The sequence below is a fragment of the Macrosteles quadrilineatus genome, unplaced genomic scaffold (genome assembly GCF_028750875.1).
Source record: "Macrosteles quadrilineatus isolate MER2022 unplaced genomic scaffold, UCM_ALF_1.0 Scaffold_1__1_contigs__length_201487025, whole genome shotgun sequence".
NCBI classification, from domain to species: domain Eukaryota; kingdom Metazoa; phylum Arthropoda; class Insecta; order Hemiptera; family Cicadellidae; genus Macrosteles; species Macrosteles quadrilineatus.
The window spans coordinates 64451153-64595331 of record NW_026542594.1 but is presented as its reverse complement, the minus strand read 5'-3'; the positions used below and the strand labels follow the sequence as shown (position 1 = coordinate 64595331).

At 35.7% G+C, this 144179-nt stretch overlaps 3 protein-coding genes across 13 annotated transcripts; 1 reads left to right on the top strand and 2 right to left on the bottom strand.

Moving 5' to 3' along the window:
* The first annotated feature begins 41251 nt into the window (after positions 1-41251).
* On the top strand, positions 41252-60466 carry LOC128983390 (uroporphyrinogen-III synthase-like). 3 transcript variants are annotated; one of them, XM_054402656.1, is made up of 5 exons: positions 41252-41763; positions 43543-43644; positions 52765-52986; positions 56520-56776; positions 59128-60466. In XM_054402656.1, the coding sequence occupies exons 1-5, from the start codon at positions 41574-41576 to the stop codon at positions 59242-59244; spliced, it is 888 nt and encodes a 295-aa protein (XP_054258631.1). In that variant the 5' UTR covers positions 41252-41573; the 3' UTR covers positions 59245-60466. The 3 variants fall into 3 exon arrangements, with proteins under 3 accessions (XP_054258631.1, XP_054258630.1, XP_054258632.1); XM_054402655.1 differs by having other exon boundaries at positions 43441-43644; XM_054402657.1 differs by lacking the exon at positions 52765-52986 and having other exon boundaries at positions 41258-41763; positions 43441-43644.
* Positions 60467-60564: 98 nt separating this feature from the next.
* Positions 60565-86014, bottom strand: LOC128983391 (uroporphyrinogen-III synthase-like). Of its 8 annotated transcripts, none has more exons than XR_008489837.1 (6): positions 85747-86014; positions 81868-82071; positions 77594-77847; positions 75761-75879; positions 75216-75330; positions 60565-60678 (listed from the first exon to the last, which is right to left on the bottom strand). XR_008489837.1 is itself a non-coding variant. In XM_054402659.1 (6 exons), coding segments are annotated over exons 1-5 (765 nt in total). In that variant the 5' UTR covers positions 85934-86014; the 3' UTR covers positions 60565-60678; positions 75295-75329. The 8 variants fall into 8 exon arrangements, 6 of the variants coding, with proteins under 6 accessions (XP_054258634.1, XP_054258636.1, XP_054258637.1 ...); XR_008489838.1 differs by lacking the exon at positions 75216-75330 and adding an exon at positions 65254-65340; XM_054402659.1 differs by having other exon boundaries at positions 75295-75330.
* Positions 86015-96579: 10565 nt separating this feature from the next.
* LOC128983386 (scm-like with four MBT domains protein 1) lies at positions 96580-139348 on the bottom strand. Of its 2 annotated transcripts, XM_054402649.1 has the most exons (18): positions 138678-139348; positions 133039-133112; positions 129301-129419; positions 126473-126674; positions 126212-126301; positions 121996-122122; positions 118697-118827; positions 116961-117171; positions 114598-114898; positions 113388-113519; positions 112783-112948; positions 111194-111306; positions 110588-110763; positions 109582-109743; positions 104673-104835; positions 102899-102964; positions 97156-97363; positions 96580-97046 (listed from the first exon to the last, which is right to left on the bottom strand). In XM_054402649.1, exons 1-18 carry the CDS (start codon positions 138736-138738, stop codon positions 96894-96896), a joined length of 2655 nt encoding a protein of 884 aa, XP_054258624.1. In that variant the 5' UTR covers positions 138739-139348; the 3' UTR covers positions 96580-96893. The 2 variants fall into 2 exon arrangements, with proteins under 2 accessions (XP_054258624.1, XP_054258625.1); XM_054402650.1 differs by lacking the exon at positions 102899-102964 and having other exon boundaries at positions 138678-139347.
* Positions 139349-144179: the final 4831 nt, after the last annotated feature.

Sequence of the window (144179 nt, the reverse complement as noted above, 5' to 3'; positions counted from 1 at the left end):
TATATATTCTTAAAGTGCACTGAGCAGCAGCCTAAAAAAAACTATGTAACTTACCCAGTTACAAAATGATTGAACTCGCATTGTACCATTTATAATTCGGCTTATATTTCTCCAGCAGATTATTTATCTGCAGAAGAAGTATATTGTGCTCTTATCATGTCTAATAACATCCAAAGACAGAAACCTTGCCTAAAATGGTACCCATCTTGAGAAATTATTTGCAGTATCCTATATTACGGACCGCGGCCCACTGGGTTGTTAACATGATTGAAAATAACACGACATTTCGGCTATAAAAAAGGCATAAAGAGTAAATACTATTTAAGCAACTACTTAAAGTATATTCCACTAAACCTAACTTTCCGTAGATGAATTAGCGTACCTTGAGAGTAACCGTCGATTTCGACGGGTTTCACCTAGTAAAATATAATCTTTCAGGTTGAAAAGAAAACTTCACGTTGACTGTTATCACTCTAAAACAAAGGCATGGAATAAGAATTATCAATTATAATCAATAATTGAGGTAGGAACGTCACCTAGGTGCGTATTTTTACCCTATTATGAGTGTAAAATGGTGTGAGATGATCCGTGTAGCTTTGTTATTGACTAAGATCAGCTGTTTCATTAGCCATTATTGTTTATTTAAAGGAACAGTTGGGTGCAGTTTCTCAGGATCAAACCGGCGTGTTTTAATTATTAATTGTTAGCCACTCAGCTACCGAATACCAACTATTAACGTTTCAACTAACGTATCATTTACTTTTAGGTAAAGTAAATGATAACCCTCAATTAGGTAAAAAAAAACTTATTTTCAACTTCTTTTCCATTTAGAAAATGTTAAATTTATAATACCCTCCAAAGGGATTTCCATCTAACACTAGCTATTTTAGTGAACACAGTTTTGTTGAAGTAAAAGTATCCAATAGAGAGTAGGTAGGAAAATTCATACTATTTAAAATCTACGAGAAATGCTACGTTTAAATAGGCTACTTAAAAAATGGCTTTGAAGAAATGGAAAATATTGAGAAATGGATTCGAAAAATACTTGTAGCTTAGAAGTTGACATCTAGAGATGTATCTTTTCTTTCTATCGCAGACAAAATATTGTCACCATTAAAAAATGATTAAGTTTATGCCCCAATATTCTACGGTAATGTGATTGGCCCCTCGTCGCGGTTCAGGACAACTACACACGCAACACACGCAGCGCGTACCAGTCTACTGAAAACAACATGTAAAACATCACATCCCATACAGTGAAGTGAAAAATATAGTCTATATTGAGTCTTCCAAAGACTTCATCATATCAGTGTAAATAGTTATTTGTGCAACTAGTGAGAAAAGTGAGCAATTGACTCACTCGAGAGAAATCCTTACGAGCCGTAGGCGAGTGAGGAATGGTTTCTCGAGTGAGGCAATTGTACTTTGAACTCGAGTTGCACATTATACTTTTCCTACAGTTACCATAAAACAAATAAATTGGTGAAGAAACATAACCTATTTTTACACAGAAGTGAACTTTTAATATAACATTTAACGTGAAGTGACAAATACAACGGTACAACAGCTAAGAAACATAACCTATTTTTACACAGAAGTGAACTTTTAATATAACATTTAACGTGAAGTGACAAATACAACAGTACAACAGCTGACCAGCTGATTTAGAGCCAGTGCTGCCAACGTATTTCGCGCGAATACGACGTTGCCTGCATGTTACGCGCTCACTTTTCGTGCCTTCAAGTTGCAAATCTGGAGTGAGACAAAGTAATTAGAGTGAGACAATGTTAACATTGTCTCACTGATGAGCGAATTGGCCACTTTGCTTTCTCAAATCAGTGAGAGAACATGTACATTGTTAGGTAACTGTGGGAAAAATGCATTTCCTTTCGGAGCCAAAACATTCAGTGGTTTACTTTTCAAAGTAATAACTACACGCTCCAATTTTCCTTTAATATCGTCCTCTCAAAAAATACAGAATTTCTCACTTTTTTCTGTGACATTATAATGTGTTAAATACAGACTGCAGGCTTATTTTGATACATCGTTCACATTAGCAGCTGCTATTATGCTATCATGTTGTGTTATCAGTGTCTAAAGTTAAATATTTGTTGAAAGAAAAATAGTAGAGCAAACCTTTTAGGACAGTCCAGTTGTAATATTTAACAAATTCCTTAAGTAAAATGTTTCTTAGAAATATTTTGTTAACAACATAACATAGCTAACCTACTCTACTTAAGAATTTACACTAAGGTGGCTTAATCAATTTTAAAATAATATTAGAATTTCAATAGCAATACGTATTGCTTCTTCATTCTTATGTAAGGATCTATGAGGCAGCTAGACGTTCGAGCTAAGTCAAAATAAAATAATAAGAATAATTGTACTGTAGTAAATATTGGGTACACTAATTTATTTGTAACGTAGTACTTTTCAGCTGGTTTTTCAACTAATCAAATACTCTTATATGTTAACCCGTGGAGGTTGTTTTTTAAGCCTAAAAGTTGGTCAGCATCACTAAATCTTTGAAGGCGAACTGTAGATATGGGGCTAAGTCCTTGAGGAAATTGCCTTTTTAGTTACCATTCGTCCCTCTACTTTATGACAAACCTTCAAATGACAAATCAATCGTAAAATAACTGTCAAGTAGGATGGCTGAAAGCTGAAAGAAGAAGGTTGCAGAGAACCCCCTTATTGTATAAGATACATAGGTATACCAGCAAGCCTGCAGTGAATTTCCACTTGCCTGATTGCATTTTCACTTAAATATTTCCTTAATCATGACAGATTTATTCCCAATATAAATAACGAGTATTTAAGTTTAACGAGTACTTAGGTCTGCTGCTATGTTAAATGTAAATAAATTTGTAATTTAATAAATTTGTTTGTAATAAATTTGTTAAATGTAAATAAATAAAATCGAATAAATAAATTTGCCAAGTGTGATAAAAATATACATCCATGAACAAGAAAACTACAACAGTTTACTTATCCCCCATAAAAATTACATTGGTATATAGAATTTTCTTCGTAACTACTGTTACATTTGCCAGCATGTGTTACATGGGTCAGCTGTTATATTTGTTTTTACTCGTCTGTTTACTTGTTTACCTTTGTAATCCATTTACTTATTTAATGCGCAAGCAGGTTTTTTGTGACAATTACTCCTCCGAAACTACTGAACCGATTGACATGTTTTTGGTGTCATTGGAAAGAGCGTAACGTGAAGTTGTGCAGGAAACTTTCTTCTTAGGGAAATGATTAGAGAGTGAGGCCCTGGGGCCCTTTAAAATTTCGCATTTCTCCATAAAATTAACATGGGAAACCAATTTTTATGAAACTCCGGCTGTTGTCAGAAATTAAAAGTGAGAAGAAGAACATATGTTATAATGTAAACAGTCAATAAGTTTGCTAATTTAACAGTTTGTTACAAACATTTACTGAATTGGTTGAAATGAAATATTTACTATTTAAATTTGGGTTGGCGTAAATATTACAATTGAAAAAAGTGAGAGAGCCTGGATAATTTGATATACTAAAAAGAAAACTTATAATTGTTAAAAAACAAGATCAGCTTTTGAAAAATGATAAGATATTTACAAGAAATTTTGATTATATCGATCTATTATGTACATCTTGAGTATTTCCATAATTTTTGAGTCGAATCTTTTTAATTTTTCTGAAATTATGACTGTTATTAGTTTTAAAATAGCGCCTGTAATACTTAGCAATTGCTCGGATTCGAGCAACATGTACACTAGTTATGCTTAAAAATACTAAATATGTTTTCTTCTTTGAGTTAAATTAAGAAATTCTATGTTTCTATGGTTAAATATGCGAAATCCCAATTTTAATCTCCTAAACTCTTTAGAATAAACGTAGTTTTAAACGTTTGTACTGTACCAGGTTTCACTGAAATCTGTTTAATTTTACTCGAGTTATCTACGGATAGGTGTTTTGGTGACTGAGGACATAAAAGTAAGAAATAAGTTGGTCCAGCACCAGGTCTTACCATGAGACCTAAGGTAATAGGTTATTCCCCGTTTGGTTAATTCAATACTACACATTTAAAAGGAAAACGAACTTGAGAAAGCCATAGGACTGACAGCTACCAACCATATAATGTATACAGGTTTTGATTGAACCAACCTTAATTAGGGTCTTATCTGATCATAATGTCAAACAATACTAATATGGGTCAGCTGTTACATTTGTTTTTACTCATCTGTTTACTTGTTTACTGATTTAACCTTTTGATCCTTATCACAGGCTTTCCATATTCAAGTTATTAGTTTTGAGCCGGCCACTCATCATTGCTAATACATAAACCAAAGATAAATGCATTGAAGTAATTAGTAAGATTAAGTTTTTCCTCTATAATGCATGGTGGATCTGTATAGGGCAGCTAGATAGTGTGATGGTGATAGTATGATGGTGTGTTTATATATGTGCAGCTGATACTGACCCGTACTGTATGTGAAGTACGACGTGCCGCGCCGTGTCGCCAACACACGACTACCCTTACACTCCAACCCCGCTACAGCTAGTGTGATAGTGATAGTATGATGGTGTGTTTATATATGTGCAGCTGATACTGACCCGTACTGTATGTGAAGTACGACGTGCCGCGCCGTGTCGCCAACACACTAAACACTACACGACTACCCTTACACTCCAACCCCGATACAGTTAGTGTGATAGTGATAGTATGATGGTGTGTTTATATATGTGCAGCTGATACTGACCTGTACTGTATGTGAAGTACGACGTGCCGCGCCGTGTCGCCAACACACTAAACACTACACGACTACCCTTACACTCCAACCCCGCTACAGTTAGTGTGATAGTGATAGTATGATGGTGTGTTTATATATGTGCAGCTGATACTGACCTGTACTGTATGTGAAGTACGACGTGCCGCGCCGTGTCGCCAACACACGACTACCCTTACACTCCAACCCCGCTACAGCTAGTGTGATGGTGATAGTATGATGGTGTGTTTATATATGTGCAGCTGATACTGACCCGTACTGTATGTGAAGTACGACCTGCCGCGCCGTGTCGCCGACACACTAAACACTACACGACTACCCTTACACTCCAACCCCGCTACAGTTAGTGTGATAGTGATAGTATGATGGTGTGTTTATATATGTGCAGCTGATACTGACCTGTACTGTATGTGAAGTACGACGTGCCGCGCCGTGTCGCCAACACACTAAACACTACACGACTACCCTTACACTCCAACCCCGCTACAGTTAGTGTGATAGTGATAGTATGATGGTGTGTTTATATATGTGCAGCTGATACTGACCTGTACTGTATGTGAAGTACGACGTGCCGCGCCGTGTCGCCAACACACTAAACACTACACGACTACCCTTACACTCCAACCCCGATACAGTTAGTGTGATAGTGATAGTATGATGGTGTGTTTATATATGTGCAGCTGATACTGACCTGTACTGTATGTGAAGTACGACGTGCCGCGCCGTGTCGCCAACACACTAAACACTACACGACTACCCTTACACTCCAACCCCGCTACAGTTAGTGTGATAGTGATAGTATGATGGTGTGTTTATATATGTGCAGCTGATACTGACCCGTACTGTATGTGAAGTACGACGTGCCGCGCCGTGTCGCCGACACACTAAACACTACACGACTACCCTTACACTCCAACCCCGCTACAGCTAGTGTGATGGTGATAGTATGATGGTGTGTTTATATATGTGCAGCTGATACTGACCCGTACTGTATGTGAAGTACGACGTGCCGCGCCGTGTCGCCAACACACGACTACCCTTACACTCCAACCCCGCTACAGCTAGTGTGATGGTGATAGTATGATGGTGTGTTTATATATGTGCAGCTGATACTGACCCGTACTGTATGTGAAGTACGACCTGCCGCGCCGTGTCGCCAACACACGACTACCCTTACACTCCAACCCCGCTACAGCTAGTGATAGTGATAGTATGATGGTGTGTTTATATATGTGCAGCTGATACTGACCTGTACTGTATGTGAAGTACGACGCGCCGCGCCGTGTCGCCAACACACGACTACCCTTACACTCCAACCCCGCTACAGCTAGTGTGATAGTGATAGTATGATGGTGTGTTTATATATGTGCAGCTGATACTGACCTGTACTGTATATGAAGTACGACGTGCCGCGCCGTGTCGCCGACACACTAAACACTACACGACTACCCTTACACTCCAACCCCGCTACAGCTATTGTGATGGTGATAGTATGATGGTGTGTTTATATATGTGCAGCTGATACTGACCTGTACTGTATGTGAAGTACGACGTGCCGCGCCGTGTCGCCAACACACTACATACTACCCTTACACTCCAACCCCGCTACAGCTAGTGTGATGGTGATAGTATGATGGTGTGTTTATATATGTGCAGCTGATACTGACCTGTACTGTATGTGAAGTACGACGTGCCGCGCCGTGTCGCCAACACACGACTACCCTTACACTCCAACCCCGCTACAGCTAGTGTGATGGTGATAGTATGATGGTGTGTTTATATATGTGCAGCTGATACTGACCTGTACTGTATATGAAGTAAGATGTGCCGCGCCGTGTCGCCGACACACTAAACACTACACGACTACCCTTACACTCCAACCCCGCTACAGCTAGTGTGATAGTGATAGTATGATGGTGTGTTTATATATGTGCAGCTGATACTGACCTGTACTGTATATGAAGTAAGATGTGCCGCGCCGTGTCGCCGACACACTAAACACTACACGACTACCCTTACACTCCAACCCCGCTACAGCTATTGTGATAGTGATAGTATGATGGTGTGTTTATATATGTGCAGCTGATACTGACCTGTACTGTATATGAAGTAAGATGTGCCGCGCCGTGTCGCCGACACACTAAACACTACACGACTACCCTTACACTCCAACCCCGCTACAGCTATTGTGATAGTGATAGTATGATGGTGTGTTTATATATGTGCAGCTGATACTGACCTGTACTGTATGTGAAGTAAGACGTGCCGCGCCGTGTCGCCGACACACTAAACACTACACGACTACCCTTACACTCCAACCCCGATACAGTTAGTGTGATAGTGATAGTATGATGGTGTGTTTATATATGTGCAGCTGATACTGACCTGTACTGTATGTGAAGTACGACGTGCCGCGCCGTGTCGCCGACACACTAAACACTACACGACTACCCTTACACTCCAACCCCGCTACAGCTAGTGTGATAGTGATAGTATGATGGTGTGTTTATATATGTGCAGCTGATACTGACCTGTACTGTATGTGAAGTACGACGTGCCGCGCCGTGTCGCCGACACACTAAACACTACACGACTACCCTTACACTCCAACCCCGCTACAGTTAGTGTGATAGTGATAGTATGATGGTGTGTTTATATATGTGCAGCTGATACTGACCTGTACTGTATATGAAGTAAGATGTGCCGCGCCGTGTCGCCGACACACTAAACACTACACGACTACCCTTACACTCCAACCCCGCTACAGACCTGTTGCTCCCCATTGATCTGACTTGCGCATAACTAGCACAACAAACCAGCCTTTAAATGCCAAGCGGTCCCTCAATGTACATTATCCCTCCTTACTCTAAGCCCGAGTCGGTTATTCTATCTTATTATTTTCTCCCTGGAATCTTATATAAAGATTTTTCATTCCTTTGTTAAATGCTTTACTCGTCCACAGTATATGAGGATAAAGAAGTTTATGTTATATCCATGATTTTATGGCTCAGTGTGCGAATCCTGTGCATTTTTACTAATATAGTTTAAAACAGATTTCAATTGGAAAATACTACAACAGAATGCATTTGCCAATAAAAAACCATTGGATAATTTGGGAATATAAGATTTATGTAGTCAAAAAAAGTGTTATAGCGAATTTCTCATATTGGGAACTAGCTTAACCCTAACTTTCGAACTGCTCACTCTGAAACCACCTACATAATGTTTTGTGGCCAGAAAACTATTCCCGCTGTATCTTCTTTCACTAAGGGTTACACGCTTAATCCTAATTGTCCTACTACAATCAGTTCACCCATAACTTTATTGAGAAGTATTATGTATGTTAAAGTAACATTAAGTAAGATAAAAACCTTGCACGAAGTTTTATTGTGGGCCCTATAGCCCCCAAAAGCCCTAAACAGTTGCAGGTCTACAGTGTCTACGATTTTTTACCAAGTGGAATGTACACACATAAAAGTGGCTTTTCTTGAATCTCTAGTAAAAGGAATTAATTATTAAAACCCAATGCCATGCATGCCTTTCTCTGCGAAAAAAAAAAACATAAAAGCCATTGTGATTCATTCCTACCGCTAATACTTTACATAATCCGCAAAAACGTGAATTTGGATTATAAAGCTATACTCAATCATCTGCAAACACGTCATGATTATGACATTGTTGTTCGCCTATACGTAGGAATGGATGTGATTGAACTTATAAAGAAATTATGATCCTCTCTCTTGAGCGCCAATTATAAATAACCATTAAGTGATAGAGGAAGACAGGTGCCATCTCTTAATATATTAATATATAAAATGATTTAAGTTACCTTTTGCGTCAAACGATCCTTGATGTAGTAAGTGACTACAGTTGTTTTGTGCCGCTGGGGCACATCTTCAGGTCGAGCGTTAAGATAATAAAGCTGTCATCCGTGGATGAGTTTGTCAAAATAAATAATCACACAAAATACACGAATACGAATATATTTTCTTCTGACTCCTATTGAAGTCCCCCTGAAGAAAATAGTGTATCACTTAATAATGTGTTAAACTCAGTTTAACGCCCAGTAACTGTTTAGTTTTGAAGCTCCGTCTATAATACTTTTTGAAATATTTAACCGTCCCAGGACTTTTTCTACGATCTATAAACATTACATTTATTGGTTCATAAATGTGACCAACTACGTGATATTCGTAACAAGGCTATATAATTTAAACATCGTAATAAGCAATCAGCGGTTATCATCGTTATTTTGACGAATCAAGTATCATTTAGGAACCGAAACTATTATTTAAGCCTGGATCCGAAAATGAATTCAAGATGTTTGACCTTTGGCTGGCCAAATTATTTGTAAGTGTCAACCTCGATAAACAAAGCTTCACATTGTTGGATCGCACCTGGAGAAGCAGACTGCTGTCGGGGTGTAGGGGGAGGGGGAGAGGCGGTCCCCAGCTGAGTAGTGACGTCACAACTATAATGTCACCGGTCTCACCACCTCACCCTCACCCTTCCTTTGCCTTTGGATGATTTACGAATAAATATTATCCTTCGATATGGATTCCTTCCCAAGATACGGAAGCTGACATAGCTATAAATACTCCCGCCGCAGCAAGCCTGTCGACTAAGCGAATTTCCATTTGTCTGAATTGATTTTCAATTAAATATATTTTAATAATATTAGGTTTAACGATTACCTAGGTTTGCTGCTACAAGGAAACTAATAAAGTGTGTTTTTTAGTAAAATATTGAAAGCTTAGTACAAAATAAATAAATTTGCCAAGTTTGATCAAATTATATCCCTAAACAAGCAAACTATACAACATTTGGCAATATTCTCCATATAAATAACATGGAAATTTTAAATTTAAAATTTTTTTAATTTTCTCCGTTACTAATAACCGAGCAAAAATGCTTTTATATACTAAATTAATCGTTTTTTAAGCTCTTTAAAAAGGTCTAAAGAGAAATTGGGAAATTTTGTGTTTTGAGGGTCAAAAGTGAGAAAACCCAATTTTTACCCCATAAAACCCCCCGTAAAGCCCCGTTCCCATTGTCCGATCATGCTGGTTCGTGAACTCATTCAAGTTTATCCCGCTTTACACCTTTTAACCAATTTTCATCAAAATCGGACAAAAATTACTCAAGTTATCGTGTTTACGGACGTATATATATATATATATATATATATATATATAAATCTATATATATATATATATATATATATATAAATTTGAACGAATGGTGTTTCTGGCCTCTGGGGACATCAAAATGAAAAAGTAAATCGGTCCCGGGTCTAGGTCTTACCGTGCCACCTACGGTAATAGCTACTTCCCTATAGGGAAATTCGCTAAAACCTAGTACCGAATGAGTATAAATTAGATGACTCCACCGTCTGGATAACTGGATGTTTTGTAAAATATGAATTTGGACGACAGAAAATTGCCTCGCAAAACCTGATGATGGCTCAAATGTGAACCGAATCTACTTGTAACGCAGCCATTTGGATTATCAACATTGCAGATATTTAAAACCACTTTAATTGTATCTTGGTAATCAGGAAGCTACCCGTTCAGAAAATGTATATTCTTGTTTATTTTGGTTAGAATAAATAACCTGACATCATAAATAACATAATGACATCACAGACTGCGATATATGAATCTACAAATTGCAACATATTCTTGGTTTGTATGTAATGCAGTTGAAGAGTAAAATGTCAAATATAAAACTAAAACTGGGTGAGTTCTTTCAGACTTTTATTAACATTAGTAGAGGCAATAGGGCAAAGAGCCATCACTTTAGGCACGTTTTCCCCATAAGAATAACATGGGGATCATTTTTTGGCCACCAAAACCAAAAACTCTGATCTTTGCCTAAATATCCCTATATAATTGTCGAACCTTATTTCTTACTTATTCCCCATAAATATATTTGATATTAAGCTAAAAAAGCTATTTCTTATATTTATTGACCCTTACAAGTGTAAATTTAGAGTAGTGGTGAACCCAGAATATGACCCCACTTTCGGCGTTTTAGAGGCACTTTTAGGGCACTTTTTATAGGGGAAAAATGAGGAAAAAATGGAAGAGCTTTTTTTGGCCACTTTTTTTAAAGACCCAGCTCTCGACCTATACACCCCTATATAAATTGTCTACTTTTTTAATACTGAAAAACATGTCTGGAAATGGTGAGCTTTTTTTAGCCACTAATTCCAAAAATCCTGCTCTCGACCAATACAAGCCTATATTAATGTTCAATACCATTGTACAACTACATTACTATTTCAAACCCACATCCATTCGCATGTATATTCACAAAATCGATTGAGGTTTGTACGCGAAATCGGCTCATGGCATGCTCCCGGTCATGCTCCCGACCTATGGTCAGGCTTCTCGCTCCCGACTCATGGTCAGTTTTCTCGTCTCTAGTGGTAGCTCTTGATTAAGCCTTGGGTGGGTGACCTCCTGTTGAAGTAATTTCTAGTTAAATTGTTTAAATTTTTTTAATTTCTATCTAAAAATTTTGAAAATTTCACAATTTCTGGTTAAAATTTTTTTAAATTTTCGAAAAATCTATAAATAGAAGTGACATTCGGGTGATATTTCATTCTGGACCATGAGGCCCACCTGTCAACACTGCTCCGTGTCGCTCTCCACCAAAAGTAACCTCATTCGCCACTACAAGGTAATTCATCAAATGAAGGTGAAACTGTGTAAAGTTTGCAATTTAATCTGTGATAATAACGCGGCTTTAAAATCACATATATTACAAAATCACAAGACTTGTAATTTCTGTAAAACGAATGTTGTTGGACATTTTAAAAGACACGCCAATTCTTGTATCAAATGTCCATATACAATGATTAAATTTGTCGGTGAATCGATTAGAGCTGACCTTAAAAATACTCTTCAGTCTTGTCCTCTGCCGATAAAATGGACTTTAGTAAGGAGAATCAAATTTATAAAATATTCAATGGATCAAAATGGACAATTAGTCAATGAAAAAGAATGTATTGCAGATTTTAGAAGCCTTACTACCTTAACTATTGAGAAGAGAGATTTAAAGCCTCAAATTGAAAATGCACTTTTAAAGATTGACGCTTCCATGCACAAATATCAAGCGGAAGGTAGTGGATGGATATATGACCATACTAAATATTGGCAGTTACATGTTTACAAGTATAAGCCCCTAACTCCAAAGTCATATATACCTACACCAGAGAGTATTAAATCGAAACATGCAGTTTTAAATATAAAAAATGATGATAATAAATGCTTTCTTTGGTCGGTATTAGCAGCTTTATATCCAAGGAACTCTAATGAAAATGCTAATAGAGTCTCCAATTATGTACCACATGAAAGTCAGCTGAATATGTCAAACATAAAGTATCCTGTGAAATTAGCTGATATAGATAAATTTGAAAAACAAAATAATATAAGTGTTAATGTATTTGGGGTTGAAGATGATACATGTATATATCCATTAAAAACAACTAAACTGAATAGTAATACTCATGTAGATTTATTATTATTACAAGAAGGTCGTAAATCACATTATTGTTTAATTCGTGATTTTAATAGGTTAATGCTGCGGTCTACAAAACACGACCATAAGAAGCATTTTTGTAAGCTGTGTTTACAACATTTTTACACTAATGATAAATTGGAGCGTCATATAACATATTGTAAAAACTTTGATGCCCAACGAGTGGAAATGTCTAAACAAGATACATTACAATTTAAAAACTATAAATATCAACTTAAAGCCCCATTTGTGATTTATGCAGATTTTGAATGTTTTATAAACTCAAACAATCATACTCCATCTGGATTTGCATTTGTTGTAGTGAGAGATTCTAAGATTATTTCTGAAGAGTTATACAGTGGCGAAAATGTTATGGACGTGTTTTTCAAAAGGTTGTTTGAGACTTATGACTTCATTAAAAGTCAAATGGCGATATATATTCCTCTTGTAATGACTCCTGAACAAGAGGCATCTTTCCAAAACTCAACGCATTGTCACATTTGTGAAAAGCCCCTATATTTTGATAGGGTACGTGATCATTGTCATTCATCTGGCCGATACCGTGGAGCTGCCCATAATGATTGTAATTTAAACTATAAAATAACAAAGAAAATACCAGTATTCTTCCATAACTTGAAAAATTATGATGGACATTTAATAATGCAACACTTGGGAAAGTTTAATCGTAAATTAAATTGCATAGCCAAGGATATGGAAAAGTACATTTCATTTTCAGTTGATGATTTAGTATTTTTGGATTCCTATAACTTTCTGCCCCTTCCATTATACAAATTAGCTTCAAATTTAAATACATTTAGATTCATAGACAATCCACTACTACAACGTAAAGGCGTATTTCCCTATGAATACATGACGGGACCAGATAAGTTTGCAGAGTCTCTACCTCCAATTGAAAAATTTTACAGTACTCTAACTAAAGAACATATCTCTCCCATTGAATATGAACATGCTAAAAATGTCTGGACCCATTTTAATATACATAATTTACAAGAATATCATGATTTATATCTTAAAACAGATGTATTGCTACTGGCTGATGTGTTTGAGACATTTAGAGACCTGTGTTTAAAGGATTACAAACTTGACCCCGTACATATGTATTCACTTCCAGGACTAACATGGGAAGCTTGTCTTAGAATGACTGGTATAAAATTACAATTATTTCAAGATATTGACATGCATTTGTTCATAGAAAGTGCAATCAGAGGAGGAGTCAGTATGATTTCTACACGTTACGCTAAAGCCAATAATAGATATATGGGTGAACATTATGACCCCAAACAAGAGAGTGTGTATTTAGTATATTTAGATTGTAACTCGCTATACTCCACAGCTATGTGTGAGACACTACCCGTGGATGGATTTCGTTGGACGAATGAGATAGACTACAAAAACAATCAAAATGATGAGTTTGGATATATTTTAGAAGTTGATTTAAAATATGATAAAAGCTTACATGATTTACATAATGACTATCCATTAGCACCTGAGAAAATGAATGGCAAATTAATACCTAATTTAAATGACAAAACTAAATATATTTTACATTATAAAGCATTACAAAAATATGAGGAATTGGGTTTGATTGCTACAAAATACCACAGAATTTTAAAATTTAGACAGTCTAAATGGCTTGCGCCCTATATTAATTTTAATATTGAAAAACGAAAATGGGCTAAAAATGATTTTGAAAAAGACTTTTACAAATTGCTAAATAATAGTCTCTTTGGTCGAACAATCATGAATCAACGAAAGTTTCGTGATATATATCTCAAGGATGAGTCACTATTAACAAAATATGTCAATAATCCAAGGTTTGATTGTAGCAAAAAGTTTGATAACAATTTACATGCTATACATTTAAATAAATTAGTTGTAAAGTTTAATAAGCCGATATATTTGGGAATGACCATTTTGGATATTAGTAAAGTAATAATGTATGATTTCCACTATAATTATATGTCAAAATTTAAGAACAAAAGATTTCTTATGACTGATACAGATTCTTTAATGTATTCTATAGTTACAGAGGACTTTTACAAGGAAATAGAAAGTGACTTGCACTATTTTGATACCTCTGGATATAGTAAAGACCATTTCTTATACTCTGATAAAAATAAAAAAGTCACAGGCAAGTTCAAAGACGAATTAGATGGTCATATTATGTATGAATATTGTGGTTTAAGACCAAAGTTATATTCTTATATTCCTCTAAAATGGTTATATGAAGAAGACAAGCAAGCTTTAGAGGTGAAGAAAGCTAAAGGAGCTGATGGTGCTACAGTTAAACATCTCCTTAGACATCAACATTATTTGAACTGTCTTGCAACTGGGCAAGATTACTATGAGAATGTGACAAGAATTAAATCTACAAATCATCATCTTCAAACCTTAACCATGAACAAGAAAGTACTATCGTTTGACGATGACAAGAGGTTTATTCTGGAAGATGGCATCAATACTCTTGCGCTTGGTCACTATAAAATTGATCAAACATAGCCAGGACTGCCAAGACATAGAACCCAGGATTAATTGTATATATAAACCTGTAGAATATAGAATAATGAATAAATGTAAATGTTAAAACTTCAGTCTTTTATTTATTTACCCTTACCACCCTTTTAGTCGTTATAAAATTGATCAAAAATAAATCAATATCTATATTATATACAGCTATATTTCGTTTTATCCCTGCATTGGTGACAGCGATTGTTTTAAATTGGTCAAATGACAAGTCATTACCAACATGATTGTTATACGTGTTTTAAATTTAAATCGCTCTGTTTGGATATTATTCGGAAATTTATGTTATCATGATACAATCACAGTTCAGTCTCAATTGCACCCGTAACTTATCAATCAACCTGCAAATCAATTGGTTGCAGTCAGTTTTCCAACTCTTTATTTACTGATGTTACATTTAATTTTTTTAATTAAAAAGGAAAATTCTATCAAATGTTCGTCGTCCATTTTTGTTGATTATATACAAACACTCACGTTGTCATCAAGCAGGTGTTTAAGAAATCCAAAAATATCGTTGAAAAGAAACCAGCTGTTGTGTTTGACAACATAAAAGTCGATTCACACATAACACATCACAGTTCAATCACATCAGTCACGACACAGTGTATACAACAACTGACTGTGACTGTGATGTGAATTTCTGTGTACTTCTTCACACAAATTTTACACAAATTTCACACAATTTTCACACATTTCACACAAATATCATGATATTTGTGTGAAATGTGTGAAAATTGTGTGAAATTTGTGTAAAATTTGTGTGAAGAAGTACACAGAAATTCACATCACAGTCACAGTCAGTTGTTGTATACACTGTGTCGTGACTGATGTGATTGAACTGTGATGTGTTATGTGTGAATCGACTTTTATGTTGTCAAACACAACAGCTGGTTTCTTTTCAACGATATTTTTGGATTTCTTAAACACCTGCTTGATGACAACGTGAGTGTTTGTATATAATCAACAAAAATGGACGACGAACATTTGATAGAATTTTCCTTTTTAATTAAAAAAATTAAATGTAACATCAGTAAATAAAGAGTTGGAAAACTGACTGCAACCAATTGATTTGCAGGTTGATTGATAAGTTACGGGTGCAATTGAGACTGAACTGTGATTGTATCATGATAACATAAATTTCCGAATAATATCCAAACAGAGCGATTTAAATTTAAAACACGTATAACAATCATGTTGGTAATGACTTGTCATTTGACCAATTTAAAACAATCGCTGTCACCAATGCAGGGATAAAACGAAATATAGCTGTATATAATATAGATATTGATTTATTTTTGATCAATTTTATAACGACTAAAAGGGTGGTAAGGGTAAATAAATAAAAGACTGAAGTTTTAACATTTACATTTATTCATTATTCTATATTCTACAGGTTTATATATACAATTAATCCTGGGTTCTATGTCTTGGCAGTCCTGGCTATGTTTGATCAATTTTATAGTGACCAAGCGCAAGAGTATTGATGCCATCTTCCAGAATAAACCTCTTGTCATCGTCAAACGATAGTACTTTCTTGTTCATGGTTAAGGTTTGAAGATGATGATTTGTAGATTTAATTCTTGTCACATTCTCATAGTAATCTTGCCCAGTTGCAAGACAGTTCAAATAATGTTGATGTCTAAGGAGATGTTTAACTGTAGCACCATCAGCTCCTTTAGCTTTCTTCACCTCTAAAGCTTGCTTGTCTTCTTCATATAACCATTTTAGAGGAATATAAGAATATAACTTTGGTCTTAAACCACAATATTCATACATAATATGACCATCTAATTCGTCTTTGAACTTGCCTGTGACTTTTTTATTTTTATCAGAGTATAAGAAATGGTCTTTACTATATCCAGAGGTATCAAAATAGTGCAAGTCACTTTCTATTTCCTTGTAAAAGTCCTCTGTAACTATAGAATACATTAAAGAATCTGTATCAGTCATAAGAAATCTTTTGTTCTTAAATTTTGACATATAATTATAGTGGAAATCATACATTATTACTTTACTAATATCCAAAATGGTCATTCCCAAATATATCGGCTTATTAAACTTTACAACTAATTTATTTAAATGTATAGCATGTAAATTGTTATCAAACTTTTTGCTACAATCAAACCTTGGATTATTGACATATTTTGTTAATAGTGACTCATCCTTGAGATATATATCACGAAACTTTCGTTGATTCATGATTGTTCGACCAAAGAGACTATTATTTAGCAATTTGTAAAAGTCTTTTTCAAAATCATTTTTAGCCCATTTTCGTTTTTCAATATTAAAATTAATATAGGGCGCAAGCCATTTAGACTGTCTAAATTTTAAAATTCTGTGGTATTTTGTAGCAATCAAACCCAATTCCTCATATTTTTGTAATGCTTTATAATGTAAAATATATTTAGTTTTGTCATTTAAATTAGGTATTAATTTGCCATTCATTTTCTCAGGTGCTAATGGATAGTCATTATGTAAATCATGTAAGCTTTTATCATATTTTAAATCAACTTCTAAAATATATCCAAACTCATCATTTTGATTGTTTTTGTAGTCTATCTCATTCGTCCAACGAAATCCATCCACGGGTAGTGTCTCACACATAGCTGTGGAGTATAGCGAGTTACAATCTAAATATACTAAATACACACTCTCTTGTTTGGGGTCATAATGTTCACCCATATATCTATTATTGGCTTTAGCGTAACGTGTAGAAATCATACTGACTCCTCCTCTGATTGCACTTTCTATGAACAAATGCATGTCAATATCTTGAAATAATTGTAATTTTATACCAGTCATTCTAAGACAAGCTTCCCATGTTAGTCCTGGAAGTGAATACATATGTACGGGGTCAAGTTTGTAATCCTTTAAACACAGGTCTCTAAATGTCTCAAACACATCAGCCAGTAGCAATACATCTGTTTTAAGATATAAATCATGATATTCTTGTAAATTATGTATATTAAAATGGGTCCAGACATTTTTAGCATGTTCATATTCAATGGGAGAGATATGTTCTTTAGTTAGAGTACTGTAAAATTTTTCAATTGGAGGTAGAGACTCTGCAAACTTATCTGGTCCCGTCATGTATTCATAGGGAAATACGCCTTTACGTTGTAGTAGTGGATTGTCTATGAATCTAAATGTATTTAAATTTGAAGCTAATTTGTATAATGGAAGGGGCAGAAAGTTATAGGAATCCAAAAATACTAAATCATCAACTGAAAATGAAATGTACTTTTCCATATCCTTGGCTATGCAATTTAATTTACGATTAAACTTTCCCAAGTGTTGCATTATTAAATGTCCATCATAATTTTTCAAGTTATGGAAGAATACTGGTATTTTCTTTGTTATTTTATAGTTTAAATTACAATCATTATGGGCAGCTCCACGGTATCGGCCAGATGAATGACAATGATCACGTACCCTATCAAAATATAGGGGCTTTTCACAAATGTGACAATGCGTTGAGTTTTGGAAAGATGCCTCTTGTTCAGGAGTCATTACAAGAGGAATATATATCGCCATTTGACTTTTAATGAAGTCATAAGTCTCAAACAACCTTTTGAAAAACACGTCCATAACATTTTCGCCACTGTATAACTCTTCAGAAATAATCTTAGAATCTCTCACTACAACAAATGCAAATCCAGATGGAGTATGATTGTTTGAGTTTATAAAACATTCAAAATCTGCATAAATCACAAATGGGGCTTTAAGTTGATATTTATAGTTTTTAAATTGTAATGTATCTTGTTTAGACATTTCCACTCGTTGGGCATCAAAGTTTTTACAATATGTTATATGACGCTCCAATTTATCATTAGTGTAAAAATGTTGTAAACACAGCTTACAAAAATGCTTCTTATGGTCGTGTTTTGTAGACCGCAGCATTAACCTATTAAAATCACGAATTAAACAATAATGTGATTTACGACCTTCTTGTAATAATAATAAATCTACATGAGTATTACTATTCAGTTTAGTTGTTTTTAATGGATATATACATGTATCATCTTCAACCCCAAATACATTAACACTTATATTATTTTGTTTTTCAAATTTATCTATATCAGCTAATTTCACAGGATACTTTATGTTTGACATATTCAGCTGACTTTCATGTGGTACATAATTGGAGACTCTATTAGCATTTTCATTAGAGTTCCTTGGATATAAAGCTGCTAATACCGACCAAAGAAAGCATTTATTATCATCATTTTTTATATTTAAAACTGCATGTTTCGATTTAATACTCTCTGGTGTAGGTATATATGACTTTGGAGTTAGGGGCTTATACTTGTAAACATGTAACTGCCAATATTTAGTATGGTCATATATCCATCCACTACCTTCCGCTTGATATTTGTGCATGGAAGCGTCAATCTTTAAAAGTGCATTTTCAATTTGAGGCTTTAAATCTCTCTTCTCAATAGTTAAGGTAGTAAGGCTTCTAAAATCTGCAATACATTCTTTTTCATTGACTAATTGTCCATTTTGATCCATTGAATATTTTATAAATTTGATTCTCCTTACTAAAGTCCATTTTATCGGCAGAGGACAAGACTGAAGAGTATTTTTAAGGTCAGCTCTAATCGATTCACCGACAAATTTAATCATTGTATATGGACATTTGATACAAGAATTGGCGTGTCTTTTAAAATGTCCAACAACATTCGTTTTACAGAAATTACAAGTCTTGTGATTTTGTAATATATGTGATTTTAAAGCCGCGTTATTATCACAGATTAAATTGCAAACTTTACACAGTTTCACCTTCATTTGATGAATTACCTTGTAGTGGCGAATGAGGTTACTTTTGGTGGAGAGCGACACGGAGCAGTGTTGACAGGTGGGCCTCATGGTCCAGAATGAAATATCACCCGAATGTCACTTCTATTTATAGATTTTTCGAAAATTTAAAAAAATTTTAACCAGAAATTGTGAAATTTTCAAAATTTTTAGATAGAAATTAAAAAAATTTAAACAATTTAACTAGAAATTACTTCAACAGGAGGTCACCCACCCAAGGCTTAATCAAGAGCTACCACTAGAGACGAGAAAACTGACCATGAGTCGGGAGCGAGAAGCCTGACCATAGGTCGGGAGCATGACCGGGAGCATGCCATGAGCCGATTTCGCGTACAAACCTCAATCGATTTTGTGAATATACATGCGAATGGATGTGGGTTTGAAATAGTAATGTAGTTGTACAATGGTATTGAACATTAATATAGGCTTGTATTGGTCGAGAGCAGGATTTTTGGAATTAGTGGCTAAAAAAAGCTCACCATTTCCAGACATGTTTTTCAGTATTAAAAAAGTAGACAATTTATATAGGGGTGTATAGGTCGAGAGCTGGGTCTTTAAAAAAAGTGGCCAAAAAAAGCTCTTCCATTTTTTCCTCATTTTTCCCCTATAAAAAGTGCCCTAAAAGTGCCTCTAAAACGCCGAAAGTGGGGTCATATTCTGGGTTCACCACTACTCTAAATTTACACTTGTAAGGGTCAATAAATATAAGAAATAGCTTTTTTAGCTTAATATCAAATATATTTATGGGGAATAAGTAAGAAATAAGGTTCGACAATTATATAGGGATATTTAGGCAAAGATCAGAGTTTTTGGTTTTGGTGGCCAAAAAATGATCCCCATGTTATTCTTATGGGGAAAACGTGCCTAAAGTGATGGCTCTTTGCCCTATTGCCTCTACTAACATTTAACACGAATTGTAAAGTCAACATAAATATTATTTATCACCTAAAACGGTTGAATAAACATTTACGTGTAGTAAATATAATTCGGCATAACACCTTAATCTCGTTAGTAATTATTGTTGATTTTGGTACTTGAAAAAGTATTTTTACAGAACGGCAGTATAATTTTTGCGTCTACAGTTTTCAATGATAACAAAACTCTAGGGTGGATATAGTTTGCGTCTCTTATCATTTATCAACATTGTGGGTCGTGTCTGGTGAGCCGCATCCATTAGGAGAGCTCAAGTAGTTTTGTAAATGATTCCGCGAATACTCAGCTCTGAAGTTTGAATATATTCAGTTTCCAGAGTACAAGTCATGAAGCTCTATAGAATAGTAAAATTCTTAACAAATAATCTGTAATATGTTTGCATATCAAAAAAATATTCATTTGTTATTTTAACTATCACGTTTTTTGTACATTAAGAAATTATATTACGTTTTAGCGATAAATGAATTTTTTTATGAATCTTTGAAGAACATCACAAAACTATAAAAATATTGAATTTGAGCATCCAAAAAATTCAGGCTGGTAATATATTAACCTGAGTTATCTGTGATCTTATCTGAGTTAATTATTCCTAAATCGTTTTTGACATCCACGTCTATGTGTTTTGTCTAGTCTGTAGGTTCGATTCAAGATGGATGTCCAAAAAGTATGGACGCCGTTTGAAAAGTGTATTAGTATACTGGTCATGTTTAATTAACAAAATCAATGTTTTTAAAAATACATGCATATCTGTGTATAGTTTCCTACCCCCAAATGAAGTATGACGGATGCAGATCAAAACTGTATAATGCAATTCTACATTAATAACACGTAAATTTAAAAATGGTTTAAAAAAGTGAATAGCGTAAGTTGAAGTTCTTTATAGAGAAACTTCCCATCTTAGGCTATGTCCATCTGTCGTATATTGACTATAAACCTGCAAAATGTAAACCCAATTGGTCCAGTGGTTTTAACGTGAATCAATGTGACATACACTCACAAACATCCATAAACGTCTACATTTATAATAGTAAGATCAGATGGTTTCAACGGTGAAACAAATTCTATTTTCCTAATATAATTCGTTAATATTTTATCAGGAGTTTGTCAGAGGGACTTATTGAACACGTGGTATAAATAGTTGCTGACTATCTTTTGGATCTATTTTGGAATATACCAACCTTTAATACACCGTCTTATATTGTTGTTTATCACCCTAAAGTTTTATCAACTCTTAATGGGGGGTTCTGTTGCAACCCTTGTGAATAACAGTTATCGACGAGTTAGCTATATCTATGAAATTTGTTATTATACTACTGTATTTCATGGAGAAAAGCGTCGCTTGATAAACTGAGTTTAGGAGGAGGCTGAGCGTCATACTCACAACAATGTAACTTGCATTACCTCAAAGGTTGTATTAGCTAAAGGTTGTGGGGAGGGGGTGGACTCCAGCTGAGTTGTGACGTGAAGCAACTCGGGTTCTACGTCATCAACTAACTTTAATATCAGTGGTCTCATCTATCTATCGACTTTGTTAACACAGTTACTTCCACATCATACACTGATGGAAGTTAGGAATCTGTACTGTATTGTGACGTCAGAGTAACATGATCACGTAAAATGACGTTATTATATCCTACCTTAGGCGGTCGACACACGGGAAGACTGAAACCCAACTAAAGTTGAACCAACTGTTTTGTGACGCGATTACGGTTGCAGTTGCGTCGGTTAAATCCGCACACGGGCGCGACTATAATTGAGTTGAGACAGTGAATGAGTTCTAATTTTGTTATAACGTGTGACGCGTCTCAACGTGTCTTATAACGTGTACCGTTAGGCGTCTCAGCGCTCCCCGTTGTTCAAACCGTAACACCGACGCCAACCAGTCAAACCTTAAGAAACAAGCCAAAGGGTTCACCAACCGTACCTAAAACCGAATTATGCCATGTGACCTTGAATTTTAAGGGCATATTTAAGGACGCACTAATCGACACAGGATCATCTTTCAGTTTGCTATCATTTGATTTTTACAAGCTTTTAAAGCGACACACAAGGGCCGTGGTCAAAAAAGAACCAACAAACTACACTGCGCTTTCAGCCACCGGCGAACCCATGGATTTCCAATTTCTAGTCAAATTGCATTTCAAAATCCAGCAGCTTTCCTGGAATTTCCCATTTTTAGTCACCCGCAAATTGCCTGTTCCCCTTTTGCTAGGATCGGATTTTTTGACCAAAACCAGAGCAGTCATAAACATGTCCAACCACACAGTTACCTTTCCTTACGGTTCGCCGAAAGCACTCCCACTCATTTTTACATCCATTTCCGAAGAGCAGAACAACCCGGTTGCCATGGGGGAGAACTTGACTCAAGCACAGAGGCAATCAGTTACCAAATTACTTTCACAGTTCCCCGAAACAATCACCACCAGTTTAGGGCGCACAAATCTGTTGAAGTACCACATTAGGGTAAAAGAGAATAAGATAGTACGCAACAAGCCTTACCAGTACGCCCCTCCCAAACTTCTTTTGATGAGGCAGCATATCGACGAATTGTTACAGAAGGGGGTAATCAGACCGTCAACATCCCCGTACGCCTCGGCGGCGTTTTTGGTACCCAAGAAGGGGGGCAAAACCCGCATGGTCGTTGACTATAGGAATCTTAATGCTATTTTAGAATTGGATGCAACACCCATGCCGACGATCGAAAGTGCTTTCCAGCACCTAGGGCAAGCGCGCTGGTTTACTCTCCTCGATTTGAACTCGGCTTACAATCAGATACCCCTGGCCGAGGAGTCTAAGCCCTACACGTCCTTTGTTGTACCTTGGGCACAGTATGAGTTCAACTATCTACCTTTTGGACTCGCTTCGGGAAGCATGGTGCTCACCTCATTAATTGACAGAATTTTTGGAGACATCAAATTTAATTACATATATAATTTTTTCGATGATCTATGTGTGTACAGTGACTCTACCTTTGAGGATCACCTGCAAAAGGTTGGGTTAGTTATTCAAAGACTTCGTGACGCCGGACTCACTGTCAATCCCCAAAAAATTACAATTGCAGCCAATAAAATTCAGTTTCTCGGACACGTATTCAGTAACCACACCATTTCCATACACCCTGATAGAACAAAGCCAATTGACGAGTACCCCACCCCCAAAAATGTCAAGCAATTATCCCGTTTTTTGGGCATGACGGCGTTCTACGCACGTTTCATTAAAAATTACGCGACCATCACCATTCCTCTAAATCATTTGAAGAAGAAGGGAGTTCCCTTTGTTTTCGGCCCCGATCAGGTTCAAGCTTTCGAGACCCTCAAGAGAGCTTTAGTCTCTTCATCGATACTGCGTATGCCAGATTTCACAAGGGATTTTGTTGTTCACACCGACGCTAGCGGCTCAGCCATTGGGGCCGTACTGATGCAAACCCACGGAGACCAGTTGTTTCCAGTCTCGTACGCATCTAGGGCTTTAAACAAGCATGAATTAAATTATTCCACCTTGCAACTCGAATGCCTTGCAATAGTTTTTGCATTGCAAAAATATCAACAGTACCTGGAACACAGAGAGTTTGAGCTTCACTCAGACTGCTCAGCCCTCACCTGGCTTTTCAACCACCCGCGACAGATGGGTAAGATTGCCCGTTGGGTCTCTTTCATAAATTCATTCAAGTTCAAGATCTACCATATCCGCGGAAGGGACAATGTCATCGCCGATGCCCTTTCTCGCCTATATGAAAACTCCGAACCAACTGAAATTTCACCCCCCACTCCTCAACCATCCACATTATCCCTTTTCGCTCTCCCCGAGGTTTTCAAAGACATAGCCGACCATCAACTCGATGATCCTGACCTCAGGAAGATCATCAGGTCCACCAACAAACCCCAAAATTATTCAGTCGAGAACAATATCCTTCTTCACCGTCAACCAAATCAAACCAAACCAAGGGTAGTGGTTCCATCCAAGCTTCTTGACCTCATTTTCAAATACTACCATGAATCTCCCACATCAGCTCATTTGGGCATAAACAAAACCTTGTCTCGCATCGAGCCCTTTTTCTGGTCTCCTGACCTCAAGGCTTACGTCACTAACAGGGTAAGAGCTTGCGTTAGCTGTCAGAGGTGCAAACAAGCCCCCAACACCAAGGTCGGAAGACTCGCTTCTGAAATCGTTACCAAACCTTGGGAAAAAATTTTCATTGACCACATTGGACCCCTTCCATTGTCCGCCAACCGCAATAGATACATTCTCACCATTGTAGACTCTTTTTCAAAATTTTGCTTCATGATCCCAGTTAGGAACACCAGGGCGGAAACAACTGTCACGGTGCTCAACAGACAAGTTTTTGCAATATTTGGCCCACCCAAATTTTTGGTTTCTGATAATGTTTCACATTTCAAGTCTGTTACCGTCAAGAACCTCTGTATGGGTCTGGGAATCCAACACATATACACCAGCCCATACTATCCCAACCCCTCGCACGCCGAGAGGGTAAACAAACAGATCAAAATTGCCATCCGAATCTTCCACCATCAACATCAAAGGCTATGGGACCAGGAACTCCACTGGTTCCAAATAGCTTTCAATTCAGCCATTCATGAATCCACCAAGACTTCCCCTGCCCGTTTATTCCTAGGTAGACACCTACATCATCCCTTAGAACTTCATTGGAACCTAGACAAATTAGTCGACGAGCAATGCACCCCACAATCCTCCCACGACGAGTGGAGTAGGGCCGTCGAAAACCTATCAAAAGCTAGACAGCAGAGACAACAGAAATACGACTTAAACAGACTGCCCAACCCTTATAAATCTGGGGATTGGGTAATGTTTAAGGAACACCACATCAGTAGGGCCGCCAATGCAATCAATAGTAAGCTTTTACCAGTCTGGTCCAAACCTTGTGTAATAGAGTCCTTTTCATCACCAGTGACAGCACGATTACTAAATCCCACAACAGGTAAATTTATCAGAAACGCACATGTCTCACAACTAAAAAGGTTTTTCCAGCCAAGTTTTTAGAAGTTTTCCAATTACCCAGACCAGGAATGCAGCACCATTGTGATATTAGGCTAAGTCTTCTACCCTCTGTCTCTTAAACCGCCAGCGCATGGGGGACTAGTGAGTCTCAGGGTATCCTTCCCTCGGATGGGCTGCCCTACACGTCCCTTCCCCGTGCGTTGTCGGCCAATTCCCCCCTCCCCTTTTTCGTCTCCTTCACCCCTGCTGAGTTGTTTTAACCTTTTTTTATGTAAGAATCACTTTCCTGCGGGTGTGTACATTTTATGTTTTGTTTTTTTATTTTTACCCCGCATGAAAGGGCTCAGTAGTGGCACCTTCTGTGGCGACCTTGATATCAGTCGAGTGAAGGAAGACAATCTCTTGCTCTTTTTCTTTCATACCCTCCTCCACCTTTTCTTTTCCCTTTAGCTTAATTAGTCACTAGTGGTAGCAGTAGTTAGGTCTTAGGGAAACTAGTATAGTTAAGCAGCAAAAGAAATTAAATTTGGTTTTCTTCAATACAAAAATCAAGAAATCGTTATCTACCAAACGGAAGTCGCAGCACGGTTCTCAATAGATTCCGCGGTTTTCCATCGTGGCAAGCGACGGCAATCTTTTTTCTCGTTCTAAAATTGCATGCGTTGATAAGAAGAAAAAAAAAAAAAAAAAAAGAAAAAAAAATGTTTTGTATCCTTCTCACCTTCCAAACCTAAACACACTTACAAAACCACAAAAGCTCTCGCGACCCTCACCAGTCTGACCTTGGTTCACCACGCCACTGTGAGTCTTAAACTCTCGGTTTCCCAAACAGATTCAGACCAACCCTGTCAGTGATCGGACCACCGCCTTGCCCACTGACCCTTCACACCTTCACTTGAACGACAGTCTCCCTTTCAACCTTTTCTCTTTACACCAATCAAAGCACAATACTACGGTAATACGCCCCAATTCAGTAAAAGCTGAGTCTTAACATCTGCACAATCAAAGAAAAAAAAAAAAAAAAAAAAAAAAAACATAAGAATAAGACAACAAATAATAAGAAGAAAGCTTATAATGAAAATAAAAACTTATATGCATCATCAAAGCACTTCAGCACGAACTTCATCATCATGATAGTGGGCTACAACACTACCCGAGAAACAAACGAGTCGTCTGTGGCTACTCAACTCCCTAGCGGTCGGAACCTGAATTAACACCATGGTCTACAATTGGTCTCTGACAGCACAACTCACTATTGGTCAGCTCCTGTGCGGACCCCTGAGATCAGCGAGTTGGAAAAACGTCTTGGTCTCTGCAATTGTGGCTCTGCCAAATCTCAACACACTTCATCAGTACCTAAGCCAAGTGTCATCTCGCCATACTTCATCAGACGATCTGCACATCATCCTCGGCTCATCGCCAAGACTGCTAGGGCCACTTCTCACTCTTCCCGCCAGACACACCGAACTCGCCCGTGTTGCTCCACTAACCTTGATCCACAAAGCATTATAAAAATAAAATAATAAAAAAAAAATACCCCCGCCGCAGCAAACCTGCAGACTAAGCGAATTTCCATTTGACTGATTGGATTTACACTGAACTGTCTACTTAAAAATATAGCATTTATTCCCGATTTAAATAGAATTAGTTTAACAAGTACTTAGGTTTGCTGCATCAGGGAGGGTAAAACTGTTTTTTTTGTAAAATGTTAATAGTTAGTAAGAAATAAAAACATTTTCCAAATTTGATCAAAATATGTTCATAAACAAGCAAACTACAACAGTTTACTCATTCTCCATAAGAATAACATGGGGATTTTAAATTTACAATTTTTTGGAATTTTCTCCGTAACCATTAGGCGCATAATAACGCTTCAATATACTAAATTATTTGTTTTTTTAAGCTCTAAAAAATGGTTTGGAAATAAATTGCTAAATTTTATGTTTTTTGGGTCAAAAATGGGAAAAACCTATTTTTACCCCATAAAACCCCCCGTAAACACCCGTTCCCATGGTCCGATCATGCTGGATCGCGAACTCGTTTGAATAAACGTAGGTTTACACGTTTGTACCAAATTTCATCAAAATCGGATCATTTTTGCTCGAGTTATCGTGCTGACGGACACATATATATATATAAATATATATATATATATATATGAATTTGAACGGATGGTGTTTTTGGCCTCTAGGGACCTCAAAACGAAAAAAAAAAATCGGTCCCGCGTCCAGGTCTTACCATGAGTACTACGGTAATAGCTTATTCCCTATATGGGAAATTCGCTAAAAAAAAAAAAACTCTTTGTGCGTGCAGATGTCCCCTTTTTTCCAACAAAAGAAGAAACCGTCAAGTTTACAGGATAGCATGACTGTCTTTCACCCAATGCCTACCTTTTTCGCAGGGGGGGTGGACTCCCATCCCTGTCGGGTTGGTCAACCAAAATTAGCTTCACACCCCAATGTTTTGCGATGGATGAACCAAGCCGAGCCAGTCTGGTTGGGCGGTTTTAAGCTTCCCTCATTGTTTCTCGGCTTCCTTGGAATCCAAACCGTGTCAAGATATCTAAGGACCCAGAAACGAAGATGAAGGGAGGCGTTTCGACCAAAAAACTCACCTTTCACACAACTTGTCACACCTCCCACTCCATTCACCTACCTCAAAAAAAAAAAAAAAAAAAAAAAAAATCTTTTGCGCGAGGGGGGGTGGTTGTGACGCAAGCGCCACAGCTTCATGGCGTAAGGCGCTAGCATGCCGTTCAACCGCTCTTTTTCTTGGACCAATTTTTTTCTAAGCTCAGCCGGCTCGTCTCTTCTCTCGCCCCTGTCTGCCCGCTGCCGTGATTTGACGAACTTCGAGTCTTCAAACTTCGTACAGAATGAACAATAATCAAGCTAAGTTAACTTATTAGTTTTAAGTAAAATATTAAAATATGTTAGGCTAGAAGTAAATCTCAGGGGGGGAAGCCACTGGCTTCGCAGGTACGCTGGAAAATGTAGTAAATAACTATCAAGTTTGATTCCGCCTAACGGAATCAAACAATCCTTTTCATGTTTCGAAGCCACATGTTCCAAGAGATTAAATTGCCGGTTAGAGGGGTTGCTTAGTTCATCTACCAGTTACAATTCAACCAATTCTTGCTTCAATCAGGTTTTTCTTATATATATTTATATATTAGTTTGGAAGGTGTCAACCAAAATTAGGGTATTTAAGTGTGTTAGTTAAATAAGTGTAATCAAAGCTGGCTTGGGCTGTCTTCCTGGTCTGGGTAAAAGGTCCAATTCTCTGGGCCCCCATCACACTTTTCCAGTAATCCAAGGTAATACTGGCAACCAGAATAGTTTAAAACCATATCACAAGACTACCATCACCACAAACGATACCGGTACTGTGTACTGTGTATGGTGTTTGAAATGAGTAATAGTGACCAAGAAGACCTGGTGTTTTATAAACAATCAAGAAAGCGTAGAGTAGAAGGTGTTGGGTACATCCTTATGTTAAAACAAATATTTAATGTAGGCTCTTTGTAGCTGCTGCTGCATTACAAGAAACAGACGCAAAATTTCAGTCTATGTACAGGATGTCAAAAAGTACTTATGAAGAGTTATCGCAGTTGGTATACCTGATCCTTGAAAAGCGCAATACAAATATGCGAAAAGTTGTTCAAACCAGGCGACTGAAATCACCTAGCAACCGGCAGGTCCGGTTGCTAAACGACTGATCGCCGACTGGTCCTCAACTGGTCGCATCGCAGTCGCACCGTGTGCACTGTCCCACCTAAATACATTGGTCGGGACGTAGGCGACTAGTTTGTCCAACTGGTTACCGATTTCAGTTGGAAAACAGTCTTCCCGTGTGTCGACGGAGATCTCAGAGGAGACCAGTTACGGCACCTGCTACCAAAGTGAAAATAACTAGCTGGCAAAACACTCTTTTACAATATACAAGTACAAAAATCTTGTGTTAAAGCAATAATATACATTGGACGAAAATACAGAGTGACAATTAAGTCTTAGGACGACTTTATAACTTAAAAACGAAAAGAGATATCACAACAAATATTGGCATATTATTAATAGTAATAGTAAGCTACTTTTTTGTCCACAAGATCGGATGTCACCTATCCGGATGACAGCCCTTAGGGAGTAAGTTCAAAATCTTAAGGGTAGGCATGGGTTGATATGCACATCAAATGAAAGATCTTGTTCAACTAAAAACAATGCCGCAAACCAGACCTTATATGGACAACATCATATGGAGTAAAAAATGGCACCCGTTCAAACATTTCATGATTCTGCCATTTTTAATCCTTAAACGGCTGTCATTTTTTACTCAGTTGTTCTTTTGAGCTCAAATATGCGGAATTGTACTCCACTGATAAAAACCTTTAATTTTATGTGCATATCGACCTATGCTCACGTTTATGATTTTCTTCCGACTTGCGGGGGGGTGATCGGATGTCCGATTACCGTGTACACAAAAAAGTAGCTTACTATTATCAGTAATGATATGCCAAATTTGGTTAAGATATCTCTTTTCGTTTTTAAGTTATAAAGTCGTCCTTAGACTCAATTGTCACCCTGTATAAATTGAATATAATTAGAATAATGTTTAGCAAACAACTTCGATGGATTTAAGGAACCAAACAGAAATCCTACTTTGATTACAAATGTTTATAAACATATTTCTAGTTATTTCGTGTCCACTACCTTTACTGCTTACGGTATAAAAGCTTCAAATTGGTTGCATTAGCGATGCACTTCTAACCTATGAGGTAGTTTTAAAACCTTCAACCCCATTTATAATCACAGGAAATGTTTCAAGATTGTAAATCTACTGGATTATTGGCGGAGTGTTAGTATCGTAATTATGAGTCTGTTTGTTTTCAGTATCATTTATTTTGTATATTTACGTTCAACGGGGTGTGTTACTACCTTCATTATCCAATAGTCAATGGCTACTACCCAAGTGGGTCCTGATTAATGTGTTCGATCTTGGATCCTCAAACCTTCGGACGAGCAATTCCAAAAATATTAAAATATAACTATGTGACGCAAAATTCTAGGGGGGGGGAATAAACTAGTATTCACCAAGTCAGGCTAGGCCTACCCCTAGAACCGGCCACACTCAAATTTCTTCCCCGGAGTGCTCAGAAGGAGCCGAGAAAAATCCAGGGGTCGATACGAAGTTGTCACGGCTTTGACTGATCAATTTATTAAAATTAAATCGAAGGCTCAGAGCTCAGGAAACGTTCAGGAAATCCTGCAGACGCTCAGTTGGAGCTATACATCATCCTTACCTTCGTTACTTAAAGTGTTTTGTATGTAAATACTCGTATTAAACTGCAACTAATTAGTTAAAGACGTTGATAATTGATATAATATCGAATAAAAGGTAAAACAATTCCTACAGAGTCGTCGGGGCCTAATGAATATAATTGGACGGATAATTTAACGTGAGTGGTTTAAAATAAATTTAATATTTAATTTACGTAGCTGATTGTTCAAATCAGCCTGCTCCCAAGACTTGATTCTTTCACCCGCCAAAGACGGGGTTTAGAACTTAGACGACAAGTCTCGGGGTATTAAAACGTCGAATCGATTAAAATAATAGAAGTAACAATTATTCGTTAAGCGAACGGAGAAATCGTAATTTCGAAACTAATTAATTAAAATAAAATAAACGATCGCCACCGCTAGTCACTGGCAGGCAGGAACTGGCGGGTCAGGACTCAAGTTACGATATTAAATTTAGGTAATTCGAATCGGTAATTTAAGAAAACGAAAATGTAAAATAAGTCAAGTATGCGTATAATAAAGATAAAACAAAAATAACGTAAAACGTAAAAAGGAGCCTAACTGGTGTGGTAGCTAACCTTCGTAATCTAATCGTAGGGTCGTATTCGTAAGTCGTGTGTGAGCTAGTCGGCGGTCAAATAGCGAATGCGTAGTCTTTAACGACGATGTTACTTCGTAGACGGCGTGTGAACGAATGGGGCGATGTCTACTTGTACCGGCGTCTAGTTGTACCTGCTGCATTTTGGTGACAGGCGTCTAGTTGTACCTCGTCTAAAGCTGTAGGTACTACTTGACGATGGTGCGAACGTCTAGTTGTACCTACGACTAGTTGTCTCTACGTCTAGTTGTACCTCTTAAAAATCTACAGGTACAACTAGTCGGGTACGCCACCGTCTACTTGTATCTCATACGTCTGCGTCTACTTGTACCTACGACTACTTGTACCTACGACTACTTGTACCTACGACTAGTTGTACCTACGCCTACTTGTACCTACGTCTAGATGTACCTACGGCTAGTTGTATCTCCCCTTCATCTTGTCACCAGTTTAAGGGATTTATTTTATTTCTTTAAAAATCATACAATCTTACAACATTTTTTTATAAACAACTTGCTACAAAGGCCAGGAAAATTTGGCTTGTCTGCAGCTCATTGAGAAACCCCTGTTCTTGATAACAATGTAGGCTACTTGTGTCCCTTGGTCAGTCCTTATCCATATTACACTTTGGTTTTCCTTATTTCTTGTCAAGATCTGCTATCATTTAGCTCACATTCCCGATAAACATAGACGCATTCTTAAAGTCCTTTCGGGCTCCGCCCCAGTGGCTCTGGAGTTTCCCATGTTAACCTTATGAGTAATCTTCTATATAAATAAAATTAGAGTTTTGTCTGTACATTGCTCAGAATTATATATTTTTAGGTTATTTTTACGTCTTATACATGAAATAAGCAGAAACGAGTCTTATCTCAATTTATGTCTGTCTGTCTGTCTGTCTGTCTGTCTTTCCCTTTGTCTGTAACACTCAAGATGGCATTTTACGCAATCTTCTCCTGGAAAACGAGAGTACCTATTTAGTTCTGTGGTCGCTGGTACCTATCAAGATCCAAGTCATTTTAATGTATTCACTGGATTAGCGAGATTGTCTTTAGCCATTAAAATATGGCCTCACTACTTTGTAAATAATATTACGAACGTTCAAAAATGCAGTTTTGTGCGATTTATGTCAAGTTTTCGTCCAATTTTTATTGCATAATCATCTATGAAATAACGAACAGCTGTTCGGATCAAGATTATTTTTCCTAGCTGTCACTGATATGTTTACAAATGTTGTTTACAAATACCGCAACCTTTTTCAATCACGTTTTGAATGCAAATCCCAACCAAGTGAGATTAAAAACGTTTTTCTTACATAACGGATTTAATTAATCGAAAGTGCAATAATATAGTGTAATAGTGTAACCGTAAATGAAATTTAATAACTATGCATCATCCAGTTCATGAACCAGAGATTCTTTGTGTATAAATTGTTCTTGAGTTTTGATAACCAGAAAGAAGACCTTGAATCAGTGTTGTATACGGCTGGGAAACTTCAATTTAATAATGATCGTCGCCAATAGCTTAGAAACATGGTTTCCACTCATTGACGGCGCTTCAATGGCGGTTGTGTAAAGTGTAAAGTAAAAAATCACAACTGCAGTGGGTGATTGTAACAGAGGTTTACGGATGATGCTAAGCTCGCTTTTCTAATGTGTTATTTTCTGTTCCTACCATTGACTATATATATATATAGTCAATAGTACCTACTCACCGTGTGATGCAATCGCTGGACCATACAGCCAATAGGCCCATAGCCCATCTCTTGGGTACGTACGCCTACCCAATTATTCATAACAACCTTTTCCACGACGATCCTTGATACCGGTACTTTTCCCTAGAATACACGGCCTACCTACTTAAGAAATAAAATTACAAACGTCCAAAAACCCAACGTTGTGTGATTTTTGTCACATTTCCTTCTAATGTTAATAGATAGCCTTTACCAATCATTGTTTAGAGGATACGTAATCTATTAAATAACAAAAAGTTGTTTGTATGAGGTTTTTTTTTTTTCAAACTGACACCGATAAATTACATTAAAAGTTGTTTACAAATAAAGCAATTAATGGGAAATAACTTTGATTGCCGTTTTAAAACGTTTTACGAGACAATCCAAAACCAAGAGATCAATAACCTCGGGACTTGATTAAGTCATATAATTGGTCGGCTGTAGGCCTACTATAGTTCTCAACTGTGAACGTTGGTTTTTGGTACCGGTTGGTACTGTTGGTAGCAGCAAGAATCGTTTTTAAGTTCCAACACATCACTGTACTTTACAGGCGTATTCAATTTAATTGGTGTCTTAACTGTACAATTTTTGCTTTTTCTTTCTTGATTCCAAAATGTTAGTTTATGCTAAGAAAACGATAAAACTTAACGCATTTTAGTAAAACATTCATTCAGCAAACCATCATGAATTGTTTAAACGCTTTACGTTGTTTATGTATCAATAGTTCGTGGCCTATTTTGGTAATTTGTATTATAAATTACCAATCTAAATCGTCTATAGTACTTCATTTCATATAGTAAGCCGTCATTTCGGGTCATCATCGGTCCAAGCAAATATAAATTGTTATGATGAAATTTGATGACTTTAACAAAGATTTCAGATACTAATTGTATAAGTACTTTGTTATGCTTAAAACGTAGCAAATTCCCTAATTAAGTTCTGTATTTTTGTGTGTATGTCTGTTGGTAACGCATTAATGTCCTTATTTCTCAGTGTTTCACGGAAAGGACAAAAGCACCTTTATAATAAAAATGTCAACCCGAATAAAGTGTTAAATTGTGAGGTTGAGGTAGTACCTTAAATACTTTTAATCATTGTGGAAGGTAACTTTCAATTATAGGCCTGCTATGCCTCATAGATCTATAAAGCATTTTTTAGTTTAATCATTGGATTTAACATTATGGACCAACACGACCCAGGCTAAATTTAATTTCAAAGCATTTGTTTTGGCTTGAAACTGTCAGATACTGTATTTGCGAAGGTTTATTTATAATAGTTTTGCCAGCATGTCTGAAAATATGCAAACCCAACTTCTGTTCTTAATAATAAGGTTTCAACTGACTACAATAAGATCCCCGTGCGTAGAACGGACACACAGCTAGTCGTATTTAAAAGGAATAAAAGAATTTTGTCAGCTGTTTCAACTACACAAGTTGGTTCTATGATATTGAATAGCATTAAAAAGTTACAAGGTTTACCAACAGGGTGCAGTACTATTATTTTTTTTTACATTTATGACACAGCTATCCTAATAAGGCCATAAAGGCATAATTTTGTTTTTAAAAGGCTTATATGTAACTATTTTATCAACAGATGTAAAGATCAAAATGTTTCTATTTCGTGTTCTCTTCCCGTTACAAAGCACGGGTACAATAGCTAGTCAATAATATAGGCAAGCATGTTTCTTTACAACCTTTTTATCAGATCGTGAAAATCACAGAGAAAAATATCCGCATATCGGTGGAAATGTATTTTCCTGTCGATCTACAGAATGCCTTTATAAATTAAAATAGGTTAAAAAGACATAAAATAAACGGTATCAGCATTCTGACACATACTTTCTCCCATTAGTTTGTCAACAACCTTTATCATGTGTAAGCGGTGAGAGTAAATATACGGAAATGGGATTTATACAATTTTGTTCACAATTTAAAGGACTACATACTAAATTTTTATCAAAATCTTTCGGGCCATTTTTGTGAAAATCGTATTTTTCCGTGATTTTATGGGGTTTTATGGGAAAATAAAATAATTTACAATAACTTTTGAACCATAATTTTTACAGAAATGGGATTTGTACCATTTTGTTCAGAATATAAAGGACTATAACATACAAAATTTTTATCAAAATCGTTCGGGCCGTTTTTGGGAAAATCCTATTTTTCCGCTTTTTTATGGGGTTTCATGGGAAAATTCCCATTAAAAATAAAAAAATTTTAAAAATGAAAAAAACTATCAAAATTTTAAGGACTATAACATACTATGTTAAAATAAAACCGGATTTTTTTCTAAAATCCTATTTTTCGTTATTTTATGGAGTTTTTATGGGAAAATAACATAATTTACCATAACTTTTGAACCGTAATTTTTACAGAAATGGGATTTGTACCATTTTGTTCAGAATTTAAAGGGCCACAGCATACTACATTTTTATCAAAATCGTTCGGGCCATTTTCGAGAAAATCCGATTTTTCCGGTTTTTTATGGGTTTTTATGGGAAAATCCCCATTAAAAATCAAAATAAAACCACTTTTTTGGGTCCAGGGGGACCCAAAACGGATATATCCACTCAAAACTCAAACTCGAAAATTTTGACGAAAACAATACTTTCTCCATATACTATGGTATAGGGGGAGAAAGTAAAAAGAATTACAAATTTTTAAAAACTAACATGGGTTTAACGGGTTGCTATGCTGGTGACGAAATAACAACTAATTATGAAAATAAAATCAAAACAAATGGAAAATATTCCAATCACATGTATTATTTACAGTGTATGTTAAATAGAGAAGTCTGTACATTGCATAGTTTTTGTCGAGTTTTCAACCGCTGAACCTCAACTTCATTGTTAATTGTTCACTGGGAAATCCATTGTAAACTATAAGAAATGCACACTATTCAATGCAAATACTTTAAGGTTATGTGAAAAAATATTTAAAGGAATCAGCAAAAATAGTAATACATAATTGCTAGGCAGCGGTCTATTTCAATTCATTAAGGATATACTGCTTGTATATTTTAATGATATATATAAATGTTTTAATTAAATAAGCGATTTTCGGGACTAGGGCTGGAAAATTTTAATTACAACTTTAGCTGTAATTTCGACCCTGGACAGCAATGCGTAGCTTTCAGCCTCCAATTAACGTCTGTAAAACTACTAAAACGTCGTAGTGCGGTGAAAAATATTTGCAAATCATACTAAATTGACTCGGAACACTGCAGTCCTGATTTAGTTAAGGGCATTATTAAAAAGTACTCGTACAGTAATAAATTAAACAGGGTAACGAATTGAATGATAGATACAACTAGACTATAAGGACGCAAAATACGCGTAGGTACAACTAGACGTAGGGACCACTAGACGGAGGGACCACTAGTCGTAGGGACAACTGGTCGCATCCGTACAAGCTAGGTGATACTACTTGTCGGTGGGATACACGTCTAGTTGTACCTACGTCTACTTGTACCTACGTCTAGTTGTCCCTCCTAAAAATCTGCAGGTACAACTAGTCGGGTGTGCCACCGTCTACTTGTACCTACGTCTAGTTGTACCTACGACTAGTTGTCCCTAGGCCTCGAGGTACAAGTAGTCGTAGGTACAACTAGACGGGGGGACAACGAGACGCGGTCCCGAACGAATCATCCTGTCTTGTCTTGGAGTAGGAGTAAAATCCTTCGTTCCTGCCCGCTCGAGGCTTACGCGCTCAAGCGTCGAACTTTAGTACTACTAGATAACAGCTGATCGAATTCACTTGTTGAGCTGGTCTAGTTTCGTCTGTCGTCTGTCAACAAATAAACACCAGTTTGGGGTTATGTCGTCGGCGGCGTTAAATATCTGTAAAATCGGTCGGTTTAACTTTATTATGTGAAACGAAGTGCTATTATGAATAAATATGTAGTTGTGGATGTGTTTGTGTACTTCACTGTGAATAAAAGTAGGCCTACGTTCTTTGGCCCATAGCCCAAGCTATGGCCAACACATAGGCATCGGAGTAGGCTATTGTGGTTAAAAATCGGGTAAGTTCTGGTGTTCATTTATTCGTAGTACGTTTTTACCCCCCTTAAAATTTGGTACCTTACAACTATAATATTAGTTATAAATAATTACATCATACGGTAACTAAAATCAGATTTTATATTTATTTTCTATACCCCTCCCCCCGCTGTTATTGAATATATTAAATACTAGCTGTACCCGCGGGCTTCGCCCCGTTTAGCTTCATAAGTATTTGCATGGCTCATTCACGTCCTGGTTGAAGTTCGTTCGCTACGCTCACTCACCTTTAGGTTGGAGCTCGTTCGCTGCGCTCACATGCCTTCAGGTTAGCTCGTTCGCTACGCTAACTCGCCTCAAGGTTGAAGTTCGTTCGCTACGCTCACTCACCTTTTAGTTGGAAATTAGCTGTTGTCATAAATAAAAAAAAAATTAATAGTGCTGCACCCTGTTGGTAATCCTTGTAACTTTTATGCTGTTGAACATCATAGAACAGAACCAACTTGTTTAATTGAGACAGCTGTTAAGATTCATTAATTCCTTTTAAATATGAAAAATCATAAGATTAACATGGGAAACTACAGAGCCACTGGGGCGGAGCCCGAAAGGGTCTTTGAGATAAGAATATGCTTTAATGTTAATCGGGAATGTGAGCTATCATCATGCCAAATTTCAGCCCAATCCGTCCAGTAGTTTATGCGTGATTGAGCAACAAACACACACACAAACACACACACAAACATACACACAAACATACACACAAACTCACAAACTTTCAGATTTATAATATTAGTAAGATAAGATAAGATAAGATATTACGTTTTATATATTTTTACATTTTTGAAACGGCGTATTGGAGCCTACCTAACACTACAATAACATTGATCGTTTATTCATTGGCGTTCATTTTACTGATTCATTTTGTGACGCGCTGCGAAATTCATCATGTCACTCAGTGAAGTATATTATTATTCGTAAGTGATTTTCAAATTGAACAGTTCAAACTATGCATTGCACTATCGCAGTGTCCTCGTCCAATATTGCAGTAGTTCATTATTAAACACAGGTATTGCTCGTCAGCTCGTCACAGCCGTCATTTCATTACTAATTCAAGTTTAATTAGATTCTGTGACCGTGTGATCAGCTCCACTGTATTCAGATGCGTAATATTGTATTCGTTTAAAATGTAGTTACCTTGGATTATATATTTATACTTTACAAATTCAATAATAGCCTAGTTATTTTTTGGTAGTAACGTTTTTGGTAATAACGCTTTTGAAGTAGGAATAATGCGCTAGTATTTACCAAATAAATTTTACAAATTAAGGTTTGAATAAATAAAAACTGTTTTATAAGTAATCGTAAATTGTGAGAAAACATGCTTTATTTAAATAGATAACCATTTATTAACAATCCCGATTCAAGCAAGGCAAGTAAAATGAAATTTGGATTACAATATTTATAAACTAAGTACAGATTTAATTGATTGTTTAACTTCACCACATTCTATAGTGACGGATATTGTACGAGACTTGTCTATATTTAGATGTGTATTCGGAACGGAAGGTTTACTACCATCGTAGCTTGACTGTGATTGAACACTTGTTTATGGCAGCTTTATACCGAACCTGGCAAGTATTAACTGTTAACTCTGATAGTTTACGAGGACGCTTTGTGTACAGTACTGGATAAATTCATATTCTACCCAGTTATTGTATCGTAACTTGACTGTGATTGAACACTTGTTTATGGCAGCTTTATACCGAACCTGGCAAGTATTAACTCTGATAGTTTACGAGGACGCTTTGTGTACAGTACTGGATAAATTCATATTCTACCCAGTTATTGTATCGTAACTTGACTGTGATTGAACACTTGTTAATGGCAGCTTTATACCAACCTGGCAAGTATTAACTCTGATAGTGTACGAGGACGCTTTGTGTACAGTACTGGATAAATTCATATTCTACCTAGTTATTGTATCGTAACTTTGACTGTGATTGAACACTTGTTAATGGCAGCTTTATACCAACCTGGCAAGTATTAACTCTGATAGTCTACGTGGTCGCTTTGTGTACAGTTCTGGATAAATTCATATTCTACCTAGTTATTTTATCTTTCTGGATTATTTGTATTTAAAAGCAGAATGGCTAATGTTATCACCTTAAAATCCGAAGGATAATGTCAGTTAAGTTCCGAGAAGAATCGATTATTGACCCATTTACCATGTTGGGCTAATAATTAGTTGCTTCCTGACAGCAGGTAGCCTTTGGAATGACTCTTAACCGCATGTAAATACATTGTATCTTTACAAATGTTATGTATTTTATTTATTTATTTAATTTTAATTTTAACTGCTCAATCAGAATTTTTTTCTTTAAGCATGAAGTACACTTAGTGTGAAGTAATAAAAGTGAATTTATAAAACAGTAATTTTACTAATACGTTCACACATTAGAAAGCTTAAATATGAAGATTTGCTACTAGATTAATTAGAAAACACTTCTCCGCTCCTTTTACTGAGTAAAGCCAATATTGTACCCTTAAATTAAAGTCATGTGTTTTCAATGATAGTAGATTTTATCGATTTACTAGAACACGCCGCAAATCAGCAAGTCCAGAACAGAATACTGTACAGCCCTCTTTGTTGGATTATCAAACCTGCTGGCTCCAGAAGAAAGCACGCAAGTAATAGCCATGAGCTAATTAATTAGCTTTAAGCAGTTATTAATCATTAATTAGATAATTGCTTTTGGAATTTCTCTGGTTTTATTAAATGTGTGTTCTAGTTTAGCGCAACCTAAATTTGATGTATTGAGAGTATATTACAAATTAGTTTATTTGAAATATGGTCTGAAAGATAGAAATGTTAACACCAAGGAGTGTGGCCTTGTTAACACGTAACAGAACTAAACTCCGATTTTGAATGTCCCAAATCACAGTCATAAAGAGAAAAGTGTGTTGGGTAAATTGAGGGAGATGTTGCACATAATATATATAATTAATAATCTGTGTAATTAATCAGTATTACCATTGACTTTGTGTATAGTCAATGGTAATAATCTGTAAAATTAAACAACTGAACGAAGCGAGCGAAGCTCTTTGAGATCGGCCCTTATGCAAACTATGTAATCAGATAACTCAATAAAGGCTGAACATATTAAATCCAAACTCACCATGGTCATTTCGACACACAGTGAACATGTGTGTTATTACACAAACAAATTTCAAATTGATAATTCTTGTACAAACTAAAACCAATCTAAAATATATTATATAATAAGTTATATCTGTAACAAAATACAATTATTTAATTATAATACATTTTACAAAAAGCTTATAGCACTCTCTGCATTCAGTTGTTTTGGTATGAGTGATATGATATGTATATGACACTAACCCACGTCTTTCATACTCAGTGATACCAAAACATAGTCAAATTAAACTAACTCTAGAGAAGTTTAAGTTTAAACATATCACTTGCTTATTGAACGAGGTCGTTTTAGTTGGCTAACAACTTACTAAAAAGCGTACTCATTCTGCAAGCAAGGAGAGTATTTTTTTACAAAATATAACAAGTATTTTTTTATTACTTGACTCGTTATTTTTGCCATATAGACCTAGGTTGCTATGACGTATGGTGACAGTACAGTACAGGCCTGGCGAGTAGCCGCAAGCTATTTGCAGCGGTCACAGAGGAATTGTGGTGTAAACCAATCAGAAGCGGCGACGCTGCGGCCGACTGTAAACTGATGGCGTGGACGCTAACAAACAGCCTATTTTATTGTGTTATTTAAATAAAACCAATCAAAAAGAACTTGTTTTTAAATGGTTCCAATTTAAAACAAAAATACCCTGTCCACAGCAAACCTACAGTGCTACAGACTAAGCGAATTTCCTTTTGCCTGTTTGGTTTTAAATGACTGATATAAGTATAACAAGAACAAGAAACAAATTGTAAACAAAACACGATCCCTATGGAACAGATAGGGAATCCCTACAGTGCACCGGACAGAGCTAACATTAAAATTTGCTGCAGCTGTTCCATAAGGATGAGAAATCCACTAAAGGAGCATGTTTTATCCATGCACGATGTAACAACAAGATCAAGGTGTCCACGTTCTCTAGAACCACCTCTGAGTAATGAAATAATGTTATTGACCTACATAGCTTCATGTTTAAGCATTTATGATGCTTATTTGACGTAAATAAAACAGCAAAAAGCAGACGACGGACACGGAACTTTGAATTGTCAAACAAATAAACAAACATTAACCTCACTTTCAATACTTTTTATAATACAAGCATAGCATATTGGAAAGATCTTATTATAGAATAATTAGTCTACGCCAATTGTGATATTTTATTTTACTATATTGAGCTTAATATGAAGGATTCAGGAAAAACAGTTTTTATTTTTCGATCCACAACCGAAGTGAGCTCTAATGATAAAGATACTTATACTGAGGAATTAGAAAAGCGAGGTATCTTCACAAAAACTATACCTGTATTGGATTTTTCATTTAAAAACTTAGCATTATTAAATGAAAAACTCAACCATCCAGAACAATTCTCTGGTAAGTAAGTTTGGCCATTTCTTCTCACTTTTACATATAGACTAGCCTACTGCAAATAATTTGGGCTAGGCCTATGTATTATTATACCTAATAGACTTGGTTTCATCCTGAGATTTTACTTGGTTTGGGACTTACTTAGCCTATATCTTAACAGATTAATAGTTAGGAATCATAATAAGATAGGTAGTTCCACATTTTTACAGATCTATAATTTATTGTCAATAGCTCTAACCAAAACATTTCATTTGTCTAAATCTATCTCTCTGTTAATAAGTTAGGCCGGGCCTAGTGTGTCAGCCGAAAGGGACTAACTTATTTCATAACTCCCTTGTGTTGCGAGATGAATGTAAGACTTTAAACACTCTGTAGGTAGTATCTTATGATCAGTAGCAAGATTAAATATTACTAGTCCAGGATCTGAAGGGGGTTGAGTAGGCCTATGCATGTTTTAAAGCCTGACACAATTTTATATCTGGTTGTTATAGGCACTATAGTGAACATGAAAACACATGTTGTTGTCCCCCCGCGTGGTTGACATCCCCAAGGGAGAGTGGGAATGGCGGGGGCGCCCTTTACTATTACGCTTATAACTAGAGAACCATTTTAGATAGAACATTGAAACAAATGCCAAATTACTCACAAAAATATGACCTTCAAGAAAAGTTATACGGTACCCTAATGTTTGAATTTGTATCTTGGTTGGTTTTTTTATTAGGTAATACTAGTAGAACCTAGATAACAAGACTCTCATTAAGATTATTAAATAAGACTTTTTATCAAGGTTGGTTTCTTATTGAGGTTTTCAATAACATATTGTGTTTTGGGGGGAAATAAATTCAAGGGTATTTGAAAATTTTTAAGTTACTGTACTTGTTCCTACTTATTATCAAGGTTCTTCTTATCAAGGTTCCACAGTAGCATATTATTTTATGCTGAAGCAATAATATTCAATACTAAGCATAAACCAGTTTTGAAACTTATTTTGTAATAAAAAAATAAAAACAGGCCTAGGCCTACTTATAGAAATTCAAGCGATTACATAAAAAAAATTAGAAGTGTCGGTTCTGCAGATAGACTATGGCACTGCCCAGTGCCCATATGTAATTGTTTATAGCCTAGCCTACACATGGGATTTATAATTTTTATTACAATTTTTTATGATCATTTTAAATTATTAGGTACGGATCGTATGTTTAATGACGATGTACTGTTACAGAGAAAGTTTGTCTCATTTTACCTGGATTTATATTACCTACCTTTTTACTGATGGGGATTTATCACGCTTAACTTATTCCCTATATGGGAAATTCCCTTAAAAAACCAACCAAGATACGAATTTGAACATGATAACCTTTTTTGAAGGCCATATTTTTATGAGTCCTCTAAATTGGTGCTTGTTGCAATGTTCTATCGAAAACCGTTCTTGAGTTGTTAAGTGTTTTAGTAAACCCCACCACATTCCCACCCTCCCTCGGGGATGTCGACCACGCTAGGAGGCAACAACTTGCGTTTTCATGATCACTAAAGTGCCTGTAAAAAGAATCAGAAGTAAAATTGTGTCAGGCATTCCATGCATACACAACCCCCTTCAGATCCTGGACTTACAGTGTCATACAGTTAACAATGCAAACTTCCTCGCTGGCAGTTTCCATAGGCCTAATTCTACAACTATTCTAGGTCTTATTTTTACCAGTCCAAGATGTGTACGAGCTGTGATTAACGCAATTAGAACTCCTGACAACTTACGAAAAGAATGGCATGACCTAAATAATTTTTCAGTGGGTGAAACCACAGCCTGCTTGGCAAACGAATGCCTACAAATCAATACACAAGGAAGTTGCACTGGAAATGGAGTAAACCTGGCACCTATCATATTAAGCAGTAAGTAATTACAGAAATTCTAGAAGTGCATAGTGTCTTGATCATGTTTAGTCCTACTCTAACACCCTTTCCACCAACTCCATTTTTATAGGTAAATCTATATATAAAAGAGGAATTTTGTATATATTTGAACGTTATGGACTCCGAAACCGCTCGACAGATTGTAATGAAACTTTCAGGCATTATTAAGCATTATTCAAGGATGGTTTGTGTGAAGTTTGGTGCAGATCCGTCAAAAGGAGTTTCCCATGTTAACCTTATGAGTACTTATATTTAAATGGAATTAAAGAATCTTAACAGCTGGTTCAACTAAACAATTTGATTATGTGATGTTCAATAGCATTAAAAAGTTAAAAGGTTAACCTACAGGGTGCATCACTATTATTTCTTTAAATGTATGACAACAGCTAATTTGCTACTAAAAGGTGAGTGAGCGTAGCGAACGAACTTCACCCTGGAGGCGAGTTAGCGTAGCAAACGAGCTAAACCAGAAGGCAAGTGAGCGCAGCGAACGAGCTGCAACCTAAAGGTGAGTAAGCGTAGCAAACGAACTTCAACCATGACGTGACATCGTTGTATACGTGATTGACCGATGCAAATTAGCTCATCTTAAAAATGAACGAGCATTTGACATAAAACCACATTAGGACAGGACGACGTCTGTCGGACCAGCTAGTTTTCTATAAAAGTCACATTATGCCCAAGTTTAGTCCACTTTGTCAATTTATTAGTCCCCTAAAATGTATTATTACAAATGTAAAGCGTGTTGCAGCCAGGTATATAGATCTATTTGTAAAAATATCTATTTGTTTAAAGATCTCTGTTTCTCTTCTGTATTTCTCTAGGTATATTGAAAAAAATGTTTTTACCCTGATTTTTATCCTTTGATATATAGGCCTATTTTGTAAACAATAATATTAATGTTGATTGAAAATGTAAGCCCTATAGCATTCTAAATGGCAATGTACATTTGGAACATTTCAAACACACAATATATAGATCTACTTTGGGTAGGCCCCTACATGAATCAGTGTTAAAACTTGGTGGTTAACTAATCATTCAGTTGCTGGTAAGAATCCAAGAGAGATAGTTTTCAAACCAAGATGTAATTTGTCATTGATCAATCAATGCTCTTTAACAAGTCCCCCAGCTGTAGCAAATCTGCAGACTAAGCGAATTTCAATTTGCCTAATGGGATTGTTAATTAAATATGTCCATAAATAAAACATATTTATTACCCATTTTAAATATTACAAATTTAATGACTATTTAGTTTTGCTGCTACGATGAAAGTAAAAAGTTGTTTTTGTCCAAATGTTCCCTTAGGATGAAATGAATAATTTTGACAAGTTTGATTAACATATAAGCCTATTTATAAAACAAGCAAATCCAAACAGTTTTCTTTTTATTAATAACTAGCAGAGTACCCGTCCTTCGTATGAGGTTGGCATTTAAGTATAAAATGTTTATTGCAGCTATGCTCAAGCATTCTGTTTGCAATAGGGAAGGACACAGTTTGATAACATTCGCTTCTTAAAATTTAAGGTATACTATAGTATTACACATCTACCATAGCCATAATGTTCTACCACTAAAAAAAATGATTAATAATTTGCATCACAAATTATTCATGAAATTAAAAAAATAAACATAACTGTAATCAATCCTTCTTTGACAGTTCTCATTGCGTATCACAGTTTTTTGTGTCTGCTTAGTTCAAATTATATTAGCTGTTTTCATAGATGCAAAAAAATAGTGCTGCACCCTGTTGGTAAATCTTATAACCTTTTAATGCTTTTGCATATCATAGAACAAACCTTTTTATTTGAAACAGCTGACTAAATTTGTTTATTCCCTTTAAATATCATGAATACTCATAAGGTTCTGGTTAACATGGGGAACTACAGAGCCACTGGGGTGGAGCCCTAAAGGATTTTTGAGATAAGAATATGCCTATATGTTAATCGGGAATGTAAGCCATTATCATGCCAAATATCAGCCCAATCCGTCCAGTAGTTAATGCGTGATTGAACTTCAAACAAACAAACACACAAATAACTTTCACATTTATAATATTAGTAAGATAATAAACATGACAATCAAATGTATATTTTTTTTAATTTTCTCTGTAGCATTTAATTTTACAACGCTTCAATCTACAAAATTATTTATTTTTTAAGTTCTATGCAATGGTTGTATTAAAAATCATGCATTTCCATGTTTTAAGGTTAAAAATTTGAAAATATCAATTTTTGAACATTTGAAAACTTTATAATATCCTGTTCACATGACCCGATCTTGCTGGTCGTGAAGTTTATTCCTTCGCAAGTTTATCCTGCCCTACTCCAGATAATAAACATAATAAACATATTCTTCTTCTTCAGCCAAATTTTATTAAAATCAGACCAAAATTTCTATGAGTTATCGCATTCATGGACACACACACACACACACACACACACACACACACACGTATAAAAATCTATATATATATACAAATTAGAACAAAAAGCTAGTGTTTTTAGCTTCTGGGGATATCAAAACGAAAAGTTAAATCAGCCCTGGGCGCTGGGCAGGTCTTACCATGCCCCCTATGTTAATAGCTAGTTCCCCATAGCGAAATTCACTAAAAGGGCATTAGATCGTAACATGACCAGGGTTTGCACTGTTCCCTAACAAAAAAAATTTTGAAATGCTAAAGGAGTAGAAGATAGACACAAAATAAAAAAACATTACGACCTTTCAATGGGCCTACCTAAACGTAAATGCCCTGCTATATCCTAGTTTTATCTGTCATCCTGTGAAGCTATATAATCTAGATTTTTTAGATTATGCATTGAATTTTTTAGGAGTAATTTAAACTTAGTTAATAAGCGGTTAGGTAGTTATTGATTTAATGTTGAATCAGTGTTGCATTGAAGTTTAAGAATTATCACGGTAGTGGAAACATTAATTCCCAAGCCACCAATAAATAGTGACTACACTCTTACTGTGAACAATAGACAAAATTCTGTATTAGTAATTTCTTTAACAAATACAATGGTGTCATGTTTCTTTAGATTTCTTGCTTTACAAGTATTTTCTGGTCTTATCTTTTTAAGAGACTAACAAACCCATCGTGGCTTCGCTCAAGAAAATTTAAATTAAAAAGCTAAATGTTCAACCTGAGTAGGGCCTATACATCTTGTTTTTTTATTCATTAAAATATCTAGTGTAAAGAATTGGGAACTCCACTTGCAAGCTAAGTATAATCAAGATAGACAGTTTTTAATGTATGTAAAACAGTACAAAAAAATCTTTAAAAAAGTAGTAAAGAAGGCAAAAATAACTGCAAATGGTGACTACATAGAATAGTCTGAAAATAAGTCTAAAGCTGCTTGGCAAGTTGTTAATAAAGAACTTGGTCACGTAAAAAACAAAACTGATGGCAAATTATTTTTAATAAATAATGACAAAGATATATGTAATCCTCAGGATATAACTAGAATATTTAACACTTATTTCTTTGCCGAAACAGCTTTGAACATTAATGTACCAAAGGCCACCGTGCAAGGAGTTCATGAATCTGTTCGAGACTATTGTAGAGATGAAGGAATTTCATTCTGTAATCTGCAGCAGATTAGTAAGGAAGGGCGAAGTGAAAAAAAATATTCTTTCCCTAAAAAACAAAACTTCTGTGGGTTGGGATGAAGTACCAATCAAATTAATTAAAGCTGTAGTCCAGTCAGCAGGTAGTTTTAGATGGAAAAAGGTCGGAAGTTAATGAAACTTGGGGATGTTGTTCAGGGATGATAAATCAACATTTTCCTAAGTTTTGGACCTCGAGAACCCTGTGGAAAAAAGATAGTGGGAGAAAAAATTTAAAATTTTTGACACTTTTTTGCTTTTTTCTCAATAACTTTTTTCCCTTACTTCCTACCGAAAAAGCATACATTACACTTTTGTAGAGTGCTAAATTTCCTACAACTCTACAGTTCAAACATGTTTGTACGATAATTTGTCACTGAGCAATAGTATTTTTATATATTTTTAAAAATACACCAAAATATGCAAAAAGCCAGATTTTCTACTTATTTTTTCTGTTGCACGCAAATTATTACTAAATTTTGTAGTAATTATCGTTCCAGGTTATAAGCACCATATCCGGATACTCCCATACCTCACCCACCCCGCACTCAGCTGATCAAGATGGCTTTCTACACCCTGGTTTCACACTACCACAATATTACATTTCTATGTATTATAGGATATTTCACAATTACAATGATTAATATGTTGTTAAACACTATCATCAAAACATCCATCAGTCTGCAAAGTTTCTTTTCTGTCTTCACTAATCTTTGCTCACTAATTAGTAATTTTTGTCTCATATACTCTGTCGTGTTGCCGCACTGTGTTGCTTGAAGTTATATATTGGTTTTAGTCTCGTTTGGTTGGTAGTCTACCAGATATGCTCCTCACGTGGGCTATGAAGAGCTATGGAGGACTCACTGGTGGACGCGGAGTAAGCGATTCTGTGCTTTCTAGATGTACATTAGGCACGCTGTGTCTTCAAAGCATTTGTGACCAAGTAGAATTGTTCGCTGATTTTTGCTAAGAGACATCATCTGAGCAACATTTAGACATGAGACCAACCCGTGTAGTGTGAGACAACATGGCCATTGATAAACTGCTCGAAAGGTTCACTGAACATCCCCAATTCCCAGGAGATAGTTTCATTGAGCACAGGAATCATTGGTCATGTTGACGTTAACTGCCACTTCGCACGAGAGATAAGCATATCATGCATGAAGAAAATAATGGATAAAAATGTTGAAGAATTGAAACTCAAACGGATGGACGAGGTGGTGATTCTCACTTCTGTTTCATGCTTGTTGAAAATTTCTGGTAAAAAACTCACTGTCTATCCTCTCACTCTTTTCCAGCGTGTCTGCGTTGCAAAAATATTTGAGTAATATATAAATAAGGTCTTTAAGTTTGAACTCGCCCCCTTACCCATATCAAGCTTTATCGAGGAAGGAATGTGCAAGGGAACAAAGTCTGTAATGTACTCACTCTTCACTCCTATAGAAAAAGTAAACCTTGTTAACAGTAAATATAACATAAATAAATATATGTGGATGCGATGCTCACTGGTGTGGATTAACGTCCGCACTAGTGAGTACTACGACTATCCGCAGTACTATCCTGATAATTAGACCAATTCGTAAATTACAAGGAAAAATGTGGTTCGGATTCCACTATAAACTGTAGGTCCCTTAGTTGCCATTAGCTGTATGGGCTATTAATTAACAGCTGTGTCTAAGGAACATGTCGGCCTTAGTCACTAACAAGACTACAAGATCGCGCCACTCATCCTACACTCATCCTTCACTCATATTTGGGTTAAAATACGCACATAGTGGCGTCCCCATCTTAAATAATTGATAATTGATAATTGATAATTGATAACGTAATTAGAGGTTACATAAAGTGGTGTGGAACAAAACTCCTACAAGCATATAAGGACGCCGACGTGATTATCGTCAACACCGCCATATCCAAGGCTAGCGAATTCGACAGTGTCGTCAATACTGTTCAAAATGTAGACACACTTATTCTCTTGACAACATTAGGAACTAATACAAATAACGTATATCTTCATAAAAAGTGAAAGAGGCACATATCCCAGTGTCCTCTACTCTCCAAGTTTCTGCTCCTTTCCTCCACACAGCAGGTGGTTTCGATAACACCTCAGCTGCGAAGAGTAACTAATATCAATACCAAAAAGATCTGAATATGGTTGGTTTTTATCGGAGAACAAAATTAGTATTTGAGAATTGGGGTTGGGTTTGGAAAGGGTGGGTAGTATGGTGGGGGAGGGTGTATCCAAATATGGTGCTTATAACTTGGAACCATAATTACTACAAAATGTAGTGATAATTTGCGTGCAACAGAAAAAATATGTAAGAAATCAGTTTTTTTTTCATAATTTGGTGATTTTTTTTTTTAAATACATTAAAATAAAAATATTGCTCAGGAACAAATTATTGTACAAACATGTCTGAACTGTAGAATTGTAGGAAATTTAATGCTCTACAAAAGTGTAATGTATGCTTTTTCGGTAGGAAGTAAGGGAAAAAAAATATTGAGAAAAAACGAAAAAAGCAAAAAAGTGTCCAAAATTTTGAAGTTTTTCCCCCACCATCTTTTTTCCACAGGGTCCTCGAGGTCCAAAACTTGGGAAAATGTTGATTTATCATCCCTGAACAACATCCACAAGTTTCATTAACTTCCGACCTTTTTCAATTTAACGCCTGTTTTTTTCTACCTGCCGACTGGACTACTGCTGTAAATTTAATTTCTGAACCCTTAATTATTATCATAAATCAGTGTTTAACAAATGAAATTTTCCCAGACAAACTTAAATACTCACAAATAACTCAAATTTTCAAAAAAGGCTCTAGGTCAGATATCAACAATTAAAGTCCAATATCAGTTTTAAGCAATTTTTCTAAAGTCTTTGAAAAAGTTATAAATAACCAATTAGTTTGTTTCTTTGAACATAATAATCTGTTTTATCAAAATCAATTTGGTTTCAAGAAAAACCTTGGAACAAATACAGCTCTTGTACACTTTATTAATGAGGTATCGGAGGCTTTGGATGGGTCAAGGAATGCAGCTGGTGTCTTCTGTGATCTGTCCAAGGCCTTTGATTGTGTCGATCATTCGCTTTTGCTACAAAAACTACATGACTATGGAATTTCAGGAAGTTGTCTTTCCCTAATTAGATCATACCTTTCAGATCGGAAACAAAGAACTGTAATTTCTGATGGAGGAACCAGGCATTTCTCACATTGGAAATGTATAAAGCTTGGGGTGCTTCAAGGCTCCATTTTAGGTCCCCTTTTCTTTTTAATTTACATAAATGACCTCCCTAAAGCTATTAATAGAGATCTGATTCTGTTTGCTGACGATACTACTGCAATCATTAAAGAAAATAATAGAGAAGAGCTTCTTACATCTCTCACAGAAGTTATGAAAGAAATGGAAAATTGGTTTAAAATAATTAATTGCTTTAAACTCAATGTGGATAAAACCCAAATTATCAAATTTTCAGCCAGAAGTGAAAGAGAATTAAATAGTTTTTCCAATTTAGTCCATTCAAATAAATTCCTAGGCATTCATCTAAATGAACATATTAACTGGAAGGTGCATATAGATGTTATAAAGAAAAAAAATAGATCTGCATCATCTGTATTTGTCCACTTGAGAGAATGTGTCACCATTGAAGTACTTAAAATGGTTTATCATGCCTATGTAGAATCCATCTTGAGGTATGGTGTGATTTTGTGGGGACAGGCAACTGATGCAAAAACTATTTTCAGACTTCAGAAAAGAATTATCCGATTTATGACTAACTCCCACCCCAGAAGTCCTTGTAAATTACATTTTCAAAATTTAACCCTTAGAGTGCCAGGCGAGAAATAAAAGTAACGCTCAAAAAATGCCGATGATTTTTCCCGAAGGTCGCGCTAAAAGTGCCGAGCGCGATCTGGCGGTTTTTAGGTTAAAATTTCGTAAAAATCGAATTTTCGATATTTCGACCAACGAAAATCGATGTATCGCATCTAGTAACTTTCGACTCAATGTTAATATATGGGTTAAAAGAATCCGAGTATCCGTTCGGTTGTTATAACAGCTGTTCGATCATTACGAAACGTCCGGTCAGCCGGACGTTGGCACTTTTGGCTCGTTCTAAAAACGTCCGGTCGGCCGGACGTCGGCACTTTTGGCTCGTTTTAAAAACGTCCGGTTCCCCGGACGTTGGCACTCAAAGGGTTAAAAATCCAAACACTCACAGGACTACCGGTATACATATTTGAATTATTAAATTACATACACAATATAAAAAATAACCTCCCGGATTCATTCAAATTCACACACAACTATAGTACAAGAAACGAAACAATTTTTCAGATTACCAAATCACCGTTTGACCTAATTTGAAAAAAGTCCTTTGTATGCAGGTTTAAAAATGTATAATAAACTACCGGTATATTATAAAATAATGAGTTCAAACAAGTTTCAAGAAACATTGAAAAATGGACTCCTTGAACGTGCGTTTTATAAAATAGAAGAATTTTATAACCATCCCTTGAGTTAATTTTTTGTTTTTTAATTTGTTTAACTACTGTATTAACATTATTTGGCTAGGTATCTTTTTCCTGTTACTTTGTATTTTTCTAGTCTAGGCTCAATTTTGACAATGTACCTGTTCTATATGTTATCACATCTAAAAGAATGTTATGTGCAAATAAATAATGTCTAATGTCCAATGTCTTCATTTAAAGGCGGCTCCAGACATTCACCAAGCACCGAACACAGGAGTAGTGTGGATAGGTGTTTGTCTATTTGGCAAGCCACGGGCGTCGCCGCCATAGGGGACATGGGGGACGCGTCCCCCCCAATATTTGAAAAGTCAGTTTTGTCCCCCCTGTCGCAAATTTTAAAAGGAATTATAAAAATCATACAGAATGCGTGTTCACCTGATCGATCCCTGCCAGCAAGCAAGGTGCTCGCTCCGCTGTATGAATCGGAAGCGTACGACGTTGTGCAGCGGTGGGGGGCTGTACCGATCCACGATCCTCGAGTTGCACTGGATCCCTAGACGCTTGTCTAGACGTTGCTTCTTCTTCTCGCGTTTCAGTCGGCAGTTGTTGATACTACAGTATTTAGATGTACGTTAAGTTAACCTTTTTCTCCTCGTGTGTTTTATGTGTAGTATCGGTTATACAGTTCTTTTAATTTAAACTTTTTGGAAGTATGTACGTTGAACTGGTTCTTGACAAATGAAAAATGAAACGAGCAGAAGGACAACGAAATTTGTTATCATTTTTTTAAAAACAAAAAAAGGACAATGGTAAGTAAATACAGTATTATATATTTTTGTAAAAGATAACAAGAATTTTTCCGTAGATAGTTATTGATTTCATGTTACGGAATTAGAATTAAAAAAAATTATAGGCCTACCAAAAGTAGGCCTAAATCAGAAGACAATATTTTAAAAGTGATCTTGGTGTCATTTGTTATTCTAACAGGTAGTTCGGAAGTCTTATTAAAAATGTAACTTTGTTATAGATCAAGAAACTGACGAAGATCACGATTTTACACCTGAACAGAAGAAAATATTGTCGCCATCAAATTCTGGAGCTGTATCATCGTTTGTTTGCTCTCCATCAGCACGGCAAGATGGAGGAAACAACCAAGACGTAGTGGCATCAGTTGACTGCTCTATTCGTCACACTTCTCCTCATCAGCCTCAAATTCTACCAGGGGATTTTCCGGTGCAAAAACTTTCAGGTAGAGTGCTGAAATTTCAGACCAGTTGGTATGAGAGATTTCCTTGGCTACATGTGGCTGGAGCTGAAGGGGTAAGCTGTTTTTACTGTACAAGATATGCTCAGTTGTGCCCAGCAAAAACGCTGGCTACCAAAGCAGATAAGGCTTTTAGTGAAAAAGGGTTCAGTAACTGGAAAAAAGCTATTGAAAAGTTTGGAAACCACCAAACGAGTGATGCTCATTGCCAAGCTGTTTTAAGCTACTCTCAGTTACAAGCACCTATTGAGTCACAACTCTCACATGTTAAACTCGAACAACAAAAACTTGCTTCAGAATCTCTTATGACTATAATAAGTAGTGTAAAGTATCTCGTTAGACAAGGTATGGCAGTAAGAGGACACAAAAATGATGAAGGAAATCTAATGGAACTATTGAAGGTTCGCTGTGAGGACAAGCCGTCTTTGAAACGGTGGCTAGAAAAAGATATTACCTATACTCACCCTACTATACAAAACGAAATCATACAGATATTGGGAAATGAAATCATATCCAGTATAGTTCAGAGCATTAAATTAAGCAACCCTTTGATGTACTCTGTCATTTGTGATGGGACGCGAGATATTGCTGGCAATGAACAGGTCAGTGTTTGTGTCAGGTGGGCTGATGCTGATCTCGAACCTCATGAAAGTTTTTTAGGCTTTTATGAATCGGCAAATACCTGTGGAAAAGATATAGCAGCTCTTATTTTTGACGTGTTGCTTAGATTGGAGCTCCCTTTGTCCAATCTTCGTGGGCAAACTTACGATGGAGCTGGTAACATGAGTGGTATCCATAAAGGAACTCAGTCGGTAATAATAGAGAAACAACCACTTGCTGACTACATTCACTGTGGTGCTCACTGTGTCAATCTAGTAATGAAAGCAAGCTGTGAGACTTCAAGAACCGTCAAAAACGCAATGGATTGGGCTCATCAGTTAGGAGTATTGTTTTCGAACACAAAAGCTAAAGATGAATACAAACATATAGTTGAAGATGCAGCTCAAGGTCCAGTCAGTAATATTGCAAAAATAAAACCTCTGTGTCCCACAAGATGGATATACCGGAAAGGGCAAATCAATGAAATTTTGCAAAAGTATCCATTAATTTTGAAAACTTTGAATGAACTCACAGAACGTAAGTACGAAGGAGCCAGTGGTTTGTTGAGTGTGTTTGAAGATGGGAACACGTACTTAGGCCTGATTATGGGTAGAAAAGTTGTTGAACTTTTGGAACTACTGAACAAAAGTTTTCAAGGTGAGAAGAAAACAGTGGTTGGATTATATGAATCTGTTAAACTCATTGTTGATGGTCTGCAAAACCTCAGAACCAACCAGCAGTTTTCTTCTGTCTACGAAGAGTGTGCCAAGTCCATAGCTGAGCTAGGCCTAGAAGAATTAAGGCTCCCAAGACGAAAGAAAGTGCCTAAAAAGATATCTGAGGGAAATGCTAATGACTACGGCTACGAGTTTACTTCAACAGAAGAACATTTCAGACGGGAGTACTTTGAAGTCATTGACACGGCTGTACATGGTCTCAAAACTCGCATACTTGAACAGGCTGGTATGAAAAAACAGATTCAGCTCGAGAAAGTCCTGCTAAGAAGAGACGGTTATGATGTCAGTGTGCTAGCGCCATATCCGGAAATCAACGTTCAAACGTTGAAGTCAGAACTTGAGCTTTTCCACCTAAGAAACAAGGTGCTGAATTTAAAAGACGCCAAGGACGTTCTGACCTCTATGACGAAAGAGGTGAGGGAGCTATTCTCCAATGTTGAAGTTCTGGTGAGGTTAATGCTTGTGTGTCCAGCTTCAAGTTGTGAAGCAGAGCGAAGCTTTAGTGCTCTGCGAAAACTGAAGACGTACCTCAGATCCACCATGACTCAAAAAAGATTGAATCACGTTGCTCTTGGTTACGTCCACAAAGACGTATTAGACAAGGTGGACAAAAAACGGGTTGCAAAACTGTTCATTTCAAAATGCGAAACTAGGAGAAACGTTTTTGGTTCCATCAAGGATAGTAAATAATGAAATAAAGAAAAGTTAATGTTTATAATGTAATATGAGTGTGTGTGTGTTAAATAAAGCATATTAAACCTGAAAATACGTTTTTACCTAATACCTGTGTAAACATTTTATTTAGTATCAGTTTTAATTATATGCTTAAATATGTTTTGAGGCCAAAAACAATTGTTTTCAATAAAAATCCTGCTTGTAAAATGAAAGATTGTGGGTTTAAATATTTGTGTTCAAACATCATTTTAAGATCACAATTTTTCAAAAAATTTCCTTTACTTAATGTACGTCAAACTGACAAAGATTTCACATATCATTAAGGTCCTCTTAATCCGTTATAACTATTAGAATAAATAAGTGTGCCTACGGTATTATAATCATAAAAATAACAATCCAACGTTATATAGTAATTGAATGGCATAAAGGCGAGCAATTTCGTCCTCTTTGTGTTTCCTCTATGTTTTCTTCCTCTCTGGTCTCTGCACTCGTTTGCAGCTGTGCTGTATGTTGCTTTGTTTCGACCTAAGTTTTACAAGGTTTTACCTAACCTCTCTCAGTGTTTTGTTTTTGTCACGTAACAACTTTACACATGTTTTTATATGACAAAATAGTTACAAATATTAATTATATAGACATTTTTTTGAGAGGAAATACTATGTATTTTCTTTAAATCCATGCTTAAAACAGTGTTTTCAGAGGCAGTATTTTCAAACATTTTTCCGGGGGAGTGCCCCCGGACCCCCCGTTTGCAAACCCCCCGGAAGGACACGCCCTTGTCCCCCTCAAAGTTCTGATGCTGGCGACGCCAATGTGGCAAGCAGCTACATTTATGCTTGTGTTTTCCCTTTCATTGACGGTATTTTTGCACACATCAGAGTGAAAGAATATATTTGCTATTCCCGAAACTAACGGTTGCACAGAAAACAACACATGTGTGTAGACGTCTACTCGTTACTCGGCAAATAGCAAGACAACTAGGTCGCCAAACATAAAATATTTTGTGCTTTGGGAATGGTGTATGTCCGGAGCCGGCATTACTATTAAAAATGTGTTTTGTAGTAAAACACTTTTTCAAGCCACAAAAATGGGCTAATGTAAATATTTTCATTTTGTGTGATAAAATATAACCAGCTGTTCCCTTAATTAATAGTGCAGATTCAAAAGTACTCATGTGTTCAAATGTAAACAAATCTTTTCTCCATAAAGATAACATGAGAACTTAAAAAACCACTGGGGCAGAGCCCTGATGGAATTTCTTGATTTTAAACGCTTCTTATTGCACACCTAGAGGTTGATTGGAACCTCCATGCCAATTTCTGAGTTGTTACGGCTTGCAGTTTTTTGAGATACAGTGATCAGTAAGTGAGTGGTATTTGTCTTTTATAAGTATAAATTAAAGAATTTTTTGATCGAATAAGGTCGTTCCACCAGCCAGTCTCGTAGTCCCTGTTTTAGTGTGTTTCCTCCCATAGTATGTCTGTCTCATCTGTCTGATGACTGCAGGTGCCCCCAGTAAGCCGTTGCTGCTGCCCTGTGGCAACCTGAAGATGGACACTCTAGAGAAGCTACTGGCCGAGGGGGGAGTGAGTACAGAGGCTGTGGAGGTGTATGAGACTGTACCTCACCCCCAGCTAGAGTCTCTTCTGTGTTCAGCTCTGGCTGAGACTGTACCCACTCATATGGCGTTCTTTAGTCCTTCAGGAATACATTACTCGTACCCTATATTGAAAAAATTAAACATCGACTTGGATAAAATCAAGGTAATTCAGATGCCTTGATTGTGTTCTATAAGAAGTTTCATGATTTTTTGGGACTGATACTTTGAAATGAATCACTCTATATGGCATAATGCAAGTATTACCCAGGGCCGGTTTAACCCATACGCGAACTACGCGTTCGCATATGGCGCCAACGGGGCACAATTTTCTAAATTTTGTAAACAACTTTACTGAAAAGTGAACAACTTAATTTTGTTTTTTTTTGCTCTGGTTTCAAGTATTCAAAGCACCACACCAAAGGCATTTATTCTGTTTGTACCAATAGCACTTGAAAAAATGTGTATACTTGTACAGCACTTCAACTCAAGGCATTGATTTACAGTTTCGATTTGTAGTGAGCTGACACAGCGTACAGCGTGGTGCCTGTGGGTTTATTTCATGACTCATGCTCGAGATTATCGCGACCTAAGAGATGCTAAAGAAATGAAAGTACGACCGAGACAAGTAAAAAACAATTCTCCTATGAAAGTGATGATACTTTATACTGATAGCCTGTACAGGACGAGAAGACGTCGTTCAAAGTTAACTTATTTTTTGTTATTTTAGATACAGCAATAGCGTCTTTGAAAGAAAGATTCCACCTAATAGAAGAACCCAGCAAGGGGTTTGAGTTTTTGTATGCAGTTGGTTCCCTAAAAGACTGGGAAAGTGCAAAGTTGCGCGATCAGCATGTCAACTCTTAGAAACTATTCTTAGTGACGGAGAAGAACAAGATATTGGTGGCAATGACCTCTTCAAAGAGCTTGAAGTTTTTTTCCCGGATGTTCGACTCAAAGGCAGGTTTACCAGCAGAAGCCTTAGGCTACATTACAACCAATGGCTACGTACTTTCCCTAACATTTTTGTAAGTTTAAGGATTCTTCTAACTTTGCCGGTTTCTGTGGCGACCGGTGAACGGTCATTCTCCAAGTTAAAACTCATCAAGATGTATAAGGTCTACGATCTTGCAGGAGCACTTGGTTGGCTTATCACTAATGGCAATAGAAAATGATGTTCTGAACCAGATTGATACCGACTCAGCAATTAAAGAATTTTCCATTATCAAAGCTAGGAGAGTTAATTTTTAACTGGTAAGAACTTTTGAACTGTTCAAATTGAACATTCTGTATTCTTTTTGTCAAGGTAATACTTAAATTTGGTTTTTCATGTTTTCTAAATGTTTAATGTATTCAATTAAAAATTCCTCTCTTGTCATCTACCCTACACCTGTTTTTCATTGCAATAGGCTTTATAAAAACTTGTATTGTATCCAAGTTATCCTGAAAAAATTGATTTCACATGTAGAAATAAATTGTTGACTTTGGGTTTTGCTAAAGTGTATATGATGAGTAAAAGTGCAAAAGTGTTAAATTTTTGTGAATAATAAACAGTAGTTGAAAAAATTCTTTTATTACAAGTATTCTTCTAACCTAAACTTATAAAAAGGTTCTACCCAAAATGTTTGGGGAAAAAATTTTCACATATAGGATTAAGTTATGTTCATGGGGGTGGGAGAGTTCTATGTGGCGCTGATTCGGGTGTTCGCTTGACTCTGAAAAATTCCAAGAACCGGCCCTGGTATTACCTTTGACAATTTAGGGAACTAGACATTCCATCACCATGTTAAAAATTGTGATCAGTTTTAGAAGCAAAATTGACATAGTGTAATTGAGCCTCAAAAAGAGTGTACTGATGTAAATTAATGACATATTTTGAATTACACCAACCAAGTCTGACTTACCTAATGTAAACAAAACATTGCACACTCTTGAGTGGCTCATGGATGAGATGTATGCACTTCAGTATTCAAGAGTCAGTTGGTATATTACTTTATATAATTTGAACTATCTATATACCGTACTTAATACAATAAGGGGTTTCACTGTTACACCCCTTTACCAACTGATGTGTCATTTGAACGCTTATGACCTAGCAGAGAAAGAATGGTCACTAAAAAGGTAATTTCCTGTAGGGCTTTGCCCTCTTGCGTTTTGTAAACCACAGTCAGAATGTACACAAGGGACAAAACCGTTTATGAATGATTGATTTTAGCTATCCTACTATATATTATTTTATTGTAACTTGATTGAGGTAGGTAAATTATTCACTGTGGATGTCAAACTAAACAAATTTAATTTAAGCCAGTACATTACCGGTAGTAGTTTTATTCCCTATGTACTGCATTATTCATTTTGCTTCAGAAACCAGTTTTAAACACAATTAAAATGTGCAATTTGCAAACGGGCCCCCTCGTTATTAATTATTACATTATACCTAACACTGTATGAATCTACTTAATGATGGTTAGTTGAAGAACTTGAATGCATAAATTATTTGTCTGATTTATTTTACAGTGGGTTTCTATAGGACCTACCACAGCTGCAGCTCTACAGTCATATCAGCTGACTGTGCATTGTACAGCTGACAAACTCACCCCACAGTGCCTGGCTCAGTCTATAGCCTCATCATGACTCAAGTAGCTACCGCTTTTACACCAGAGTAGGCCTACACAACAGCAATATGTTTCAAACTTGCTGTAATAGTATATTACGTTAATAGTCCTATAAAAAAAGGGTTTACAGGAAGAGTGTTGTCATTACCTTCCAGACAAAGTTGGGTGCTGGATTACCATACGAGTCCGGTAAACACATTTTGGGTGAGTGACTGGCCTACAATATTTTGCGCCATATTACTCTAAGCGAAATTAACAATAAAAACTCTATACAATTCCTTATATTTTCACGACTAAAGGACTAACAATCACTCATAACCTCTAAGAGAGGTTATGTGTTTGTTTAAACCACTCATAGCCATATATAATCAGCTGGTTGGTGTCCAAACTCATTACAGTACAGTAGTATGTAATGAACCCCCTTTTGATTAAGTTGGTGGCAAACAGCTAATTTCTGGATTAAACCCTTGCGTGGGATGTTTGTTAAAACAGTGTAGTGTGGTGTAAACAAAATAATGTAACAACTCCTTGTGGAAACAAAATAATTGTTGTAAATACTGAAAAACTGCTAAAAACGTCAGAATGATTTAATCAAAAAACAAAAGTTCTTTGAACTGGTGTGAGCTTTTGCTCCAAACTTTACTCAAAATTTGCAAACTCCTGTGTAAATGTGGCTTATAAGTCAGTAACCAATGTTTTTTTTTTTCTTTACTTAATAATGCTGACTTTAGTTGATTAGTTTTATAGATTTTTATGATTTATCTTTCTTTTTTGTTACATTGATAAGGGTGTGTTAAAAGTTTATTATTAGATACTTTTACAAATCAGTAAATCTTGCCAGTAGTATTTGTTTTGCAAAAAAAAAAAAGTATTAAATGCTTTTACAACATGTGACATGTAACACTCTACATGTCACATCATTATAATTTTTGATAATTTTTTGGGGCATTATATTAAAAATTCACTTCTCCTTTTCCTATAGTTGTGCATCACAATCTCGAGTGATTTTTAAAATCCGCTATATACCATTGTTTTGTACAGATATTAAAAAAATATCAGGTTTATTGCAAGAATAAAGCACGAGCATTCGACAGACAGAGAAAATATTCATCCTTATTTCATAACTGAGCCAAGTTTAAGGTTCCTTTTGGCTCTTCCCAGATAGATTTTAACTTTAATTAGTCTATATTTTTCTTACCAAAAATACATATACTATCTGGTTCAGTTCACACAAATATGCTAACTGAAATACACTTAATACATATTTTGTTTTTAAATTAGGCATAATTTATTTTCTCCTTGAATCTGGAGTTTTGACAGTGGGTAAAAAATAACTTAATTAAGTGCGTACTTCTTTATTTTTACAAGAGATTCCATTGTTTCATGAAGAGAAGAGTGTTTGGTTTTTTCTGAGGTCTCTTTGGATGGCCATCATAAAACATTTCCTGAAACACTGATTCAAAATTAAATCGTAATTTAATTTGATTCATGCTTGTGAAAGTGATACTTTGTTAAACATTTAGGTTTGTTCTTTGACTATAGTTACCTCAAAATTACGAGGCATGTTATTAAGTAAGTACCGATTTTAAATTTCTCTGTTCCAGCGCTGCAATTGGCATTTTGGACATTTGTGCTGTGTATTTGCATCTATTGGCAAGCCTGCGCCACAAATCCGTCGACAAACGGCCGTGTTTACATCCGTTTTCGAGCATTTAAAATGGTGCCGCCGACTGTGAAGTGCACGCTGTAATTAATTTTTAAGTCCTAAACGTGTGAAAGCCATTGAAATTCATCGAAAGATTAGTGAAGTGTATGGCGAGAACATAATGAGGGACGGAATGGTACGCAAGTGGGCAAGGGATAATGATGAGATCGTAAACCGTCTGTTCTCTCTCACTTTTTCATCGACTTTACAAACCAAGTCATCAGTAATGACAGATGGCCGCCCATTGCACAGCTCATGATGAATGTTGGTTCGACCATCTTTAAATGCTCTTAACCACTTGGTACAATTCTGTCACTCATAATGTTCTCACCATACACTTCACTAATCTGTCGATGAGTTTCAACGGCTTTCACACGTTTAGCACTTAAAAATCTAATTACAGCGCGCACTTCACAGCTGGCGACATTCTCAATTGGCGGCACCATTGTGAATGCTCGAAACCGGATGTAAAGATGACAAATTTTCGGCGCAGGCTATAGATGCACGTACACAGCACAAATGTCAAAAATGCCAATCGCAGCACTGGAACGGAGAAATTTAAAAACGGTACTTACATAAAAAACATGCCTTGTAGATTATGTATTGACAACAAAGCAGATTTTAAACTAGCCTTAAAATTACTAGCCTTAACTAACTATTAACTAGCCTTAATTAATCAGTTAATTGTAAAAGTTATATGATTTCTAATTTTTTAAAGAATCATTTATTACTAAAACAAAGAAGACCAGTCAGTAGCAGAGGGGTCTCATCCTATATGATGGTTAAATCAAACATCATAAGTGTAATAGCGGTGCATTATTTTTAATTATCTCTGATTTTTCCTGCTTTTTCCAGTAGCTTCAGAATGAACAACTGGATAACAGAGAAAGTGCAAAGTGTTGCTTGGACATTTTCTCTTTGTTTTTACTAACCCTTTTAAATTCCAGGAAATCAAGGATTCTTTATCTAACTATAACAAGAAACACTAAATTGAGTTACTGAGTAATAACAATGTATATCCAACCTGCAAGAAGTTAGGCTATAATACACTGAATACCTATTAATTCTGCCTGATCATTGTTCATCCGAAGCAGAGATTATGAGGCGGTTTGGGAGCTCGGTATTATTAGCGCTAGTCTGCGCGTAAGAACTGGACATTTCCAGTATTTAGGCTGCCACCTAGAAAACAGGTTTGCGAGCTCGGATTTAGTTAGGGACCGCACCTAACTTGGGCAGGGATAATCTCGCGCCTAAATATTTCTGGTTTGGGAGTCTAGTAGACTTAGGAGATAATCTCAGTGGGTTTGGGAGACCAATTTCAGGATTAAGAAATATATCTTCCTCATAAAATTAGTGAGTTTAGGCTGCAACTTTAGTCCTGCCAGGGGGCACGTTTAAGTGGACATCATGAGGGTTTTACCTCATTAGCATGTTTATTGTTTATATATTAACTAAAAGAATGCTATATTGGAATTCGTTATTAAATTCCGATCAATTTCATTATTCTTAAAGTATATTTGAAAAAAGTTTTTTGAATGTTTCTCTGATGTTCAAAATAAAACAAAAATTAAGCTAAATTTAAGCTTAATTATTTGGTTAAACTGTTAACTGCAGTAAAAATATGGACCCTAAGTGGAATTTTTTCAACTGAGAGTTTGGTTATAATATAATCACCCGTACCTTAATTATAAATACTAGTTAACAGCCCGTGCTTCACCACGGGAATAATGTCAGCAATAAAAAATGTTGATGCATATTCCGTGGAGATCCAATAAATGAATAAGGCAATATTATTTGTTTTCCAACAGCATCGTCCTGAAGACCACTTCTTTTGTGCACAAAGTCAGCAATATTTAGATAAAGATCAGCACGTAGGCTGTTTTGATTGAAACGAATATAGTTTAAACGTATGCCCTCAATCCTACAATACATGTCCACTGTCCATTGCAGGTAGAGTTTTTGTGATCTATGCAATAGGCTGAAATCTGGACGAATTGCAAGCCGATAGGATGCGTACTGCAGTAATGTAGTTTTTTACGTTGATTTACACTACAACGGTCATGTTCTGTTTGGTGTTTCCATCCAAAGTCACCATATGGGAACAACAGAGGATAGGCCAATGGGTCTAAAGATGGCTCAATCACAGAAATTTTACGAACACCATTAGATCTTGAATTAAGTTTCTCTCACCAGGGGGTGCACCATCTTCTGACCAGAAGATAACAGCCACATCTGTTTGAACGGTATCATTGTAGCGTCTCCTGTCACACAGTTTGTCTTCCACTATATGCATAAGAATTTCAGAGTCATATTTACAACACATATCTGGCATAGTTCTAAATGAAGATATGAAGGGATTGATGGAATAAAGATATTCACTTAAATCATGCATCAGCAGCTGGTCGCATTTCACATTGGACCTTTGACCCATTCTGTGAGTAACAGCGGTGTTAACATCGTATATATAGAGTTGGGCATACTTTGGTTCAATGTTAGAGGGTATTAACGGTCCAATCCGATGGTAAAAGGAGTCATGGATCTTTTAAAGTTATATATACCACCATTCATCTAAGTGATTGAAGTGGTTGATTCATCTAAGTGAGACTCAGAACTCACCATAGCAAAAGCTGAGTTGTATGATCTTATATTATTCAAATAGTTTCTTGATCGTTTTTTTGTTTCTTTTACATTTGATGTAGTCCCGTTAATAAGATTCTCCATAAACTCCGAATGTTGATAAGGGGCTAATTTTACCTTCCCCTTGTGACAACATAAGGAGAACGCATTTGTGTCCCTGTTAGTCTGTTCTGACTCTAAATTCAAAGATTTGCAGTAGTGACAAATCCAATTTAATGATCCCAATTCAAAAGAGTTTTTTTTTTTTTTTAGGAACATCCAGGGCACATTATACACTATCACTGCTCTTTACTTTTTTAGTTCGATGGTTTTCTACGTGTGTTTTTGTTCTGTTTGTCTCTTTACGCCCAGTTAATGACTTTTTACCTTTTCTTTTTCTACTTTTTTCATCCTGGGTATTATGAGAAAGTTTTATAACACTGTAATGACCCGAGTCAACATTGCCACTAAACATCAAGTCATACAATTCTTCGCCAGAACCAATGTCATAAGTCACAGTTTCTTCAGCAACTTCCCTGTGTACTCGAAATAAATAGTTAGGGTATAGCTCACTGATACATTGTAGTTCCACGTATCCAGCGTACTCGCCATCTCGGGAAAGTAAAGTTTAGTATTGGTGACGGTCAAACACTGATGTTGAGTAAGACTCATCGCCTACGATAAAATTTTTGTATTTTTCCCACTCTTTAACAATTTTCTGGATAACTTTCAAACAGATTTCCCTATGATTGTTCTGGTGGCCGTATAGAATAAATGATATTGATCGAAACAAACAGTTTCCATCCCCTACTTTGGGTTTAATTTCATGTTCCATACTCAAACTAAGCTCAATCAACACTTTCCTTCAGAAACACTTTCAGCAACACTTTCGCAGGAAAACTAACACATTATTCGAAAATACAAAATTGACACTAAAAAGTACAAATAATGTTTAAATACATTTACAAATAATACATCGTGGTATACAACTTTAACAAATACACTTTTCCTTGAAAACTCAATCAACACATTCCTTCAGAAACACTTTCAGCAACATTTTTGCAGGGAAACTAACACATTATTCTAAAATAAAAAATTTACACTAAAAAATACAAATAATGTTCATATACATTTACAAATAATACGTTGTGGTATACAACTTTAACAAATTCACTTTTCCTTGTTTGAAATCGTGTGTACAGGAACTCCTATCTATCTATATATTAATAGGCAAGCATGTTTCTTTAAAACCTTTTTTCTCAGCTCGTGTGCATCGCAGGGGAAATCTACGCATACTGTTAGAAAGATATTTGCCTGTAGATGTGCAGAATCCCTTTATAAATTAAAATAGGCTAAAAAATAAGCACAAAAAACTAATTTGAAAACTTCATTAACATGGACCAACTGGGTTGCCATGACAGTGACGAAATAACAACAAAATGTAAACAGAAAATCAAAACAAATGGAAGGAATCCCAATCACATGTTTTATTTACAGTGTGGGGAGAAAATAGAGAAGTCTGTACATTAATTATTTTTGGTCGAGTTTCGACCACAGGACGACCACTAGTATTAATAATTACATACTGAAAGTAAGGTTATAAAAATAATAACAAATCTAACAAACATTAAACAGCTGACATATGATTTACAATTATTAAATAAGCTGTAAATTATATTCTTCAAATAAGAATTGTATTGACTCAACCTTTGAAGGGACGATCGTGAAGACAGCTATCGCCAGCTAACGGCGGGCGGAGAATTCCATACCCCCACCACCCATTCTGTGTACAATCTAATAAAACGGAAATAGACCTCAAATTTATTAAAAATTTTAAAACCTTTTTTTTAACAATATAACACATAATGTAACGTTTTCCAGCACATATTAACGATTTAAATGGGGGAAATACTTGAATGCATAACAAATAAAAAAAAAAAAATAAATAAAATGTTAGTTATTTTGAGCTAGAAGTCCAGCTAACGAATTGGCGCTTAGCGTACAGACAACCTTCGACGGATAATAAAATTATGTTCCTTATCAATTCCCAAACTTTTTATTGCTGAAATTACTAGACGTAAATGTAACCTTAAAGTGTACATATGTTATAACAAAATAAAAGTGGTGGAAAATAGGTTAAAGTTCCCCTAACCATTTACTTACCATTCAATCTGTAGAACTCACTCAACTTTCGACGGATAATAAAACTATGTTCCTTATCAATTCCCAAACTTTTTATTGCTGAAATTATTTGAGGTACATGTAATCTAAAAGTGTACATATGTTATAACAAAATAAAAGTGGTGGAAAATAGGTTAAAGTTACCCTAACCATTTCCATACCGCGTACGCTGAAAAATCCAGACAAATTTCGACGAATAATAAAATTATGTTTCTTATCAATTCCCAAACTTTTTATTGCTGAAATTAGTAGAGGTACATGGAACCTTAAAGAGGACATATGTTAAACGAAAATAAAAGTGGTGGAAAATAGGTTAAAGTTCACCTAATCATTTCAATACCGCGTACGCTGAAAAATCCAGACAACTTTCGACGGATAATAAAATTATGTTCCTTATCAATTCCCAAACTTTTTATTGCTGAAATTAGTTGAGTTACATGTAATCTAAAAGTGTACATATGTTATAACAAAATAAAAGTGGTAGAAAATGGGTTAAAGATCCCCTAAACATTTACCTACCATTCAATCTGTAGAACTCACTCAACTTTCGACGGTTAATAAAATTATGTTCCTTATCAATTCCCAAACTTTTTATTGCTGAAATTAGTTGAGTTACATGTAATCTAAAAGTGTACATATGTTATAACAAAATAAAAGTGGTGGAAAATAGGTTAAAGTTCCCCTAAACATTTACCTACCATTCAATCTGTAGAACTCACTCAACATTCGACGGTTAGTAAAATTATGTTCCTTATCAATCCCCAAACTTTTTATTGCTGAAATTAGTTGAGGTACATGTAACCTAAAAGTGTACATATGTTATAACAAAATAAAAGTGGTGGAAAATAGGTTAAAGTTACCCTAACCATTTCCATACCGCGTACGCTGAAAAATCCAGTCAACTTTCGACGGATAATAAAATTATGTTCCTTATCAATTCCCAAAACTTTTTATTGCTGAAATTAGTTAAGTTACATGTAATCTAAAAGTGTACATATGTTATAACAAAATAAAAGTGGTGGAAAATAGGTTAAAGTTCACCTAATCATTTCCATACCGCATACGCTGACAAATCCAGTCAACTTTCGACGGATAATAAAACTATGTTCCTTATCAATTCCCAAACTTTTTATTGCTGAAATTATTTGAGGTACATGTAATCTAAAAGTGTACATATGTTATAACAAAATGAAAGTGGTGGAAAATAGGTTAAAGTTCCCCTAACCATTTACTTACTATTAAATCTGTAGAACTCACTCAACTATCGACGGATAATAAAACTATGTTCCTTATCAATTCCCAAACTTTTTATTGCTGAAATTATTTGAGCTACATGTAATCTAAAAGTGTACATATGTTATAACAAAATAAAAGTGGTGGAAAATAGCTTAAAGTTACCCTAACCATTTCCATACCGCGTACGCTGAAAAATCCAGTCAAATTTCGACGGATAATAAAATTATGTTCCATATCAATTCCCAAACTTTTTATTGCTGAAATTACTAGAGGTACATGTAACCTTAAAGTGGGCATATGTTAAAAGAAAATAAAAGTGGTGGAAAATAGGTTAAAGTTCACCTAATCATTTCCATACCGCGTACGCTGAAAAATCCAGTCAACTTTCGACGGATAATAAAATTATGTTCCTTATCAATTCCCAAACTTTTTATTGCTGAAATTAGTTGAGTTACATGTAATCTAAAAGTGTACATATGTTATAACAAAATAAAAGTGGTGGAAAATAGGTTAAAGTTACCCTAACCATTTCCATACCGCGTACGCTGAAAAATCCAGACAACTTTCGACGGATAATAAAATTATGTTCCTTATCAATTCCCAAACTTTTTATTGCTGAAATTAGTTGAGGTACATGTAACCTTAAAGTGTACATATGTTATAACAAAATGAAAGTGGTGGAAAATAGGTTAAAGTTACCCTAATCATTTCCATACCGCGTACGCTGAAAAATCCAGTCAACTTTCGACGGATAATAAAATTATGTTCCTTATCAATTCCCAAACTTTTATTGCTGAAATTAGTAGAGGTACATGTAACCTTAAAGTGGACATATGTATTAAAAAAAAATGTGGTGGAAAATGATCAAAACTCACTTGAACCATCGATACACCACTTAATCAGTTATTCGAACAGGCAGTTTTTGACAGGGTGGGGACCGCAATCTGTTTGTTAAAATAATTAACACGACAGAACCCTGCATTACAGCCCAAATACAATTATGAATAATAGGAAAAACTTGTATAATTAAAATTGAAAATTTCTGTTTATTAGGCTGTTATTTTATAAAGAAACTTTGATCAAATTTAAAATTCTGACAAATGAAATAAGGAAAATTGTACAGACAATTGTATTTGAGCTGCCCTCTGCATTGTACACAAAGGAAAATTATTTACAACTACACACACACACATACAGCTTCACTTCTTTTTTGTAAGTAACCTGTAACAAAATAAACTATTTGTTGCCTACAAATCGACCTACAGCAGACAATTGAAACCACCTGAAAGTGCTTCTATGGTTAGCTTAACTCCATAATGGAAATATGGGCATTTGAAGGCCTGCATTACGGACGCCGGATTTTACCCAGCTGTGTAATCAATACAAAGGGAGTATGTTTAATATCTATGCCAGTACTGATCGATGTCTTGTGGCCGAATACTCCGTTTTGCCAGCCATCAAACACCTGGAACAAATCTAAAAATGGTAAAAGATTAGTATAGTTCTGAGTAAAACATAATTAGTTGCAATATAAAATATTACAGAGTACCACATAATGAAATAGCATTATAGATAGCAACTTTAATATGTTAAAGCATTCATTGTTAATTCTCACCTGTGCATCTTTACAGTCTGGTTGATTATGATGCATCAGGTTTTTTGTCGTCGTCGTGCCCTTGCATCTCTTAGAAAAAATCAATTTACTAACATCAATAATTAAGCAATTTCAATAGTAATAACATATAACACCTCAAAATTCAACCTTTTACATTTAGAATATGAATTAAGTATGTCTACCTAAATAAGGTTTCGATCTTTGAAACCGCGCACCGCACTCTGTCTCCAGGCGGCTCATGGCACGTCACCACAGGCTTGCCTATGATGTAGGTCTCCCAAGTGCCGTCATCGCTCACAGCATACAATGCTTAGTCCCTGAGAGACAAAGCTAGCCATAGTGCACCTTTAATAATTTAAACTGGCCTGAGTTTATCAAAATAGTACAGTATATATACAGCTTAGTAATAAGAAGGGGAAAACATTTAGGTACCTTATACACATTAAATAATATTTACTATATTTAGATGTGCTGGTTATGGGTTTCTGGCTCTGACACGAACATTGACTCGATGTAATAATTTACAAACTGGAAAAAGAGTAAAAAAAGTGTTCCAGACATTTTCGAAAGGTTAAGGAACATAGTTTTATTATCCGTCGATAGTTGAGTGAGTTCTACAGATTTAATAGTAAGTAAATGGTTAGGGTAACTTTAACCTATTTTCCACCACTTTTATTTTGTTATAACATATGTACACTTTTAGATTACATGTAGCTCAACTAATTTCAGCAATAAAAAGTTTGGGAATTGATAAGGAACATTATTATATTATCCGTCGAAAGTTGACTGGATTTTTCAGCGTACGCGGTATGGAATTGGTTAGGGTAACTTTAACCTATTTTCCACCACTTTTATTTTGTTATAACATATGTACACTTTTAGATTACATGTACCTCAACTAATTTCAGCAATAAAAAGTTTGGGAATTGATATGTAACATAATTTTATTATCCGTCGAAAGTTTTCTCGTTTTTCCAGAGTGAGCGGTATATAAATGATTAGGGTAACTTTAACCTATTTTCCACCACTTTTATTTTGTTATTACATATGTACACTTTTAGGTTACATATACCTATACTAATTTCAGCAATAAAAAGTTTGGGAATTGATAAGGAATATAATTTTATTATCTGTCGAAAATTGACTGGATTTTTCAGCGTACGCAGTATGGAAATGGTTAGGGTAACTTTAACCTATTTTCCACCACTTTTATTTTCTTTTAACATATGTCCACTTTAAGGTTACATGTACTTCTACTAATTTCAGCAATAAAAAGTTTGGGAATTGATAAGGAACATAATTTTATTATCCGTCGAAAGTTGAGTGAGTTCTACAGATTGAATGGTACGATAAATGGTTAGGGGAACTTTAACCTATTTTCCACCACTTTTATTTTGTTATAACATATGTACACTTTTAGGTTACATGTAACCCAACTAATTTCAGCAATAAAAAGTTTGGGAATTGGTAAGGAACATAATTTTATAACCCGTCGAAAGTTGACTGGATTTTTCAGCGTACGCGGTATGGAAATGGTTAGGAGAACTTTAACCTATTTTCCACCACTTTTATTGTCTTATCACATATGTCCACCTTAAGGTTACATGTACTTTAACTAATTTCAGCAATAAAAAGTTTGGGAATTGTTAAGGAACATAATTCTATTACCCGTCGAAGGTTGGCTGGATTTTTCAGCATAAGCGGTATGGAAGGGATTAGGGGAACTTTGACCTATTTTCCACCACTTTTTATTTTGTTATAACATATGTACACTTTTAGGTTACAATTTACATTGTTACGATTTAAGTTTACATATATACCTACCTCTATATGTATATAATTAATGTATATAATTAATATAATTTAATAATTATATAATGTATATAATTAATATACATCTATAGATGTATATTAATTATAATATATAATAATATAGTGTATATTGACATTTTGAAATAAAAAATTTATTTATACTGAGTTTTTATAGTTACTTTTATATTTTAAACAGTAGCTTTAGGTAGAAACGAGTCTATACATTATTTAGGTAATATATGTATATTGCGATAAAAGTAAATAACTATATAATTTTCCACTAGTATACTTTGTCGTAATACATATATTATTTAAGTATATTCACTACTTAATAAATAAGTATAGCGAATTAGTTTTGGTTTGGAAATCTGTAAATTATCCGTAGTAGGTAGTTGCATATGCGAGGTCTTTTTTTTAACATCAACTGTACAACTCTACTCTAGGCGTTATCTGATTGGTCGAGAGGGAGAAGAGGGGAAGTCGTTGTGGGAGGGGAAAAAATGTAGGGTCGACAGCTGGCGATAGCTGTCTTCACGGTCGTTTTGAAGGGCTGTAGGTCTTAACCATTAGAAAAAACGTGAATTCTAATGAAGTTCGGCAAATCTATGTATGATCCCCTTTAATTTGACACATAGATCTTGTGGATCGGTCCAGTAATTACTAAGAAAACAGTGTTACAACTGTGTATTAAATATATAGATTTTATTAGCTACGAAAAAAATAAGTTGCATACATTCCCCCCACACCTACCCATCACCCCTATGAAAGAGTAAAGAGATAGTAAACAAAACATAAAAAAACTGCACAGAAGCCGCACAGTCATTATTGTTTTCTTTTAATTGCGCTGTGACTGAGCTGATTGGGACCCAGTGCTAGTGATATCAAAAGGGTGTCATGTTTAAAAATTTTTAAATTGGCAACAAATTTTTTTTAAGCATTAAAATATATATTTTACATTTACCTCGGCTTCACACAATCATTACCTCCAAAATTACGTTTTGTTTTTGTTATTTCTGTCAATGTATTGTACCGTGGTAAATTAAGTAAATTGAAATGACCTAAACAAAATTAAATTATTTAATCATTGGCTAAAGTAAGCTTAAGAAATAGTGTCCTAGATTTTAAAAGATTTAACTTTGTAGGTTGGTAGTGGTCTAGATAACAAATTCAAGTAGTGATGTGACGAGTCGGGTACTTTCCTGACTCGACTCGCCAACTGCCGTGAACTCGAGTTACGAGTCGAGTCAGACTCAACTCGAGACGTTCCGAGTTCGTGTGAGTTCGGCATTCTCCGTGCGAGTTCGTTAGTTTTGCGAGTCGGCCGACTCGGTACCGGCCAATAGCATGTCAGCTTTACGAGTCGACTCGACTCGACTCGAGACGTTCCGAGTTCGTGTGAGTTCGGCATTCTCCGTACGAGTTCGTTAGTTTTGCGAGTCGGCCGACTCGGTACCGGCCAATAGCGTGTCAGCTTTACGAGTCGACTCGACTCGACTCGAGACGTTCCGAGTTCGTGTGAGTTCGGCATTCTCCGTACGAGTTCGTTAGTTTTGCGAGTCGGCCGACTCGGTACCGGCCAATAGCGTTGAATCTATGCGAGTTGACTCGTAAAGCTGTGACGCTATTGGCCGAAAGCGAGTGCGAGTAAACTCGAGTCAACTCGTTACGTCCCGAGTTCGTTAAGGTTCGGCTTTCTCCGTATGAGTTCGGTTTCTTGACTCGGCTTTTGCGAGTCGGACTCGTAACGTTACGAGTTCGTGTAGCTTCGGCAATCTCCGTACGAGTTCGTAAAAGAACTCGAGTTGGAATTGAGTTGACTCGACTCGGGTCTTGACTCGAGTCAACTCGACTCGCCAACTCAACTCGTCACATCACTAAATTCAAGTTGTGTCAGTTAAGTTCAGTGGAAATGATGGTCTATTAAATGTGGTTGCTGTAGAAATTGTAAGTAGATTTTAATATTGTGTAATAATAAGATTTAAGAGATTTATTGTATATAGCATTTGTAGAAATCATTTTTGGAAAAATATGTAAAGTAAAGAATAGTTTTCAAACCAATTGTAATGCATTTTACAAGAAAAGAAAACAAGTAAAGTTCATACAGACCTGTAGAGTTTTGTTCGTGAGAAGCACATTGTCACAAAGTGTTGTAAGGATCTTAAATCCATTTTTAATTATTAGAATTTGTAGAGAATAGTTTTTATCGGATTTGTGTGATGTTTTTAGACAGATATCAACCACTTCTTGTTTCTTGGTACTACCACTTCTTGGTCCAGTAGCTTCTTTGTACCACTTCTATTTGCATGGTAACTGCTAGTTCCAGTTCTGACCATTAAACCCAGTGTCTCTGATTAAAGTAAGACCTTTCCAGTATTTTATTATTTAGTACAATATTTGGAAGTAATAAGAGCGTATTTGATTTTATTTGGAAAGTGTATTTTGTGAAATTTGAGAACCATAAAATATATATGTCTTTGGCCTACTTAGTCTTAAGTATACTACCTAATTGACTACATGGTAGGGGGTATAGTATCTTAATTTTGAAGCTTTTTATTGCATGACTTTGAGTTTCAGCTGTTACTGTTCCAAACATGGGGTAAAATTTGTTAAGTGATTAATGTTTCTGATCTCTGAAATAAATGATATTGATTTTCAGAAACCTTTGTTGCTCTGTACGTCTTTATAAGGTGTAGTAATTAAAGATATTGCAACTGATTAAATATTTCTAAAACGTAAAGTTAAAATAAAGTTAACTCTTAAAAATTGGTTTTATAATAAAAAAATTATGGTTCTTCAGGCATTGAGATGTAAAACACAACACTACATTTTTGCAGAAACTTACAAAAATATAACTAATAGGCTACTAATTAGCCATCATTGATATACCAAGATTAAATTGTATTCATCGTTAATTGTTCATCTTTTGTTGTTGTCGACAGTAACATGTTCTGCAGTGGTCGTTGCGAACCTCAAAACCTAGATTTCCCGCGATTACCTGACCATCTAGCCGTGCTGCGACTTAGGCCCGCTTATACTTGCTCTACGACCATTTCTACATAGGCACAAGCTCCCAAGCCCAGCTTTTGATCAGCGTACTTAAGTTAGGCGCGCCTAACACTGGGCGCGTTTTAGCTGAACTCGAGTTTCCAAACCCCCTCTAAATGAATAAAACCAGATGAAAAAAACACACATCCTAAATTAATTTTTTACATAGCTAAGCCTGTTGATAAAAACATTATTATCTGATAGCCAAATAAAACAAATCTAGTAGATTCAAAATTTGACGTAATTTTTCACATGGGTAATAGGCAATAATAACTTCCCGTTTGGAAAGATCCCTACTATCTTAAAACACAATGTAGAATATTTACACTCAATTAGAAATCCTTCAAAATAATTGTACTTTAGTTAGTTAGAGTCACTCAGAAAGAGGTCCCACTTAATTTTCCTTGTCCTTCTGCAAACCTTACTTTTTGCAATACATATTTCACTTAGCTGTCAAGTATACTTACTTGCAAGGCTTCCCGGGGAACAACATATAGACCATTATAGTTCTACACCATAATTATTTCCTCTATTATTTCGACCATACCTCTCTTTCAATGACACTGTGATTCACATGCAAAATTCCCCTAAATTAAGTCGCAACTATCAACGAGACTGATAAAAAACAGCATACAACCTAAGCAATGGAAAACTTTGTACAAATGTTTTCCATCCAAAAAGACCACCTGCAAAAACCCTCCGAATCTTCGGTACAATTTCCACGTCCGAAAAGTTAATATCTGTTGACTGGCAAAGGACTTCAATCACGGTTGAAGGACCCCCAGAAGCTAATCGCTGAACACAAACTTTACTTGGTGGGAACGTCAATTGTCCTTACAACATTTATGAATACTATGAAGAGACTATTATCCTTATAGGAGTGGTTACAGGCTAGAATGGATGAAGTAAAAGACATCTCTGGTCTTATATTTGAACTAGCTTGTGTTGCTGCAATGGGGGGATGGAGACCTTAATTTACGACGGACAACCCTTGTATGTCTACTCCAAGAGGATATCTCTATGTCCAATCCCAAGGAGAATGAATGGCATGGGCCTCAAGTGCAAACAAAGAGTGTTCAGTACAAGATACATTGTACTGAGAAACTTTTAGTGGTGGGATCGGGATGCAAATCCAGTGGCCATGTTTTGGCAGATGGTTAATTGACCAACTTTTTATTATTCTAAGCCAATGTTAATTTTATTTGGATAAGATAAAAGTTATTGAATATTTTTATTTTCTTAGCAATACAAGGCAATAACTCTAACCACAATGGTAAGCATGAGCAGATTAATTAATAAGCAGTGAAGATTCTTCAAGCCAGGCAACAAGTTTTAAATTTTAAGACTAGTTTCATTAAGTGCATTCAAAGCAAAATAGCTATTTCTGTCTATTAAGAGTGTAAAGAATGACATTGCCGCACACCGCTCGAAGCTTCATACGGCCATCCTTTTTGAGAGTGGCAAGACTTTTGGGCTCGTAATATACACAAGATTTTTCCTACCACCAGAATTAACTTATCATAACACACAGATTCACTTTTTAGTTGTATATAAATTGTCAATTAGGTTATGTTATTTGCTTACTGGATGTTAGTGTTTTATAGAGATGTCAACAGTGAAATCAGCTGATTTAGCTAGCGGGATTGAATAAAGCGAAATTTAGATATTTTGCATACCGTACTGTTTCAGGTGTTAAAATGTCATAATTTCCATGCAGTAGTAGGACAATTTATTTCTGTTATCATATCAAATAGCTTTTTCAAATATCAAATAGCTCTACCTGTTACTAGAGGCATTGTCTCAATTCTGTAAATAAATGGGCAGATCAATCAACAATGGGCAGAGAAATAAATGCTTACAATTTTCTGCTATACCATAAGTTCTTTTACATATATCTGAAAAAAATTAACATTTTGAAACTGCAGCTAAATAATGTCAGCTTGTTTGCCAAAATGGAAAATAATCATGGTTTCACTTAAGGATAAAAAAGTTATTCTATAAGCACTCTGTGAAACTCTACAACATAGTCAATGGTATTAATAGTCCCCATTTCAGAATAAAGTATTAAAGTAAAGTATTTAATGATTAGGCTAATAACACAGTTAAATAAACAGAAACATTTTACCAACTGATAACTGGTCAATATTGGTTACACACTTTTTAATTCAAATCTATAATAGCAAAATACCATTTAATCTTAAGTTGTTGTTAATTTGGTTGCTCATACTGACCATTATTTGAACGTTCTTAATGTTCAACTAATGCATTTAATGTGGTACTAATGTTTAGTTGAACCTAAAAGTTCAACTAAAATGAAAAACTTACTATGAACTGCTGGCAATAGCAGCTGCCAAGCACTCGGGTGTTGGTTTAGCAGCCGAAGCAGACACTTTTATTCCGTAAGATTCAATAGCTGCCCCTGTTGTGGGTCCAATAGATATCCACTGAAAAAATGGCATCATGATTATTTTCCTACAGTTACCTGGCAAAGTGAGCCTCCTTGCACTGATTATAGCACGCAAAGTAGCTAATTGCTGCATTTGGCATTTACTTACTTTTGCCGCACTCCAGTATTCCAACCAAACAACACAAAACAATGAGCTTTTATAAAACACTTAATATGTGTACGCTTGAAAATAAGTTGAAAACACCTAAAGATACTACAACTACAATACAGTGGTGCAGTGTTTCCCATTTCGTTCTACGCCAGGATTTAACATAACCTAAAAACGTGTTGTATATTGTTTGAAAGTCTAATTAATTATTTATATGCTTTATAGTAACTGTAGGAGAAATTTAATGTGTTACGTGAGTGAAAAGTGCCTTTGCTGCACTTGAGAAACGTTTCTCTTGTGTGCAGCAAAGTGTGTCACTTTGCACACTAGTTACACAAATAACTATTTGTGTTACTAAATAATGTGAACCACTATAAGCTCACGTTGCTACTGGCGCTTGCAAGTTAGATTTAATGAGCTAGTTAGCCCCAGTGGGTTAGCATTAGTGTGGCTACCTAGCCACGAAACAGGTACTTACACGAAAGGTTTAATGCCTAACATGAGTTAAAGGACAAAATAGGATTGTTCCAATTTAATCACTGAGCAACCAATGATACCGCAACTCTTGAAACAGTTTCAACTTTTTGATGAATTATACCGGGTGTACATAAAATAAGTAAACAACTTGTACATAAATTTATCACAATCTAAGCGCCCGACCTTGCTGCGGTTGTCATCACTGTGTCGGAAACACCCCAAGTTTTTCCCACAAAGCTGGCACACAGTTGTCAACAATCCAAATAATGTGGTAAAAAATGTTATTTATTGAATTAGTTAAAAATGGTCAATACTATTACAGAAAAGTCTTTTTCTGTTCTGAAGTTTGAAAGAACTTGATCTGCTACCACTGTTCAACGTATTTTTTGGACGTGTTATCATAGAGACCCTCCAAATAGGAAGTCAATCTACGACTGGCATCGGAAGGCCACGGGCTACTTAGGAAAAGGAAAGAGCTCCAGGAGATCAGCAACGTGTAATGATCAGGTTGAGTTAATCCGTGGAACGGTTGTAAACACTTTGAGGATATCAACGCCCAAGGTGGGTATGGAGTGAAAGATGGTGTTATCCACTACACTGGCTGTACGATGTAAGAGACTACCTTGACTACAGTCTACTGCAGCTCTGGATTGGCCGTGCTGCTGACGACAATCTGCACCTCTTACATTAGACGTCCACGAAGCCCAGACTTAACCCCATGTGATTTTATTCTTGTGGGGTTATGTCAAAGACATAGTTTTTGTACCTCCTTTGCCATTGAATCTCATGGAGATTACGCATCCCAATACTGCTGCAGTCCAATGTGTTGATTAGGCCACTGTTCAAAAGGTTTGGTCGGAATTTGATTTTAGAATAAATGTCTACAAAGCTAACCATAGTTCACATATTGAAAACTTATAGTACATAGAAAAAGCTTGAGGTATTATCTTTCTAATGGTGTATCTTACTCTTCCTAAGTGAGTAAAACTTCGCAGTAATTTTTAAACAAAGTTGTTTACTTCTTTTGTGTACACTCGGTACTTTAATATGCTGAAAACCTTGAAAAATAGTTTGTTTTGTTATGACACAAACACAACGAAAACTATTAAACAATAACACTAAGTACCTTAGTTTTTTCTACATCAACAGCCTCTTTCAGTATGGGGTAGGAAGTGTGGACACCAGACGGACTGAAGTACACTATGTAGTGAGGGATGGATTGTTCCAAGACAGATCTGAGGTTTTCCTCTACTCTCGGATGAGGAACTGTTGTGTAGACCTCCACCAGGTCTGTAGGCACTCCTCCCTTGCTGAGCAGACGATCCATAGTGTCCAGGTTCACATTGCCAGAGGGTAGCAGCAGTGGGTAGAGGGATCTCTCTAGGAGCCATGCCATAAGAATGCAATATAAAAACTGGGAAATGCCATAAATACAAAGGAATATTGTTCTCCAAGTTGGCACAGGAAATTATAAGAATTCATTATTATGAACTATAATAAACATTATTACTGTAGGCTGTAATTACCTTGTTTCAACTATTCCTTTCAGTATTGGTCACCACAACATGTTCACTGCAACCGTACTACAGTACCACTTCATCGGTTGGTACGATACGAAAGCATCACTTACATTTACATTAAAATAAAAACACAACACAAAACATTAGGAACTCGTAATTCAATATGAAAACGGGTAAAGCTGGGTAGTAAACAAACCAAAACAGCTTTTGCACTAATTTATAATAGAACGTCTACACTAGTTTTATGTTAACCTGTTCGCTATTACTGTTATTTCCATGGCAATAGATTGGCCGGCGCGATGTTGCCACACCAACACAAGGCTGCGACCTTGTATTAGAGAAGGCTTTACTTTCATAGTGATGCATTACCAGATGTTAGTGTTTTATAGAAACACCAACTGTGAAATCAACTGCTCAGAAACATGAGTAGTGATGAATAAACCAAAAATTAGCTATTTTGCGTTTTTACAGTTGTGGCAATGTGATAATTTACATGCAGCGGTAGGAAAAGTACCTTTGGAGCCTGATTGGAATCCTTGTCATTGGTTACAAAAGAAAGTCTGAATCCTTTTGCAACACAACAAAATTTAATTGTACAAACTATCTTAGGCCTACCATACACGTTCCGTCCCGGACTGAAGGCCGAGCCTTGAGACCGGAACTGCACAGTTTGGCCGGAGTCGTGACCTCCCCACACACGCTCAGTCCGGAACTGCACAGTTTGGCAGGAGTCGTCTTGCCTCCTCTTGGTCTAACAGGAAGTTAAGCTCACTGAAGTACCACTTTTGTGAAAATTTTACTTTGTAACTCTTTTCTAAATGCACTCCGTAAGTTGTTTATTTTTTCACCACAGTATCCTTTGTTCTTTTTGTGTCAGATTTGTTCATAAATCTGATAACTCTTTATAAGCTGCTTCCCTCATGTACCTGTTATGGTGTTCTTTGCTTATTGAAGTAAAAAAGTCACATGCACATGCGATAATGCTGAAAATGTGGTGGGAGGGGGGAAGCAGCACTGTCTTGGACTGCGGGATTCGCCATACACGTTCAAATCGGCCTCAAGGCCGGGCCTGGCCGGATGTGTTTCACATCCGGCCGTCCGGCCAACGATCTGCCTGAAGGAATCGACATACACGTTCAGTTTTTCCTTCAGTCCAGGACTGTACAGTCCGGGACTGAAGGAAAACCGGAACGTGTATGGTAGGCCTTAAAGCTTCTCACTATAGTATCTTCATCTTGTACAAACAAGGTTGATTTTATTTGTCATGGTTCTTTGATTGATGATTACTAATGGAAACTGCAATATTTTATAATTAAATTACAGTAAAGCAGGGAACCCACTAGTCGACACTCTCCGATCCGACAAGTCTCCGACACCTTCCACACTTTTTAAGGCAATAACCCATTGGTCTTTGTTCGCATAATCATTTTCTATAATAGTTGGTCCTAGTGATGGTCCAAACCAGAAATTTCGAATCTCAAAACCGAAACCGAAACTTTAAAAAATCGAATCCCGAATCTCGAATCTCGAATCTCAAAACCTAAACGTGAAACTTTTTTACTTAGCTGGTTACAAAGGTTAAGGTTACAAAAAAATACACATAATCATAAAATGTTAAGCATGCAATCAAAACTGAAAGAGATAGACTCCTGACCGTGACATAACATAAATATGTGAATGTGACTGATAATCTTAAAACCCAATACAAAATAATTTTTCATAAACAACCAACAAAAAAAAATTAACACCAACATAGACATGAATATTAGATTAATTAGAACAATTAATTAGTGGTTAATATTTCTTTGTGTTTAGTAAATATTGACGTGAAACTGAATTGTACCAGTTATAGTATTTAAGATACCTTTTAAAGTTCAGAATAAAATTTACTTGTTTCATTACTGTTAATGGTGATGTTTGCTCTGTTTCTACCAGCTTGTTTGGAAACAGCATTGAAAACAATAACAATGGCACAAAAAAATTTCAGCAGTTTAAAAAATAAAACTGCCAAAATCTTCAATTTTGAAACTTTTGAATCTCAAAACTTGGTGATCGAATCTCGAAACCGAAACTTTTCCTAAGTTTTGATGGTTTTGAGATTTGAGATTCGGTTTTGACACATCACTAGTTGGTCCACAAGAACCAATCCCCACTCGAATCCATAGAACTTGCATAATTGAAAACATCAGAATATGTTCATCAGGCTGCTTTTATAACCTACTGTATAAAGAAACGGATACTGCCAAACTGCTTTGATCAAACATTCGTCAATATTCAGGCCATACACGTAGCTAGACAGTGACTAATCTAGGTCTGGTGCACTGCACGCAGACTGGAGAAAAATCGGATCCAATAATGCCCCAGAGAGCAATGTTGTCGGAAGGTGTTGGAACGGAGAGCGTCGGACTAGTGGGTTACAGTCCATTTAAAGCCATGCAAAGTAATTTTGTTGGAAGGTGTCGGAGACTTGTCGGAAGGTGTCTTGTCAGAGAGCGTTTCCTGCTTAACTGTGTAACAGTTCAGTTCTCAATTAAGATCAAAATCCCAAATAAGTATCTAAACAGGCTGTCATTTACTGGACCACGACGTTGGGCGTAACCAGTGAATGACCATTTGGTTTTTAACTAGCTAGATTTAAATGGATTTTCTTCCAAAGTTTTTCACAAAATCTCATCAGAAATCATGTGGGTACAATATAACTAGAATTTGACCAAAGATTAAGGGATACAATATTATACTAGATGAAAAGGGGTTATTCACTAGAATCTAACTTATATTCTAATGATCCTGAAATGGTTATTTTTCTATAGGGTGTCCCATTTCTTTGTGAGACTCTTGATCGTATTATTGGTGAAAATGAGGAGGGTTTGTACAACTTTAAAATGTTTTATGGTCATTCACTAGTGCATCAATTTATTTGTTACAAATTGTATTTTTCAACACTCTGTTTTAACATAACAATACATAAAGTTTTATTGGGAAGTACAGGAAGACACAGGCAACACGTTTAAACTATTCCCAACACTGAGTTCATTTTTCTATGTCGGATATAAGTAAATCCAGACACTCAAGCTTGTCGGACACTCAAGATTAAACGGTCATTCTCACTGGTGCTCTCACTCTCATCCTATACTATATGTACACTTTCCTTTCCCTTACCAACCAAGGACTACATCAGGGACATTTACACCATGGGTTTGACAAATTGAAACTATTGGAGATTAAAGTCGACAATCATTCATTGATTGATCCACATTGTGTAGTCCGACTTGATCATGTCACTTAATGTAGTTTGACAATTTGTTTACAACAAACAATATTACTGTTTTATTTTAAGTTTTTTTCATTCCTGGTTGATTTATAAAGACATCATTTTATTTATTGATAAAAATGTTTCAGAAAAACAAACACTATGCACCATGGAAAGTGTTGATTTACTATCATTTTGAATTTAATGCCTTAGTAAGTACGGTTAGTGCAGTAACTCAATTTTACAAGTACTCTAGCAATTACATATTTTTCCTGAATTATGATGTTGAAGAGTCCAAGGGAAAAACGGGCTAACCCTCAAAAAATGCAAAATTTAGTTATGAACTGTTCTGAATACATCTTTTAAATCCAAACAGTTTGCCATATTGAAAACTGACAAAAATGGGCTCCTTACACGAGTAAATCACCTTTGAAATAAACACATACAGGGGAAGAATGGGACAACCCACAATGAGCATAGGCAAGAACAGGGCAACCCCCATTCAATTTTTCAAGCAATGGTCTGGCAATTAGTTCCTTGAAAAACCTTCTTTTGGCTCTCTTGGAAATTTTACTTTTGCGAGGTTAGCCCATTTTTCCCTTGGACTCTTCGTTTGGATTAGTGACTCACTCTTAAGTATGATGGATGCCAGAGAAGCAGCGTTGGCTGAGGCAGTGTCCGAGGTGTCTAGTTCCAGCAGTTCCGAGGCTAGTTGTGCTGTGGTCTCCCCTACAGTGTAGGCAGGTCTCTCTCTCCATTCCTCAGGGAGTCCCTCTGCCCCTCCCACAGCTTCTGCTATGGCCTGCACGCAGCGTGGGTTGCTCAGTATCATCCCTAGTAGGAAAATCATAGTGAGTATCAACATGGACTGTGTGCTGCCAATCACTGTTTTCTTGCATACACACCATTTGTTAGATGTATACTCTGATAATACAGTACAGGTGTACATGTTGCTCGAATTCGAGCAAATGCAAAGTATTACAGGAGTTATTTCAAAACGAATAACAGTCAAATTACAATGAGTTTAAAAGAGTCAACTCAAAAGACTAATGGTGTATAACTCAGACAATGTTTATCTTCGTTATTGATAAACCTAAAGCATTCTGGCTGGTTTTCTCCTTCTCAAAATGCCTCGCTGTACAGGCATCACAGGTCATTGGTAGAGGACCAATTGAGAACGAAAAGTCGTTTTGGGGTAGTGTTAGGGCACATTTGTAACCTAATAGTTGAGATTGGATCAGGATCAGGTGCTGACTGTGATGAGTTAAGACTATTACGCGCCACTGTTCTGTAGCTGCGGTCGTTATCACGATTACGCCTCCTGTCTGTATGTTTTGTTGTCGTCCCGTCGGAGGCATTTAAAAGAAAAAAAAACAACAAATAAACAAATTATAGCTACAGTAGACTCCCTCTTATCCGGACACCTTTTAACAGTACATCGGTTTAACCGGACTACACTCGTCGGAAATGACATCTCTTTAACCAGACAATTTTTATCAGCACAATGGTTTAACCGGACTAGATCGGCAGGAAGTGGGCGGTACTAAAACGACTGATCTCGTGGGAAAGATTTGAGACCAGTGATCACGTATCTAAATACAATGCTCTCCTAAATTTATGTCGAGTATCACAGTAAACGGTCTGTTTTAACAAGTTTTTGGGGACGTTGGTTTAACCGGAAAACCCGTTATCCGGACTGGCCTCGGTCCCGAGGAGTCCGGATAAGAAAGAGTCTACTGTACATAAAATAACGATAAATGCACAAATTTAAATTACAATCATGCTAACACGATCTGTCATAGCGACAAAAAACAACGATAAATACACAAATTTAAGATACAACCATACTACCATGTTTACATAAACTCAAATAGTAAATCATTGTACTCAATGCGTTTCATTGAATTGAAAAATAAATAACAGCAATTAAACTATACAGCTGATCAAAATGTAAACAATTATGTTCTTCATAAGGATAACATGGGAACTTCCAAAGCCACTGGGGCAGAGCCCAAGGGACTTTTTCAAAAATGTAAGGCCAGTTTGCAAATCTACGCTACACGCTGTTTCCAATCAGACGTCAATGGATAAAATCGGGTAAGAAATGGCGGAGGAGTTCAACCGACAAAGTTTCATGTAGCGTATTAATTATATAGATAGATTTATATTCACATTAGGTAAACTTTTCTATTGTCGGGACCACGTAAGTTTGCAGTTGGTGGCAGCCAATCACAAGACGAGGCTAGTGCGACGTTGCCACATCACCCATTGACAACACTAATAAAAATATACAAAGCTATATTTTCAAATCAGCTGGTATTGTTAGATTTGGCAACACCACACCGTTCTCATTGGTTCATTGAAAACCATATGGTAAATAGGCTCCTCCCTCAACTGCAAACTTATGTGGTCCCGACAATAATGCAGTTTCGTAAAGTAAGCCCGACAAATCAAGGTACATTAACCCACCGCTTGTCATATCCTACAGTTGATAGAAACAATCATAAAAATTATTATACTTAATAATATTTTGTAAACTGCACTTTGTTAACAAATAATGCAGTTAATAAATAATGTAGTATTATAAGATCAGTTCCTTTGCCTTGTGAAACAACATTTTCTGAATGGTTGAAAGAAAATATAAAATTAATTGTGATTGGATTCAAAATCAACTTGATTTTCTTAATATTTAATCATTTGCGCTGATATATAATTTGTATTAGGTACATAATTATTTCAATGTGTACCTACTTCAACGTCTTGTTAAGGGGATTCCCAACTGAAAAGAGTGAAGTTTTAAAATTTAATTAGGTAAGTCATGAAACAATTTTTTTCTAGTAGGGTATAACTAACAAAAAATAGAAACATTTTGGTTTACTTCTAAATATAAATTATAAGGTGGTAAAAAAATAAAATAGAGGTTTTTCGGTCAATTTGTAAGGGTTTTTAAAAATTGATATTCTGAAGAGAGTTCTTCATGGATTTTGATAAATTTGGTGGTTTTTTAAATACAGTTATCTATACTTAATATTTAGGTAGATTCTTAATAATACCGGTATCTCAGATACTTTTTTTGCTGTGACACATTAAATATAGGTAATTTTTCTTTAGAAAAAAGAATTACCAAATATTTTTTTGTACCTAATTAACTTAGATAGGCTACCTAATTCTACCTAAATATCTAGAATAATTAGTAAAAATTTCAACATTGTAACTTTAGTGGCTCTTAAGATATATCATATTTTGTCTTAAAAATGTGAAATTTCAATGTTGCGGAAATCCGCGTTTGAATAAGAAGGTGTCCTATGATCTTGTAGCTATCGTAAAGAGCAAAACCCGTTGGTTATAACATATAATAACATTCAGACATGTATTATATCATACTTTTTGGATGTAATAGTGTCCAATGTACAAAGAAGTGAAAAAAAATATTTTTTTAAATTTTCATGATTTTTACCTATTTTCTGTGGCAAATTGGTTAAGCTTTCAAAAGAAAACAGGTTTTTAAATTTGTAAGTAGAGTTGGCAAATTGACCAAAGTACTGTTGGATTTTGTTGTTTATAGATGTTTGTGGATTTAATCACTTCCATGATTGTAAATGCTACCAAATTTTCTTAAGAATAAGATTATTCAATTGTATTTAAAATAAATAACTTCTTGATCAGCATTGTACGTGTTATTAATTTTACGGAAAGTAAATAAAGATACGTCTTATAAGACTTAAAACATATATTTACGCTTATACTGTTACTCACAAGATGGTAAATATACAAAAGATGGTAAGTGGTGATCGATTTCGATTGGACACTCCAATCATCATCAGACCCAATAGGCAAATCTCATTCGCTATATATACATTCGCCTATTGGGTCTGATGATGATTGGAGTGTCCAATCGAAATCGATCACCACTTACCATCTTTTGTATATTTACCGTCTTGTGAGTAACAGTATAAGCGTAAATATATGTTTTAAGTGTTATAAGACGTATCTTTATTTACTTTCCATATTTAAAATACAGTATAAATTGTAACATGTCTCATTCTCTAGTTAGCTATATTTTATTTATTAACTGACTATGCTATAACTTTAGCTATTTTATGACATTGTCAATGATTTGTAGAAATTCAAAGGACAATAAACACATTTCATTTCAAACACTTAGGCGTCTGAATTCGATAATCTCTCTTCAAATTTGTTTCTTATTTCGGTTTAAACTATAGGTTATTTTTTAAGTATACTTCTCATTTTATTTTGATTAGTATATATTACAAGCGTGGTAAAATTGAGGGTAGTAAAATGGAATCACCAATCTTAAGAAGTAATTACTAGAATATTATTTATGGACATAAGATATGATTATCATTAAGCTGTTGCTTTTTAATAAGTAATGATAGTTTTTACCAAAAGAGAACTATTATTGTACAGAATAAAATATATCATTTGTGTGAATTAAATATTATCAATGGCAAGACTGAAAATATAAAATAAAATGTTTAGTTAACTTACCTCCATATTTTTCTGGCCGATCAAGTTTTTCTTTGAGCACAATCAAATTCCTATATTTTAGCTCAAGAACTGGAACTGTCAGTACACTATAGCCTTGCTCAGTTAAGGCACTCACATAAGGATCTTTATCACCCAAGTCATCAGCTATGGCTTTGAAAATTAACACAGAGTTCTTACCATCCTTCATTTTACTTAATCTATCTATTCCACTGACTCAAAGAAAAGGTGTTGTTGTAGTGAAACTGGGCATAGAAGAGAGGGATCCAAGAGATCCAAGAAGCTAAAAATACAACTGGGACAAACTAATCTTGATCACTAAGAGCCCATTCCCGCCAACACTTCCGCAAGCTCATTAAATGGTAGCTTTTAACAGGTTAAGTGATTCTAAGAATTCATTCACTTGTTTGGATTTCCATTTACATTCATAGTGCCAATGAAGGTTAAGAATTGATATTTTTTTAAAGTCAATTATTAAAGCATTATGTCCTGCACTGTTGAAAAAAATATCAAGCACAATAATATATTGATCATAAATTATAGTAAATAAATTTGTATTTGTTATAAAAAAAATATTCCTATATTATAAAAACCAAAAATTGTTTTATAATTGAAGAGAACTGCAAACTGGTTAAATACAAATGATTAGATTCACAGCCATACTAAATTTAACACACTTATTATAATCTTAGGATTTCTTCAGAGACCCATTAGCAAGATGATTTATTATGCTTCTAAACTTGTATTTATCTAAATTATCATCCTATATGGTAAAAATGTTACACAAACAAATAGGATATAGTAGTTTACGCAACGATTGCGTTAAGTGAGTCTTTACGACACGAGTAGAAAATTTAAGGCACCTTGGCGAGTGCCTTAAAAACTTCTACGAGTGTCGTAAAGACTATTAACGCGAGTTGCGTACACTACTTTACCTACGACCGTTTTTTTAATTACTATCAATCTGGATTTAATTACTAACAATCACTAATGATAACTTTTTAGAGAGGTTATGTTTTCGTGTATTGTCATTGCCACTGAAAGTGATGCAACGACTTGTTGTATAATCAGCTGATTTCCTGTAATTACGTGTTTGTTAAACTTCGTTAAATATTACATTGCTAGCAGCATTCTTACCATAAATAATATTGTATCATGTACAATTCGGCAAATATTTCATTTATTTTTGGACTTCCACCAACTTAATTAAGAATACGCGAGTATCAACATGAACAAGTCGGATCAACAATTAAATTGGTCAACTGATCAGCTGATTAGTTGACGTTCGAAGCATTACAATTTTAATTCTTTTCTCTCAATACTTGAACCTCATTGGTCCGTTACCTGTGTGGATATGAGAAAACTATGCGGATATGAAATGAAACTATGCGGATATGAAAGTAAACAGCTGTAAAGTGAAACTTTTCAATTCTAAGAACTGGACTGAAATGGCTACTTTAAAAAACGGTCGTAGGTAAATATTTTTTTCCTACAGTTACCTAACAATGTACATGTTCTCTCACTGATTTGAAAAAACAAAGTGGCCAATTCGCTCATCAGTGAGACAATGTTAACATTGTCTCACTCTAATTACTTTGTCTCACTCCAGATTTGCAACTTGAAGGCACGAAATAGTGAGCGCGTAACATGCAGGCAAGTCGTATGCGCACGAAATACGTTGGCAGCACTGGCTATAAATCAGCTGGTCAGCTGTTGTACTGTTGTATTTGTCACTTCACATTAAATGTAATATTAAAAGTTCACTTCTGTGTAAAAATAGGTTATGTTTCTTCACCAATTTATTTGTTTTATGGTAACTGTAGGAAAAGTATAATGTGCAACTCGAGTTCAAAGTACAATTGCCTCACTCGAGAAACCATTCGTGAGTAAGTATTTCTCTCGAGTGAGTCAATTGCTTTCTTTGCTCACTAGTTGCACAAATAACCATTAAAATTAGATAAATGACCATTGTTAAATAGGAAATCTAGAACAATATAAGCTTGCTAATCTTTTAACTCAACCAACAGAGTTAGTAAAATTATTTTTAATTGTTGTGCTACGGAAAAATACTAAAACTTTAAACATCAAAGTCAATTACCTTTGCTGTAAAAATTACAGTTCAAAAAGTCATCTTTACTTTCCTATAAAAAACAAAAAAATCAGATTTAAAAAAAAAAAACCGGTTCTGATTAAAGTTAGTCTGTTATGTTATGTTCCTTAATTCTAAACAAGATAGTGACTGCTGCCCCCATTGCTGAAAAAATTACGGTTCAAAAGTTATTGTAAATTGTGTTATTTTTCCAATAAATCTCATAAAATAACAACAACAAAAAACGGATTAAAAAACCAGTTCTGATTTTGATCCTGGTTTGATTTTGAATAAATCTTTTAGGGTCCTTACCATTCTAAACATAATAGTGCAACCCCCATTGCTGTAATTAAGGTTCATTGCAACTTTTGTGATTTTCCCTATAAAATATTATAGTTACTCCCATTGCTTACCCATGAGGTTGTTGACAAGCGAATGGGAGAAAGTATTGGTATGTGTCAGAAAACGGTTGAATGGTGAGGAAATTGACAGAAGTGGTAGGTGATATTTTGAAAGAGAATAACATTTCCTACAAATTAATGTTTTGCATGTCTTAATAATACCATTGACTATCGATAATACTCCATAAAGACAGTCAACAGTTGCCTCCAAATAAAAATGTGAAAACCTCCGTTTTCAATGTATTTCTTATGGAAACCAAGTAATTTTTAATTTCCACCATAAATCCTAACAAAAACATAGAGTACTTTTATAACTAATTATTTGCAAATCCACAGGGAATGAGCTATCCAAAGACCCAAACCTGCAGACTAAGGGAATTTCCATTTAAACCCGGCTGGATTTACACTAAACTAAAATATTGCTAATTGTTAGGTTTATTTCCTATTTAAATAACATTAATTTTAGTGAGTACTTAGGTTTGCTGCTACAGGGAATATATTGAGGTGTGTTTTTTTATTGAAATGTTGATAGCTTAGTGTGAAATAAACAAAATTGACAAATATGGTTAAAAGATATCCATAAACAAGCAAACTACAACAGTTTATTTATTCTCCATAAGAATAACATGGGTATTTTAAATTTACAATTTTTTTTTACTATCTCTGTAACAGTTGGGCATACAACAACGCTTCAATATACAAAATTAATTCTTTTTTTAAGCTCTACAAAATGGTTTGAAGAGAAATTATGAAATTTTGTGTTTTTAGGGTGAAAAATGGGAAAAACCAATTTTTAGCCCATAAACCCCTGTTCCCATAGTCTGATTATGCTGGTTCGCGAACATGTTTGAATGAACGTAGGTTTACAGGTTTCTACCAAATTTCATCAAAATCGGATAATTTTTGCTTGAATTATCGCGCTAACGGACACATATATATTTAAATATATATATATATGAATTTGAACGGATGGTGGTTTTGGCCTCTGGGGACCTCAAAACGAAAAATTTAATCGGTCCCGGGTCTAGGTCTTACCATGAGACCTACGGTAATAGCTTATTCTCTATATGGGAAATTCGCTAAAAATAGTTCCAGTAGAGAAAAGAATTTATTTGTAACAATAAATACCTCTGCCTTAAAAAATAAGGTTGCCAAAGACACAGAAAAATAGTAAACATAAAATATCGAAGGATTATACAGCTATATAAGACTGATTAATTTTGATGTTTTCCATATAGATGATTTCTCATTATGGCCAATGAACCTCTTAATGTTTCATGAATAATAATTTTCAAAAAGGATCTGTCCAAATCATATATTGTTTCCAAAAGTTCACAAAAAATTTTGATAATGTTCCTCTAGAACCAATAAACAATCCAATCACCTCAATTTTCGAAATTTTAAAATTTTGCTTGAAATATTCAAAGGTAGAATCATAATTTTTTTTCTTTTCTTCATTTACTTCGTTAGCTTGATTTATGTTTATTTCAAATCGAATTGTAGGATCGAGAATTATGCCTTTGTTAGTTTCTCTTTCAATCAATAAAATATCAACTCTTCTGGTGCTTCCGTTAGAAGAAAGACAGTGTACTTCTTCTTGCACTTCCCATGTATTATACCTTTTTCGGAAGGCATTTGCTATGATACTTCTTATTTTGTGGTGCCTTGTGTTTCTTAGAAGTTCAGCAAACGGACAGAAGCCAAGGGCATGTGCAAGGGTTTCAATCTCACCACAGGCATGCCTGCAGCGGTTATTGCCCTGACTTCTGCCGTGGAGAACACGCACTGGCACCACATTTGCAATCATTTTTATACTGTCTTTCCACTCAGATTCTGACAAGCCTTCTTTATTAATAATACTTTTATTTCCCGGAGTATAGTCCTTGAAAAGTTCAACACCTTTACCCTTCTGTTTTAAGCTTTTCCAATTTTCAAACTCTTTTTCTCTTAAGTCATTTCTTAATTTTTGGGTATTTATTGTTTGATTACGATCAATTTCTTCTAGGTGTAATTTTTTTAAACAAATTGTTTCTATCCGTTTAAATTTGTCTTCATTTATTGTATAACAATTTTTAACCCGTCTGAGTATTTGTATAGAATTAAGTTGTTGAATATATGCTTCCCATTGAGCCTTAATTAATCCAAGTCCTTTATATTTTTTTGGGCTATATAACATAAAATCTGGAGTGTCAGTTGGTAAGCTTAATATTTCTTTAACACTACTTTTAACCAGTTTGTCCAAGTCAGTTAAAAATGCTACTGGTAATTTATGGAGTGGAGCATTTTGAAATGGATATATTAACGTTGGCCATATACATTGATTAATTATATTAAACTTTTGGCTTGACAAAAGTAATGTAGTCGATGTTAGTCTTTCTAATTGGGATTTGAATTGTTTAATTATTCTTTCTTTATTAAAAACGATCCCTTGGGAAAAGTTAACACCTAAATACTTTATGTTTTCACTATCTGAAATACTTTTTATGAATAAGTTTCCATCTAACCAGATATTACTTTCAACTAGAAGCCCTTTTTCAATCACGATAGACTGACATTTGTTGGGGTTTATTTCTAGTCCGATCGAATTAAGTAAATTAATGGCCATTGAAGTAAGGGTTGCAACACTTTGTTTGTCTTTTCCAATAATAACTAAATCATCAGCAAATCCCATTATGGTTAGTCTATCTAAATCCGGCAGAAGTTCGTATCCGTAAGCCATTTGAACTTCTTTTTCACTTAGTTCATTTAAAATGAAATCTGTGCACAAATTATACAGCGTAGGGGATAAAGGTGCTCCTTGTAGTAACCCTCGTTTGAAGGGAATCGCTTTTGTTTTACTTCCACCAGTTTCAATAATAGTTTGGTTGTCTAACTGAAGATTTGCTATCAAAGTTTTTAACTTCCTAGGAATGTTATGTGATTCTAGCGTTTTAACTAGGTGTTCGTGCCCAACACAATCATAAGCTTTGTTAATATCTAGAAAAACCAATGAAACATCTTTTTCCTCTGTCTTAGTTTTTGTTAAAATTGAGTTCACTATTTCTACATTGATTGTTGTTCCTGGTGTACTAGTAAAACCTCTTTGGTTTGGGTTAAAACGTATATGACCTCTCAGTCTTTTAAGTAGAACTCTTTCAACACTTCTTCGTAAGACAGAGCAAATAGATATAGGTCTCCAGTTTTTAGCATCTTTAACATCACCTCCTTTGTAAATTAAAACTGTTCTTGCAAGTTTAAAACAATCAGGGACCCAACCTTTTAGCATCATGATTGTACATATCTTTGCCAAAATAACCGACACTTTCTTACATTTTATAACTCTCATTAACACTTTGTCTACACCAGGAGAAGTGTCAACAGCAATTGATTTCATAGCATTCATCATTTCTTCAGCAGTGACAATTATTTCTTCAAAGTCTTCTTCTTCATTAAAAGTAGTCGATTGTGTGTTTTCGTAGTGATCTCTAACTGATGTATTTTGCTTAGCAAAAAGATTGTGGAACTCCTTGTACAAATCATTTGTAGATATCTTACAAGATACATCGCCAGATCCCATAACCATCCTGCAAGCTTTTCGCCTTTGATTATAATACAGATATTGTGCTTTTTCGTACAAATATTTTTCTTTTCTTTTAGACTTTTCTCTTTTTGAAGCTCGCATTGGATTGCTTGAGGTTTTATAGGTTTTACCATTATTCAAACTTAGGTTTGATTTTCTTAAGTTGTAATACTTCATTGCAGCGTGTTTAGGTCCAGGCAAATAGTTTACGGCTGAAGCTAAAAATGTTGTAAACTCGTTCATTTTTTGATTCAACTGTTCAATTTTATCTAGATCTGTTATTTTATCGAATTTTTCTTCCCAATCACACAACATTTTTTGAAAGTCAGTGTCTTTTGATTTGGTTTTAACTTTGTGGGTAACCTTTTCTTGTAAGTCATCAACGTATTTTTCAATTATTTTATCTCTATGTACTGTTGCATGGGCTCTGCTTATGTGAATAACTAGACTTTTTACCGATTTTCCACAATGGGGGCATGTTATACTTTTCTTTTTACTTGGAACAATGTCAGTATTTTGTTCAAAGTTTTCAATGCTTTTCATGCCATTTATATTATTTGTATTGTTAAGGTTATCAGTCAATTGGTTATTAGGTTTGAGTGACGTGTGAAAATCTGACTCTGAGTCACTATCATTATCATCGTAATATTTCAAACAAGGTCTGGTGTACTTAGGATCACGCGAAGGAGGTATCACTACAGCAAATTCATTTGTAGATGAAGGGCCAGGTTCTTGACTGTAACTGTAAGTGACTTTTTGTATAGACCCATTTTGCAAAGATACCTTTGATTTGTCAGTTGATGCTTGGTCCTTATGTGAGGCTTTAACACGTTGGGTGCTGATGACGGGAATTCCCGCAATTGCTTAACATTGAAATAAATGCAACTTTTATGTTCAAACATGTCGACCGCACGAATAGTGTTAATGTGTGATTCTAATCTAGTAAATGATTTAAGACAGAAAGGACATTGTTCTTTTGTAATATTTTCTCCTGTAGGACCTGGATTTTGGTGTATATCACCACATAAAAGCATAAGAAGCACAATTGTGTTGACTAAGTGTATTGCTTCAAATGATTCATTCTTAAGCAGCAATGTCCAGTACTTTTTATTTGTTTTGTACTTAAGTTTACTTAGCTGAATTTTAGTTTTTGATTTTGTGTGTGTATATATAAAGGAAAGATAGTTAAACGTTACTCTATCCATTTCAAAGATATGATGATCCATTGCTTGCTTTTTCAGAAATTTTCCTCTTGTTTGACAAACCAGGGTCATTTTTAGCAATAAAAACATTAATAACATTGGAATGATACTTTTTTGTTTCATTTTATATTTGATTTCAAATTAGGCCTACTATTAATTTTGTATCCTTTTGATTATAACCCTTTTCATAAGAACCATATGTTTTGGTATTAAAACCAAACAAAACAAAAGAAACAAAATACTAACTCACAAAAAGTTTGGTTAATGAACCTTGGACAATCTTCAAACTTTGAAATCTATTAATTTACTGAGAGTTGCAAACTTACTATGGGTAAATTGAGTTCCTCATCTAATTCTTCAGTTCATATATTACAAAAATAAACTATTTAAACACTTTTATCGTGAAAAACTTGTAAAATTTTAAGAGCATAAATGTTTAACAAATTGCTGTTTACTGAACCGCGGTCTATGGATAAAAGAGAGGTGATGGCATCTCTAAGGCTTTTGCTATGTGTCGCTTGCAGCGAACACAGTTGTGAACTACCTTTCCAACAGCCCTTCTGCCTTTCAGGATCCACACTCTGTCACGAAGGATGACAATCAATGCTTGTACTCCTGCATGTTTATTCTGTGAATGGTACTGCCTGATCATTTTCTCAACAGCAGGGTGTTTGCTAGGTAGAATGGCAGGGTACTGGTATTCAAAACCTTCCTCCCGATCTGATACTCTGGTTTTCATTCTTATGATGCCATCTTCATCCAAAAATGTTTGTACACCACTTAGCTCTTGAGATTTTAGACGTTCAGGAAAGCTCTCTCTTTGAATCGATTTAAATGCAATCTCTTCTGCCTTCAAGAATTCTTCAGAACTGATGTTATTTCCCAAGTTCAATGTATTCTTGGGAGACATTCTCAAGATCCACGCTACAGTTCTTACTATCTTAGTATACTTGGAAAATCTATTTCCTAACATTTGAGCGATTGATATTGGCTCAACAGAACTAGCAGGGACGACAGATTTACGAAGTTCTTCCTTAAGCTCTTCTGGATCAGGTGATGGGCGTTCTGATGGCCATTTATCAGGAGAAGCATATAGCCATTGAGAGCCAAGCCACCATTGAGAATTGAGTAATTTTTTAGGAGTGCATCCCCTGGAAAGAATATCAGCAGGGTTGTCAGGTCCTGAAACATGTCTCCACCATGAAAGTTGGGTCAATCTGTTAATTTCTTTCACTCGGTTTTCAACAAAAACAGACCACTTCCCTTGCTTTGCAATCCATGCTAGAACTACGGTGGAGTCCAGCCAATAATAAACTGGGACTTTGGGGTTGTTGAGACACTGTAAAGCTAGACATGAGAGTCTCACACCAGTAATTGCACCCATTAACTCAAGACGAAGTAAAGTAATTGGTTTGATTGGTGCAACTCGTGATTTAGCTAATATAAGATTTATTTCAATGATACCATCTACTTCGGTTCTTAAGAATATACAACATCCAAAAGCAGCTTTACTGGCATCACAAAAAACATGTACTGTACTTGAAGCATTCAAAAATATTCTCCTGCTCAATACGCACCTTTCCAGGCAGCCAAGTTCCTCGACCCATTTTTGAAACGAGGTAGTTCTTCATCTGAACCTACCTTCAACGTCCAAGTCGTTTGCAAAATAATTTTGGGAATCAGTCCAACCGGAGCAGTAAAACCAATAGGATCAAAAACCTTTTGAGCACATGATAGCAATGTCCTTCTGGTAAGTACTGAGTCCTTGATATTCAAAGGTTGAACATTACAGTACAGTTCATCTTTACCTAGCTTGTCCTCTTCAATATTTCAGAAACATAGTAGGACCAGAGTCAATGAGTTTTGTACTGAAGGTGGTACAGTAGACCCCCTCTTAACCGACCTCTCATTATCTGATAATAGATTTATCCGCCTTCCCTCATAAAATATTACATTTAGTTTTAACCGACCTTGTTTTGATAGCAATTCGGTTTAACAGCTAAGAAATCTCTAGATTTCCGCTTCCACGCTCAGCGATGGGAACATCACCCTAAACTCTAAAGAATGTTACTAAGAATACGTTATTTTAGAGGCTATAAATAAACATCCTATCTCGTAACAAAATGGTTCTTGTATCTTTAATTTTGACAATAAGTTCTGTACTCTAATATAATGGATTTGGAAAGAATCACTTAATATTAGCAAAGTTATTAAAATAGGAATTTTTATTGACTCCGCCTACGACTATAATTTATTCCACTGAAAATATTTGACTTTACCATGTTTTGGGTTTATTTGTAGCTTTTCTTTCCTCAATAGGCCTACTTAAGAAAAAAGGGGATTAGTGCAGTTTGTTTTGTAAATAATGCACACACGACTTCAGAATACTTCATTTTTAAGTTTTTAGTGATTGCCTGTTTTAACCGACCTCTTGAGTTATCCGACCTAGGTCCGGTCCGGTCCCATTAGGGTCCGATAAGAGAGGGTCTATACTATATTTAACTCAGACCTTCAGTGATGACCTTTAATCTCATCTCTCGTCCAAATCTTAACCTTCTCTAAAAGTTTATTTCCTTTCTCTCTCTTCTCTTCATACCCACTTAGGTTCACCTAGTCCAAATACAAATTAAGTATGCTTGGACGACACTATATTCTTGTTAAACAATCACTTTGATAACAACCAAAAAATGTGTCCAAGGCTTTTAAGGCCTTTTTTATAAGAACTTTTTAGAATTTTTTCATAAGGCCTTTTTAGTGACCCTGGTTGTGTCTAGTTACCACATGTCGATTATATATTTTTATGGGTTTGAGTTTCATTTAGGTTAGTGTTTGTTTCTTAAGCCTCATAAGTCTCATTTGAAGGTTAAATATTGTATACATTTTTTCAAGTACTGATTCTTGATTAAAATAGTGCTTAACTTCTGCACTTAAAAAAAAATACGAGTATGTTTGTGTCCTGTCCTTAGCTACCACAAGAGGTGGTGGTGTAAAAACCTACCCAGCTGTCAATGCACACCTCTAGAATCTCGTTGTTATCATATTGCCTCTTAGAAATAATTGTTCCACAACTGACTGAATTCTGACTGTCAAAAATTGAAGTGTTATGTGTATGTTAAGTATGTGTAGTGTAAATAAATAAAATATTTTAGTATGGTTTTGCTAGAAAATAAAGGTTGGTTTTGGCTATGGCTACACTTGGTGACTTAATCATCTGGACCAGGTTGTGAATAAATTAAGTTGTGACGACCTGGTTACAGTAGGTGCTACATTTGTTGCCTCGACCTGCAAATGCTCCAAGACATGTAAGTTTTTCTTTCGCAAGTAATCACAGGCAGCGGGTCGCTTGACGCAACCGTCTTAATTTGATTTATAGCGCAAGTAGAGGGGTTAGCAATATAGCTACCTCCATGTGAAATGGGTTAAAGGTTTTATGCCAAACATTACCTCTAAGACAAAATATGATTATTCCAACTTGTGCACCTTCGATAAGTGTGATCGTAGACTTGTAAATAAAACAAGAGGTTCACTTTTGTGTGATATATACTCGTGACAGTGAAATAAGGATAATGAATTGAAGACAGCAGAGCAAATGTACAAACTATATTTTCAGGAACAAAAACAATCATCAATCAAAGTTGAAGTCACAAAACCTCCAAGTAAAACATTAAAAACTAATTTTTAAGAGTACTTAAAAAAGTTGTGCATTTGATACATTCCTTGAAAATACTTAAAATGTAAAATGAACAAATCTAACGCATGTCAATAATCTTTGTCTTTATACAATTCTGTTATGACCCCAACAAGGTTTACTGACACAAATGCAAATTTTGAACTGTTGTCTGTAAATCTTTTGTGTCAACGTAGATTTTTAAATATATTTACAAGCAATGAGAGGGAGTCTAAGAAGGATTTTCAGTAACAAATCTGCTGTAAAAAGCAAATTTAACAGCTTCAACATGTCGACACAGCCTTAATGCCATCTTGTGGTTAAGATTTAGCTCCTCTAGACACGATGGAAGGTTCAACAGCATCAAGGCCTTGCCATCAAACTCCTGTCAAACAGTACAGGTGGGAGTTAGAAGGAGATACTGAGGTATTAATTTTTCTTATAATAAAAAAATAACTTAAAAAAAATGTCTGTGGTAAAAAAACAAAACAAACCTCATCTCGTAGAAGGTTGGCGAGGATATCACAGTCTTGTGTGCGTTTCATGTATTGGTACACATCTTCTACAGTCCACCGCAAAGGATTTGTTTCCACATGGTACTGGGAATCATCCATCTTTGTTTCCTGAACCAGTTCTTCAACCTTTTTTAGTCTTTCAGTCTCAGCTTTAGATCTTCGCCCTCGCTTCTTTGGACCCGGTAAGCTGAAAAATAAACATATCTTATGGATATGCAGTAAGTTATGATTGTAAATTAAAAAGTCCTAAAGACACTTTCAACATGATCTTTACACTCCTGCATTAAAATATGGTCTGTTGAATATGTAGTAATATAAATGATTAATACATTTAGTTTTGTCTGGACAATACAATCCTCATCAGACTCGAAGAGAGAGAGAGAGAGAGATTGACAGTGGAAATACAATGGAAGCTCTTATTAAACTTTTCAGAATGTAATTTGATGTCTTTGTCGGTAGAGTTTGACAACTCTAGTTTCAGTCCAGAGGATAAAGGGTTAATTTGTTCACCTAAAAAATCTGCATTATTGTGATTGCTTAGCAAACCATGTTCAAATATTGCAAAAATACTGTACTATCAATGTTTTTTGTTAATTGGTAAACTGTTTTGGCAAAAATTTTGATTTGAGGAAAATTGAATACGGTATTAAAAAAATTAATATTTTATTTTGTGATTTTATGTTGAATTTGTACCAACATCATTTCCTAGCTACATTTTCAGATCTACACATAGGTACTACTTTGAAATGCATTTTAAAAGTGAACTCTTAGCTTAGGCTATATATTACTAAATATTTTCCACACTAATTAGGAGATTAATTTATGGCAAAAGCTGTTTAACAGGTTCACTAACGGCCGTCACATCCCACTGTATGTATAGACTCCTGACACCTGGTAGTGAATGTGTTAATACTGAATACCCTCTATGTAATAGCATAGACTAAGCAACACAAGTATGAGGGAGTATGTTTTATCTATGGTAATAGCTATATGCTATTCTTACAAGTTACAACTGGTTTGCATTGTTATGTAGATTGGATTCAACTTTTAACCCTCCGAGTGTCCATAGTTTAGGCCTTAATGTCCACCTATTTTTGGCCCCTTTGCAAGGTTTTATTAAAACGGATCTGAGAAGCTTAAAACAATGTTAATTCTAATGTTCTATATACCATTTTGTTTGGAAAATCATGGGCTTCAATATTATATATAAAACATAAGGAACATTTTTTCAAAAAAAAATTTTTAGGTAAAAAAAAATATAATTTTGAAAATTTTCAAAAAAAAAAATAAGTTCGCGCTCAATGAAATTGTATAAATTATAGGCCTATAAATATTTGAAAATAGCCACTTTGTTCTAAATTTAATGAGGATTACAAATATATAATCATATAGCGAGGTAAGTTATCAAATAAATAAGTTATGAGCGAAAAACGGATTTCAGTACATAGCGTTTAGCTAAGAATGCATAGCCTAACCATAGCTAGGAATCTGGCTGATAATTTACATCAATATCACTACCTACTTCTTCAGGATCATCAACCAGCACTTCAAAACCACCTTAATCTTCTTATAATGCACCACGTATATCACTACTTTTGATTTTTAACACTAAAACAATGATAAACGTAATAAAACACATCAGTCATCGGTCCGGGGGAACCTAGCTGTTTACAAATACACGCACGCACGTCAGCTGTCTGCTACAATATTTTCGGAACTAAAATGAATAGCGCTTAGAGACAGACCTCTGGAGAAAGCTTAGAATATTACGGAAAGAACGATACCTAACTCGATCCAGTTCAATCCGATTCAGTCAGTCATAGAGCCTTCGCCGTAAACGATGTTTGTGCGTCTTAAACTCGACGCGTGACCCTACACAAAGTGTGTTGTGCGTCTTAAACTCGACGCGTGACCCTCGGAGGGTTAATGGTTATATCTATTATTTATGGCAACAGTAATTTTGTGATATTCAAATAAAATCTTTGGAAATTCTGTAATGGTAAAATATTAATAATTTTGAATTTTGATGCCGGCACATCATCAAATGCATGACTATTTAGTGGAAAGAACCTCATATTAAAATAAGACTTTATTTATTATACAGAAAAAATACACCTGAAATGAAAAGTCTAAAGATTTTCCACCAAATATGATTTATTTAATTCAACATACTTTTTAAAGTAACAAGCAATTGTTTAGTACAAATAAATTGAATCAGTTTTTTTTTTTCTTTTTGGGAAGCTTAAAATATACTGATTCTTGTTTTGTTTTTTTATCTTCTTAGTAACCAAAAATAACAAAACTCATTACACATCTGTCAGCTGATAATTAGGTGACAACTATAATAACATGTTAAAACGTTTTTATTAGCTCGCTTTCTTGTCCGGTACAAATTTTGAAATCAATTTTATACTAACTTCCCGACAAGCTAGAGACTATGGGCGTTTACACATTTTGCGGTTATTCTACCATTTCCTCAATCAACTGGAAGTTGTCAACAGCAACACACATTGCACACAATTCCTCATTTTAGTATTTTTCCTTTGTATTTTGACTTAAATGTGGTCGAGTGCTCGTCACATGACATAATGGATTTACAAAAATAGTTAAAAAATTGTTCTTTATCTTTTTAAAAAACGTACAAATTGTGCAAACTTCTATTCTTCTTTCGTTTATAAAGTGGATCCAAAAAAGGTGATTTTTCTGTTGCCTTCTTTTCTATCGACGGTATAACAAAAGTGCAAAAAATGTTTGCCTGTTCATTTCATAGTTCAAAAACTAATAATTTGTTAACTAAACCATATTTACATTAAAATATCTGAACAATTATAAAACATAGAACAGAAGCAACTACACAATAAGCTATAGATTAAATTAAAGGACTTAATAAATTAAATAACAATTACACCCGAAAAACTTTAGCTACAGAAATTAGCGGTATTTTCCCAGACATGTGGGTGTCGGCATTTTAAAACCGCCCACTGTGTAACCAGTGTTAAAATGCATTCCAGTTGGTTTTGATATTTTGTTAACAAAATGAATACTACAAAGGCAATTTTACTGGTAGGACTTTCACAGTGGCGATTTTAACATCTCATTGCAGGTAAGACATGTTTCACACTGAACACCGCTGAATTGGAACTGAGTTAAAGATCACTTTGACACTAAGGTGGTACCGCTCGACCCGCCCACTGACATCCCTGACTAGAACGTCTGTTACTTACTGGATAGCACACTAAAATATTAAATTTCCTCACAAGGAATTGTATTGTAAGCAGTCATAAATAGATACCATTATATGGTCAAAGCTAGCTACCAAAGTAGCGGTAACTAAAATATTCATAGTAGTATCTGCAAGGGGACAATATAAATCGTTTGTTAATAACTTAACAGGTACGGTAATGGAAAATTGGTTTTTTAAAAGGTCAAAATTGACTGCCAGAAAAGTAATGTCAAGAAAGTTGTATAATGAACATGCATGACTCAGTCACACAATTGATACATGCACTATTTTTTAATGTAAAAATATATTTGCATAACTTTATATTTTTTTTGAATTATTTCTGTATTTTAATGCAGGAAAATTCATTATAGGCTAACAAGTTGCAGTGCTTTATAAAATATTATAATATGTTGTTTTCTTAATTAAAATCAAAGGGCATCATTGCTGTATTATTTTATGCATTATTTTGCATCAAGACATTTAAAGTTAAGTCCTTGAGTCACATTCTTTTGATCAGTATCAAGTGTTGTTTGAATATACTAAACAAACAATAATGACTAGCTTGAGTTGTTTACATCCCTAAACAATTTATATAAAAGATAAAGCCTCTCACTATATAAAATAAAGAACACTGTCACTGCCTTTATTATTATCATTGAGAATATAGGGAGACTCGTGGACAAGTAATGTAAATTTTGTTGGAGATGCAATTGACGATGTAGTTACACTTGTTGACACCTACATAACATTGTTTCTACGCTGACGGCAACAGGGATTACCTACACAATTTGAATTACATTGTATAGGCCAAGTGTTAATTAAGGGTGTAATTAATTATTTTATTATTGGCATTTTGAAACACTACTCATGCTGAAGAAATGTCAATAATTTGATAAATAACTATTTATTAGCACATATCTAATTTTAGTAAATTACTAACATTGCAGATCGCGCGGTTGTGTATGCTTGATGCTAAAGATAGCGTTTCATGTAGTCAGATTGTACAACCACTTTTTAGTTCTTGTATCATCAATGTCAACAATAATAATAAAACAAATTCAAAACTCACTCAACATACACATGCAGTGAAAAATAAAATAATACTATTTCACAAACAGAATTCAGGGTTTAAAAACAAACAAACAAAAAACAATCCAGGGTTTAAGCTTTCTTTTATGGGACAGAAAAATTAAGTGAACTACATCAAGTGTAATGAGGATGGGCCAGTCTACTGAGCTATCAGAATGAAAATAGTTTTCAATTTAAGAATAAGTGATTACTAAAGTAATAATAAAGTTAGTGCTGGAACTTTTGAAAATAGTAGGTATAAACACATTTGAGAATGTATACCATTATAATATGCACAGTTTCACTAATGCCTTATAAGTATTTTGTTTATTTATAATCTCACATTAATCTTAATACAAAACAGGAGATATTTGGCACTGAAGTGGAAAAGGTAAAATTAATAAACAAATGTTAGTTTAGTTTTACAGATAAAAACAGAATGAAATGATCGTAACCATCAAGTAGTTTCAACTTATTTCAGTAAAGAATTTTTCCTGAATAATACTTGTGTTTGGGTAAAATTTTCATAGATGATTGGCAAATAATTAAGTTAGTTGAACGCATACTATAACCCAGAAATTAGTTAACCGGCAGAAGGAAAAAGCCACAGTGGATAAAGGTTTTGATGTTTTTACGGCCATTTTTTTACACTTACTAACCCATTTCCGCACTTAACCCTCAATCATCGTACTAGGGCCATAACTATCAGTCATTTGGCAATGCATGTCACCATTGAATATGTTTCTTTTAGTCAAAAACGCATCACTGACCTTATCTCAAATGCGGCAGGTGATTCAAAATAGTTACAATTTTCCAAGCACACAGTGAAGCATTTACGTCAGCTACAGAGCTGCAAATGGTGACACACTGTTTTTTTGTGGATTCACAAAAAATGCCAGTAAGCGGCAAGGAGACTTGTTGCGACGTACATGCGAACTATGGAGCTATACGCAAAAACGGTTCCTTTAAAAATGACCCTTGTAGTTCCACAATAAAAACCTTCAGAGATGAATAGTCTAAATTGAAAGATTTATTTAATTAATGGTGTTTGCAAAAAATTATACCACAAAAGGTATCCAATCCAAGAGTCTCAGATGAATTACCACTAATGGGGAGCAAGGCTGCATCAATTTGGGGAGAGGTATTTTACATAATTTGCCTATTTAAAAAAAAAATTGATTGCTATATGCTTGCTTGGAACTGTCTAACAGAGGCATGATGAATGTATCAACAAATATATTCATTCTAGGTTATAAATAAAAATTAACATTTTTTAAAGATTATTAGGAGACCCAAAATACTTATAATTAAAACCATATCTGAAATTTACAACAACAGAAAAATATATACAAACCTATATGAAAGCACACCTATAAAAGTGCAAACTACTGTACATCAGCTTAAACCCTGAGATTGCTAACACAAACTTACTGATTGGAGCCGAGGTCAAATCTGCCTTCTGAATAATTCATTGATTTACTAACTGACATCTCTGATCTGCATGAAAGCAATTAAATGATCAGGTCTCATAATATTTAAAACAAAATTCATGTTAAATCTACAACAAAGGAGCAAACTAAATAATCTTCATTGCGGATGAGATAACTTGAAGGTATATTCGAAGATTAATTTGAAGGTTTGATAAGAAAGGGGGGTTTAACAAGTTTTAGATATTTATTCAGAAACATTAACATTGAATAGAGTTGTGCGAGCAGCCGATTTTCCAGCCGAGCCAAGCCTAGCCTACAAGCACAAGTCGGAAAATTGAGCTCGAGTCAAGCTTTGACAATCGCGATCGTAAAACGCAACTACAAAGTTCGCACGAGCGAAAAGTTCACACTTTCGCCACGTTAGCGGATGACATTCATAACGTTTCCGCAATCGCGGGAAACGATGACTATGTGTATACCACTGCAGATGTCAAGGATTTTGCTGCGATCGCAGAAGACTACGATGATGTATCCGCAACCGCGGAGGGCGGCGTTAATGTCTATAAACCGCAGGAGATAGCCATTTTTCTGTGATCGCGGAAACTATGCGGATGTAACGTTAATGTCTACAAACCGTGGGAGATATTCAGGATTTTCCTATGATGGGGATGACAATAATAAAATTACCATAACCGCGGGAGACAATGATGATGACCTTGCGATTACGGGAGATATTCCAGATTTTGCTGTGATTGGGAATGGTGCTGATAACATTTCTGTAACTGCAAAAGTTGATGATGAAGATATTCATGAAGAACATCGGGAGATATTCATGATTGTGTCGACGATAACATTTCCACGACCGCGGAAGACAACGATAATGACCACGCGATTACGGGAGATATTCCGGATTTTGCTGTGATTGGGAATGGTGTTATTTCATGATAGAAAAAAAGCTCGGCTCAGATAAAGCTGGAGACTCGACCTTTTTTTTCAAAAGCTCGGCATGATTGAAAATCTCAAGCTTTAACCTTCTTTATTAAACCTGTTAGAGGTCTCTTTATTAGACCTCTAACATTCTTTATTTATAACACATTTGCTGCTGAAAATATACCAAACGTACTTTGACAAATGCTAAACTAAAGGTGGTATTTAAATCCAATGGCTGCTTACAGCACTCCCGTGGCAAAGCTCAAATCAATGATTGTCAAAATGTCAGAAAAGACCTTCCCCAAGAGCAGAAAGAGTCTCAACAACATTCCATATTTGCTGGATGTACGCCAATCCCATATGTGTGGATAAAGGTCTAGCATTGGATCAATCCAATACCGTACCCAAAAAGAAGATATTAAACAGAGATTGTATTGACAAATTATAAACATTTTCTAAAGTTTATTTGATTCCCTCTTTCGTATATATTTTTATTTGAGGACAAATTTAAGCCTAAAACATACAGCATAAAAATGAGGAATTCCAATCACAAAAATGTTGGAACCTATTGAATAAATGAAATATAGTATACAAACAACTTGACCTTACTCAAACACAATGAGGTGTACCTAATCGATCAACACTTATAAATTATTCATTAAAAGTTGTTAAACCAAAAGGAGAACCCCCATTGAAGGTTTTTATTTGTATTAAAATTACTACTCAATGCTTGCTTAATCATTATTAGGTATATATTAACATTGACCACACAAGTCAATGATATTAGTTAAGTTATAGTATTATTTTAACTGAGCACCTAAATATTGATTAAAATGAACACTTACAATGACACAGAAGTGTTGCTTTTAACATCACCATTTCCTAAAGATTGTCTGATCTGACTAGATTTGAGACCAAAGTTGGGAAGTTTGATGCCTCGAGTTTCATAACGCATCCTCTTGTCCTTCGGGGGTTCGTCTTCATTGGCACTGCGTGAGTCACTCAGACCTGTGGCAAGTCATATTAACAGCTAGTATATTACTTAATTCAAATTCTTGGTAATCGGAACATTTGCCAATCCGGCACCACCAGTATTTTATGTATTATTTTGTCATTCCTAAAACAGGACGGTCATGAGTGTGATGTCGGCAATACTCTGTTAGATATTTTGGTCATGTCATGTGTAAATGTAAATGTATGACGAAACTCATAACATATTGTTGTGTGTATCATTGTTTGGCAATTTGGCTTATAGAATTAATTGTTTCCAAGTTCAAATTTAGAGTAAAATTAAAAAAGATTTTATGATAACAGTTTTGAGTAGTTAGCCAAACACTATATTTACACTACACTTATGAAATGAAATGAAATGAAATATTCCTTTATTGTCACAATACATTTCAAGTTTTCAGCAATGCTGATGAAACAGGTGACATTGTCCATTATTAAAACTAGATTTACAAAACATTCCTATAAACTAAATAAATGTAGGCCTACTGTAATAAAAAAATACCCCCGCCGCAGCAAACCTGCAGACTAAGCGAATTTCCATATTTGCCTGATTGGATTTACACTCAAATGTCTCCTTAAAAATATCACATTTATTCCCTATTTAAATAACATTAGTTTAACGAGTACTTAGGTTTGCTACAACAGGGAGGGTAAAAAGGTGTTTTTTGTAAAATGTTAGTAGTTTAGTATGAAATGAATGCATTTTCCAAATTTGATCAAAATATGATCATAAACAAGCAAACTACAACAGTTTACTTATTCTCCATAAGAATAACATGGGAATTAAAAATTTACAGTTTTTTGGAATTTTCTCCATAACCATTAGGCGCATTTAACGCTTCAATATACTAAACTAGCTGGCCCGACAGACGTCGTCCTGTCCTAATGTGGTTTTAAGTCAAATGCTCGTTCATTTTCAAGATGAGCTCGTTCGCATGGCTCAATCATGTCCTGGTAGAAGTTCGATCGCTACGCTCACTCACCTTTAGGTTGGAGCTCGTTCGCTGCGCTCACTTGCCTTCAACTCGCCTCCAGGTTGAAGTTTGTTCGCTACGCTCACTCACCTCCAGGTTGAAGTTTGTTCGCTACGCTCACTCAACTCCAGGTTGAAGTTCGTTCGCTACGCTCACTCACCTTTAGGTTGGAGTTCGTTCGCTGCGCTCACTTGCCTTCAGTTACATTTGACAACAAATATGCGTAAATACCCCCGCCGCAGCAAACCTGCTGACTAAGCGAATTTCCATTCGTCTGAATTGATTTTCAGTTAAATATATTTTAATAACATTAGGTTTAACGAGTACCTAGGTTTGCTGCTACAAGGAAACTAACTTAAGTGTGTTTTTGAGTATAATATTGATAGCTTAGTACAAAATAAAAAAATTTGCCAAGTTTGATCAAAATATATTCATAAACAAGCAAACTACAACATTTGACAATATTCTCCATAAGAATAACATGGGAATTTTGAATTTACAATTTTTAAATTTTCTCCGTTACTAATAATCGAACAAAAATACTTTTATATACTAAATTATTTGTTTTTTTAAGCTCTTTAAAAAGGTCTAAAGAGAAATTGGGAAATTTTGTGTTTTGAGGGTCAAAAGTGAGAAAAACCAATTTTTACCCCATAAAACCCCCCGTAAAGCCCCGTTCCCATGGTCCAATCGTGCTGGTTCGCGAACTCATTCAAGTTTATCCCGCTTTACACCTTTAAACCAAATTTCATCAAAATCGGACAAAAATTACTCAAGTTATCGCGTTCACGGACGTATATATATATACTAGCTGACCCGGCGAACTTCGTATCGCCTAAGTTATAGGTTTCCCCTAAGACATACCGATGGAAAGAAAGTACCGTTACGTTTAATTTTCAAGATGATCTCGTTCGCATTGCTCAATCACGTCCTGGTTGAAGTTCGTTCGCTACGCTCACTCACCTTTGGGTTGGAGCTCGTTCGCTACGCTCACTCACCTTTAGGTTGGAGCTCGTTCGCTGCGCTCACTTGCCTTCAGGTTAGCTCGTTCGCTACGCTAACTCGCCTCCAGGTTGAAGTTCGTTCGCTACGCTCACTCACCTTTGGGTTTGATAAAAACAATATAACATGGGAAACTCCAGAGCCACTGGGGCGGAGCCCTTTTATGAATTTCGAAACGGGAAATAGTTTACGTCCGATTCGCATACCTACAGAATTTACACACCAAATTTCATAACGATCGGTGAAGTCGTTCCGGAGGAGTTTGCAGACAAACACTGTGACACGAGAATTTTATATAATATTATTATAATCTAATTTTTAATGAACATCTATAAAAATTTGAACGAATAGTGTTTTTGGCCTCTGGGGACATCAAAATGAAAAAGTAAATCGGTCTCGGGCCTAGGTCTTACCGTGCCACCTACGGTAATAGCTACTTCCCTATAGGGAAATTCGCTAAAATAAAAAAATATACACAATAAACAACATACTAGGCTACCCAATATTACAAATAGTAATACAGTGGAGTCCCGATAATCTGAACTTCGGTAATCCAAAAGTCTGCTTAATCCTAACCAAAAAATATATTTTTTTTGACAATTTTTTGTAAATTTTTTGAATTTTTTTTAATAAACTTTTAACACAGTTAGCTGTACCTCGTCAAAGTATTCTATAGCGGCCGGGCGAGATAGACTTTTTTGTAGAGTATTATAGTAAATATTTCACCATTTTTGTTATTACCATTTTTCATTTTTGTCCCGGGTTCCAATCCCGCCAAATCACAATTGGATTTTATGAAGTGATAATGCTGCAGCCATTAGGTCTAGCCTTAAGTAATCTGAAAAACAATCCCAAAAAATTAAAAAAAAAAAAAAAAAAAAAAACGTTTAATCCGAAATATTTGGTAATCCGAAATGGGCCCGGTCCCAACCATTTCGGACTAACGGGACTCTACTGTAGGTTGATTTCAGAAATTTTTGATTCCAATTCTGATTCCGTTATTTTAAATATAGTTTTAGGGATAGACGGGATTGAATTTTGAGTTCGGGTACCTCAAGACATGAACATTACATTTTCTCGGACAGCCAGGTTGTGCTCAAGGTGCTTGACTGCTGCAACTTCAAGTCTAAGGTGGTCTGGGACTGCCTTACAGCAGGATGTGGCTGTGGTCCTATAGCACCGAATCCTATAGTGCCAAATGTAATAGTGCTCAATTGTTTGATGTTATTGGACGATTTAAACATTCTTTCGGCATTATAGGACGTTATTAAAAACAATTCGGTACTATAAGATTTAAAAGGGTTTGGAATCCAATAGCGCCGAATGGTTATTTCTGTACCTAATCCTATAGTACCGAATCATGTTTTAGTCCCAATTTGCCAAATATCATGTTCGAAGTTGTAGGATTTTAAATTCCTACAGCGCCAAAAGAGGAGATGTTTGTGTTACAGAGCCAAAAGAATGCGGCAACAGTCCTATAGTGTCGAACAATAGAACATTCTCCCAGTGGCGTAACTAGTCTGACTGCACCCCATTGCAAGTATTCCCCGTGTGCCCCTATTTGTAGTTTCTCCCTCTCATTTGACATACAATATATATATAAATAAAACCCAATAACATCCAATGAAACTAACAACGACATTATTTCTCTGTACTTCCAAATTTGCTGGATACTATTTCACTACACATGACATTGTACAAGCTCTATCCAATTAGAGAAAGATTATTCAAAGAGATATAATTTATTATTTAGAGTAATTTTAAAGAATAAAGTTAATTATAAAAATAATTATAATCAAAAAAATTAATTAAAAGTAAAATTAAGTACTGAAGTCTGTGTAGTGGATTCGTCCACTAAACAGTGTAGTGGGAGAAGATTGGTGGGGCTTCTATTGTTTGGCTGGTTAGGATTTTGTTTGCAAAATCGTGTCACAACGCCAAAAGAAAGTTTCAAACGTCCTTTAGAGCCGAAAGAATTTAAAGATTTGGGATTCAGCATTAAATGGAATTAGTTTGCTTTCGGAGCTATAGGAATGATTCTAAATTCGGTACTCTGACACCGTTTTAGTGGTCGTTCGGTGTTGTTGGATTTTAAAAGAATTATTTCGGCTCTGTAACACAAACATCTCTTTTAACTAAAATAGGCTTTACCTTCGTCACTGCAGCTCAAATTCTTGTGGCCTAACTACGTTACGGCCGTTTTGGCATTACAATGCCATCGTCAGACTACAAAAACAAAAACTCGGCTGAAGTAGCGTCGTTGAAGTTGAAACACGTAACACATACGAACAATACGAAACATTTAAAATATTTACAAAAACCGATCAGGCCTGTCGTACTAACGGTTGACATGTTCCCGTTCCGAGCAAAAACCATTCCGATTCCAAAGCCTAGAATCGGTGGAATCGAGAATCGACTTTTGGAATACCCATCCCAAACTAGAAATACTATTAGTTGGACACTATATTTTTATCCAATACCTTTTCATATGATTTTGATAATAGATTAAAGAGTGGCTGGCAATAAGTTTGTAATATGATGGTTGCAGTAATACATAGGCTACAGTGAAATTTCAAATTTGTTGTGCTTTATAACAATTTATTTTTATGACACTCGATTAATTTGTCACCCTCACTAATCTGACCCTACATGGTTCCAACCAGTTCTGGATTAGTTTGAGTGTACTGTGCAATGTGTTATTGTAACTCCTAAACTAAATAAGTAGTCAGAATCAAAGTAAAATGTTGAGGATTGGTTTGCTGCTTACCATCAGATTTGTCCCCCTTCTTGAACGCAGACAGGTACTCCCTGCGTGTGGAGGGAGGTCTGCGCGGCCACTGGAACTGAGTGTTCTTGCGGGAGTCTGGCGGCCGACCTGGCTTGCGTTGGCCTGTCAGAGTAGATTGAGAAGACGCTGTTGACACGGACACTAGGACATGTAATTTAGAATTATAGTTTGATCATCTAAACAGCATTCACACAGAACTCTTCATATCATAATGAGAAACATACTACTACTACTAAATTACATGTAGTACTACTAATTCGGGTTCTTCTCGGGACAGAATTTGGTCAGACTGTCAGCCTCAATTGCGAGTGATGATGAAGATCTTCAGTATCCAAGATGATGATCAAGATGTTTTAGCAATAATTGTGGGAGATTATTATGATTTGTCCATGATCAAGGGAGACGATTATGATGTCTCCACAATTTTGCCGCTATTGCGAGAGACAATAATTATGTCTTTGTGATCTCAAGAGGGGGGAGAGGTTTATGATTTTGCCACTATAGCGATGGTGTTTTCTCTGCATATCACTGTAGTTATGAATACTGATTACTTTCATAATGACATAGAACAGTGCAAATAAAAAAACAAAGTAAAGAGTTCTTTGGTGCAAAAAAAATCTAATCCCAAGAAATTATCAAGAAGAAAATAAAAACCCACCCCAAATTACAAATATTATCCTGTCCATTCCTAGAAAAGATTTGACGTTTCCTCGTTATTCTAATACAGTACTTGTAATTTGATAAAATATCAAAACCTTAATACAAAACTCTTGTGTCAGACATTCTAAATGCATTATAGTCATGTTGAATTGGTAATCATAATTTACAACCCATTTAAAGTAACCTTTGAATATAATACATATTAAAGAAATTAACTCAATTTATTTTAACCGAATGTTTGGTAAAGCCAAAAAGAGCTAGCTAGCAATGTTTTTGCATAACATGCAAAAATTATCTTTGTAATTGAAGTAGGCCAATCACTTACAGAATCTAGTTTTCGAGAGTGTGTGACACTTTTCCGGACAGTTGAAGCCCACAGGCTCAGGGCTGATGAGGTGTGGACAGACCTGCAGCTTACGGCACACCTCCATGCAGAACTCACCAACCTTGTCTGCAGACGTGCAGATCTCCACAGACGCTCGGTACACATTGGTCTTGTATCTGCACACCAATCACAAGTTGGAACTAAAGTAAAGCCGCAGCGGGCTCAGATGACAAACTGTGTTGAATACAATGCGCTAAAGAAACCAACAAGTACAACAAAGTTCAAGTGCCTCAAACTTTTGGCACTACAGATCTTCTGAGTACTAACAGGACAGGTTTCTTTATGTGAGTGCTATGGTGTACAGTCATTCCACATGTAAATAGCACATGATTTTTTTACACATAATCGTCACAAGGAGGGTTGGACAACATGAAAGGTCAGATAATTCAGACTCTACTGTATATGGTTGATTTCATACTGTAAACTAAGAATATGAAATTACAGAGCTGATAAAACTGTAAAACAGAATATCAAGATAAGGCCATTGTTTAAAAAACTTCCGAGGCATCTAAGAAACACTTAGTACTGAGAAACTGACTGACTTACTTTGCCTTGAGTATCTCCTGATGCATTCCAGGTCGAGCAGGACCAGAACACTGAAGCTCCTTCAACACTCGTGAGCTGACATAAGCCACTGATATCAGCATAGACAGAACCTCCTAGTTCCACACAACTGTGTTAGTTAACATATAAACAAACATTCCCCTAAGTGATATTGTAACAGAAAATGGGGTTGATAATATAATATTGAAAACCAGTCATTAAAAAACCTGACAAAGATTGATGATTGAGTAATTTTGAAAACATTAAGCATCTCCAATTACTGCAACGGTAAAATCTTTGTTAAAATACAGTACCTTCTTTTAATTAAAAAATTAACAATGTTAAGAAACAGTGTTATGTATTGTTTGGCAGTAGGACAATCAGTCCTAGCATCTACTAGCCAAGGATCACTCGTAAAATATTTTGGGTTATGGTCCTCTCACTAATCTGCATTAGCTCTGGAGCAGGTAAACGTGAGATACGGTACTCAAAGGCTATTTGCACACACACCGATATTGGACGGTCGGTAAAAAGTAGGTCGATATTTTACCGGTGTTAAGCTATTTGCACACACGCCGGATTTTTACCGGCGAAACGATCAGTTGCTTTGTTGTTGTGTCAAGGACGAGACCAGATTATTACTAATTACCCAATTAATTTATTAATTATATAATTAATAATTTAATTTAATTAATAAATTTATTTATTTATTTATTTAGTAATTAGATTATACTAATGAATCCTAAAAGAGTTGTTGCTATGTGGCTATTGTATCGACGTATTAAGCGCCATAGGATTAAACGTATGTTCTGGATTCATCCAATTAATCAAAGCAGAGAAAAAAAAGGGACATTCCACACACTTTTTGAAGAACTAAGGCTTGATAGCAGTAAAATGTTCAACTATTTCAGAATCTCAATAGCATCCATATCTATAAAGTCGCCCATTTATAACGTTATAAACACGCACTACCAAAACTAATTAAAAATTTCAGAATAGCAGTCACCTTAAATGGAGGATGGTGTAGCGAAAACTGCCGATACGATCGGTAAAAAATCGGTGCATGTGCAAGCTTGTATTTAGTTACATACACCACTGCGTCCCCGGCACCGGCGGTATGCAGAGGCAGTGGCCGGCTGCTCATCGGCATTTTACCGGCGCCGATCAGCGGTCGGCGTGTGTGCAAGGTCCCGTTCCCGCCTGTGGTTCACTATTGGAATTTGGACGACCGGTAAAAAATCGGTCTACTAACCCTAATCTAACTCAAACAAATACTAACACATCTACAATCTTTATATCCTCTTGGTAGTTGGACCATGGGACTGAATGTCCTACAACCGGAGCAAACAGCAAATAATGTTGATGCCTATTACTCCCCCCCCCTCATTATTACCCCCCTCCAGCCTCGGCAAAAGAGGTAAGCAAATCTCAAGGTCAATTTTAACTCTGGGACTGAACTTCTGTCTCCCTGTAGGGTTTAATAATAAGCCTAACCAATATCTACTAGAAAAAATATATAGCTTCTTATTGACTATTAATACACTGATAAGATTTGCAGGTATGATCTTGGTACTTATAATAATTGAAGTTACCTTCATAACGAGGACAACAGGTCCAGGCCCCACATGGCGAGGCAATCCTGCCAGACGATTCTTGGACAGGAAGGGTCCAGAGAAACACGTGTGATTGAAGTAAATCTTGGGACACCACGAGCTTGATTTCTCTGTAGAGCTTTGCGCCTTTTTTGGAGTCTCTTCTCTGATCAAGTGTAAATTTAAAATTCATTCGTGAAAAATACAAATATTCATAAATATAATACGATTCATATTTACTTGCTAAAATATAGCTCAAAGACTTTTATACAGTAAGAATTACTGTAATCAGTCCTATTTTATGTAATAAATCTAAAAAAAAAGTTTTTAGGCTACTTTAAAACAAACTCCTACATTCAAACTCTAGGACGAATCAATGTTTGTGAATTGATGTTGGTGTATTACAATCAACATAGCCCCTGGGGACATTGACCCAGGGTTTAAGCTTCAGTTGTGATGTTGTGACACTAGGCAGGCTGTTACAATCACAGAAATAAATGAAGCTTCAAAAGCTATAAGAGTAATTTTCCTTGCATAATGCAAATCATCGCTTTTCTTGTAAACAACACAGTTAGTAAGGAGTATACATCCTTAATAACACTTACCTCTTAGATGATTTGTTGAGAACGACTTGAGATGTCATTTTTGGAGCCTTCAAGGGATAAGAGTTGCTATCACACCATCCCACCGGGAAAATGTCAAGAGAATCCCAACTGACGGCCTTGGTTTGTTTGAAACTAGAACAAAACATATATTAACCATACTAACAAATCATGAGTGTTGTTTTGTAACAGTAAAACCTCACTAACTTGACTAATTGTAGGCCTAGATGTATAAATTCTTATGCAAACAAAAAAACTCTGTGAACATTTTAGGCCTAGGCCTAATTAAACCGGTGATTGTTGTCTCAATTTAATTTAATAAAATGTGTTAAAATGCATGTGTTCTTGAAGTGGCCTATCTTATTTTCCTTAAAGGCTAACCTAATCCATGTAACCTTAATCAATAACAATGCAGTTATCTTATTGAATAAAGATTAAATAAAAATAACATGCTCCTTTATTTAAAAGATAGCGAGAAGCACAGTAAGTTATGTGTGTTATTAAATGATTTTTTAAAAGGTATCGGTATAGAGTGCGGAATCGAGAATCAAAACCCTGAATAGACCAATTCTGGAATCGGCCTATCTATATATATAAAAGGCAAAGCCCTCACTGACTGACTCACTCACTCACTCACTCATCACTAATTCTCCCACTTCCCATTTACCTAGGAGGCTGAAATTTGGTACACTGATTCTTTAGGCATTAAATAGGAAAACTAAGTTGTTTTTATTCTGATCGGATTCTCGGGCTCCGCCCCAGTGGCTCTGGAGTTTCCCATGTTAACCTTATGAGTACTCATATTTAAATGGAATTAATGAATTTTAACAGCTGTTTCAATTAAACAAGTTGGTTCTGTTCTATGATGTTCAATAGCATTAAAGTTACTACAAGGATTACCAACAGGGTGCAGCACTATTATTTTTTTAAATTTATGACAACAGCTAATTTGCAACCAAAAGGTGAGTGAGCGTAGCGAACGAACTTCAACCTGGAGGCGAGTTAGCGTAGCCAACGAGCTAACCTGAAGGCAAGTGAGCGCTGCGAATGAGCTCCAACCTAAAGGTGAGTGAGCGTAGTGAATGAACTTCAACCAGGACGTGATTGAGCCATGCGAACGAGCTCACTTATGAAGTAAAACGGGGCAAAGCCCGCGGGTACAGCTAGTCAATAATAAAAACAAAATGAAAGTCTGTACTTTGGGCATACAGACCATGTCCAGAACCGCTCATTGATGTTCTTCTGTATGAGTGTGTTGACGGACTCTAGATGTATCCAGAGCAGGTGGTCAGTGGTCTGGCGTACAGTAGCTACACAGATGTGGTGTGGACAGTCAGTGTCTACTGCCTCTAGCTTCATGTCTGGCTCTACACCGTGTGTGGCTACTGCTCGTGGTGGCAACACGGCCGCAGCACTGTCTGTTGCTATCAGATACGCCGTCCAGTCAAACTCATCCTCACCACACGTCCAGCCTCGAGGGTGAGTTACCTTCAGCCGATGTTGAGCCGCCCATCCTATACAACACAGCATCACATATACCCAGCATGCCATTAACCCGATTTCTAGCTGGCACCTGCACATAATTAAGGGTGTCTACTCATTTTCCATTTTAAAATTCAAGAATAAATCCCGAGTTTTCAAGACCATTTCTAACTTTTCCATTATTCCTGACTACTGTACACCCTACTTGAAATTGGGTACAAAACTTTATATAGAAACCCTGTTATTTGAATGTTGGCAACAAATATTGTCTGATGTATGAATTGTTAAAGACAGCTTAATCCCAATTAAACTACCTCATTGGTGGAGCGATTTTCATGTTCAATACAAACCCTTTTAACTGCCAGTTCGTTCCCTAGACCCCTTACAAAGTTTACTACGCTCTGACAGTCATATTTCTCTCCCACTTCAATGTAGTGCTCAATCTAATAACCATTAAAATTAGGGATGGACGGGATTGAATTTTTAGTTCGGGACGGGACGGGACAAGATTTTTTTTTCCTTCCCGATTTTCGGGACGGGACGGGACGGGATTTTTTTCTGTGCATAAAAAGAAAGTCTTGAGTATTGCAGTTACCAAAAAAGACATACGAAATCAATCTTTACCGTTTGTGGCACTGATCTATAAAAACCAAAAAATGGGTAACAATTTTTCAGGTACCTATAGAAACTTGTGACTCGCGGTCGAAAGGACTCGCGGTCACGGGGTGATCGTCGGTATGACTCCGCGGTCACGGGGTGATCGTCGGTATGACTCCGCGGTCACGGCGTGATTGTCGGTATGACTCCGCGGTCACGGCGTGATCGTCGGTATGACTCCGCGGTCATGGCGTGATCGTCGGTATGGCTTGAGTATTGCAGTTACCAAAAAAGGCATACGAAATCAATCTTTACCGTTTGTAGCACTGATCTATAAAAACCAAAAAATGGGTAACAATTTTTCAGGTAAGTATAGAAACTTGTGACTCGCGATCGAAAGGACTCGCGGTCACGGCGTGATCGTCGGTATGACTCCGCGGTCACGGCGTGATCGTCGGTATGACTCCGCGGTCACGGCGTGATCGTCGGTATGACTCCGTGGTCACGGTGTGATCGTCGGTATGACTCCGTGGTCACGGCGTGATCGTCGGTATGACTCCGTGGTCACGGCGTGATCGTCGGTATGACTCCGTGGTCACGGCGTGATCGTCGGTATGACTCCGCGGTCACGGGGTGATCGTCGGTATGACTCGGCGGTCACGGCGTGATTGTCGGTATGACTCCGCGGTCACGGCGTGATCGTCGGTATGGCTTGAGTATTGCAGTTACCAAAAAAGGCATACGAAATCAATCTTTACCGTTTGTGGCACTGATCTATAAAAACCAAAAAATGGGTAACAATTTTTCAGGTACCTATAGGAACTTGTGACTATAGGAACTTGTCAAAAGGACTCGTGGTCACGGCGTGATCGTCGGTATGACTCCACGGTCACGGCGTGATCGTCGGTATGGCTCCGCGGTCACGGCGCGATCGTCGGTATGACTCCGCAGTCACGGCGTGATCGTCGGTATGACTCCGTGGTCACGGCGTGATTGTCGGCATGACTCCGAGGTCACGGCGCGATTGCCGGTATGTCTCCGCGGTCACGGCGTGATCGTCGGTATGACTCCGTGGTCACGGCACGATCGTCGTTATGACTCCGTGGTCACGGCGCAATCGTCGAAACGACTTCGTCTCCTGCGTTCGCGGACCTATCGCTCGCAATAGCGGCGTCATCGGCACTCGCTAAGCGGCAAAATCGCCGGCGATCGGAACAAATCCCGTCCCAAAAAATTCCCGAATCAAATGTAATCCCGTCCCGATAATCGGGAATATTTTTTTCCCGAAAAATTCCCGAAATTTCGGGACCCGTCCATCCCTAATTAAAATGTAGTTATGTTCTTATAATGTACATCAGAAATACAAATAATAGTTTGACTCGAGCAGTCCATATTGTTATCATAAATCATCAGATAAGGAGGTTCTCAAAATATTGAAGAGTGTAACACTGTAGGGATAGGCAATCTTTTAAATTACTATTTAAGCATCAAACTCACCCACAGGAAATATATAGGGGTGTGTGGAGGTGGCAAGCCATGTGAGTTGATGGTTCTCTGTGACTCCCATCACATCAATGGCCACAAGGAAGTAATAGCTGTCAAATATCTTGACCACAGTAGCCGGACAGATGTCAGTCATGTTGCCAGGGTGGATAGCTTCCATCTTGTTGCCAATAGCCACATCATGAGGACACAGTGACTTGCGAGACTAGTGATAACAGATTACAATCATTAGATACCATGAAAAATACAAATAATACCAAACAATAAATGATAAACTGAATTTAACACAAACAAGTTTTTCTCCAAAGGTATAAAAACTTTGAACGTTCAAGAATAGACATTGATTGACTAATGATTGTTCTGCATACCCATAACCCAAGGTAAAAAATTCAATATAGAATGAAGGTCAAAAATAAATATATACCTGGCATTGTCCGGGTACAAATAGAATGCCAAATAATAGTTATAAAATTAAAATCAGTTTTTTTTCTGTTTCATGGATGTACACAAACCTTGGTATCATTAAATCTAGAAATATGTAAAATATTCTTTCTCTATGGTAGAACTTTATAAACCAACTATCATCACGCATTTTCATATTTCATTTTGAAAATCATAAAACACCCTAGAACCTAGATTAGCCTGAAAACTCTGAAATAACTTCAAAAAATTGAATATTTTCACAGACACTCATATTTTACGCCATACTCAACACAATCTCGAACATTCACTACCTTTCGTCGATGAACATAACCCTATTACTAATTAGGACACAATATAAATGTACTCTGATATAAGATTTATTTCAAAAGCTGCAGACCAAAAAATAACCGCTTAAAGGAAAATTATCACCGTTTTTATGTGAAAAATTAGCTTGTAAACAATTACCTTGCCACCTATTTCTTTATTCAATTATAAACTGTATGCTCTTAAATCCAACGATTTTACAGTAAAACAGTAAATTTGTCGATGTAAAAAAGTGTGTGCCTTGAAGTAAAACTGGGGGCTAATTTCCACACTGGTTATATGTAGCTACATACCACCTTCCATTGAATACTATTACTAAACGTATCTTACCTCCATGGCCATTGAAACCTTAAGAGGGTCTTGGCAACGCCAACTAACACAACTCCATTTTCTTCTGTCACCTACCTCTTTTAATGTAGACGCCAGTTTGGAGATTTATTCCATTACTTTCCACTTTATTCTTAATCCTCCAAGTGCTACCTTGTGATACTCCTTGCAATACTCTTTTAAAAGTCAACGTATCCTCTCTCCACCACGGATAGTCTGCCCATCCGAGCCTTTTACTTTTGGAAAGCATCGCTATATCTGGGTGTTAAGGCCTATACATTTAGCTCTCTGTTTTTTCACATCTCAACCTCTATTATCTTTAACTAGTCCAAAAATGTTTCTCTGGACACTATTCTCAAACACAATAATGAGGATTTTCGGATTCCTTGGTCAGTGCCCAAGATTCTGAACATTACAGAGCTACTGGTATAGTTAAGGTTAATTTTGGAACCAACATTTTAATATATAAACAGACAGTGTAAAACTTAATTTTTAAAGCCTTAAAAAAATGGCTATGACATTCCTTTCCTTTCAAAATTATCTTTCTTTCAGAACCAAAAACATGAAAATCCGTCAAGTGGATGGTTCAGTAACTTCAAATAAAAAAAAAACCCTCTCACATTTCAATATATGAGATAGTAAAATAAATGACATACCTTGTTCAGAATATCTCTTGGAAATGGTAGTTTAGCAGCTTCTGCTTTACTTCTTTCAAGAACTGCTTGCCACTCATCTGCTTTGTGATTTGATGAGATGGTGCTTGGCTTGCGAAGAACCCATGGAGGACCTTGAAAATCATGGCTAACCTGTTATAAGCTGATATGGGTTGCTTAAAGACTGACCAGTGGTTGAGTCTGAACAGGTTAATATGCTCAACTAAGTGTCTGATGAATGAACAGGAAACTCACTTCCAAAACCTTAAGATATGGAAGATGAGTAATACAGATGATCATTTCCATACAAAGATGTTGATGCATGTTTTGTGTTTGATTCAATGTTTCTCTCTTATTTCAGGGTAGATTTTACAATTCCTGATGCAATCTTTTCTTTCTTATAATTTACACATGGACAGCTGTATTCAGTTTAATAGTTTTTAAATTAAATAAATAACAAGGATCTTTTTGGAAACAATATACGCCTTTTACTTAAATCATACAGACTGTATCTTGTCTTAAGCTGATCCATAAGGATGATACATCTATACGAGAATATTATTAGGGAGTATGTTTAGTTTAAATGCTGAAGTTTTAAGTTTACTTAACCCTAGAACGCGCGCGCGAGGGTATGACATACCCCCACGTACGTATATTTTGCAATAATTGTTCAAGTATGTTAGCAACCCCGATGAGCATAACAGTAGCTTCCTAAAAAAGCATATGCTATCATCTGGCTGCAGGGTTGTTGGTCTTGACCAAGTCATTGACCTGTTATCACTCCCCTGGGTCTGGCATACCCCTACGCGCGTGCTTGTGTTACCAGTACAGGGTTCATTAGGGGATCCAGTGTACCCCCGCGTGCGTAGTAGTGTTTTAGATTTATTATCATAATTAGTATTAATAACTCATTTCGTAATGAAAAAATTAAGGGTTCAAACTATTAGTTTCAAATCAATTAAAGGATTTGGTATAGGGATGGTCAAGTCTCGAAATTTCGGGAAATTTTAAATCTCGTTACACGAGACGAGATTTCTTTTTGGCCGAGATTTTTATCGAGACAAGAATAAAAAAAAAAAAAAAAAAAAAATTAAAAACGCCTGCAGAAAGTCAATGCAATACCCGCAATACAGGAGTGTGTTGTAGTTGCGTTTCCTTTGCGAAGGCGTTCTTATTTAATTAATTCTTCAAAAATATAAATATTACTTTAATTATTTTAATAACATTTGAGAAGTTTTGTTAAGTGCTAGCAGTGTGAGGAATGTTTTATCACTATAAAAAAGTCAAAACAAGTAACTATTTTATAAAAATTAATATTTTCTTTTATGATTTATTTTATTTTAGGATAAGTTGAACTCTATCCTAACTGATATCACTATGTTTCCTAATCGTAGGCATTTTTAATAATTTAGGTGTGATTAATTAAAAAATGTTATGCTGATGTTTTTTAATAAAAGATAGTAAATATTCTTGCCTATTATCATTATTTTTGTATTTAAACAGTCATCTAACAATGTTACAAAATCAGGTAAAAATTCCGAACGTGCATTTCCTGTTGTGTATGAGAAGGGAAATCCCGTCTCGATCTCGTCTCGAAATTTTATGAGAAATAAAAAATCTCGTCTCGTCTCGTCTCGAACTAAAAATCCAATCTCGTCCATCCCTAATTTGGTATTATAATAAAATTTACATAACAATATGAGAAAATTAATACAGATATTACGTATTAAGTTTAAAGAGCTAAATCTAAAAAAATCCTTTTTTATAGCAATTTTTATTTGGGGGTCCACTACTTACTTTCCGTGTCCGGAAATCAGACTCTTGATGCAAATAACTTATATGGCAAAGCCATGTCTCAGTGTTTGTCTCTTGATGCAAATAACTTATATGACAAGGACATGAATCTTGCTGAACCGAATCCGACCCGATTTTTTGGATATCTGCACACCTCTAGTTTTTAGTTTTGTACCTGGATGATTAGCTAATGGCCTATAATCTCATCTCAAAAATATCCCGTAAGTATTTCAATCCCGCCCGAAGCTTGGAGATAAAAATCTCAAAGTTTCGGGTCTTGTCCATCACTAATGTTTATGACCTTGTAGCGACCGTGAAAAACAGTGATGATGTTTCATTAATTGAGAAAGACCCATCACTAATTTCATCAAATATTTTTAACACTTTTGCTACATTACATGATTTGAATGTGTTCTGTTATTTAAGGGTGTTTGTTTGCATATGAGTTTAATTTTCTTAATCACTTAAGTTTTGCATGGCCGACCTATACCAATGCAAAATACTGTAAAATTAAAAAATATGGAACAGGGAAATTTAGAACTTATCTCCAATAGCTAAGAGCGGATTGTCGGTGTTCATTAAAGGCATTTCCTTTGATCCCTTTCAAGATTGTTGAGTAGCAGGAAGAATGCAATAGTGGGAGATGATCATGGGTGTTGCAGCAGTTGCAGTGGATATTTAAGGATATATACAAGTTTGCCATGATTGTAGGAAATTATACCTTTGTTCTTGTTATCGTTGTAGCAATATATGGTAATTTAGAGTCATAAAAAACATTGTGTTTTTCATGTATTTTTACTGCATTTGCTGCTTATCTGAACTATGTAGAAATGTAAGCATTCCTGCCACCAAGACTGATTGTACGAATATATGATAGGTTTTGTAGCTTTGTCCATCTACAGTCTAAAAACAGTAGTAGTTTGTTCGCTGTGCAGCCTACTTCGGTTTGTCCCATGTTTAGATGTGGCCAGTCTACCATTTATTAAAATGTTTTAAATGTCAGCTTATGTATCAATGTGTATTTTATATTGATGAATACGGCTGTCGGATTTAGTGGACCGATTGATTGAATTGATGAAAATGGATCTTTGACCCAAAACTAGTAATCTACTAAACCACACCTGTAATCCTGTGTCCTGTAATCTACAAAACTAGTAACTACTGTTAAGACTGAAGACAGACAAAGGCACATAACGTATCATATTGTATAATGTGGTAATATAAACAGGCTCTGACTCCTGCTAGTTTGAATGATTGGCACTGTTACATTCTAATACAGAACACTTTAATTAATTAATTAATTAATTACAGTCTAATTTTGTCTATGTTTGTAGCACATAGGCTAGTATACTAGTTTTATGCGAGTGATGATTACTTGGAGCCATTGTGTGAACTGTTAACCTAGGTAAGTTCATGTATCTAATATTTGTTAAGTTCTGTAGGCTATAGACTAAAACAACTATCATAGTAAGTTAAATACTAAGATCAATAGACTATTAAGACTGTACCTCTTTCATTTGCCCAACCCATGGGATAGATTCTTGTAGATGAGTAGAAGAGCCAAAAATCTTTTAAACTAACTCCTTCAGGCATGTCGTAGCGAAGCAACAAGCGTCCACCAACATTCTCAATTATCTACAAACAGTTTGTGAGTGTCACAACACTTGAATAGTAACATCATTTAATAATATTAAAATTAAAATTGACGTAACTTAATTCAAACGAAGTATGTATGTATATACCCTATAGACTCCGAAGAGACAGATTGTAATGAAACTTTCAGGCATTATTTAAGCATTATTCAAGGCTGGTTTGGTGCAGATCCCTCAAAAGGGCTCCGCCCCAGAGGGTCTTAAGGCGTCCAATGTTAGAATTTTGGAACTACAATATTTACAAATAAATATAATTTAAAGCAGATGTTAACTTTCACCAACTGTTTTGTCGGTATGAATAATCACAACATTCTGTATTAGAACAATACACAACGTTTTGGGATCTGGAATCTGATCCCGTCCTCAGGTGAAAAAACTTTACTTACACATTACAACTAACAATACACAAATGCCCAACCTAAGTTGGAATACACTACAGAGGGTAGTAGTAAAAAAATATGCACTGTATAGCAGTCAAGTCATGATACAACATGCAAATAATAACCAATCACAAAACATTAGAGTTTATAAAAGGTATAGTGTGAACAGCTCATAGTGAACAGAACTAGTTGGACTTCTTTATATCCGCATAGTTAAAAACAAGTAAAAAATTATTTTGACAGTATGAAGTGTTCCATTATGTTTATTTTATGTATACTTGTAAAACAAAACACAAATAAAGAAAATTAATTTTTTCCCGTTCTAAGTCATGATTTCCCCCGTCCGGGAAGGGTTAATATTCCACCACTATTTTAAAAACATATTTGGAACAATTCTTTTTAAAACCTTATCACATTTAATTACAAACGTTAGCATGTGGCTTAGTAATAAATAAGCAGTAGGCTGTTGATTTGATTAATAACTCTTTTACTTATCCATCTATTAAAAATTCAAAGTAAGACTTTTGCTTACGCTAAAGCCCTATGCATTATTTGTTTGAATCCCCAGTTCATACATTTACAACAACAATGTAGGCTGGCGTAGGATCAAAGCAGGGCGAGGTGGAGAAGGGGGGTGGGTTGCAGGGTCATGAAGGGTGTCAGTGCAGCTCATAAATAATTTGTAGGCTATAGTCAAATATTTGACTTTTTTTGAAAACTTGAGTACTTACTCTCCCCAATTTAATGTCTGACCCAACCCCAAATTTGTTATGACCCAATAAATGTCGGATTCGGTTTATCGGTTATTTGGCTAAAAACCGATAGACAACCGAGATAAAAAACCGACCCAACAATCAATAAAATAATTCTGAAGCAAGAAATTCGGTATTAAGAGCTTGTACATATTAGTTGGGAGGAGGGGGGTGTCAATGTCTTGAGGGGGGTTGAGTCGAGGGGGTGCGCAGTGCGCACCTATGACAAAACTATCTGTATCCATATACAAGACAATCTGAATCCATATACAAGACAACCTGTATCCATATAAAAGACTATATGTGTCCATGTACAAGACTATCAGGGTCCATGCACAAGACTATCTGTGTACATGTACAGACTATCTGTATCCAAGACTAACTGTGCACATGTACAAGACTATCTGTATCCATGTACAAGACTATCTGTGTCCATATATAAGACAATTTGTGTCCATGTACAAGACTATCTGTGTCCATATACAAGATCTATGTATAGATATGGATAGTCTTCTTAGCAGTAATACTGTCCGCGAGAGTAAAGAAGTTGCGTATTACATCTACGATTAGACGCCTATCAAAGCTATCTACTGTAGAATCTCGCTAATCCGTCACCTACGGGACCGGGAGCATGGTCGGAACATACCCATTCAACAAGTTGCCATGGTTACTAAACACCCAATCACAGGCTACTAAAGTTGTCATGATTACCATATACCCAATCACAAAATGTTGTGACATAGCAAGCGCACAGCATACAGATGTGTCATGTGTAGGCCTAAGGAGCAGACGATTGTCAGTCCAAACGGATAGCTTGACTTTGAAGCTTTAATCGGCATTCCTTTGTTTTGCTTCCATTTTATTTTTGTCAAATGAACTGCGATTTTCCAAAAACAATAATGTGGGAGCCTACTTAATATTAATAATGGGCAGACATTGTTAACAAATTTCAACATATTAAACTAAAAAAAACACAATTCATAAAGTTTTTTGGGTATTTTTCTTGGACAATGAGGTTATTTTAGCGGAAGCCTATTGTGTTAGCAGCGCAGTCGGACCAAGCGAGGAGTCGGACCATCAGAGGTCGGATTAGTGAGGTTCTACTGTATTTGTACTTTATGGTGGTCAGCCTTCTTGCGTTTTTTCCCGGGTGTACAGAGTTTCTCATCCGGCGTTTGTTTGCTGGCTTTTCTTATTCGTTTAATAATTTTTTTCTGACTCTTTACAATAGTTTGCAGCACGTTCTGTGCCTTTTCTATCGGCATTAATAACTTTTTGTCTTTACATTCGTTGTCACAACACTCGATCACCCATCTAATTAAATCCCTCTCTCCACTATGTATAGTAGCACCACGTTTTCTTAAATCCATGGCTACAAGGACAGTCCAAAACAAAACAGAACTCACTACGTACACAGAATCAAATGACATGACCACATGATGATAATCCCCTTACCAAAACAAAGATATGAGTAATTATGTTTACAACAGTTGTTTACAGACAGACATTGAGGCGAGGCGCCCAGATGCATAGCGCCTACAAATCGTGCGCGAACCCTCCAAACATAGCTGAGTATCGCTCTGGCTCAAGGGACTTCTTTACTCTCACGGACGCAGTGTTGTATATGGGCAGTCTTGTACGTGGACGCAGATAGTCCTGTACATGGACACAACAGTGGCAGTTCTAGGGCTAACAAGGGTGTCCCAAAACTGGAGGGGGTTTCGAAAATTTGCTATTTTTGAAGCCGTTTGGTGACTTTTTAAAGCCATTTTCAACTCAACTTCTATAACACTGTGTATAAAAACCTGATGTTACATTTATATTTTGAAATGTATGTTTTAATTTATTTTTCAAGGGCCCAAGGGGGGGCTTTAGCCCCATATAGCCCCCCCCCTTGGACAGTCTTGTATATGGATGGACACAGATCATCTTGTATATGGACACAGATAGTCTTTGACATTGCCTACCCATATGAGTTATTCATGTCGACATATATTGTCACATTATCTAGCCATATGAATTTTGACATCAACAAATACTGTGAAATTGCCTAGCCATATGGGTTATTTAAAAAAACCGGTCCTTGGGGAAAAGAGAAAAAAAACATATCTGAGATCCGGATCTGATTTTTTCAAGATCCGGATCCGGTACCAACAATTTCTTGGATCTGCCCATCACTAATTTTCACACAAACAGTTTATCCACTGGCAATTAAGTAAAATAAATATACTATTTTTATTCTTGGTATACATTTTTATTATTTATCATAAAGAACAAATTACCATTTAAAATAATATTTGTTAAGCGCAGCAACGCGCGCCGGTTAACTGTTAGTTTGATATAAAACTGACCCAAGTGCCAATAGCATAAAACCCCCAAACCCCTGTGATGCAGGGGGGCTCCAAGGTCTGACTGTCACCGCTCACCGCAATCACAGTAAAAGATGACGTTGTTTAGGTGACCGCGAGAGACGTTGATGATATCTTCAAGAGTGAAAAAGATATTCAAGATTTAACGGCAATCGCAAAAAAAAATCACCGTTTCCGTGACCACGGGAGATGATGGTAATGTCTTCAAGACCAAAGAAGATATACATGATCTTGCCGCAATTGCATGAAAAGATTAGGCTACATTGTTTTTGTGACCGCAGGAGACAATGATTTTGTCTACATGAACGGCGGATATATTTATATAAAAATTTGGCTGCGATCACAGAAAACGATGACGATGTTCGGATGAGTTTTTGGATTTTGCCGCAATCACGGCTTTTGCTGAGGTTAACGAATAAAACATAAGAAATTATGTTTTGGAGAGTGGGGGGGGGGGTCACTCGATGTAGGCTACTTACGCCACTGCCAGGTGCCAAATAATAAAAAATTTTGTTTATCTACTTTTGGTATACAATACACAAGATGAAAGGAGTCCTCTGGATTCACTCACTGTGGCAACCCACATACGGTAAGGGTCTGCTGGGTCTTGCACCTCCACTTTCATACCAGACTTGATACGATCTACAGGTGTACATCCATCCTAAAACATGTGAAAATAGGTTGACATTGACAATTTGTTTTTTTCTAGTTATCTCATACTAACCTTGTAAGTAGATAAGTAAAATAAGTCATTTTATGTTTTTAATTTAAAATAAGCTTATTCTTATTCTATTCTAATAAACTCTTACAAAATCTAGCTTTAAGAACTTACCCCAGAGAGCAGTTCAGGAGGGACACTGACAGCATCTTTAAGTTTTTGTTTAACCTCCAAAACATTGATATGGTCTGTCAAACAGTCTGGGGGCTCCAAAGTATGTCTATTGGCCTCACACCAGCCTAATGGATGAGCTACTACCTTGGTCATGTCACACCAGAAGTCCTTTCTGCGGTCTGTCTCTCCCTCATAGCGCAACCTACATCACAAGCATCTGATATAACTCTTTTGGTCTTTTGATATAACTCTAGCCTAGAAAGTATTTACTCAAGTTTTGGCCAAAAACATTGATTACAATATTATTTGGCCTAATTAAATCAACAGAAATTGTCATAATAATGATGGTTAATTAGGGATGGACAAGACTGGATTTTAAGTTTGAAATGAGATCAAGACGGGATTTTTTTCTTGTCATAATTTGAGACGAGATTATAGATCTCAATACTATCGGGAATTCTTACAGGAACTTAAATAGTTATGAAAATCTTAAATAAGAAAAAATAAAGGACATCTTTAAATGTAAAACTGTAACATGCACACCACTACTAACATATCACAACAAAACACAATCTACAAGAGAAAAAATAAAATTGTAGTAGCTTGACCGGTGTTACTTTTGATGTCAGTGATAATATCATATACAGTAAAACCTATTATGAAAGTTAGACCTATTATCAATGGTAAAGACGGGACAAGGTTCAAAACGGATTCAAACAAAAAACCAGTTATACCAATTTTACCAATTTTTTAATTGTACACAGTTAAAAACGGCTTCAGAAAGTGTCTGCAATACCCACAATACAGACGAGCGTTGATGTAGCATTTCCTTTGATAAAGCATTTAATTTTTGTTGTCTCATAGCTAAGTCAATCTCTGTAGTCTCGGAGCTAACTCAATCTCGCTCAAACTAACAAAATTTTTTAATCTCGCAAATTTCTCGAAAATTTGACACCCGTCCATCCCTATTGCATCTCACCCACACTGTTGATCTACTTACATTAACATGTAATTTGTAGTTTTGTAACTTGCAGAGAGATTTAGTCAGTGAAATATTACCTGATACTAAATTTTTACATTGATATTGCGCTTAGGCCTATTATAATTTATTAATAGATTTTGATACTGAACGAGTCAATTGTTGAAGTTTGAACACAGGCCCGCGGTTATTGTGTGATGCCCAAGTAGTAGTTGTGCCCCCCACCGACATTGATTAGAATCATAAAATGAAAATATGCATTTTTCAAGCTGCATGTGCATCGGCCATATAACAACGATAAGGCTTGTTATATTGTTTTTACTTTTGATTGTAAATAAAACTTAAATATTTTAGTTTATTAATTATCTCAAACTACCCGCATAGTCAAGTAAAAACGTAAACCATCAATTAAATATACAATATAGGCCAAAGTTTAACTTTTACAGTAGGCCTACTAACATTTTTATTTTCAAGGGTACGTTTTCAAAAGTAAAATGGGTTTAGTTGTAAAAAAGGTTTGAATTTAAAAAAGTTAAATTGTTTTAATTTAAAATGTACAGTAGACTCCCTCTCATCCGGACACCTTTTAACCGGACATCGGTTTAACCAGACTACACTCGGCGGAAATTACATCTCTTTAACCGGACAATTTTTATCAGCACATTGGTTTAACCGGACTAGATCAGCAGGAAGCAGGCGGTACTGAAACGACTGTTCTCGTGGGAAAGATTTGAGACCAGCGATCACGTGTCTAAATACAATGCTCTTCTAAATTTCAGTCGAACATCACAATAAACGGTCCATTTTAACAAGTTTTGGGGACGTCGGTTTAACCGGAAAAACCGTTATCCAGACTGGCCTCGGTCCCGAGGAGTCCGGATAAGAGGGAGTCTACTGTAATTACAAACATTTTTAAACTCTTAACAGTCCGTCAACACCATAAATGAGTGGTTTAACCTACATTTTTCCGGAAAACTCGTTAATAACACCATCAAAGTTCATTTTTAGTGCTACATCACATTCTGTACACTTGACCATTAGGCCTAAATGATTTTTATCAACACTGTAAGCTACTTATATTACAAACTTTTGTAGCGCTTTTTCACTGTCAAAATGTTTTTTGCCGCCATCTTTCTAAATTCACTGCCACTTGGTTTTTTGCTCATTTCACAGAAAAAGGGTGTGGATATTACAATGTAAAATAAAACTCGTTGATCGTAAATAAAATCATAAGCAAAACACGGCAGTAAATTTATTCTCTAGGCCTAACAAATTGATATGTTTCTCGCCGGATTTGACAAAAGGAACTGACATTGGTGAGTAATAAAAAAATGACATTACAAATTAATAGACTATAAAAATTAAGATAAGGCGGAACAAGTAGCATAATATCATTCAAACACACATAGAGGTCAATGATTATGATGGATAGTCAATGATAATATGCAAGTAGTGGCAGTGATGAGTCATGACTGGGAATCGAAGTGAGGAGGATTCTACCACAGACTAGGGAACAAGAGGAAACAACAATTTTGTTCCCTAGTCTGTGATTCTACTGTCGCGCAATTTCAGAAATATTACAAATAGTGTCTGTTGCTTGCGCCCCAACAAAACAAAAAACTCTTGCGCCCCTGGGCCCGGGCCCATTTGTAACCGCGGTACTGTTTGAACAAGTTCTTTTGAGGAATGGCTTTTTAAAGTTATTATTGAGACAATTTAATTAAATACAAATTCATGATTATGATATGTTTGGTAAAAGAATGTTGTTTTCCAAAATGTATTTGATCTAAGTTATTCAACAGTTTATGTAGTCACATTATAATAATACAATTTTACCAATTATACACACCTAAGAAGAGGGCCACAGGCCATAACTACAGTTGCAACCCAATGGCATTCAGGTTTGTCTTTGAGTGGAACCTCCAATTTCATCCCTTCTTCAAAGCCATTTTGTAAGCTTTGTCCCACCTGTAAATAAGATGCAGTACCGTACTTAGGCTTAGTTATAATTAATTGGCTTTAAACTTTAAACATTTGTTTACGTTCATATGCTGAAAACCCCATTTTAGTTCACTCTTATGAAATAAAAGACAATTCGATACTGATTATTCCTAAAGTATTACCATTTTCAGGGCAGCCCCAAGGGTGGGCGACCCTGGGCTCCCTGGACCCTCTGGCACTGTGGCTGTAGAAGGATAAAAAAATCTACAGGAAAATATCTTTCCTACAGTATGCGTAGATTTTCCCTGCAATGCACACGAGCTGATAAAAAAGGTTTTAAAGAAACATGCTTGCCTATTAATATATATAGATACCATAATTTACAACTCAGAACAGCAGTAATTTGTTGATGAGCACCCTTCATATGTTATGATAGTGCAAGTACATATATCCTACATCATGAAAGTATTGCATTTGGTTTTGTCTGGGTAACAAGTTGGTCAACACCCGCACCTGCTATGCATTGCCCTCCATTGCAAGCACTAAGGATTCATAGTTGCACACTCAATAGGTAGGTAACTGTTAGGCCTATATATTTTACTATTTGCATTAACTTCAACAAATATATGTTATTTCAATTAGTTATTATTCCTGATGTTTTTACTTTTTGTGTCTCTTCTGTACACGAGTCTCAATGAAAAAGGATAAATGCAAATTATTTTACTGCTCCATTTTTCAAGGATAGAACTGATAACGGTATGGATAATAAACATTGACAATTACGTCATTAGCTTTACTAGCGTGTTTACTTTTTATATTCCTGCTACATGTGACCAGTTCTTTTTTCAAATGAATGTTATTTGAACCAAACAGCTGTTTCAAAACAAACTGTTATTGTTTATACTTTTCTTTGTTTACACTTATTTATTTAGCAATTAATGCAGTGAAATTGCGGTGGGGCACACAGAAGTTTTCTCAGGTGCCGTTTGACGTCACTAACTGCTGCGTCTGAAGAAACAGACAATTTTATAATTTTCTATTATTAAATTAAACTGTCATAACCTAACCAAACTAACCAAACGTGCTGATAATGGAAAAATCGAATAAAGGTTTACTAATCTAAAAATAGTTTTGTTCATAAAATAAAATTATAATTGCCTAAAATTCAATTTTATAATTTTTTAATTATAAAATTAAACTGTCATAACCTAACCAAACCAACCAAACTTGCTGATATGAAAAAAATTGTTGATAAAAAGTTGATGCTGCCGGCGGGATTCGAACCCGGAACATTCGGATTATCAGCCCGCAACGCTATCCACTGCACCACAGAGGGCGATGGCTCAATTCTTATCGTTGCGGTATTGGTGTTCCCTCAAAGTGACGTCAGCAGTTAGTGACGTCAAACGGCACCTGAGAAATCTTCCGTGTGCCGTTTCGGTGAAATTGATATAAAGGATAGGTGTGACGATTAGTTTTGATGTTAGGACACCAAAGTTAAATTATGTGTACTATGAATTGTATTGGATATTATCGCTTTATTTTAGGTCGTTTCTATTCAGACCTACTGGAAATTGTGTATAGTAGTTGTATTGTGGTGATAATAATTATGGAAGAGGCAGGTATGCTATGAAAGGTGGTATCGTTGACTAGGTCTATACACTTCTCAATTGACTATTACTCTCTCTACTGTAGGCTACTTATAATCAGTGTGCGTCTGTGCGAATCGGCTGCAAATCTCACTTCAACGCTTTTCACATCGTAAAAATTGCAGAATTGCTGTTTTATTGTAAAATTTTTGGATTTAAAATGCATATCGTATAGGCCTATGATGGAATAAAAACATATTTGGTCACACAACATTTGTTTATAAGAGGATTTTTCACATGAAAACTGCAAGAAACTTTGTCTTTATATGTGTAAACTAGCTGATCTGAATTGTACACGGTTTTAACTGACTACTGAATTCCCGTACGTAGGACGGGCTAACACCTCGTATATATAAAATTCAATGTATGTTTATTTGTATGTTTGTAAATTTGTCCTTTATGTTCTCCGAAACCGCTCTACAGATAGTAATGAAACTTTCAGGCATTATTAAGCATTATTCAAGGATGGTTTGTGTGAAGTTTGGTGTAGATCCGTCAAAAGGGCTCCGCCCCAGTGGTTCTGGAGTTTCCCATATGAGTACTCATATTTAAATGGAATTAAAGAATCTTAACAGCTGGTTCAACTAAACAATTTGATTCTGTGATGTCCAATAGCATTAAAAAGTTAATAGGTTTACCAACAGGGTGCGGCACTACTATTTTTACAAATTTATGACAACAGCTAATTTGCAACCAAAAGGTGAGTGAGCGTAGTGAACGAACTTCAATCTGCAGGCGAGTTAGCGTAGCAAACGAGCTAACCTGAAGGTAAGTGAGCGCAGCGAATGAGCTCCAACCTAAAGGTGAGTGAACGAACTTCAACCAGGACGTTATTGAGCCATGCGAGCGAGTTCATCTTGAAATGAATGAGCACTTGACATTAAACCACATTAGGACAGGACGACGTCTGTCGGGACAGCTAGTTATCAATAATTATGAATACAAGTATTTTAGAGTTACCATGTTGGTAACAATAATAGTAGCAGTAACATTACTAACATTGTTTGCATTAACCATTTATGAACCCATTGTTTTTTGTAAACAATCTCAATATTTTCATGGATAGGCTTCCACGGTCGTCCCTAATATATATACAGTCTTGGTCTTCGGGGTTCGACCGCGTCCTTAGGTTATGTACAGAAACTACAAACGTTTCAGCCACATAACAATGAACCATCTTCAGGGCAAGCGAGCACTATCACCGTAGTCACAAAACTCAACTGGCACGGGTGGGCCGGGCTCTATACCCTCTTGATGGTGGTGGGTGTGTTCTGGAACTTTCTGTACATAGTGTACATAACCTAAGGACGCGGTCGAACCCCGAAGACCAAGACTATATATTATCTCAATATTGTAAGTATAGGATTATAAAAAATACTTGCAATGTAAGACGTCCGATATATCCAATGTTGAGTCTATTGGTGGAAAATCCCAAATTAAATTTTAAATAAATCAAATATAAAATAAACAATTAGAACCAAGTACGTAGGTTGAACAGGTAATAATATGTTGACTAGGCAACTTTGCTAGCAACATTTATGAGAGGGTGATGAAAAACCAAAAGTAACTGATACAAATAATGGTAACTGATACAAATAATAAATAAGCTCAGGATCAAAATTACAGTACAATATAGTTCACCAATTATAACTAATTTGAGTCAAATTGTGACGGTTCGGATCACAATAAATAATTTCTACTGGCTGCTAACAAAATCAAAAGCAATAACTTACGATGTCAAATAAAACTTGTTTTTAAATATTTGCCTACGGTATATAATCAAGCATACAAAGGTAAGTTACCGGTAGGTAGTTAATTACAACTACATTCATACCTGCTGAAGCCAAAAACAATAAATTTTTGGAAAATGTAAATGACTATAAAAACAAAATAGGGTGTGATTTTGTTTTAGGTACCGTAATTGTACACTTTAAAAGGTAACTGGTTTGTAAAAGTTTGTATAATTTCTTTAGTGAAAATAACAATGGCCTACTTACATGAGTAAACATGGTATCAGGGACTTCTTTTGTCCCCGTGGCTTCCAAATAATCCTGCCAATTGAATTCGTCTTCTGAAAAAAAATTAAGAGGACAAATTAACACCTATTAATCCATATAAATGTAACTTACTAGCCTGTTGGCTCAGTAATTTTATTACCGGTACCACATTCACAACTTGTGGGAGGTGAAGGCGATGTAGCGAGTTTGTACAGCTATGGAAACCTAGGAGGATTAAACATTAAGGAGAGGACACGCTGTAGATTCGTTAAAGCCAGCGTACTGTGGAGGGGGGGAGGCAGCGCTACTCTCCTGCCCCGCTCTCATTCTGCGTTGTATGGGTTACTGGAAGATTTGGTAACAAAAATATCCATTAACTATTTAAAAATTAGACTACATCATGCTACAAAAATTAAAAAAGTTAATTCTAACCGTAATATTAGGAACCTATTAAGAGGAAAGTCATATTTATGAACCATTAGTACATTCAAAGGTGAGTAATTTACACAAGGACGACTTGTTTTTTTCCTTGTTGTTATTTTTTGCCATACTTATTGTGTATTATTTATAACTAGCAGAGTACCCGTCCTTAGTACGGGGTTGGAATATAAGTATAAAATAATTATTGCAGTTATACTCAAGCTTTGCGTTTGCAATAAGGGAGGACACTGTTTGGTAAAATTTGCTTTTTTAAATTTACAGTATTCTATAGTATTACACATCTACCATAGCCATAATGTTCTACCACTTCACCTAAACAATAGAGAAAAATAAATGATCAACAATTGGCAAAATATGACAAATTATTCATGAAATGAAAAACATAAACATAACTGTAAACAATCCTACTTTGACAGTTCTCATTGCGAATCACAGTTTTTTGTTGCTGCTTAGTTCAAATTAGCTGTTTTCATAAATCAAAAAAAATATAGTGCTGCACCCTGTTGGTAAATCTTATAACTTTTTAATGCTTTTCCATATCATAGAACCAACTTTTTTAGTTGAAACAGCTGACTAAATTCTGTAATCTATCTATCTATATATTAATAGGCAAGCATGTTTCTTTAAAACCTTTTTTCTCAGCTCGTGTGAATCGTAGGGAAAATCTACGAATACCGTTGGAAAGCTATTTTCCTGTAGGTGTGCAGAATCCCTTTATAAATTTAAATAGGCTCAAAGATAAGCACAAAAAATGAGTTTAAAAATTTGAAAAAATTAACATGGATCTTATGCGTTGCTATGCTGGTTACGAAATAACAACGAAATATAAACAGAAAATCAAAACAAATGGAGGAAACTCCAATCACATGTTTTATTTACAGTGTGGGGTGAAAATAGATAAGTGAGTACATTACATATTTTTGGTCGAGTTTCGACCACTGGACGACCTCTAGTTCCCTTTAAATATGAATACTCATAAGGTTGACATGGGGAATTACAGAGCCACTGGGGCGGAGCCCGAAAGGATTTTTGAGATAAGAATATACCTATATGTTAATCGGGAATGTAAGCTATCATCATGCCAAATTTCAGCCCAATCTGTCTAGTGGTTTATGCGTGATTGAACTTCAAACACACAAACAAACAAACAAACAAACACACAAACTTTCACATTTATAATATTAGTAAGATACTGTTCATAAATTAAAACTCAAATCATGAGCAGTACTGTAGCGTATGGGTATTTGAAAATTTTTCTTGAGAAATCAAATAAGTTTTCATCCTTTAAAATAATTATAAACTCACTTAGGCGTCAGAAGACGCGATGATTGTTGAACATTTACACTTTTTACTCAAAGTTTGTTTGGGCAAACAAATAAAATATAGTTCAACATGATATTAAAAAATCAAGAATTTGATTGCCAAGAAATTGTTTTACTTTTTATGTTTGTAATTTAATTGTAACGGCTGTTGGTGTAAAAAAAGTTAGAGCGGCTTTGCATTATTTCTTAATTTTGGCTACCGGTATTTAAAATCACCTGCCTATCACATAAATGCCTTAAAAATAGTAAATACCCCTGCCGCAGCAAACCTGCAGACTAAGCGAATAGTCTGATTACATTATTACTAAAATAAGTTATTTCCATATGAATAAGACATATTTATTCCCAATTTAAATAACATTAGATTTAACAAGTGCTTAGGTTTGCTGCCACGGGGAAGGTAAAAAGTTTTTTTTAACCATATGTCAATTAGTATAGGATGAAATAAATAAATCTGCCAAATTTTATCAACCTATATCCATAAACAAGTAAAACAACAGTTTTCATTTTCTCCATAAGAATAACATCCGGGAATTTAAAATTACACTATTTTTGAATTTTCTCTGTGACCGTTAGGCATACAACAGCACTTCAATATACTAAATTATTTCTTTTTTTAAGCTACTACAAAACAGTTTTAAAAAGAAATTGCAAAATTTTTTGTTTTTAAGGTAAAAATTGGGACAACCCCATTTTTACCCCATAAAACCCCCCATAAACCCCCTTTCCATGGTCCGATTATGCTGGTTCGCGAACTCATTTGAATAAACGTAGGTTTACACGTTTGTACCAAATTTCATCAAAATCGGATCATTTTTGCTCGAATTATCGCGCTAACGGACACACACATATATATATAATGAAATTGAACGGATGGTGTTTTGGGCCTCTATAGGGACCTCAAAATGAAAAATTATATCAGTCCCGGGTCCAGGTCTTACCATGAGTACTACGGTAATAGCTTATTCCCTATATGGGATGGATTCGCTAAAAATTATATTAACAAATTGAGGAAACCATAAAAAATTCAAATTTAAAATGTATTTTACCACCTGAATTAAATTTTTCATTTTAACCTATAATTAGTAAGATTGTTTTATAAACTGGAAAAATAAAAAAAACTTATTAAAAAAAAGTTATTGTATTGTAATATTTTTTCTAAATAACTTACCTCTTTTAAATATAGGCCTACCGTACGGTATGTAAAGTAATCATATGTTCAAAGTCCAGGACAATTCTTTCAACTTTGGTCTTCAAAAAAAATATATAAATAATAGTTTTTATAGGAATTATTGACACCGTTTGATGGGAAATTTAATTTACTTTAAGAATGCCATCGGTGAATAACACAGCTTGTGTTTTAGTTTAGCGGCAATTTTAATTTGAAACAGCGAACGTCGCGTTTTTTCCTATCTCTCCCATATTATAGCTGAGGCTTTTTGCCACTCTTTGGCTCTGCGTGCCCCTCTAGTGTTCTGCTAAAGCTGGCTTCACCGCAACATGTGTATTCCTATTCGCGTGCCCTCTCCTTAATGTTTTCCTCCTAGATGGAAACTGTGAAAACGCAGCCACCAGTTAAAAGTACCTACATCATTTGACAAATTATACTCTACAGTAGGGGAGAGTGGGGCACATTTGAACATGGGGCACATTTGAACGGTTTAAATTTGCTGTCAGTTTTATACTCGCAGGCCATTAGACCAGCTGTAAAATGTAGCCCTCAAGTAGGACAACAGGTTGCATTCATCTCCCTCAATTTCTGATCAGTTCTTAGTTTTTTGTTGGGAAAAGAAGTTTTAGAGCGCCACAAGAAAACTTTTTTAGCAGTGGAGATTTGTAAATTTTCCACAGAAAAACTACATCACAGATAAATTTGATCCATTTACCTTATGGCTTACACATATTTAGATAATTATGCATTTCACATTGATAAATTACAATTCAAGAAAACATAATTAAACTTTTTGTAAGATGGTGCCTAGTGGGGTAGATTTGAACAGGAGTCTGAGGGGTACATTTGAACACCATGTTTTCCTCTGGTAAGCATGTTGTTCAAATGTGCCCCCAACTGATTATATTTACTTCCTATAAAAGATAGTAATTAATAATAATAATTTAAGACTATAAGCTTCCTCAACCAACAATGAGCGTGAGAACTGCACTTGCAGCGAACGAATATAATTTTGCTATTAACTTTGCAACATTTAGCTACAAATAATGTGAATCGAAAACATTAAATGAAGAATTAGTTCCAATAGAAATAAGAACTGCTTTTATCAACTCACATGCATAACAATTTCTGTAAAATAAAAATTTTCATTTTACTTAATTAGTTCGTGTGTTCAATTGTACCCCACTTCTTGTTCAAAAGTACCCCACCAGTGGTGTACTTTTGAACGATTTGCATACCTTTGTAAAAACAGATATTGCACACTAACATGTTAACTTGGAGGGATTAAAAAATAACTAAATTAAAGCTAACATTATGTTACAACTAAATGTAATAATGTTTTTATTAAAAACACATAAATTCACCTATTAAAAAATTTAAGTTTAAATAGTGTTCAAATGTACCCCACTCTCCCCTACACTGTATTTGGGTTTCAACTGATGAAGAAACAAAATTTCACACAAAGCATATCCAAGAAAAAGTTATACAATAGGACCTCGATACCTCAAATCTGAAATGGCTATGATAAAATTTGAGTTAGGCCTATTGAGTTTTTAGGGTAAGCGAGGATAGAATTATGAAGGTGATATAGGCCTAAGTCAGCCTACGGAAAACAAGAGATACCGAGGTGATGATGGATTCTGACAATGGTGTTACTTCACAAACTTTTTAGCTTTTATGTAGGCTGCCGTACCTTTATAAATCGAGCTCAAGCTAGGGTACAGGGTGTTTCCTTTCCACATTGTCTGGACATATTTTGTGCACTTGTTCCTTAAAAGCTAAGACAAGTATAAAATAGCATACAAGTATAGGTCTAAAATGCCTTTAATTCTGTTTGTTTGTGATTTTTGAGAATTATTTTATAAGTTATCTTGAACATTTTTCAAGATAAGTTAACTTAGAGATTTCTAAATTGGTAAAAATGTTACATTTAAAAAAGGTAAGGCCTAAGTTAAAGAGTTCACAAAATGTTGATCCAATAAACTTATCTCAAGCTGTTTCAATATGCCATTTTAAAACTTAAACATAACTGTAAACAATACAACATTGTCTGTGATACAACTTTTACAGTTCCTTCTCATTGCAAGTCACAGTTTTTTGTTAAGATACACCTTGGTCCAGATTAAGCTCTTTTTATGAATGCAAAAAAATATAGGTAGGCCTAGTAGTGAAGTTTGGTTGGTTAGGTTAGGTTATGAGAGTAACTGCTGGACGCCTAATCCACGTCCAGTTACCGGACGTGTATCCTCGGGTACAGTTTCTTAACTGGGCTATGCTAATATTGATTGAAACCATCAAATTGAAAATATTGATTAATAATCAATATTTTTAAATATATCTATTATAAAATAAAACTATCATAACCTAACCTAACCAACCAAACATGCTGATGGTGAAAAAATCGCATGAAGGTTTACTAATCAAATCGATAGTTTAAATCGACATTAGCATTACCCAGTTAAGAAACTGTACGGTATCCTCTGCATTAAAAATATTGATTAGCCTATCCTATTAATCAATAGGCCTATTTTCAATTTCATAGTTTCAATCAATATTAGCATAGGTAGCTCAGTTAAGAAACTGTACCCGTAACTTAAACTAATGATCTAAAGAAATTTACTTAAGTAGGCCTAAGTTTAAGCTAACTTAATAGGCCTACTTATGCTACATGTTAAGTTGAATGGAAAACTGGCAACAAAACTTACCAATTTCAGGCAATTTATTCTTATCTTCTTTTGAGTCATTATTCTTGTTGACTTCCATCATAGGCCTAGCCGAAGTAAGTTATTATTTTATTCTTTGGTAAAATCAGAAAAAAAACACAGGTCTTCGTTCATTCAACAGTTCAGAATGTAGGCTAAATCACAACCTCATAGCCTAGGCCTACATTGACATAGTGTAGAGAGGGTAGAGGCTAGACACCTTAACTTATTCTTAAGTTGATAAGAATCATAATAAAATAAAAATGAATTGATTAACTTTAAAATAACTTAAGTTACGCCTAGTCTATTTTTATTAGCCTTGTACCGGTATTTGCAATGTTGAAAAGCATTAGAAATGGCTATTTATAGGTCAATGTTCAATTTAGAGGTGTAATATTTACAAGATTTTTTGGCCAAGATAAGTTATCCAACGCAATTAATAAATTTTTAATAGGCCTAGGCCTACATTTTACATGCCTGCCTAGTAACTTGGCAATAGACAACAAGTAGGCCTAAAAACGAATTAAATTAAGTTATGTTCACCAACACTGTCTTCCAAACATCAACACACCACCTCACCATATCATCACAATCAATCTGTAATCAATTAATTATATACCTTACCCTTACCTAACCTAAACCTATTGTTGTTATTTTTTTACAATTTAGGCCTATTTTGCCGAAACGGCACACGGAAGATTTCTCAGGTGCCGTTTATTTTGCTATCATTTCATTACGACAAGGGGAATGGAATGAAATAGAATCGAATGAATATAAAGGAAAGAAGAAGATTATGATGGGAGGCTGAATTTTTATTTCAGGATTAGTGTTGCCTACAGTATTATTTTGAGGCTTCTGATTGGCTGAGGGAACATACCGCGACGATACAATTAATTGATCCTTACGGGTCACACTAGGCTGGCATCAGCGGCGAATTGAAAGAAGCCGCGACTGTCAGCTTAATGTGACCACAAAATTCGCAGCTGACACTGAGCTGACTCAGCCTGGATTGGTAGGCCGGTGATGCTGGTTCCAGCTGCTGATCACCAGCGGCTGGCAAACAGCCTAGTGTGACCCGTGCTTTACGGTATCGGTGGTGTGGTGGATAGAGTGGTGGGCTGATGATCCGAAGGACCCGGGTTCGAATCCCACCCGTAGCACCAGTTTTTTATATTGGATTTTTCATTATCAACAAATTTGGTTGGTCTGGTTAGGTTATGACGGTTTAATTTTATAATTAAAACATTATGAAATTGAATTTGACCCATTTATAGTTTTATTTTATGAACAGAAATATATTTTTTCGGTTAAACCTTCATTTGATTTTTCATTATTAGCAAGTCTGGTTAGTTTGATTAGGTTATGATAGTTTAATTTTATATACCAAAAAGGTAAATAAAATAGGATTTGAGGCATTTATAATTTTATTTTATGAACAGAGCTAGTTTTTCGATTAATAAACCTTCATTAGATTTTTTCATTGTCAGCACGTTTGGTTGGTTTGGTTAGGTTATGACGGTTTAATTTCATAATAAAAAAAATATATAATTGAATTTGAGGCATTTATAATTTTATTCTATGAACAAAAATAATTTTCCAATTACTAAACCTTCGTTATAAGTTAGTCAATCAGAAGCCTCTAAATGACGCTGTCGGCAAAACCTGAAAAACAAATTGTGCTGATGGGAGATGGGTTGGGAGTGAGTGAGAGGGAGAGGGAGAGAGAGAGAGTGAGAGAGTGTGTGTGTTTGGAAGAGAAGACGGCACACGGGCACAAGTCAGCACTCAGCACTCAGCAGACGAGAAGAATAAACGGTATCAGCATTCTGACACATACTTTCTCCCATAAGTTTGTCAACAACCTTTATCATGTGTAAGCGGTGAAAGTAAATATACGGAAATGTAATTTGTACGATTTTGTTCAGAATTTAAAGGACTACATACTATTTTTTTTCAAAATCGTTCGGGCCATTTTTGTGAAAATCTGATTTTTCCGTTATTTTATGGGGTTTTATGGGGAAATAACATAATTTACAATAACTTTTGAACCATAATTTTTACAGAAATGGGATTTGTACCATTTTGTTCAGAATATAAAGGACTATAACATACAAATGTTTTATCAAAATCGTTCGGGCCGTTTTTGGGAAAATCCTATTTTTCTGTTATTTTACGGGGTTTTATGGGAAAATTCCCATTAAAAATTAAAATTTTTTAAAAATGAAAAAACTATCAAAACTTTAAGGACCATAACATACTATGTTAAAATAAAACAGGATTTTTTTCTAAAATCCTATTTTTCGTTATTTTATTGGGTTTTTATGGGAAAATAACATAATTTACCATAACTTTTGAACCATAATTTTTACAGAAATGGGATTTGTACCATTTTGTTCAGAATTTAAAGGGCTACAATATACTAAATTTTTATCAAAATCGTTCGGGCCATTTTCGAGAAAATCAGATTTTTCAAGTTTTTTTATGGGTTTTTATGGGAAAATCCCCATTAAAAATCAAAATTTCAAAAAAATGAAAAAAAAACGCCTGGAGATACCATGGATTAGAACCTACATACCAAATTTCATCGAAATCGGACCACAGGTGTAGTCCCTAGCTCTGTACACATCCAGACACACACCCACACACACACAAACACACACACACACACACACACACACACACACACACACACACACACACACACACACAGACATCACTTCGAAAACTTTTTTGGGTCCAGGGGGAATATATCCACTCAAAACTCAAACTCGAAAATTTTGACGAAAACAATACTTTCTCCATATACTATGGTATAGAGGGAGAAAGTAAAAAGCAGAACGGATTACTGAACGGAAGAGGTAAATAAAATCACGCTCGGAAACACGGTGCCAAAACAAGAAAGGGAAACGACCTTGCGCGTGAATATTTCAGCGTTGGTTATAGCATAGACTACCAACCACCACGAAGGGAGTATGTTTTATAATAGTCAAAGGTTTTATCTATGGTTATAGAGAACATTTTGTTTCAATAGTTGTAACATTAACGTTTAATAGTATGAGGAGAATACTTACTTGCCTTATTACCGATTCTTCATCTTTTACCTCATAGGGGATTGATGGCGCCATTAAAAACCTGAAATCACTTATTTACGCATATACAACATACAAATACAATTGACATAAAACTGAGGCTGTGGACAGGCATACTTCAGCCTAGGCCTAATAGCGGGTCTTTAAAGTACTCCTTCAGCGAGTACCGGTAGTAAGTTAGGCTTTGTCTTTGAGATACGCTGTAACCATCTTAAAGAGTTTAATTTTTTCAAGGTGCAGGATGGAGTTTGGCAGCTTTATATTGAATAAATTTATTGATCCATTACTGAAGGCCTTCTGAGTCCTTGACAGCCTAACTTTAGGGACATCTAGTCGAGTACGATGCCTAGTAAAGATGTTGACGTGCGTACGTGTTGCTGCTCTGGTAGGAAACTCCTCAATACTGTCTAACACGTATTATGCAGGCGAGGATTTAGTGACTAAACACTGTAAGTATGCCCAGCCCGTCAAAAATAGGCTTGCAGTGAGCCAAATCATCGTAGATGATTATTCTCAGAGCTCTCTTTTGCAGGATCAATATTTCTTCGGTCACGGGTGCGTGTCCCCACAGCAATACCATAGCTCACATGGCAATGAAAAATTGCGTGATACATGCTCAACAGGTGACCAGATATCTCAGTTTCAGAAGCCAGGAAGCAGCCTCGATAGTTTACTGCAAACTTGGTCTATATGGTCACTCCAGGTTAGTTTTTGGTCGAGTGTGAATCCAAACAACTTCACCGGCTCATCATTCAGAGGAGGAGCACGTTTGGCTAGACTGCAGACAAGAGACGGTGTTTTAGTTTGGTTATTATCCTATTATAAACTCCCATACCTAATTTGAAACATACAATTTGATATACCTACCTTCAAAGTCAATAAAATTTACTGGTCAATGCGTTCCTGATGAACTGTGTACAAAATGTGTTTTGCATATCGCAGTAGTCTGCTTGTAATATTGAGCCGAACCTTTTCGAGAGTCAACCGGTGCAGATTAACCGGTGACTTATACTCACCGGTGCCGGCCGCCCCGGGGCAAGAGTCTTTGGTATCCCAGAACGGTTAGTCACCGGTTTACGGTGCACATCGGATTATAATTTAAACATTCACCTACTATTTGCTTTATAATATTTAAATCAAACAAACAGACGGGAAAAATATTTGAAAATTATTATTTATTACGTAGTATAACCCCCTCATTGAACAAATTTTCACTCATTACGCAACATAACCTATAAAACTAATGAACATTATTCGGTAGACCCGCCATCTTGCCGTAGCTGCAAACTGTTGTCAAAGAAACTGACCAATCAGAGGCCACCGGTGTATTATGAACCGCACAATTTCTCCGGTGCATAAATCTTGCACCGGTGGAGGAAAAATAGGAAATAGCTGTCTGCCAGGTTAAATCACCGGTCTTCCAGAACGACACATTTTTTGCACCGGTGCACCGGTACATGTTCGCAGAACGCGCCCACTGATACATATGTTTTGCGTATAACGGCATATTCCCATCACATTCTGACGTCACTCGGATTGCAAACAAAAGATCACCTGATTGTAAACTGTCAAATTAGTATATTGTATTTGTTTTGATTTGGTTGTTATTGTTTTATTATTATAAAAACAATAATATAATAATAATGATAATATCCTTGTAGTATCCAAAGTCGATGTTTTATTATGGTTTAAATCAATGGGGTGTCTATTTGCAATATCCAAAGTCAATGTTGCATCACCTGTTTCTAGTAAATGAGATGTCTACTTGCAATATCTAATAGTCAATTTATTTGGTTCACATAAATGGGATATCTATTTTGAGAATACAAAAGTGAATGGTACATCTTGGTGTACATTACTGAGATGCCTATTTGCAGTATCGCCAAAGTAATTGCTGCATTTTTGTTTAACGTAAATAAGATACCTACTAACTGTCTACTCACTGTATCTAAAGTCTTGCTGTGCGGCTCTGGCATTAGAATATAGACCGCAGTATCCCCTGCTCGTCTTAAGAGTCGACTAAAAGGGGAGGCGGGGAGCGCACCCATTATTTTAGTGTCTCCTCTGCATACCAACATTTCCCGTTTAAAATCAATAGACAAAATTTGTACAAATCAGTCTGGTCTATTCTTGTGTATGGCTCCGTGTCCAATACGTTGGACGTCCGTTCAGGTAGAGGGTACACAGCTTAAATCTGGGTCTTTCTTGCACATCCCAGGCTGCCGGATAGTACTGGGGCCCGGGTCAGCTTAGCTGGCAATGACCTGGCTGCCCTATCATCCAGCGAAAATCTCCTTGGCCGTAGTAGTGCCGGATGCTGACTGGATAGGGCCCTGCTGCGGCCCTGGGGGGCTGGGGCTCTGCCTTGTCTGTAGCATTCTGGGTTTAGGGGGCGCAGAGCATAGAGTATATTTAT

Coding starts and splice junctions, on each gene's coding strand:
- LOC128983390 (XM_054402655.1), top strand. CDS start 41,574: ATGAAGGATTCAGGAAAAACAGTTTTTATTTTTCGATCCACAACCGAA. Junction 41,764..43,440: donor CCATCCAGAACAATTCTCTG/GTAAGTAAGTTT, acceptor CAACTATTCTAG/GTCTTATTTTTACCAGTCCA. Junction 43,645..52,764: donor GGCACCTATCATATTAAGCA/GTAAGTAATTAC, acceptor ACTTTGTTATAG/ATCAAGAAACTGACGAAGAT.
- LOC128983391 (XM_054402658.1), bottom strand. CDS start 85,933: ATGAAGGATGGTAAGAACTCTGTGTTAATTTTCAAAGCCATAGCTGAT. Junction 77,848..81,867: donor GGCATCCATCATACTTAAGA/GTGAGTCACTAA, acceptor CATGGCTCCTAG/AGAGATCCCTCTACCCACTG. Junction 75,880..77,593: donor TTGATGTAGAAAAAACTAAG/GTACTTAGTGTT, acceptor CCATTTTTTCAG/TGGATATCTATTGGACCCAC.
- LOC128983386 (XM_054402649.1), bottom strand. CDS start 138,738: ATGATGGAAGTCAACAAGAATAATGACTCAAAAGAAGATAAGAATAAA. Junction 110,764..111,193: donor CAGGAGATACTCAAGGCAAA/GTAAGTCAGTCA, acceptor ATTGGTGTGCAG/ATACAAGACCAATGTGTACC. Junction 109,744..110,587: donor ACTCTCGAAAACTAGATTCT/GTAAGTGATTGG, acceptor TACATGTCCTAG/TGTCCGTGTCAACAGCGTCT.